Genomic DNA, 144,179 nt, shown 5'->3' on the forward strand with positions numbered 1-144,179 from the left:
TATCAGAGCCCCAGTTGGACTTCACTTATCTGTCCAGACTGGTGATTGTACATTGGTACAGGTAAGAACTTTCTATGCACAGAATCCAGGATAGCTAACCCCCTCAGAAACAGTAATGGGAGTAACGATTTTACGAAGGTATAGGAATGGGGCAGGGAGGAAGAGAAGGGCGGACTGATAGCAATGATGGATGCATAACCCCCCTTAAAGGGAGACAAATAACAAAACTGTGGGTGAAGGGAGACATTGGACAGTGTAAGAGATATATACATATACATATGTATATGTAATTTATTAAGGGTGGCAAGGTGGGGGAAAGAGGGAATAAAAAGGAGCCATTTCAAGGGGCTCAAGTAGAGAGAAAATGTTCTGAAAAGTTGATGGGAGCATCTGGACAAGTTCCCTTGATAGAAATGATTTCTGGATTGTTATAATATCTGTAAGAGACCCCAATAAAATGATCACTAACAATTAATTAATTAATTAAAATGAGAAAAGTAAAAGAAAAAAAAGAAATTAACATGTCATGAAATAAATGTTTGGTCAACCCCCTCCCCAGAGGAATGCACTTCAGAGGGCAGCACTGCAGATTCATCCCAGGGAGAGAGGGGCGGGTCTGCTCAGAACACATTGGAGCAAACTAAGAGGAAGGAGAGAGAGAGTCGACCACATCCTGGTCTACCAAGCTCTGAGAACGATATTCCTGCTCAGAGCAGCCGGTGCACAGAGAGGACAGTGGGAACAGTTTTACCATAAGACACGTCGTCCCCTCACTGACCCACAGTGCTACGGGAGACAGCATTGAAGTGTGGGAATTGTGCCTGGCTGATCCCCACTCCCCTACCACAGCAGGGCGAGACATGAAGGGAGCACAACAGAGCAGCAAGGGGAGCAAGGCAATGAAATCCCCGAGGAATCCCAAAAATACACTTCGGGGGCAGGGTTTGGCATCTCATCAGACTCAATTGGAAAACCTTCATAAGGGTCAACAGGTCGACCTGGAACTACTCATAGGCGCTTTTTATTTTTTCATGTCTATCAGTATGTGATAGGCAGGATAAACAATCCTGAGGGGGAAAAATGGGACCGAAAGTTCTGGGGTAACATAGGTGAGGGGAAGGTTGGGGAAAGAAAGGGGTAAGCCAACAAATCCAGGAGACAAGGGAACAACAAGTGACCTAAAACCAATGGCGAGGAGGGTATAGAATGCCTGGTGGGGTTTGAACAAGTGAAACGTAACTGAGAGGAATTACTGAGAGCTGAATGAAGGTTGAGCATGATAGTGGGGCAGGAAGAAAGTAAAAGGAAGTCAAGGAAAGAACTAGGAGGCAAAGGACACTTACAGAAGTATAAATATAGGCACAAACATATATAAATATATTTATATATAATGATAGGGATATAGGTCTATGCACTTATATTTATATGTTAAGTAATTAAGGTAGCAGATGGACACGGGGCCTCTATTCAAGTCCTCCTCAACACAAGAACACTTGTTTCTAATAACCTAGGATTCTATGAAGCTCACCTTCCCGACACGATCACTGAAGACAAAATGGGTGCATAAGCATGTTGTAAAGAAAGTTGATGGTGCCAGTTATTAAAAGATATAGCGTCTGGGGTCTTAAAGGCTTGACGATAAACAAGCGGCCATCTAGCTGGGAAGCCACAAAACCCACATGAGAGAAGCACAGCAGCCTGTGTGATCATGAGGTGTCAATGGGATCAGATATCATGCATCAGAAGACCCAAAACAATCATATCAATGCATGAGGTGGTTCAAAGTGGAGAGCCAAAGCCCATCTGTAGACAATTGGACATCCTCTCACAGAAGGGTCACAAGGAAGGGACGTGCCAGCCAGGGGTGCAGTATAGCACTGACAAAACCTACAATATTCCTCTAGTTCTTTAATGCTTCCTCCCCCCACTATCATGACCCACTGATCTAGCTTGATGAGAGCATGTCCACTGGTACAAATAAGAGCTCTTGACACATGAAATCCAGGACAGATATGCCACTCAGGAACAGTAATGGGAGTAGCAATGCCATGAGGGTAGGGGGAGGTGGGGAGAGAAAGGGGGAATCAATCACAATGATGGATGTATAACCTCACCCTCACACACACACACACACACACACACACACACACACACACACACACGGTGATGAACAACAGAAATGTGTGTGAAGAGATACAGCTGATGGTGTAAGATATTAAAATAATAATAATTTACAATTTATCAAGGGCTCATGAGGGTGGGAAGGTGGGGGAGGGTAGAAAAATGAGGAACTGATACCAAAGACTCAAGAAGAAAGAAAATGTTTTCAAAAGGATGATGGCAATATTTCTACAAATGTACTTTGCATAATGGATGTATTGCTATCAGAGCTCCAAGAGCCCCCAATAAAATGATCTATTAAAATTAAAAGGAAATGTTTGGAGCCCTTTGATGGTGGCTCATGTATTTTCAGCATAAGCATATCCACAAGAAAAAGCTGATTGGGAAGCCATTGTCTAGATGCACATTTTGATGATCACTTATAACAGTAAGTAATAATTTTCAATTCTCAACTCTTTCTAAATCCTTAAGCTATTATTTACAAAGCTGTGTAAAGATTTTATTTCAAAGTCATAGGTTTGATTAATGAACAGAAAATTTGTGAGAGAGTGCATTAATCTACAAGAGTGGATTCCTCCTGCCTCTGTAGTACATAGTTCCTTAATTTTCAGTTGAACTCATTTGCAATTATCTCCACAGAACAACTGTTTGGGGCCAAAGAAAACCACTTGTTAAAGAAAGACGCAGCTATGGATTTTCTTTCTTCTCTTTTTTTTTCAGTTGGTAATTGTGCACACTAAAATATACAAATCAGTAAATCGTTAGGGATTCCCATGTATGCTTCTAAGTGGGAGAACTGCTTCATTCTTTTCTCTCTCTTAAAAAAAACCCATTTTATTGGGGGCTTGTACAACTCTTTTCACAATCTATCCATCCATCCATCCATCCATCCATCCATCCATCCATCCATCCATTGCGCCAAGCACATTTGTACATTTGTTGCCATCATCATCTGCTTGGGCTTTTCATAAAGCAAAAGTCCATGGTCTGGACTTGAGTGGGTGGAGGGAACGTTGTTTAATGTATTATACTGGGTTAGCTTAGTTAAAATGATTTGGCTGTGTGCGATATGATTTGGGGCGAGTTTGTGTAGGGCAGATAGGAGGAAAGCAGTATTGGTAAATATGTACTCAATGAGAATTGGGTATCGTCATCCAGCCAGAATCTGTTAGAAGTAGAGGCGACGGAAGGCGCCTTGCTGTCAGAGTGGGGTCTGCACGGGGCTGCTAACCACAAGGACAGTGGCGTGGACTCCCCAGTCCCTCTTCTGGAGCCTGGTGAGGCTGTCTGCTCCCATACTGAGCGAGGTTCCGCCTCAGAGACCCAAAGGAGTAGTTCTACTCTGTCCTGTGTGGTCACTATGAGTCAGAATCGACTCGCTGGCAGGGAGTTTGGGAGAAAATGTGGGGTTGAGAGAAACCACAGACAATGACTTTGGTTAATGGACTGAAGAAATATGGGCCTGCGGGGAACTGCAGATCCTGAGATACTGGAATCTATGGATACTGGGACCTATGGATACTGGGACCTATTGATTTGTCCAGAAGGTAAGAGTGAAAATGGGAAATTCTGCTTCTCATTGGTCAGATCCTAAGCTGGCTTCCAAAGATTACTCATATCTCCAGCTGAGTAATGAAGTGCCATTAGCAAACCAATCTTAAAATATATTTCCACAGAATGAGACTCTCGCTATTTTATGAGAACATATTTATTGGAGATTCAATTCACTTAAAGGTTATGAGGCTCTTTGGGCTTTATCCTTGATCCAGAGCTAGTTGCTGAAGGTTGTCTTCTACCCGACATTTTACATTTCTATCAAGAATTTCAAATACGTTGCTCATGGTATTTCTGCATTCTCCCTCCAGCCTTTGGGCACCTTTACTTATGTCTTCATTTTCATTCATGAAGAAAAACCTTCATTTTACTTGTTTTCTCTGTCATTATCATCATTTTGGACAGAGCCTTGTCAATATTTTTGGTCGTTCACAGAAGAAACAAAATCGTTTTTATGGTGGCCTTGTTTCTTTTGTCTGTTACAAGTAGCTGCTTGTGTTCCAGCACCGAGACTAGCAGATGGCCTAAGCAGTTGCTGTGAAGAGAAGTGACTGGGGGAGCAGGTGCACGCCGAAGCACAGTGCCCTGCAATGCGTCTCGGCAGAGGAGAGCGGGCATCAGGGCCAGCTGACATGTGAGGATCAAGCAGGTTGCTTGGAGCGGTGCTGGTGGCCATCTCAGAGGCGACCAGGAAGCATGACAAGCTAGCTCCAGAGAGTGCCCTTAGCTGTCGTCGAAGGGCAGCCGCCATGTCCTTTGATCATGCCTCCTGACTGTCTTCTTGCTTATACAATTCAAACGTTTGCTGGTCTGCTGCATGACCAAAGCTAACATGAGTTAGCATGTGGGCAGAACAATAAGAGCATACATGTCATAACTCAAAAACATTTTTCTAAAACTTCCCTTAATGGATACGATGTAACCGTTTGGAACGATGAGAAAGTTTTGGAAATAGAAGGAATACGATGAACACCATGGAATTGTATACTTATGACAAAAATGACAGCTTTTATGTTGTAGGTATTTTCCCACAATACAATTTTTAAGGACTTTAAAAAATTAGGGTGGGGGGAACCCCTGGAACCAGTAAAAGAAGACAGATCGGTGGGCAAGGCACGCGGCAAAGCTAAGGAACCAAACTGAGCACGAAGACAAGGGCATAGCGTAGCAATGAGGGGCCTTCAAAACATGCATGGGAAAACGACATGAAAGGGCAACGGAATGTTCCCACAAACTTCTGGAAGTTTTGTAATGAGCATGTACATCAACAAGGCATGGCTTCTGAGGTTGCCGTGCATGCATGCCCTGCTCGATTCCAAACAAAACGTTTTCAACATGCCTCTGAAATCGGTGGACGGTGGTGGGCCAGTTCTCTCAGTAACACACCTGTCTGAGCCTCGCTGGGGTGCCTTCAAATAAAGGTGTGGTCCAAACAGTGGCTCCTGGGGAGGTCTGCTGTGCTGGTTAAACACCAGGCAGAGGTCAGCGTGCAAGGCTAGGGCGAGTCTTTCAGGGGGATTCCAGAGGGATAATCATGACAGTTTTCCCAAAGGATACAGGATAACCACGGGAATGCATGATAAAGACATTCTTAAGAAAAGAGAATGTTGCGCTGATGGGAAAAAAACGTCAGGAATGCCGTCCTAAGGAATACCCCTTCCCCCCATCACTCTTTAAGGATAGCAAAAGCGATCCTTTGAGAATTTCCTTGGATAACCTTATTCCATCCATCCTATGGCTCTGTTGTTGCCTCTTCAGATATCTTTTTGTTCACAAAGTTAAAAGAACATTTGAAAGGAGCACAACTGGAGTTCCTTGGGGAAAATTTGGGGGGTGAGCATCTTTGGAGAAGGGCTAGAGACATGAAAATACTGTCTGTCTTCAGAAGTGTATTGGCTTATACAAATTGTATAGGCCTACATAGTGTCCCCAAAGTGGGTAATACCACCCCAGAGGGGGGCTGGGAGATCTGTAGGAGGAGGGGCTGAAAGAGCAGATACCTACACCATCTCCTAGATTATGGGATGTGGTACAAACGTTTTTATTACCAGTGGGGCACTGAGTAATTTTTTATCCTTTCTAAAACTGATATGGTAGGCCAAATAAGTTTGGAAACCTACGGCCTAGAAGGAGACTACGTGCAGAAACAATAGCTTCAGGTTTTGATCTTTTTGTTTAATAAAAGGTCAGGACTATGAAGCAAGACTTTTTAAGTTGCCCTTATAACGGAAGACGTAATGGCGAAGAGCAGCATAAAGCTGGGTTTCAAAGCAAAACAAAACAAAAATACTTTCAGAGCCCAGCAGTCATTAGAAATTCAAATGGCTTGGTGACATACTTCTCTAGGTGGAGTTAATATGTAAACTGTTCCTGGCAAGATTTAATATTAACTGCAGTTTGGACTTTAGATGTAAACACAAAGGGTATCAAGTAGTCCCCCTCCCCACTCACTCTGTGGCACCTTCAGAGTCACCATTTGGTCTACGCATGAGGAACATATATATTCTGGTATGGAAGCATCAAATCTGGCAGAAACTGAAGCCTGTAATTGGTGCAATACCTAGTCTGAAGTCATCAAGCTAGCTGGCAGAGAGCCAGGACCAAAGGGAAATCTCTTCAGTCTGTCCTAGTCATTGTTCCATTGCTCCATTAATATCGTTCATCATGTCGCATAAAAGGTAGGTGAATAGCTGTATATATGTCTACATACATGTATATGCATTTATATACATATAGCTCACAATTTAGGCTCTGATACTATTCCCTCCTTCAGTTTGGGATTATATGATGTACAATCCTTGGGTTATGGATTTTTAATGGTTAATGTTCTGTGCCAACTTGGTTTGGCTCTCATTGGCAGTGGTTTGGCAGACATTGGACTGAATGTTTTTCCATAACATGCTGTGATGTTCTCCTGCAACATTTGAGGATCTGATGCGAACAGCCCATCAGTTGAAAAACCAAGCAATTGGAAGAAAATCAGATACTTTGGGAGTGTAGCGTATAGCCAGTAGATATGGATATAACGGCAAAGCTCATTCTCTCTTGGGCCTGCATCTTACACCTGCATTAGATCCTCTAATCTCAGTAAGAAAGAGGGCACGGCTAATATATGGTGTAAGGTACCAGTAGGAATATGTAAAATATCTCCACTACTGGACCAAAATTTGTGAAAAACCGAACCTTTGGTGTCTTTATAGCTTACACCTTTCAGCATTTCTGTCAAACTGAGCAGGATAAGGAGGCTAGTTGGTTGGTTCTGCCTTCACTACACAAGTGGTAAAAGAAAGATAAATTTAGAGCTTCAAAGTCTCAACTTAAGTGGCACATAAAGAGCTCAAAAGCTTCTATGTAGTCTCTGAAAGAACGTTGTATTTCTTGTGGTAACAGAGCTACTATTATTGAAAACTAATTTCAGGGTCTTATTATAAGAGTGGCTGAATTACAGTGCCAATTGAGTTCCCAACCTCAGATGGTGTCTAAAGTTTTAAGTGAAGGCAATGTTTGGGAAGAATTGTAATCCTGAAACTTGGGATAGGAACATATGGACAGATAATCAGGAAGGTGGAGACACTGAGCCCATGAATTGCACTGAATTCCTACTGCCGAAAGGACCTGCATAACTCTTGTCCTCTTACTCCCATCTGGAGAGATTACTTCACCTTTGTCTGCTAAGTCAGCAAAATAATATCCCCCTTCGACCTCTGTCTGGTGACATTATAGATGCTGTGCCTGAAGAGTCTTTGACTGAGAGATTGCCTGGGGTCCTGCCTGAAGCATCTCCTGAGACATATGCTGTGTTAGTCTGGGTAGACTACAGAAACAAATCCATGGACATACATATGTGTATAAGAAAGAGATTTATATACAAGACCAATTGAACATTGAGAAAACATCTCAGCCCAGTCCAGATCTCACCCCATATTTCCAATATCAATCTATAAAGTCCTCTTCAGACTCATGAAACACGTGCAATGACACTGGGTGCAGAAGATCACAGGCCAGCGGGTAGAAAATCTTTGGAATCCAGCCATTAAAAACATCTCAGTGCTGGCAGGGGTCTCTCTGTGGCTTCTCCAGCTTCCGAGATCTGGTTGTATCCACGTGGCTTGTCTTCTGCATTGTCTCCCAGGGAGTAGCAGAGAGAGAGGGGTGTCTTCCACCTCCAAGGAGGAAGTCCCAGATTTCCCAGAATTCTCAGGAGAAGGCCATGCCCACAGATTTCTCATTGGCTATCTCTAGATTAACAGCTCAGACTCCACCCCTACACTCTTAATCCTTCAATTGACACTGGATTAGGTGACTACCACATATGCCTAATAAGACATTACTGAATGTTTCTAAGGCCCACACTCACCACCTACTTTTGCTTATAGATCTATAACTAGACCTAAGTTTCAGAGAGTCCTAAAAAGTGAAGAACAAATTTTCACCCAGGAAGAGACACACTATGAGAATGGCTGGATTTTCCTAATGTATACAAACAGAAACCTGGGGAATATGTATAGGAATGGCTATAAAGAGTGTGGGATGATAAAAGGAACCTAAATCTGGATCAGTCTAAGTTTATTGACCTGGGCCCACTAAACACTGATTCTTCATCCAGTGCTTCAGCTTCAGAGGTGAGAAAAGGGTCCAATAGTTTATTTGTTTGGTTCACTGAACCATGGATTAAATGGTAGTCTATGCTAAATCAAGTTGAAATTCCAGATACGCCTTAGTATATATCCCATAGGAGACATTATCCAAAGTCTTAGGGATATTGGCAGGTAAGTGTGGATTTATCAGGTTGGGCCCACAAACCTATTCATGGGGTGCCCAACAGTGAAGGGAGTCCCAGCATCCTTGAAGGTGGCTGTGATTGCTATTTTAATTCAGTTAGAAGGGCTAACAGGAACTGCCTCAGCTGAGCAGACACCTAATACAATGGGGCCGACCAGACCCAGTGATGGTAGGGAACAATGAATACACTTAATTGCCAAGGACAAGGTGCTGTTACCATAATAGATAACAGAGTCAGAGGAGTATAAAAATATCTGACTCCTATGACCTTGTGATATTGGCAACATAGTTATGGTGTCCTTAAGAGTGATTAGATGGAAATTCATCTGTACCGCTGGAAGAATTCTAGGTCAAGTGAACAGCCGTTTAACCTGAATCACTAAAGTAGAGCATAATAGTCCTTTCTTCTGTTCCCAGATCTGAGCCCGTGGGTATTCCCCTGCCCCACCCCACCCCCCTCTTGCCTATCCTGCTTAGCAGCCAACTCATCCCGGTCTGCAATGCTTATGTGTGGAATGTGCGCCTCCACACTCTCCTAAGACTCCCCTCTTTCTCTCTGTCTCTTGACTCTTCCTCTCAGTCTGGGGTGTGATTGGACAAGTCACGAGCTTGCCTGTGCAAAGCCTGCTGCTGCCTGAGGACCCAGGTAAGAACGAGTCAGGATTTTTTTTTTTTTTGGTTTCTTTTGTTTTTGCAGTTAGGAGGTCTATTTTTTTTTTTCAATTTTGCAGTTAGTAGATTTAACTTTACTTGTTCTTCATTTTAAATATTGTATTTGTTCCTGTTTTTTTTACTTCAAAATAGGATATGTGCAGTGTGCATAGGAATTTGTTGATTGTTTTTTTTTAAGCTATAGTCCGGCCCTCTAACAGTCTGAGGGACAGCGAAACTGGTCCCCTGTTTAAAAAGTCTGAGGGCCCCTGCATTAGACAGACCCTTACCTAGGAAAACAGTAAACCCCAAACAACGCTGCATTCTTAGAGATCAGTGCAACCATCAATGACTTGAAAGTTTCAGTGATAGCGATTTCCACTTCATTCCTATTGAACTCACCTACTTGGCCTTGTCAAAACAGATCTTGGAAAATACCAGTGGCTTATTGTAAACGTCTCCAGGTGGCGACTCCAGGTGCAGCTGCTGTTCCAGATGGAGTTCATTGCTTGGACGAATTAATGCATATCCTTGAGGTTACACTGTGGGCTGCTGACCACAAAGGCAGCAGTTTGAAGCCACCAGCCACTCCAAGGGAGAGAGAGGAGGCTTTCTACTTCTGCAAAGAGTTACCGTCTCACAAACTCCCAGGGGCTGCCCTGTTCTACAGGGTGGCTATGAGGAAGAATTGACTCAATGGCAGTAAGTCTGGGAGTTCTGTTTGTTTGTTTATTTGAATCTGGTACGGAACTTTGTCTCAGTGGGTGAGAATGGGACTGATAACCACAAGGTCAGTGGTTCAAAGCCACCAACTACTCCACGGGAGTATCAGCTCTTGTAAAATTTAATAGTCTTGTGAACAGTTCGATTCTGTCCTGTAGGGTCGCTGTGAGTCAGAATTGACTATAGGACAGTGGTTTTGGGGGTACCTAGTATCCAGTTATTGTCTTCTTCTCCAAACGTGCTTCAAAAGATGTTTTTGACGCTGGTAGTGCAGTGGTTACAAGTTGGGCTGTGGTCCACATGGTCAGCAGTTTGAAACCTTGGCAGAAAGATGGGGCTTTTTACTTTTGGAACCAGTCTCAGGACCCCAGAGGGGATTGCTAGGAGTCAGCATTGACATGATGGCCATGAGTTTGGTTTTGGAGCAACGCCAGCAACACACCTGCCATCAAGGTATATCAGCGATCCCGCCTGTCCTATTTCAGTCTACAGGGGCTTTCTCTTCCATAAGATGTCATTCTGATTGAAAATCTTGACAACAGTATGTTACTTGGACCAGGTAAGAAAGAAGTATCAATGACTCTAGATTTCTTGGGAAGGCATTTGTGCTAGAGGGTAGGAAATGAAACTGACAAAAAGTCAAGCATATTTTGAGCTTAATGAAATTCCTCGAGGTCCAGTAGTATGGGGGCTGCCAAGATAGTACTTCTAATTGGAAGAATAACTTGTTACATGAGGCCCCTCCTACAAGTAATGAGGAGGCATAATGTTTGGTGGGCCTCTGTGGATCTGGGAGGCAACCCATTCCTCATTTGGATGTACTGCTCTGGCCTGTTAAGTGAATAAAAAAACTGTTGGTTTGGAATGGGGCCCAGAACAAGCGGAGTCTCTGTGAAGGGTTCAGGTTGTCTCTCATGCTGCTCTGCCCTTTGGTCCATGTGACCTGGATGTCCTTCAATGATTCATCAGTGGCAGGTAAAGATGCTGTTTGGCAGCACTTTTTGGTGACTCATGGTGCAGCCCCTTAGGACTTTGGATCAAAGCCCTGCCATTCTCTGCAGAAAAGTACTCTCCTTTCAAGTAGATGTGACTTGTTACTGGGCCCTGGTGAAGCCTGAACACTTACCCTCTCGCCCCCCAAGTCACCACATGGCCTGAGCTGCATATCACGAACGGGGTGTTGTCTGACCCACAGCGCTGCAAAGTCATTCGAACGAGAAAGCTTGTGCCTGGTTTACAAAGGGTTTTCTCAGTAAGCACACACCACACAGAATTGGACAGCAGTAACACTGAAGTCCCCATTCTGGGTTCTTCCTGAGAACAGGGATGAAGGGAAAGCCTCTCAACGGGCAGAACTTTGAGCATGCACCTCATTGTTCACTTGGGTTGAGCGGAGAGATGGTTCGAGGTACGACTGTGTATTGTGACCAGTAGCTTGACTGAATGGGATTGGAAGAAACATGATTGGAAACCATTTTGTCTCATGCTTACTAAAGAGTAATCTTTGCAGAGGAAGATGTTAACCATCAGGGAATAGGATGATGTGTTCCTCTCATTGCTCAATAGACTCATTTAAAAAGGTGGCCAATGTGGCAAAGATGGAAACTCTGCATGGGCTCGGCCACACAGGCTTTCGCTATTCAAGCCCGGCCTAGCTACAGTCATTACCGCCGAGTTCCCAACCTGCCAGCAGCAGAGACTAAGTGAGCCCATGATGTGGAACTCACCTCCAGGGAGGTCAGCGAGCAACCTGATTATAGGTCGATTCCATTGGACCACTTCCGTCATGGAAAGGGCAGCATGCTGTTTTATTTGGATACTACTCTGGGTATGAGTTTGCCTTTTCTGTACACAATACTTCTGCAAAGTTGCCATGTGTGGGTATATAGAGTGCCTTATCCCAGCGGTTCTCAACCTGTGGGTTGTGACCCTTTTAGGGGCCAAACGACCCTTTCCTAGGGGTCGCCCAATTCGTAACAGTAGCAAAATTATAGTCATGAAGTAGCATCGAAAATACTTTTATGGTTGGGGTTCACCACCACATGAGGAACTGCATGAAAGGGTCATGGCACGAGGAAGCTTGGGAACCACTGCCTTATCCACAGTCATGGTCTCAGATCAAGGAACTTCCTTCCCAGCAAATAAAGTGTGGCAATGGGTCTATGCTCACACAGTGCACGGTTCTCACTAATGTTCTGCATCATCCTGTACGAGCTGGCTTGATAGAACAATGGAATAGCCTTCTAAAGACATGGTCACGCCACTAACCATGTGGAACCCCCTTGCTGGGAGGGGTCTTGTTCTCCAGAGGTTATATTGCTCTCCAACCCAGCCTCCACTACATGGTGCTATTTCTCTCCTAGTCAGGGTTCATAGGTCCAGGAATCAAAGAGTGGAAACGGGGAGAAGGATCAGTCATCGTTACCCTTAGTGGTCCACTCACAAACTTTCTGCTTTCTGTCCCTACGCTTGTATGCTTTGTGGCTCTGTGGGTCTGTGGGTCTTAGTTCCAAAGAAAGGAATGCCCTCACCAGGAGACACAATACTGATTCTATTAATTGGCATTAAGAATGTTTTCTGGTCACGTTGGGCTTCTCATGCCTCTAGATCAACAAGCAAAGAAAGGAGTTACCATATCAGTTGATGTGATCATTCCAAATTACCAAAGGGAAATTGCATTGCTTTATGTAATGGAGGTATAAAAGGGTATGTCTGGAATATAGGTGTTCTCTTAATGTGTCTCTTAGTACTACGATGGCCTATGACTCAGGGAAATATTGTTATGGTCATTATTATCACCCCCCTATTATTTTGTTAACTTCCATTCAGGTCACCAGGGTCCAGTGAAGACCCATTAGACTGTTTGGGAACTAGGTTATTAACTGATTAGGATTCCTTCTGAGACCCACCTCTGTGTTAGGTTGGGTTCTCCAGAGAAGCAAACCCAGTGATGCTTATATGTGTTTGTATATAGAAAGAGATTGATATTCAGAAAAGGCTCTGACAGTTTGAGCAGCAGGTAAGTCCAGTCTGGTTCAATTCAGGCTTCCCCTGACTCCAGGAAGTTGACTAATAGAAAGCAGGATGATGAAGCAGAGATGGAAGGAGGGCACAGCTTGGCATGCATGGGTAAATGAATTCAAAGTCAGCTGAATGAATCCACCACAAATAACCTGCTGATGGCTTCTGGGATTGGCAGGCAATACAAAAGGAGATCAAGGAACCAGATGCAAGATCCAGTTTCAGCAAAAGGTGAAGGTACAAAGAGATGTCAACCCTGCTTGATCTCTCTCTTATACCCAAGGAGGTGTTCTCAGGCTGCAGCCCAATTAATAAGTTGGGTTCCACCCCCACTCAACCAGGAGGGTCTTGTTGACTCAGTTCCTAACCATTACAAGCTCCTTCTGGTTTACCCAAGTAGCTGATGATGAGCTCTGTGTGTGATACCTCTCAGTCTTCCATCTTCTGCTTGACCTCACTTTCTACTAGGTTTTATTCTAAGAACTCTGATGATGGGCAGAATTTCAAGATGGCCTCTGAGTTTCCTTCCAAGAGGAAGACCCTCAACAGGATGAATTTATACTGTGGCTGCAACAATGAGCTCAAACATCACAACAATTGTGAGGATGGCACCGAACTGGGCAGTGTCTCCTTCTGTGGCACATAGGGTTACTGTGGGTCAGAACCAACTGCAACACTGAACAGCAAGATCCCTGGCCTCTAATTTACGTATGCAGAGCTATGGTAGTGCAACGTGCTCAGCAGCTATGGGAGTTACATAGTCTGTTGTCAGTTTGAGATTTAAGAGTGAAGGGGTGGAGTTTAGCCTGTCAGTCAAGTCGCAGTTGGATGACCTCATTTGAAGGCGCTAAAGAGATAATTAGCTCACTGGAGGTGGGACACACACACTCCCTGCGAGTCATTCCTGTTGAGAAGACACATGGAGCTACGCTAGAGCCCTGAGCTGAAGGAGCCTCGTGGAGACCCCTGCCAGTGCGGAGATGCTTCCACTGCCACTGGATCCTCAAGACTTTCCACCCACTGGCCTGTGAACTTCCCACATTCGGCGTCATTGTATGTGTTGCACGGGTCTGAAGAGGAATTTGTAGATTGGCATAAGACATATGGGCTAATATCGGACTTATGGACTTGATCTGGACTGGGCTGGGATGTTTTCTCAATATTCAGTTGCTCTTGTATCGAAAACTCTTTCTTATACACATCTGAGTCTCTCGGAGTTTGTTTCTCTCAACCCAAACCAACACAGCAGCTAATCAAAAGGTTAGAATGAAATCACTCTGCCGTTCCAAGGGAGAAAGACTTGTTGCTCTGCCTTTGTAAAGATTCCCAGGGAGAAAAGCTTATGGGCAGTCCCACATTGCCGTGAGTGGTATGCACCTAGTTGGTGGCACACAACAACCCGTTCTCGGGTGTAAACGATTGAGCGTTCCAGCTACTGACGGAGTTGACAGGTTGAATCCACCTTGGAAGCGAGGCTTGTCAATTTACTTCCAAAAGATTGCAGGCATTGAAAACCCCTTAGCGTGCAACTGTACCCTGAAACACGTGGGCTTGTCAAGCTGAGTGTGGCAGCAAAGGGATGTTCCAGATGGAAACTCTCAAGTCAGTTTCCCCACACACAGAGACTGTCTGGTGTCCCTGACCTAATCGTGCCAGCCCTTTAAATCTGGGTCTAGAGGTCACAGATGGAAGAAGTCAGAGGTTTGAAACGGGAGAAATATTTGATGCACCACTGCTGACCGGAAGATGGTGTGGTCAGTCGACAAGGAATATGGGTAGTTTTAGCAACTGAGAGTGGCTGTAGGCTGGTAGCCAGACTGGTCTCCAACAGCCCCAAGGAGCTGAATTCTGCCCCACTCATCTGAATGAATTTAGAGGAGGACCTCAAGCGTCAGATAAAGTGAGCCATGAGAGCTGCCACGATCTTAATTCAGCAGGGATTCCAGCTATGCCAGGCCTGGGTCTGACCCATCAAAAGAATAAGCCAACCTGAAGGGATTGTTTGAAGTTGCTAAATCCGTGGCGATTCACAATGCAGCAAAAGGGGACACATTACAACAGATAACTGATAACATGAGCCAGAGCTTGGGCGACCTCAGCTTTTTTCAAGTCCTAAAGCGTTGTGTGCTTGTTTGTTTTCTTGTTGCCCTCTCCTCCTTATTTCAAACCAAAAACAAGTGAGCAGAAATGAAGTATTTGCTTTACCCTGTCAATTCAGGCCAGGAAACAGGTACTAATTTACTGAATCTGTTGTTGTGTGTGGTTTGCTCAATCCCAGTGGATGGTTGCTTTTTAATAACCAGCGTGATTTCCCTTGAGAATATCTTCATCATTTGTCTCTGTGTCCCTTCATGACGCAGTGCTTCAAATCTGAGCGCGAGGAAGATTGTTTGCAGTGAGCATTGGCCGCAGCGATTGCTCCGCGTGTGCTGCCTTCTTCCAATGTGATTACTGTTCCTATCATCGAGAGATGGAGTCAATTTCCTCTCATCTTGGGTTTGGCCTAATATCGTGACTTCTTTTGAACATCAAATGCTCCTCAACCTCACAGACTTTACGGTTTCTTCTTTGGCCCTCTTGACCTTAACCATGAGAAAACCCATATAACTTGATGAGAGGTCATGTGTCAGGGATCGCAGGCACCCAAGTCGACAGTCTCAGTCAACAGCTGGACCCAGAGGCCACCCAGGACCAGTCAGTCCCTGCCAACTTGCCAACCAACTGCAAACACACAGGACAGCTTAACTAACTACCTCAGGGGTGGGCACACTTGGGCCTGTGGCCAGCTAAGGCCCTTGCTAATCAATTTGAGCTAACATCACACGCCTCACCAAAGAGAGGCAGTTCTAGACAGCACTTTTGGGGGGAGGATGCTTGAACAAATACAAAAACTGACACCCCAAATCACTGCCATCGAGTCTAGGCTGATTCACAGGAACCCTGTAGGACAGCACAGCACCAGACCTGTGAGTTCCCAAGCCTGTAGCACTTTGGAAGAGTAGAAAGCCCTGCCTTTCCCTTGAGGAGTGACTGGTGGCTTTGAACAGCTTGGCCTACGGTTAGCGGTCCAGTACATAACCACTAGGCCAAAAGGCCTCTTCTTCTAAGTTAATAATGTTGTCTGGCCTGCAAATGATGGCCCTTGGCATGAAAATAGTTCCCCACTCCCGAACCAGATGGAGCAGAAATGAGACCTGTGCCAACAGAAAGCCTACAGCGTTGTGAGAAAGGAGATCATTTTATGTAGAGATGGTTCGTTATGCAAAACATGGTTGGCATATGCATATATAGATAACTGACAGATATTAAAGAAGATGACCTTTAAAATGCATTAAAACTTTATTTCTTGTTAAACAGATTGTTGGCTATTAAAATATCTTTTATACAGTGCAAAGTTTGAAAGGCACAGGACCTGATGCCAGGGGCTTGGGTGGAGAGCAAGTGTTTTGAGAATGATGAGGGCAACAAATATACACATGTGCTTTACACAATTGATGTATGCATGGAGTGTGATAGGAGTTTATAAGCCTCTAATAAAATGACTTAAAAAAAAAGAATGTACAAACAAAAATAAACTTCCCTCCTTTAGGGCATTTCCTTTTGGAGAAAAGAGAGGCTTTCTCCTCCCATAAGAGGGACAGTCTTGGAAACCGGTGGGGACACTTCTACCCTGGCCTGTAGAGTTGTTATGAGTCCAAATCAACTCGACGGCAGTGAGACCCCCTTCAGCCCCCCCACCTTAGGGAGTGGTTTAAAAATTTTTTTTTAATTATTTAAACTTCCCCTAACTGGAGCTCTTCAGGATGATGGTTGGGGCATAAAGCAGCAATTTCAAGATTGCATATAGGAAAAACTGCCAAAACAGAAGCTAGCAAACAAACACCATTTTCATATTGTTTCGTTTCACTTTACTTCCTGACTCCAAACATTCCCCTTTGTTTTCTTCAGATTTCCTTTGGGATGGATTTAAAGGTCCCTAGACGTCAAAGCAAATGGATATGATTAAAGAGTGACTTTGTGGGTGTGTACAAATAATGGAAAAGGATTATGCAAGTTTTCTAATAAGGTGAGATTAGAGAGTCAATCACCGAATGATGAGTTCCAAGACTCAGAAAACCTTCAGGGGCGTATTTTCTTTTTTGATGGACAAAGCAAGCTGGCAAAGGCCCACCCATCATTTGATCAATGGTGTCAACCCAGGAACTGAGACCTAAGCATGGCAGAGGAGTTCCCTGTCCATTGGCATGAGGCGTTCTACAATTCCGTTCAGATCCCGAAGATGCGCTCCATATAGCCTGAAAATGTAGGGTCACGTGACAGAAGCCCGGTCGAGCTGTGCCCTGAAAAGTCAGGCTTGTTAATGGGACAGATATCTGCTACATACTTCCAGACTCCAAGCACTGTAGTAGATTCTATAGATCCAAAAATAAATAGCACCCTGTTCATTGCCCTAGCGTTCTGAGTCCTGGGGGACCCCACTCATACTAACTCCAGGGGTCCCAAGCTAAATTGAAGACTTGATAAAAACCTCCATATATTCTCCTAGGGATATGTAACAGCGCAAAGCAGTGAATTTAATAAGTTGGTGCCGGTCCCCTGTCTAAATATAGCCTTGGATGGTGAAGTGCAAACAGATACTTGATCTCCAGTCATTTCTCTTGGTTTAAGAAAGATGATGGAGCGTAACACAAAGCGCAGAGCTGTGCCAGAGAGCTCAGCTGTGGGCACTTCAATGCCAGACTAGGGCCCAACCCACATTTACATTTCTCTCAGCGCACAGGGAAAAGACGCCTGTCACTTTAGCGCATCTGGACACTCTGCCCCAGAGATCACAGAAATCTCTCCAGGCTGCTTTGTGGGAACAGTGTAGGGCTGGATTCTAGAGTCAATTCAACAAATATTTATCACATGTTTCTTATATGCCAGACGCTGTATATATATGGGAATTTCAAAAAGGATGTGAACAAAGCCCCACTATCTTCTAGTTCAATGAACTTTTTGAAGTCCTACCTGTATGTATATAAGAATTTCAAAGTTCATGGAAAAATTTCATTATCTTTCAATTCTATTTTCCATGAACTCTTTAAAGTCGCCTCTTATAAGTAGATCCATCCATCCATCCATAGACATATACATATATAGACATATACATATACACAAAAGCACAAGCACTATATAAGAGCAAGTCAGAAAGTATTGCTACTGGGGCTCCTGCTATCACGTTTGGGTTTATTCCAAACAAAATGTACTTAAACCTCTCTCTTTTTTGGCCATCTGTGGCTGGCAAACAAGTTCTCTCACCTCTCTTCATCTCTTTAGAAAAACTCACTGCCATAAAGTTGATTCTGGTTCATAGCAATCCTGTACAAGAGGGTAAAACTGCCCTTGTGGGTTTGCTTTCTCTTGCGAAGTGGCTGGTGGTTTTGAACTGTTGACCTTGCTATCCGCAGCCCAATTTGCAACCACTACACCACCAGGCCTCCTCGTTAGGGTGCCTGTGAAAAAAAAGGGGGGGGAGGTCCATTTTAAATGGTAGCTTTCTAGGGGATTTGCTGGGCCAGTTAAATTCAAGTCAGAGGAGGCAGCTCAGAAGGTAAGGCTGTTTGGGGGTCATCTCGATAAGAGTATTTCAAAGGACGCTCAGTGATCCTAGAGGCTTGTTATGAAGATTTAAGAAAATGCGAAACTGTTTTGGGGACAAAGGTCAGGAGAGGTGTGCCAAGGATTTTCCCTCCTCATGACACACACTCGCCGATTCGTCAAGGTAGCAAGAGCCGTCTTGTGAGAATTTCGCTTGGAAGCCTTACTTCACGCACTCCACAGCCCGGATCTTGCCTCTTTAGATTTCTTTTTCCTCCCAAACTGAAAAGAGCATTCAAAAGCAACACAATTTGGGCCCCTAGCGAATGTCACACTGCTGTTTCTACACGGTGTCAAGGAGCGCACAGGATTGTTCCGGGAACAGGTAAAGGGATGGACACGCTGCCTTCAGAAGAGCAGAGACCTAGCTGGAGGCTATGTGGAGAAATATTAGCTTCACATTTGGATATTTTTGTCCAATGAAAGCTTCTAGGACTTTGCAGTAAGTTTTCTATGGCTTTGTAGCGATGCAAATCCTGAGCCCTGGTGTGGTAGTGATTATGCTTTGGGCTGCCGACTAACTGCAAGGTCCGCAGTTCAAAGCCATCAGCTGCTCTGTGGGCGAAAGATGAGGCTTTCTACTCTTACAAAGATCTGTGGTCCCAGAGCCCCCAGGGGCAGTTCTACCCTGTCCTATAGGGTCACTGTGTGTTACAGAGGTGACTGTACGGCAGTGAGTTTATTTAAATTCAATGTAATAACCACAATGCCCTGCTAGTGGGGAAGAGATAGAAAAGCTCTATTCAGCTTGAATAAGTGAAAGAAAGTTTCTTAGGAAGACCAGTTCTTTATAGAGTGCTTTGGGCTCTAAGAGGTGATGTTGGTTTTTTCCCCAAGGTGAAAGACTTAATTTTTTCTTCCAGTCCACGGACACTCACGAAGCCAGTGCCATTTAGCAAATGCAGTGGAGCATGGGAGACGCAGGGCCCATGTGGTCGACCCTACCCTACCAGAAAAGTATTCTGCATACTTCCCCATCCTATAGGAGGAAGTCTCCCCAGTTGTAATAATATAAGTACCGTATATACTAGTGTATAAGCTGAGTTTTTCAGCACAAAAAATGTGCTGAAAAACTGGGGTTCGACTTATACACGGGTCAGTGGTACCCCAGAGAGGTGTAACAGCTTGCTGCCTCTCCCCCCACCCAGATAATGAGATAACTGGACAAGTGCCCGTTATCTCACAGGTGATTGCCGTTTCTCTGCTATTCATTCAAAGCCCCGCTGACACTGCAGGGCTTTGAATGTTTGTTTACTCACATCTAACCAATCAGAGCCATCCTATGACGTGTATCTTTGAATAAGCCTTTTAAAGACCGTGTGCGAAGGATGTGGCATGAATGGATGTCATCTGGGCAAGCCCGACTAACAAAAGGAGGAAATCTCATGAAGCCTGACATAGAGTTAATAGCAAAGTGGGTTCGAGATACATGGGAAGACATTCCAGAAGATATGGTGCGACGTGCCTTCCAGAAATGTAGCATTAGTAATGCTGTGAATGGCAGTGAAGACTGCGCTTTGTATGAAAATGACAGCAGTGATGGTGATGACGGCGATCTCAGTGAGGACAGCGTCTATGATGACCTCACACCAGCTGAAGCTCTGCATTGGGATACGGATGATGAGGAGGAATCCAGTTTGGAAGGATTTTAACTCTTTATATTTTAGCTTGGTTGCTGATTGAGCTCAGGGAATAGTACTCTTAAGGTATCATTGTTGATACCTTATTGTTTTTGTTGAACCTATTTTCCACTTACTGTGCTGGTTTACTAATGTGAAATGACTTGTCCTTTTATTTATGTTTTTTATTTAAAATAAATATTTAAATACATTATCCCACTGATATCTCAATTTTTAGTAATTTTATTTTCATTTGTTTTGATTATTGAAATTCACCAATAGCTTCTGCATTTCCCACCCTAGGTTTATACTCGAGTCAATCAGTTTTTCTGGTTTCCCAGGTAGTAATTAGGTACCTCGGCTTATAATCGGATCGGCTTATATTCGAGCATATATGGAATTTTCCTATGCCCGCAGTGGGGATTTCGTCAGCAGAGGATGAATCTGAGCCTTTCTGCTCAGATGAAAGAGTTTAATGGGAGAGCAGTTTTGAGGAGGAGTGTGTGAGAGTGTAAGTGGCCTGTCAGAGGGGATTGTCTTGCTCCCTTGTAGAATATACAGGGCTTGGGGTTTCCTCCAAGGGGGACTGAGTAGAGATCTCCAGTTCTGGTTGGGTGACTGGCAGTGCCACTGTCAAGAAGGCACAATCCAATGGAAGGGATGGGAGAGAAGGAAACATAGGAAACATGGCGGAAAAAGTTCCTAAAGTTCTCTTTCTTGGGAAGGGCTTTGTCTTTCCTGGCAATCCTGTGTGTGGCAGGAATTCCAGCAAGCTTCCAGAGGCCCTAAGAGGCTGTGACTGGCTTATATGTAAGCTTGACATCTTTGGAATAATTGATGTGGCTTCTTTATGAGTATGGTCCAAGCTGTTTTATTCAGAAAAAGTCTCCCTATAAAGCAACCCTGTCATGTGTTGACAAGGCAACTGAAAGACGTTTGATCTAGAACCCATCACGCTGCAGCGTTTGGCTCCTCTGAAATTGCTAGCGCCTGCTTCGTCCCTGCTGTGATTCAGGGAGATGGTAATCTTAGACGTTTGGACTGGGCCGAGAAGTAACTGGAGCTAAGAGAGTGGCAGACAGCGGTCCAAGGGAAAGGAAGAAGTAAAATAAACCCTATGCCCCTCCTGCCCAACAATCCTTCCATGAAGGCATCCTCGAGACGACTCCGAGTAAATTCCAGGTGACCGGGCTTGGAAGCCTTGCTTTGCCGCTAAAGCTGCAGTGACACCAGATCTATTTCCTCTTCCTTCCTGGGTTCCTTCTGAATTTTATTCCATGACGCACAGGCAGGATTCCAGCAGGGGCGGCCTCGCTGAACATGACAGGCGCAGGGTGGAGATGGAGCCAAAGACGCCCGACCAGCCCACCACCCGGGCGTGCCTGTGGTTGTGTGCGCGCGCGTGCTCCCTCACAGGGAGTCTCCAGACGTGCGTCTGCACCGCCCGTTTCCCATCTCACCCTGCCGTCTGGGGCCACTTCAACTCTTTTCCTCCCGATTCGCTGTCCTCCTTCGGGGGTCTCGGAAGCCAAGACAAGAAAAGCAATCAAACCCAGCCTTCCCCAGGCTCTCGGGCCTCCTCCCGGGCCCCACGCGGAGCCCGCCGGCGGGCGGCCGGAGCCCAGCGTCCGAGCCGGCGGGCGGAGGGGCGGGGCTGTGACTCAGCGGCCTCGCCCCGCCCCCGCCCCAACTGCCCCGCCCCTGGCCCCGCCCCGGCCCCGCCCCTCCGCTTAATTCAGACGCGCGGGGCCGCGGGGTGCGAGAGAGCCTGCCCGAGCCGGACGCGCGAGCCGGGGCCGAGCCGTCGCCGTCAGACCCGCCGAGCGCCGCCGCCCCCCCTCGGCCTGGCCGTCCCCGAGCCGCCGGCAGCTCGGCCCCGCATCCCGGCCACCGCGGCGCCCCGGGCGCTGAGGAAGGAGTCGCGCGCCCCTTTGTGAGCGCCTTGAGGTGGGTTAGCCTCGCTGCTTACTTTGCACACAAAGACGGAGGAGCGCGCCGCGGCGGCTCCTGCTCCCCGGCCCGAGGCGCGGAGGACCCCTCGGGGGGGAGGAAGCCGGGCTTCCCCTCGGCGCGACCAACCGTCCGAGCCGCGAGGCGGTGGGGGCGGGGGCGGGGGTCTCTGGGCCGCGGGCCGGTGGGCGTGCGGGAGCGGCGGACGCGGCGCGCTGCCTGGTGGCGGGTCCCGAGGCGCCGGGCTGGGACGTGGCGGGGTCGCCCGCACCCTGGGGGCCGGGGGCGGCGGGGGGCGCGTCGGCTGCGGCCGGGCTCGGGGTGGCTGCGCCGACCCTGACCACGGAGAGACGGTCCCCGGAGCGGGGATGCTGCTGCTCGGCCGCGAGCGCCTCGGCCCGCCGCCCGCTCCTCGACCCCGGACCTGCCCGGGGTGCCGCACGCCCACCGCCCTTTCGGCAAACAAAGGAGGGGCCGCTGGGGTTTGCCCCCCCCCAGGGTATACAGGTGACCGCCGTCGTGTTTGCGAACAGCCTTCTAGTTTACTTTCCCGTTTTTCTGACCGGGAACCCCGGTGGGAGGTGGGGTGGCGTCCGCTCACAGGGCGCCCTGCAATGTGATGCTCCCAGTTACACCTCCGGGATTCCCTAGGTCACTGAGAGATGGCATGGGTGTGTAAGGCGAGTGCGAACACGGGCGTGTAAGGCGAGTGCTGACACGCTGTCTGGCTGGAGGATGGGAGCAGCCCCTTCTCCAGTATGACGAGAAGGGGTATTACAGATCTCCTCTCTGCAGCAAAGGACCTTTAGGAAGAAAGAAAGGGTCCCTTCCTTGGAGAGAAGTTTGATCAGTGACAGGAGGGCAAGCTTACTCTACTAGAACGCGTGCGATATTAAAGAAAATACAGAAAAAACGGCACGAGGCCTTTTAAGACATTCCATTCTTAACTTGGAAGATTCCTTGCTAACAGGTAGGTTTCTCTCCTCCATCACTCTGAAATTTTAGCTGTCCAAGTTGCTCGAAGTCTGGAGTGCCTGGCTGGAAAAGATTTCTTGGTATTCGTGATTTTAGGTCGAAACTTTTTGAATGATCAATTTCTATGTGTTTATTACGAGACTGGAAAAATATGGAGGAGAAAAAGAAATTACTTTTGGAGCCACCACTTAAACTTCCCCTGGAGGCATCTTTCCTTTTTTTAGGTTTGTCAGGGGTGGCGTTTAGGTCAGTGAATGAGAAACCAGGAAAATTCTGAATCTCTTCCGGTATATCAGTCAGAAACACGATATCTAATAACCATAGTTCTATAATAATGAGTTATCGCTTTTAGTCAGGATTATAACTGTTAAGTTGTCTTGAAACATATTTTCATATAGCTATGCAAAGAACCCTCAAAATAGAAGGGAGATGGGAGAAGCTATTTAATTTCCATTTAATTTGGAAGGTGGACTGATAGAAAAAAAGTCTTATGGACCATATTATTTTTGGATTTTAGTAGTAGTAGGGAGTAACTTTTAAAGAAAAAAGATCTTTTAGCTCAAAAAGAAATCTGTAAAGAATAAAATTGTCTTCTGAGATTCATGAGGTATTCAGGATGGAAACGAACGCTTTTAATAGCAGAGGTTTCACAGCTGAATTCATAATTGCTTCTGCTGAACTTCACTGAGTAAAATGTGAAGCCTCTCCTTCTGAGTTGTGAGTGTGTGTTCTGTGATTAAAAAACGATACTGTTTAGCCACAGATTTGGCTACTGAACCTTTTTATCATTATATCATCTTTTCTAACACTTGTAGAAATATTTGGATGTTTGAATTCCTTAATACTCTAACATGAGAATCCTGGAGAACAACCTTCTAGAAATAGGTTGAGCATTAGGATGATGATACAGTGCTTCTTGAAGTTAAAAGAATTTATAAGAAGGGGCTTGTAGTTCTTCACTGTAAGGTGAATGTTTTCTTTTGGAGGGGTTGGGGGGAATTTCCTAATGATTCAGTGCTTAAGTACTAGCTAAAAGGTTTGTGGTTTGAACTCACCCAGAAAGGCACCTTGGAAGGCAGGCCTGGTTGTCTGCTCCTGAAAGGTCACACACCGCCATGAAAACCCCATCGGGAAATTCACTCTGCACCCTTGGGACTGCCTGTGAGTCGACCTGGTGGCAGCCAGCAGCAGCAACAACATATGTGGGGCTCTTTAATCTGCACCCAGAGCTAGGGTGCTGCCCCAGTGAGTGGTTCAGAAGCGAATGTGTGAAATACAGGTTGCTGTAGCAGCCATGGTGGTGTAATAGTTATGCATCTGGCTGCAATCCCTAAGGTCAGTATTTCAAAACCACCAGCTGCTCAGAGGGAGAAAGCCAGGGTTTTCTACTCCGGTAAAGTGTTACAGCCTAGGAAACTCATAGGGGCAGCTCTACCCTGCCGGACAGGGTCACTTGGCATGGACTTGATGGTAGTGACATTCCTTCGGACACTATCATACCTTCATGCACACAAAAATGAAAAATAGGACGTATGGAAGAATACTTGAATCTGATTTTTCAACCTTCCTTTGGGAAATTTGGGTGATGGCAACACAGCTCAGCTGGACATGAGGTCAAAGTTCTTGAGCAGGCTTGCTCTTTTCTGAGTCTTCTGTGGCCTCACAGCAGGGAGGACAGCTTGGGAGTGACTCACTGTGAGGACTTGCTTTGACTTCTGGGCTAGCCCTCCTGCCCGCACCAGTGGACTGAGGTTCCATTCCTTGGTTTATACTGGGAAGAAGGGCTACCAGAACCCCTGCTCCCAAGCTGTAGGAGAGTGGGTGCTGATCTTCCTTACTGTACTTGATTCCATTTGCTTAAACTCAGACATACAGGTTTTCGTTGGGAGTGACTGAGGGGCGACTGGATTCCCTCCTGCCGGTGCTGTCATTCCGTGTTAGGAATAGCCTGTCTGCTCTTCCTTTCAGAAGTCTTGGTGCAAGTGCCTCGAAGCTTATTTTATAAAAGAGGAAATGGCACAGGCGTTTGGTTGAGACCTAGATTTCAGGCCTGAGTGACAGACGGCGTCCTGTGTATCCGGGGAGTAGTCCCACTCCTCTGAGGAGTTGTGGGAAGGGCCGAGTCTCCCCTGGGCACACGGTGTTTTGGGAAGCTGCTTTGCTGAGGAGAAGGCAGTGGAGGGTAGAGTTGAGTTCCCTGTGGTGTTGAGATGACCAGATAGGACTTGAGTTCATTTCCTTGTATGTTTCCTTATCTAATCTTGGCCTATATTTTTGTTTTTCCTTCGTGAAGCAACCCATTTTTCTCGTCTTTTCCTTTCCAGTGAAGAAATCCTGGCCTTATCCCACTGAACTTGCCCTCACCCCAAGTGCTTGGGAGAGCTGAGGAACAGGAAACCACATTTTTCACTCACCTAGTGTAATTGATTTCAGTACCCATCCGCAGAGTAAATAGTCACTCAGCGCCCCGGCTGAGGTGGCCGTTCAGAGCCGTAGAAGGAGCTAATTTCCAGTGCCGAGAGGGGAAACTTCATTTTCAGTCATCCCTTCATTTAGGAAGTATTTATTTAGCATGTCCTACACGTTCCAGGTGAAAATCCACCAGGGAAAACCCAGTGGGTCATAATGGGTGTCCGCAGCCAGCTGTGAGCATGGAGTAGGGCTGTCAGGGTTTCATTCCACTACAGTATATGGCATGGCCACCAGGAGGGACTGAGGACCCAATGTGCCAGACTCTGACCCTCTCGCCCAGCTGGAATCCTTGTCCTCACGGCAGGGCAGGTGAGGAGAAGGCTTTTAAAGGCCACACACTATTTACAGTGATGTGAGGAGATGTAAGGAAAAGTAGCGCCTCTCTCAGATCCTAGCTGGTGATGTGGCACAGGTAATGATGTGGAGTGTAGGGCGGATTAGGAGAGCGACATGGAGGGGAGGGGCTGTGACTTGCCCTGGGCTAACTGATTTTAAGAACCGGGTGATAGTCTTGATAAACAAACTAAGGAGACTGTTCAGCCTTATGTACATTTGGCTCAGGAGTTGGGGCATGTTAGAGTATGGAACTGAGGAAGGGCTGGAGAAGTTTCTGGTATTGATCTGATGTCCTCTCTGAAGGTAGGAGTCGAGGCCAGGAGCCTGGGAAGCCAATTGTGATGGAGACAAGCTTTTCCTGGCAGCCGGAGGACTTCCAGGAGCTGAGGGTTAGTGCTCCTCTGGGGAGATAACTGATGACATCTGTGACCCGAGGGTTCTGTTATAAATTCAAAGATCGGTTGGGTTTGTGGGAAAGAGTGAGAAAACTTATTACAGTAAATCTCCATCTGATTTATGGACAACTCAAACCAACACCTTCCCCTACCCCCCCCCCCCCCAACTTACTGCCTTTGAGTCAGTGCTGACTCTTGGCAATCTTCTAGGTTATAGGACAGGGCAGAACTGCTCCAGTGAGTTTCTGAGACTGTAACTGTTTACTGGAGTAGAATGCCTTGTCCTTTTCTCCCTCTGAGCACCTCGTGATTTCGAACTGTTGACCTTGCAGATCGCAGCCCAACACATAACCACTCTGCCACCAGGGCTCCTAGACAAGTCATATCTGCCCTTTAGTACTATGTAAATTTGCCCCGCTTTGAACCCATTGTTGAACCACCCCTACATTTTGCTTGCTCCTCGGACAGCATTTAAACCCTTGAAAAGGGCCTCGAGCCTTTTCTTGCACTAATCCCAAACCCGGCCCATTGCCATCGAGTTCATTCCAATTCACAGAGACCATGTAGACAGTGGAACAGCCATGTGTGGTTCCCCGGGTCATCAGTCTTTGTGGAAGCAAACTGCCTCATCTTCTGTGTGTTTGAACTGCTAACCTCTCAGTTAGCAGCCAAGCACTTAACTACTACACCACCAGGCCGACTTTCCTTGCACTAACCCCCAAGCCCACTGCCATTGAGTTGATTCTGACTCACAGCGACCCAGTCATGGTTTCCAAGGCATTATAAACTTTATAAATTTCACTCAAATCGGCTACTGGGTTTGAACTGCCAACTCTATGGTTAACATCCCAATGCATAATTGACAGTGCCACCAGAGCAAGACTAAATAAGATTTGGTACGCACCTGTTCTAACTTGCCTTCAGATTTAAGTTAAAGAGATTTAGGAATGGATCTCGTTCACAACCTGGAGAACTGCCTGTATTTCTCTAAAACTCTGAGGTGTGAGTAGCAGGAAGAAAGGGGAGTGCATGCTGCTCTCACACAAAGTACACACTTTAAGGGTGCAGATTTACCAAAGATTTTATTTAAAATGAGGAGGTGAAGGTCCATTGTGTAGGTGTAGCTGTAGTTTGTGATTCATGGTGTGTGTCTGTGTATGTGTGTGAGGGTGATGTCAGAGATGGGCTAGGTGACATGAAGGTTTCCCACGTACAGCAAAGCCTTCGATTGTGAGCTGTGGAGTGGCAGAGAGATCTGGGGTGTGATGGAAAGGTCCCCTTGGGGGACTATTAAATGGCAAAGCACCCTAGGCTGCCCAGCAGAGCTGCTTATTCATGTTTGCACTATGGGATCATACTTCCTTTAATATGAGATTTACCAAAACAAAAACAGCATCCCAGTCCTGTTGTTTTTTAGCTGGTTGTGGTTCGGGACGGAATGAGTTAAAAGGTAGAACTACTTACCGAAAAAGGTGGTCTTGCCTGGAATCTGGGTAGAACCACACGGTGGGTTTCCATCACTGTAACGGTCCAGGAGTAGAACACCTTCTCATTCTCCCTTGGAGTGGCTGGTGGTTTCGAAGGCGGGTCAGCAGCGCAGTGCACACATGCAGAGATAATATGATTCTAGGGAGTGGTCTGTACGTAAAGAAAACGGAATCCTGATGCCAAGGGCTTCAGTGGAGAGCAAATGCTTTGAAAATGATGAGGGCAATGAATGTACACATGTGCTTTACACAATTGATGTATGTATGGATTGTGACAAGAATTGTATGAGCCCCTAATAAAACGTTAGAAAAAAAAAACAAACAAAAAACGGAATCAGGCCAAGGCCCTGGTGTCTGGTGGGCGAGGAGGAGGTAGCATTCATAGTAGAGTTGGGGCTTTCTGAGGAGGAAACGGATCTCCATGAAGTAATGAGGGAGACCTCGCTCTCATGAAGATCATCTTTGTAACGCTCACAGTAGCTTGGAAAAGGGGTGGTGGTTACTGCCATTTTATTGATGCAGAAATTGAGGCTTGGAGAAAAAGGTATTTTAAATGCTCTAAGTAATCTTACTAGAAAGAAGCTGAATCAGGTTTAGGATCCAGGTCTGATCCTCTCCCAAGGCTTAAGTTCACCCATTTTTGCTAAACTCTGTAAAACATTTAATTTACTATCAAACCAGATGAGTGTGAAAGTACCTGTGCAAACACGTTGCAAACACAGCTACCTTTGTTTTTAGTCTACCTCTATTATGGAGATGTAATTTATACAAGCATACAGTTCTTTTTAGTAAATGTATACAGTTGTGCAGCGACCATCCCAGTCCATCCTGGAAACATTGAAGTCCGTTCTTGCCTACCGCTCCTAGCCTTAGGGGCCCGCTCACCTTTTCTCTGTCTCTAAGTTAGGTCTTTTTTAGAAATTTCATGCAAATGGGATCTTACAACATGTGATCTTGTGTCTGCCTTTGTTCATTTGTTGTTGTTGTTAGGTGCCAGCAAGTTGGTTCCAACCTGATGCACAACAGAAAGAAACGCCGCCCGGTCCTGCGCCATCCTCAATTGTTCCTATGCCCGAGCCCACTGTTGCAGCCACTGTCAGTCCATCTCCCTGGACTTCACCAGGCATGATGTCCTTCTCGAGGGAGATGTTGTTCCTGTAGTGCAGTGCAGTGTTTCTGAGGGCACATGTCCTAAGGACCATTCTTTGCCCATGTCAGAAAGAGCCACCCTGTCCTGATGAGAGTCACTTGTACAGAGCTGTGCCGTGGGATGAGCATCATAGCGATAATAATAGCGTGCAGAGAGCCAGACCCTGCTCCTCTCACTGTCTTCTCTCGTCTTCCAAACAAGCCTACGAGGGAGCTACCGTTAGTCGTTTACAGAAGAGGAACCTAAAGCACGTTGCTGTGTTGAGTCGATTCCAACACACAGTGGCCCTGAGACATGGACTAGAAAGCTTGCCCATGATTATAGAGCTGGAATTACACCCAGCAGGTCCCTTTGCAGAGGTATGTCCAGCCACTTCTCTGTGTTCCTTTAATTGCACGTAAAGCTTGTGACATTTTTTTTTTTAAAGCTTTCAATAGGGTCTTTGGAATTCCATTTGGAATAATTCCCTTAAAGGGTTCATTGAAAACATTTTTAAAGAGAATGTGCTGAGGTTTTATTTTGGGATCTGCACATGGAAAGTATAGTGTCATAATTAGACGTGCTTTGAGGATGTCACTAAATTAAAAACACATAATTATGTAATTAGCCAGAGCTTGTATGTTTGAGTCGTGTTTTAAATATTGTGTTTGCCATGAATGTCTTTTTTTGAAGGAAGTAGCCCCAAGGCTATTAGCTTATTAGCAATGAACAGAATGTAATTAGGCCTTATGAATTTTTAAAGATATTCATGTAATTGTACTTTAGATGAATGCATTTCTCCCTCCTTTTTCAAAGTTTGTAATATATACAGTACCTTTTTCCTGTCCACATATTGTCCACATTGAGAGAATGCTTAGTCAGTGTTCCAGAGGAATTCTTGGTTTATCGTAGGTATTCAATATATTTGCAAAGAGTTAGAAAACCTCTTGGACTATTTCTAACCCCCACCTTTTCTTTCTTAGTACATTAAGTAGCTTAGTAATAACCAGTTGTATGCTTGTAGCCACGATGAGTGGTAAATTCTTTGGAATAAGGATGGATTTTAAACCTAGATTCTGCCCCTACTCTCTGGTAAACCACTTTCCCCCAGCTTCCCGGCTTCCTCCCTTTTTAAAACAGAATTATGACATCATCAAACTAACTCTTGCTGTGCCTCACTCACTCATTGAGTCGATTCCAACTCAGTGATTTTTAATTCTATCTCAGTTTATTCAGAGTACAGTGCACAATGCATTGCTTTTGAATACCTGGTTTTAGGACTTAAAGTGGGTTCAATATTAATTTTTAATTAAAAAATATTTTCCTCCTTATCTTTGTTAATCACGCTAAGTGGTTGTAACCACTGTGCTCATTTTAAAGGGAGCGTTACCAGTGAGATGCCAGACGTTGAGAATCGTGGAAAGTTGACAGCCATGGCTTGGGACCCATGGACAGCTCTGGGGAAGGGGCAGGTTAAATATCCTCTCTTGCGGAGGTAGGATTTAGGGCAGAGGTAGAGACTGAAAAGGCTCGTTCTAGAAGCCTTGTCTCTGTGCTTGTTTGCCAGCTTGGGTCAGCTACTCAGACCACCGGATCAGCTCAGCCCAGACGCTGGGAGCAGGTCACAACCTGTCTCTCTTTCCATGCCAGGTTGTGATTGGTCCTATCCTTGAACTTGAACCATTATATTTCAAAGCCAAACCAAATAAATGGGATTGAAATTGGAGTAAAAATCAATGAGGCTGAACATGTCATATCCATGCACTTTCTGGAATTTGTACCTTGATTATTTTAGAAAGGGTAGACAAAAGCCCCACCAGAGCAAGACACCTCCAGGAAGTGGAGGTGCTGGGCTTGAGCACCGTTCCAGAATGCAGAATTTGAGTTCCTACCTGGTCTGGGACGTTTTTTCCTTTTCCGACTCTGTTGGCCACTTCCTTGCTTCCCATCCCCAATGCAGGTCATCTCAGAGCAGCGACTCTGTGCTTGTGACACGCGTGGGTTTCAGATGAAGTTTGGGGTTGCGTAGAAACCTGTTCGCAAACATTACTGGGCACTGCTAGGAACTGCTTCTTGTTCAGCCAAGCACACCAATCGATGGCTTCTCTGTCCTGGGTGGAGTCCAGCCGTCTCCTGCTTCTGGCATTGGCCCTTTCTCCTGAGGGTCAAGGCTTAGAGTCCCGGGACTGGGGAAAGCCCCTGGTGTGCTGTAGCAGTCCCCGTTTCCCCAGCTGTGATTTGCTGGAGCCCTGGATTAAGGTAACCCCATAAACTATTCAGAGGTTGTTTAATTTAGGTTGGGTTTGATGTTATTTAAAGCTAAAATCATACTGCTGTATTATAATCAAAGGGTTAGGGTTGAGCATTGGAAGCCCTTGGAGGCTAGTGTTGAGATTCCGATTATTTAGATAATGTTTTAGGAGTATTACCAAATATACACAGAAATAGAGATCATGCTATACTGAAAACTAAGATTCCAACTCCCCACATCCAACAATTATCAGTACTTTACCACACTTGCTTCTTTTAGATATATCATTTTTTTTCTGGTTCAATTTGCAGTAGTATTTTAAACAAGTGCTTGATACCATATCATTTTCCCTTAAATATATTTGTCTTTCTCATATGTAATGCAAGGCCATTTCCTACCTAATAAAAGACCAGGAAGCCACAAATGTCATCAAATAGCCAGTCTATACTCATATTTCTCCAGCTATTTCAATGATGCCTCTTAATCGGGTTTCTTTGAATCAGGTTTGACTGATCATTGGGCTCAAGTGGTGGCAGCCTTGATCTTTGCATTACGGATTTCCACAACCTTTTCCCCAATGCTGTTAGCATCCGTTGATGGTGCGGCCTGAAGTAATTATTTCATTAGTGGTTGCTGACACTCTCTCCAAATGAATATGATGGTGGGAAGAGAATTAAAGTGACCAGAGTGTCAATGGAAATTGTCAACATTGATGCAGCCCAGGTTTTTCTAAAGAATCATTAGAGAAAAGCCAAGATTGGCATGGCTTTATCCAGTCAGTGCCAGGACGGTTCGTCCTTCCAGTTGGCCAGTCTTCACCGAGTGCTGTTGTATCAGGTCAAGTGTATGGCAGCCACACTGAAATCTGTTCATATCGACCCGTCCTGTGGTGCAGTGGTTATGAGTTGGGCTGTGATGCACAGGGTGCAGCTCGGAACTACCAGCTGCTCTGAGGGAGAAAGACGGGCTTTGTCCTCTTTGAAGAGTTAGTCTCCGAAACCCACGGGGGCAGCTCTACCCTGTCCTCTAGGGGTGCTAGGAGTCGGCATCAACTTGATGACTGTGAGGGTGAGTTGTGTATGTAATGGGGGTACTTGTTCACCACCCAAGTTAGGAGATTATCCCAGGGTTTTTGAAGTACACTTCTATGTGATCGGATAGTCACATCCATCGTGCTAGATTGTCTTGTCAATAATCTTTTAGGATTTATGACTCATAAGGTCATTTATGCCTAGCCTTTGCTTAGAAAAGCTAAGTTGTTGATAAGCAGAAAACGGGAGGAGAATAATTCATCTGATGTTTTGTTAAGACCTATGGACACGGACTCTGGTAGCAGCCGTCATCTTCATGTCACAAGCGACTGGACGTGGGGATGGACTGTTGCGTGTTCCCAGCAGAAGTGCTGGGAATTCTTTTGAGAAGTGGGTGGTCTTGATGCACTTAGTGTATGCTTGTGCTGCCCTGACCAGGACACACAAGGACACGCTGCACCGTTGGGACTTCCTCAGTGTTGGGAAGCCACTGGCACAGAGTGTCTTGATCACACCCCTCTCAGGCAGTTCGTCCTTTTTCCGTAGTGTGCGTGTGCTTGGCGAACACTGGGTAAAAAGGAGACTGTAAAGTAGCTTTTAGAGTTCCTTCAGGCACCGTCTCCGCATGAGGAGCTGGGCTATTGTCCAAACACTCGGTATCACCTACCGTATACACTCGTGTATAAGCTGAGTTTTTCAGCATATTTTTAATGCAGTTTTGTGTTAACATTAGGCGCCTCGGCTGATATTCGGGTCAGCTTATACTTGAGTATGTACGGTAAGTCATGACTGTGATTACAACTCATGAAAGACAGCTCTGAAAACTTGAAACTTAAAAGAATCTGACTATGCCGTGTTGTCAGGGGTTGAGTTTGGAGAAGCCGAAGACATCCAGAAATTATTTCATGTAGACTCATCATGTGCGGTGAATAAATCAAGGCTCAGAGATGTTCAGTAGCTGGCCCAAGACCACACAGCTGATTCCCAGCCAAACTGACACTAGAATAATGACCACTCATAATAATTGAGTGTTTCCTATGCACACGGTAAATGTTTTATACTTACTGTTCACTGGATTCTCACAGTAACCCTAACCATGTCTGTTTTACTGAGGTGTAGTACGGAATGGTAGAAATGCAGGGTGCTGATTGATTGTAGATTACTGGAATGACACTGGCACAGGGACATTACATAAAGCACCCAGGGTAGAGGAGCACTTGGCTCTGCTGTTCACAGAGAGCATGCTCCTGTCTGCCCTGCAACACGCCTGCCCCTCCGTCCCCACTCCCCCGCTTAGTAAAACTTCACCAGAGTGCCGTATTCTTCGTGCTCCAAAAACTTTGCTCATGCAGGGCCTTCGGGAGACTGCTAGGAGTGACGTCAGAATCCTACCACTTCTAATGTGTTACAAGTATGAGCCATGCAAAGTGATGCGTGCTAGCCATAACAAAGCATCCTGCAAATAACCAGTTATTTTCCTGGGCCTTTGGTCATTTAAAAGAGGTTTTTTGGGGGGTGGGGTGGGGGCTGGGAGTTGTAGATGGTTCAGGACTCAATGTCAAGGTGCCGATACGATACTTTATTTTGATAAATAGCCTGTGCTCAGCAAAACCTTTAACCTATGCTTTTGGTCATTCTTAAGAACACCACCTATCCTTGAAATAGTTGAAAACATCAAGAAAATGACTTCCAATCAATAGAGCGAGCAGGCGATTCTGATATGAGCCTCTCCTCTCTTCTGACTCTGCTTTCTTCCTCTCAGCCCCCTGAAGGGCAGCTTGCAGCAGAGATTGCTTGCAGAGCCCCGTATACTGTGGGAGATAGTTGTGTTGAGGGTGGGGGGGTCGGGGCAAGTGGGGGTTGGAAGTGAAGAAGTCCCTCCTCTGGAAACTGGAGAGGGTGTTTGGTGTTGGTTTTCTGAGTTTCTCCTGTTTCTTAAGGCTGGGAGACTCACGTTTTTATTTGGCAGTGCTGCCCACAAAGAGCCAGCCACAGAGGTAGGTGCTTATTAGACTTGGTGACCTGCGGGGAGAGCCCAGTCATGTGCCCTTGGTTGTGGTTTGTACGTGGCTCCATTGATAATTTTGGCTATTTGTGATAAAGTACAAACACAGTTGGCTTTTCTATTTGTGTGTGTGCCTGCAATAGATTTTTGTTGTTGTTTAAAACACTTCAAAATTGCAATTATTCATAAACCTTCTGTTGCTACTAAGAGCTAACATATGAATTGATGAAATCTCTTCCCCAAGACTCCTCCATCTGTTTCTCCCGCCATCCACGTGTGCTAGAAACTCAGCAGCCTGCACAATGCAGTCCGGAACATGTTGCATGCATGTGCCCCTTTGTGAACCATAGCGCATGGCCGACTGATTCCAAATACTGCCCAGTCAGAGCCTACTCAGATATGAGACATTCTGTCTAAAGTCATGTAGATGAACACAACTTGCTAAGTGGAGGTAGATTATTACGTTTATTTTGCTCGTGGGAGATTACTTTGAATTGTCTTCTCTGAGTACACACCCCTACCTTTCAGCAAGTGTGTCACTGATAATCAGTCCAGGCTGAGGTTTTGACAGTACTCAGAATCTAAATGCTGCTTGAGGCCGGAGAGAGAGAACATGTTACTGTGTGATATTGGAGAGGAAACTGAAGCCGAGATGCTGAGGGAGTTGGCCAAGTGACAGAACCTACTCTGTGCACTTGCTGGACAGGCACTCTGCCCTTGATGAGATTCTAGTTCAGGACTGCTCCCTTAGGCTTTTGGCTGCCTTTTCTTATCCTAACTTACTCTGTGGCATTTGCCATCACAGACAAAATCCAAACCAAAACTTTCTCATTATTGGGATGATGACAGTGATGATGTTGGTGGTTTTTACTACTGACCAATAATGTAAAAAAACCAAAACGTTCACAATTCTGACACCTAAAAATTGCCCCCCCTTTGATATGTGTATTCTTAGTTCATGTTCACATTAGCATAAAGCCTTTATTAGAAGCCGTCATTTGCATTGTAAATAAAAGCCTATATTTATGTGTTGAAATGCATGAGAGCCTTCTTTCCTGCTAGTTACCTGCTGAATACGTTTTGACTTCTGCTCAAGGGCTAAGCAGCTTCTTAATGATTAAATATGTGAGTTCTTTACGTGAGCTTACGGATGTTTCTCACGTCACGGCCTGATGCGTGAAGCTTTTCTTAGGTACGTGCTGTCATTGATGAGCTATTTCCCTCACTATTGTTGTCAGGTGCCTGTCTGGGTCTGTTGCTGTTGACAGTAACCCTGCGGACAACACAATGAAACACACCTCAGCCCTATGCCGTCCTCACAGTTGTTATATTTAAACCCGTTGTTGCAGCCACTGTGTCAGCCCCTCTCATTGAGGGTCGTTGTCGTTTCTTTACTCTCCATGAATGACCTCCCAGGATGTGACATGTTCAAAGTATGTAAAACAGTGTCTCACTGTCTCCACTTTAAAGGAGCATTCTGGCTGTACGTCCTAGTACAGTCCCAACACTCGTATATTAGAACGAATATAAACCTGAGGCTAGAGAGACTTGTGTGGCATGTGGTGAGTTCTTTGACCTCTGTGCGCTCATCTCCACAGTGTGAATATCAGGCAGGGACACAGGTGAAACACCTGGCATGGGGCCACCCATAGATAGGTGTTAACAAATGTTAGTGTTCTCTCCGTCTGTGCTCCCCTCAAGTTTGTGTCTGGGGTGTTTGCACTCTCGCACGAGTCTCTTCAGGCTTTGGGTTGTTGCTCCAATACTGCCCTTGTGGGCTTCGTTCACCCATAGGACTTGTCTGTGCCAGAATATAGAGCTGTATTTGGAAGGTGGAATAAAAGGGCTGGAACTGGAGCTCTGGGCCTAATTGGAGAGTGGAGGAGAGGCCATCAGGCTTAGCAGAGTGGATAATTCGGGTGAGGAAAGAATCTTGATAAACAGGTCTTCAGTGGAGAAGATAGATTGTCCCTGGCCAAGCATGGGGACAAATGTAAGGAGCCTAAAAAACAACTCAGGAGCCTATGGCTAGTGGCTGTAGGTCAGACAGCTGACGAGTGGATACAAAATTACATCAGGACAGTGACAGTCATCAAGTGTTGATGGAGATGTTGAGGAAGGTGTCTGACAGCTCCAGGTGTCGTTCATTGTTACTAGAGCCCTCTTGCACCCTCAAAAACCATCTGGGTTGATAAATTATATGGCCATCCTGTTTATAAGAAGGAATCTTCAGAAAGCTCACGGAAAAATGAAATGAAAAGATAATACCTTTTCCCCACACACACTTTGAAGTCCCCATGTATGTTCTTGGTAGCAGATAAGATTTGTTGCATTTAACTAAAGACCGGGACCAAAGATTTAACTAAAATGTGGCTCTGAGCCCAAGGGTTAGTTACCTGCTTAATCGGAGGGTGCTGGGCATTACCCTTTTCATTTGCTTATTACTTGAGGTCTAAGGATGTTCTGCATTGCATGTTAATCTCTTGGTTTATATTTTAGAGGACTCCATTTTGGCGCCGAGCAGCTAGAACTAGGTATATTTTGTTAAAATAATACATCAGGAGAATCTAGTTGAACTTCTTTCCTTGCAGTTCCTCCAGACATGCTTCCTCCTGAGACTGTGCAGGGCACAGTAGTCCGGGAGTGGTGTGAGTAATGAGGCCAAGTGTGGGGTTGGGGGAGTGGAGGACACTTTGCCTTTTTTCCCCCAGCCTGATTGGAAGAGCTATGAACAATATTTTTCTTACTTGACTACCTAGAGAATATGGTGTGAGGGAGTGGAGGTACGTGAAGCGGGGTGACCAGCATCCAATGTGTTGTGGTGGTGCTGTCTGTTTATACCTGTAGAGGAAGTCCCACGGCGGTGTCTCCTGATCTCTATTAGTGTGGACTTCCCCTCCATGCTGGTAAGAGCCTTCTTCTCCTCCCCGTAAGAGAGTTGATCTTTCTTGAATTTCCACATGAACCATCTGGTTAGATGCCAGCATCGTACAGGAGGTGGTCATGTTTTCGAGACAGGAGCCCAGGTGGTGACGTAGTAGTTACACTTTGGGTTGCCATCCGCAAGGTCAGAAGTTTGAAACCAGCAGCACTCCTTGGGAGAAGGATGGAGCTTTCTTCTACTCCTGTTAACAGTTGCAGTGCCAGAAACTGACAGGGCCAGTTTTACCGCTGTCCTTTAGGGTCACTAGGAGTATGTATCCACTGGATGGCAGTGAGTTTTGTGTAAGATGGAATGGAATAAAAGATACAGAGGATCCTGTATCCATCCAAGCGCTTTTCCACCTTTGGGTTTCTCTGTGGTCACTTGATTATGAGTTGCACTTCTCCTTGGGTGGCTGGAAACTCTTAAGAATAGGTACTCACTCATTCAGCCTGATCTTTGTGTGCCTGATAGAGCTACAGAGGATGAGAGCTTCCTGAGGAATTGCTGCTGTCCTGGGTCATCCCTGCTAACTATGCTCAGACCCAAAGTGTTGCTCTCGATCCAGCTGGGGCTGGACTGGGTCTCATAAAACCGCGCCTTGCTTAGCTCTCTGGTCAGGCTTTGTTTCACACTCAGTGTGTTCTGCATGTGGAGTCTGTAGGGTAACCAGGGTTGGTTTACAAAAAGCATAGTTTCATTGGTTGTCATATATCATTTTTATTCCACATTTCCTGAGCTGAAAACCCATCCTCCTAAGGGTTTGGCTCACTCATACTACAGCAGCAGCAACGACATCAAGTTCTTTGAGGGGAAAGTAGGCCCTGGGTCCCAAGAGATGGCTTTGTGACAGGTCCCAGCAATGTTGAAAAATAGAAGAGTCTTCTCTTCTAGTAAGTGGACATATGTGTGTGTGTATGAGTGTTCCGTGGCAGTTTTTCTCCGTCCTCCTCTTCCCTCCTTTCCTCCCTGTGTTCTCACACCTTGGGGACTTTTGTCCTTCCTCCAAGTTAATGTGCAGGCTGCTTGGGTGGAGTCATCTTCCTCCATCCACCCCTCCTATATGTGTGATTGGGTGGGGTGGGGTGTTCACCACCACTTCCGTTGTGCCGTCTCCTGTGCATGAGAGGGCACTCATGTAAGAGAAAGGCAGCTGGTGGGTGGGGGATTCTGTGGCCAGGAAGGTGAGTGTATCCTGTTTTGAGAGTTCTGCGGTCTAAACGGTGGTTGTGCATTTTATGTCACTTACAGTTAAGGAGCAGGGAGCTTCCCTGCAGTGCTTTTAGCTCTGTGTGTCTCCCCAGACAGTCCCAACTATGGAGCTTAAATAAGACACTGGGCGTCTTAATAGCCAGATGGGATAGGATCTGCCTTTCGCCTTCTCTGAGGATCATTTCTGCGAAGTGAGTCATTTTCATCTTTCCACAGTCTGCAGATTGAGAAATAGTACGTATGGATTGGCAAGAAGGAGCCCTGCTGGTGTAGTGGTTACACTCTGGACTGCGATCCGCAAGGTCAGGAGTTTGAAACCACCAGCAACTCCCAGGGAGAAAGATGGTGCTTTCTACTTCCGTTCAGGTTTACAACCTGGCACTCTTAACAGTGGCATGGGGTTGCAGGCTCTAGAATCAGATTGGTTGGGCTCACCTTTGGTTTTTCCTGTTACTCATTTGGTGATTTTGGCAGGTGGCTTAGTTGCTTGACCTTGTGTTTCCTTGTCAGTAACGTGGGGCCGGCTCTGGAGAGTCGGCCAGCAGTGTAACTAGAGCCTCAGCCGTGTAGCTGCGTATAATAAGAACCCAGGGCAGCGTGTGAGAGCAAGAGCTTGTGGGTAATCACTCACACTGCAGTACTCAGGGACTGTGTTTGGAAGAACTGTCATTAGGGGGAAGGCCACTGAGTATTTTAAAGTCAGGCGCAGCCTGAAGTATTGGAGAGCTGTGGATGGGTTTTTGGGGACAGCAGGGGTGGGCTTTTGAAATTAGGGGTGTCCCAGAAACCCCGAATCCCTGTGGTCTAACATCTTACAAACAGGACGGCAACTCTGCCCGCTATTGCTCAAGGTGGGGGTTCATCCTAATGTACTGTAACCTGATGTTCTAGCTGTCGCCACAAGGAAGGTGTCAGCACTCGGCCAAGATGCAGGGAGGGCCTGCACCCTTCTACGCAATACCAAACTCCTGTGTGCCGTAGCTGTTCGCACAGTCGCTTGGCCTTGGCTTTCACCTGTCCACAGGTGATGTGAAGTGTTTGTGATGACCTTCTGCTGGCTCTGTGGCTGACAGAGGATTTCTGTAAGCTGGAAATCCTAGCTGATTTGTGCTGCGCTCAGTGGGACAGACAGAACTCTCAGCCGTAAGTAAGCAGTTTCTTCAAGGACTTTGGGGAGTGGGGCCAGAGGTTGGTCTGGCCCCTGCCATTTCCCGAACTTAATTTCCAATCATTTCCTCCTGGCACTCGGCTCCAGCCACTTTGGCCTCCTGGTTGTTTTTTTTTTCAACAAGCCAAGCACATAGTTGCTTCAGCGCTTCTGGAGGCTCCAGATCCCCGCTCTAGAAAGCTCATACCTCAGCCAGTCATTCAGGGCTCTGCCTCCTCACCCTTCACGCAAGGGTGGACCTGCTCTGGGGCACCCCTGACCCACACTCCGTGATGCAAATGGTCAATATGCGTGGCTCCTAACCAAAAGGTTGGCAGTTTGAGTTTTCCCAGAGGTACCTGAGAAGAAAGATGTGCCTGTCTGCTTCTGAAGAACTCGCCGTTGAAACCCAACAGACCCAAGTCAGCTCCTGCACCTTTCTTCTTTGCAGTGCAGATATATTGCCTGCTCATTGGCTTCTCCCCTCTCCTTGCCCCGATACTGGAATAGACACTTCAAGGCATCAGGGACTTGAGTTTGTTGTCCCTGTATTCTAATTTTTCCACTAGGTGAGGTGGTTTCACATAGTTTCCAAAGCATCACAGAGCTCAGGATGGTTTAGGATTTAGTCATAGAGGATGACAAAGTCTCCTGTCTTCTGCATAAACTAGCAGGAGGAAAAGCTATCTGGAATGGAAAAGCCTGCACAATGCATTATTTTAAGTCCCATCTTGGTATAAAGTTCGGATCCTGAGAGGCTGAGCATGAGGATCAGGTTAGCATTTTCTTGGTGTCTTAAAATGAATTAACATCTCATGAATTAAAGACTAGGTGTAGCCCGATGCGCCTGACCCTTAACAATGTTTTTGTTTCCCCTCCAGGGGTGGAGGGGCTATAAGTTCAATTTAACTTTACCTGCAGGTAAATTGATAGAAGCTGTGCTTGTCCTGCTTCTTATTGTCCCTTATGCGGGACACTTCTTTTAGAGTTTAATGCCATGTTTTTTCTTTCCTTAGAGAAGCTGGGTTCTCTTTTTCTCTGATAAGGGAGACTATATAATCTACCCACCCCAGCCCCTCTGGCCACTAGGAAACGGAAAACCACATTTAGTGTTCAGATGTGGAAATACGTGAGTCCTCATATTGCTCCAACTTTTTGTTTTATTTAGCTATTTGCTGACAGGAATTTCATCTGAAGATAACCTGTCTATGGAAAGAACTAGAGACTGACAAGGCATAGATTGTATCATCCTCTCCTCTCCCAAAGAGATACTGAGTAAGCAAGCTGGTTTTGAAATTCTGTTGCCCTCATGTCTTTTCACTCAGGTTACACAGCTGTCAGGTTTGTGTATTTGCTTAGGTAAAATCCCCGCTGGTTAGCCTGCACTAGCACTCTGAGGAGAGTTGGCAGCTGGGTAGCAGGGGGTGGTTAGTAAGTGGAAGTCTAACGAGACTGGGTTCCTGCTTGAAAAGTTTAACAAAACTACAAGACAAAGTGGTTGCTCGTTCTGCTTGGAAGTGAAGTGAAGGGTTTCCCATTTTGGGAGTTGAACTTCCCCTCACGGAAACAAAGCTTGCTGCCTCCACAAGTGCTCTCGGCAGAGAGGCCCGGACCCCTGAAAGTCCCACTTATACATTTAAACAGGCGTCAGTTTAAGGACTGAGTTCAGTTAGGAACAACTAGGAGACTTAGGCTATTTTATACTTAGTGATGGAAAACAAACCACCCCAAGTCACTGCCATCAAGCTGCTTCTGACTCAAAAGAGACCCTATTTAGAGCCTCCCACGGAGCAATGGGTAGGTTTGAACTGCTGACTAGGGCTCCTTCCTACATTTAAGAAAACTTGGTTTAACTAAATGTATTCCTGGCCTGGTATAGTACCAGAAATGCAAGCTGTCTGAATATATTTATTTTGAAGAAAAAACCAAAACACTTTAGTACTATAGTGGTATGTGAATAGAAAACTGTGGGGTATAATAAGTCGATATTTTTATTCACATCTGTGGCAAAGACTAGATCTTCTTAACCAGAGTTACCAATGTGGACATTGCTGTCCTAGTGTGAGCTGAGGAGGATTGAAGTGTAAAGGGCGTGGCACTTGGGGAACTGAACTGAGATCGGGCCCTTATACCATCTTGAGAAAACGCCCTGGCAGGGTAGAAGGTTTGCATGGCGGGACTAATTGCAGGCTCAGCAGTTTGAGCCCCCAGCTCTCCGAAGGAGGAAGACAAGACTTTCTATGCCTGTAGTTACAGTTTGGAAAACCCACCGGGGCAGTTGAATCCACCGACTCCATAGTGTTTCATAGGATGGCTGTGAGCCTGGACTTGATGGCAGTGAGTCTTCAGAGCTGAAATCCTAGGAGTTCAGCAGAGAAAAACAGGGTCAACACTGATATCATTGGTGCTCCTTTGGAAGTAAAAGGTCTTTAAAAAAGTCTTGCTTAATTATATTATCTTTGATCTAATTTCTAAAACCAATGTTTAATTCCCCCCTTTCCTAGTTTTTAATAGAAGTGACGCACTACTGATCCCAGATGCATAGGAAGAGTTCATGTAACGAAGTATTTTTCTGTTCCGTGATCTGATCGTTTCTGTTCTTGCCTAAATTTCCATTGTGCTCCCGGCTTCCCTTCAACACACTTTCTGTGAGTGCTGCGACGCTTCTTTCGCAGTAACTGTTCTCAGCTCCCATGTTATGGATGGAGCTCAGTTTGTACGAAGGAGGAGCGAGCGCATTCTTAGGAGTCCTAGGTTACAGAATACTGCGGCAAGTGTTTCTTTCCACTTGTGCCCATCTTACTAATATGAGGGGTATAGAAAGCCGTTAGGTTCGTTGCATTTTCAGTTGTTGATTGCTTTCTGACTCGGGGTTGATGGGTTCTTTTCCTGTGGCCACAGCAGCAATTTTAAACATAAAATAATAAAGTAGGAAATGGGTGCTTGGGTCAGTAAATAGTGTGAACGTTTTGCATGTATGTTGTCACATACATTTGTTGGTGGTGTGAACTGTGTGTGACTGTCAAAAAGCTTGAAATCCACACCGTAAACAATGCTTTAAATGCTGGAGGTGCCCCCCCCCCCCGCCCCAGGCCTTCTTGTGTATGTGTACCTGCTCAAGCCCCATGGTCACTTACGTAGTTGTGTGTGTGTGTGTGTGTGAGTCCCTGTGCACTTAAATTCCAGGTTATCCAAGATGGCTTCCTTTTTGCCAGGAGCGCCGGCCTCTTCAACAGAAAAGTTGCCTACTTTGCAAGTACAAAGGGGGCCTCAGCAAATTTGTGGGAGAAACTCCATGATCTTTTAACTACATTGTTCCTCAGCTCCTGAAGCCCACTTCCTGATGTGATTCCCTGGGTAGTACAGCCTAGGACTTAAAGATATATACACCCCCTGCTTTATTTATGCAGGAAGCTCAACGCCTCGAGTGCCCATGGTTGAGTCATACAGATGAACTTAGTTTTATCAGCTCCTTGCCCCACACGTCAGTATACATAAAGGTCACTATGAAGGATTTTGCTAATGAAGAATGCAGTGTTCCTTTTCCTGATATTCTCAGATGTTCTTCCGTGGAGTACAGAGTAGCATGTTCTTTATAATAGAAGATACCTGCATTAAGCATCAGCTGCTACCGGTTAGGTAGTTCAGAGTTAACCAGGAGGGGAGTCCGCCATCTCTGTATCGACTCTACAGGACCGTATGTGACATCTCTTAGAGGCGAGATGTAATATTATTTCTAAAAACCATGTATTTAAGTTTCCTACAACTCATGCTATGGAAACAGTTTCCTGATTTTTTAATAATTTGTAAATAAGCTTAATGAAAAATACTAATAATTCTGTGAGGGACCCATTTTTCTCATGCTCTTGTCTTGACCAGTTTTGATTGGTTTGGGGTGCATAACTGGGGTCTGGGGACTAGTGCTTTACCCCAATGAGGTGGGCTGTTGTGATAGTCCCAGAGCTTCTGGGTTCTGATAGCACTTGGGAGGCTTGTGATAACCTGTGAGACTGAAGATCTCAGAATAGGACCTCTACAATAGTAATAGGCAGGAGCGATGCTTCCTGAAAGCTGGAGCCCAGTCCCGTTTTTCACTATCTGCAGAATGTCCTGCTGAATGAAGATGCTCCTCAAAAGTGACTAGATGAAGACAGCAAATGGATGGGTTCAACAAAGACCATAGCTCACTTTTGAGGTATTGGATGAATGACATCAGTTGGTACGGTGCTATAAGTTATGTAGGATGATCAAAGTATTTTAATTGAATTTAGTACACTTAATATAAAGCCAAGGAGCCCTGGTGGTGTGATGGGTTATGCATTCAGCTGTGCCTTTTTGCTCCTGTAAAGATTTACAGCATCTGAAACCCACAGGCAGTTCTACTCTGTCCTATTCTGCTATGAGTTGGAATCAACTCGATAGCGTTTTTGTTTTAATATTATATAGCTACATAATTTTACTGGCTCATGATGTACAATTCAGAGAATAACAGTTCATACGTTCAGATTTGATTGAGAAGACCTGTTAAGATGATTGGGAAAATGTTACCTTGTTACCCATTTATTAAATACTAACATAGGAGGGAGTACCCACCCCCAAACCAGAAAAAAGTTCTGGGCAGAGCTTTTGTAGTATGTGTTTTCCTGTTAGGCGAACATCAAGCAACTTGCGTGGAATTAGTGCACCCAGTGGCGTCCCCTGGGAAGGTTCTTTCTGGTCACAGTGAATGTTTTTGTAAAAGAAGTTTCACGCAAACCTTCTTTTTGTGATGTCTGTTTTATGAGAAGAGCATGCAGCTGTGAGATTTTGTTTCCTGCTCGGGAAAAATGCCGCAGAAACTGTTGTGATGTTGAACACAGCTTACGAGGGTAAAGCGCAAGTTTATGAGTGCTTTTCTCATTTCAAAGAATGGGAAGTGTTGATTCATGACAAACCTCATTCTGGACATCCACCAACTTCCTGGATTGATGGAAAATGTCAACTCGTAGTGCACGTGGAGTTCCTTCCGCAGGTCAGGCTGTTGATCGAGCTTTCTATTTAGAGGTTCTGAAAAGATTGTGTGACAGTGAGTGACAAAAAGGCCTGATTTGTGGCAGCTGGGGGACTGGCTTTACCACCATGACAACGCACCTATTCATGTAGCCATCTAGGTGCACCACTTTTTGTCAAAAAACAGCATGCCTCTCTTGGCCCACACACCTGACTCACCTGACCTCACTCTGTGTGACTTTTTGTTTCTGTGAATAAAGAGGGACAGGAAAGGACAGTGATTTGAAGATGTAGAAGAGGTGAAGAAGTGAAGGAAAAAACGAGGAGGTGCTGTCAGCCATCCAAACAGATGAGCTTGAAAAATATTTCCAAGAATGGAATTGTGGATTTGATAAATGTATTAAGTGTAATGGAGAGTACTTTGAAGGTGATAAGGTTGTTTTGTAAAAAAAAAAAACTTTAAAACATAGCTTTGGAAAAATAATTCCATTTTTATTTTTTTGCAGGGGTGTGAGGAATATATCTCCTTGTACTTGGTAGGATCCTTGGTGGTGTAGTAGTTTTACATTGGGCTGCTAACTGCAAGGTCAGCAGTTCGAAACCACCAGCTACTCCAAGGGAGAAAGGCTAGGCTTTCTATTCCAGTAAAGAGTTCCAGTCTTGGAAACTGAGAGGGGCAGTACTACCCTGTCCTATAGGGTCGCCATGAGTCAGTATTTACTCGATGGTCGTGAGATTTTGAGAATAGATTTGGTGATGATGCTGGTGGTGTGTGTGCTGTACTAAAACCTTGTTCTGAGTGAATTAGAATGTTTTTTACTTTTTAAAATTTAAACTTTACAGTAAGAGTGGGGCTGAACTCGCCTAAGTGTCCGTGAGACCTTGAAGAAGTAGACAGGAAAGAAGAGCAGATAAACTCATGGGGCCGCATGCCACTGTAATAGCACACGTCCACAGTGATGCACTGGGGAGGCAGAGGAAGTGGGGCCCGACAACACTGTCTGTAAGTGGATGTGGGTTTCCAAGAGTACCCCTCTCTGAACCTGCCTCTCCTAACTTCTCTCTCCCACTTGGCACCAGGTGATGCAGGACAGCGCCCACCCTGCATATGTTGGGCACGGTATGAGGTTGGTATGCACTGTGGGTCGAAACTAAAATCGTCATGAAATATAGGTCTATGTCTCCATACTTCCACTTTCATAGGCTTTGCCCTGAATTAGATGTGTTACTTCCTAATAAGTTAATAATAGTAATCGAGAATAGAATAGAAGGACATCCACCTGGTTGTCTTTAAATGAGGAGGACTTGTAGCCCTATAGTCTGCCGGTGGTTGGACAGAGTTGGGAGCAGGACGCAGGTCCCTTCTTTCCCTGGTTGTGGGTTTCCCCACTGTTAAACAGGAACATCTCCACACCCTTCATCAGTGGACCAGACTCCTTGGAAATCATGTAAAAGCCCTGTGTGTTGCAGGTACTGTGCCGAGTTATGGTGATCAGCCAAGCACAGCCTTCTCTGACTTGGAATGGCATTTACAGGTGGCTGGAGAGGAAGCGTGAAGGTTGGGCTCTGGGGGCTTGAATGTGTCTGGCCTCCCGTATATTGTCCCGCCACTTGGCGAGGGAGCTGATTCATAAAGGGGCAAAAATGTTCATGTTAGTTAATAGATGCTTATTCACTTGTGGAGAGAGTGTTTGCTTCCAAGCAGAGTAGATGATTATTTATGCAGAACCGGATCTTACTGGTGGCACGGACAGCATGTTGACTGGGAAGGTCAGTGACTGGTACCAGAGCTTGCCGTTTGTTTTTCATTGTTTGCTCTGGTTTCTATGCCTTCTGAGGTCATCCACTTGCACACTGAGATGTGTGTCTAAACAAGCTTTTCAGCATTCTCCCTTTGAACTTGAATGGTGACGTTCATGATTTTTCAGAAAGAGGGGTGCTGGAAGGTCTGACGGTAAGTTCTTTGTTTCAGATGCATTTCTTCCCTGCTCTGAGAGCTACGATTGTTGTACTGGGATCTTTTTGTTTGTTGACTTGGCTGCTTTTTCCAGGCCTTTCTTGGAGGTGCTTATGGGTGGGCTCACTCTCCACCTTTCAGTGAACATCTGAGCGAGCCAAGGGCCCCCTGACAATGAATGACAGGACTGGTCTATATTTTGAAACACTGTTCTCCATGTTAGTATGAGAACCTTTGATTTGGAATTATTCAGGGAGTTCACCAGCTCCAAATATAAACAACAATGAAATTTTGAGAAACATCTGAAGTTTGATTTTTCTCCCTCCTGAGATTAAGGAAGGTTGTTTCTTGTCTGTTCATTTTATTAAGAGTATTTTCTGTGACTATCAAAACCTATCTGTGGGCAAAGGACGGGAGAAAGATGAGGCTTTCTACTCCTGTTAGAGTTAGTCTCGGAAACCCCCAGACAAGGCCATTGTACTCTGTCCCATAGAGGCTCTGTGGGTCAGAATCGACTGGATGGCAGCGAGTGAACTTAAGCTTGATGGGCTAAGGAGGAGCTCTCGTGGAGCAGTGGGCTCTGCATCGGGCTGCTAGCCGCAGGGTCAGTGGTTTAAACACTCCAACTATTCTGCGCGTCTGTTCCTATAAAGATTATAGCCTTGGGTCAGATGGTAGTTGGTTTGGGCTTTTGCTAGGTTTTTCCTTATGAGCAAAGGAATTTAAGGGCAGCCTTTCTCTCTTGGTACACACTGCTGTTCCACACTGTCTGGCATCCTCGGAGTGCACAAATATTTGTTGGAAAGGTAGTTAATCCAGACAAATAGACTCAATTTTTCCCCCAGTAAGTGCATTAATAGTCACCTTCTCTTTCAGGAAAAATATGAACTACTCTTATTAACATAGAGTACTCACCTGCCTTCTGTACATTCATCCTTATAATTGAATAAGGGAAATTTCAACAGCAGTAATAAGTATTTTGTTCTTAAGTTATTCTGACTTAGTATTTGAAAACTTTGTGATGAGCGTATCCTCGTTCTGTATGAACATGATATATAAATAACTACTGGTAGCACTGTTTGTAGAAAGTGGCCTCTGGGCTTGCCCAGCCTGCTTGGTTGGTTGCTGGGCCAAGCCAGGAGAAGGGCCTGACTCTGCTGCTTTCCAGACCTATGAAACCGTGACATCACCCACACCACCACCACCACACCACACCACACCACACCACACCACACCACACCACACCACATCTACCTTTTCTCCTTTCTAGGATGATGTGATAACATGCATGAATCTTTTTTTTAAATTGTCAAATCTATTTCTAAATCAGTTCCTGCAGGCATATCCACAGATGCATAGGTACTTCCTGGGTTCAGTTCACAAGTGCATGCTATTAGTGCAATGAGGGGATGTCCAGGGTGAACCTCAAGGTGTTGAGCTATCGAGGAAGGATGATTCTTTGCGAAACAGACATTTGCGAGCTATGTCTCGAGAGGCAGTGATTCAGCTCTGTGGGCTTTTTGACGCAGGGACAGAAGGGGGCCTTTCCAGGGCTTAGAAAATTCTTAAGCTCTTTTCTTCAGGATAATTATGTGTCTGGTACCAAATTACCATCTCAGTGTGTTAAAATAGGGTCCCTAGAAGTCAGCGTGCACTTGACCTCATGGTCAAGTTTTTATGGTTTCTGCCCCACTAACAATGTAGGACAGCAGGGCCTGAGTGTGTCAGCAGCCAGTCAGGGTATACCTACCACCCCACCCACCCTGTTCGTTCCACCTGCAGTTACTTCTAGGAGCTCCCCTCCCTTCCGGCTCCTGCTCAACACAGCTGGCTGCTGGTACAGCCTGGCCTCCTGCTGAATGGAATGGAGTGGGGGATTTCTGACCTCCACAGACTCCTGGTTGGCCCACGGGCAGTTTCTTCTTAGCCCTGCTTCATGCATCCTCATTGCTTACCCCGTCCTCCCTTCCTCACCCAGTGTTCTCAGACTCGTGCCTCCTGGCCCACTGTAGGTCTGCACCACCTGGGCCTGATGGGGCCCTGCCTTCCAGAGCCCTGCCTGGACAGTACTGTAGGTGGGAGATCCATACCATGTGTACCCTGGGGTCTGAAAGTGGGGGACAGGACCCTGGCTGTTCCTCATTGGCTTTCAGATCCTTATTCCTCCCCAAGCTCATTTCGATTGTTTCTGTCTGCCTCCTCCCATCCCTGCTATTGCCTCACATCTTTTGGAGAATTGGCATCTGGATTTTGGCTGTCTCCTGTGCCAGAAATTGGCGTTTGTTAGCAGATGAGTGCCCAGCCCTCCTTGTTTGGCACTGTGGGGTGGGGCTTTCCCAGATGTTGGACACTGACTTTAAATGCATCCTTGTTTACTCAGGACAGGAGTTTCCTAGGACACGGGTCTTTCAGTGCCGACCCAGGGAAGCCCTAGACACACTGGGATGCCCTGCTCTAGATTTATCAATACCAGGAGCGCCTTCTGACTGCTCCCCACAGCCTTCCCCAGGCCATCCAACACATCATCACCAGTGTCACCCTTCCTTACACACACACACACACACACACACACACACACACACACACACACACACTCACACACTCACACACACACACTCACACACACCCTTCCCCCCCTCGGTCTGTTCTAACATTCTGGGTGTCAGTCCCGCCCCGCCTGTGTCAACAAGATCAACACACCAACTTCCTGTCCACACATCATCCCAGCAAATCCCAATCCTGGAGGGTTGAAGAGCCTCCCATTTCCCTTGTCATCCCTGAACTACCGAGTTCTGCCAAAGAGAAGTGCCACACGACACCATGGTCACCGTCCTCACAGGGACCCTGCATGCTTGGACACGGAGCTTTCCCCGCACCAGTGCACACGTTCTCCATAGAGATGAGTCCCGGCCGTTTCAGCTCCCTTAAACTTCAATTCCAACCCAACCCCTTTCCCTGTTTCTCTCTTCCTCGCAGCAGACGACCACCATTTTCCCTACTACCAAAATAGCCATGCGAACGCCTCTGTTCTTCCCACCTTACCTCGGCAATGATGCCTTCTCCTGGAGCCATCCCACTTCCATTTTCTGTTTATGGGGTAGAGGTCACCGCTCTAAGAGCTGGTTTCTTCACACCATCCGATTCTGTTGTCTATGTCAGCTTCAATCCCGGTGCTTCCTTCTTATTAGCAGGTACAGTTCCCAAGAAACTCCCATCTCCAAAGAACAAACCTCCAAGGAATGACCCTCTGGTGCCCACCTCTTCGGGCATCCCTTCCTCCCTCCTTCTCTTTGACTGGAACTTTCTGCTTTGCATCTCCTCTGTATTGCTGCCTCGCCTCACACATGATCAAACACTGGGACGAACTGACAGACAAACTGGACGAGCGGAGATCAGGACCCCTGAAAGCATTGCCCTGAGAACCTCTCTACTGAGAAAGGAGCCTCTCCCCTGAGAGCACCTCTGAAATAGCGGAGTGGCTTGCAGATTGAAGGATGCGACCCTTAATATCGGTGCTCTGCCTCAGCCCTCTCCCCTCCCTGTGAGACCAGAGGTGTACGTTTCTCTAAAGTGGAGAGGGGAGGATACTGGGCCAGGGAAAATGTGGGTCCTGGAAAAGAAACACAGCACACGTAAACCTTGTTCTCGCTAGTATCGTTTTCAGTTTCCTTAAAACTTCCTTATAATAAGCCCCAGTGATCATCTTGCGCCCCTTGAGAAAATGTATCCAGACGACTCCTTTGGTTCCGCAGGGCAGCCACCATAAACTTTGGACCTGACCCTTCTACCACCAGATACACCCAGAAACTACAGTTTAAAATTTTGGGCTAAAAAACCCCTAAAAATATACATATAATTGAAAGAAAATAGCTGAAGATGATGAGAATGCTTAATGAAACATTTATTTCCTACAATTTTTCTGATCTTTTTAGTGTGAGTCACAGGTTTTATAAGGTGGTTTTTGAAACCCCCTGCCCATGCCCCTTTTAAAAAAAATATGAAATAAAAGTTTCTATGATTTTTAGCCATTCTTCCTTTTATTTATCTTTTTTTTGGGGGGGCTCATACAAATCTTATGACAATCCATCATTCAGTTGTATTAAGCACACTTGTACATTTGTTGCCATCAACATTTCTAAAACCTTTTCTTTCTACTGGAGTCCTTTTGGTATCAGCTCTTCTTTTTTCCTCCTCCTTCCTTAACCCTCCTACCCTTGTGAATTCTTGATCAATTATATATTATTGTTGTTTCATGTCTTACACTGTTTGTTGTCTCCCTTCACCCATATTTCTGTTATCCTCCTGGGGGAAGCTATATATCCAACTTTGTGATGGGTTCCCCCTTCATCACCTCCTGCCACCCGCTACCATCCCCTACCCCCATGATCTCGCTACTCCCCCAACTGTCCCTGAGGATTTTTGCATCTTGAGTTCTGTGTGTCCAGAACTCTTATCTGTAACAATGTGTGTACTCTGTCCTAGCTGGATTTGTCAGGTAGAACTGGGTCATGGTGGGGGGGGGGGCGGGGGAAGCATTCAGGAAGTAGAGAAATGTGTGTTTCGTCAGTGCTATTCTGCACCCTGGTTGAATTGCCCTTCAGTGGGGATGTCCAGTTGTCTACAGATGGGCTTTGACTCTCCACTCCAACCTTCCTCTTTTCACATCGATATAATTGTTTGTTTCGAACTTTTTGTTATCTGATCCGGTAGACTCCTCATGATCTCATAGAATGGTGTGCTTCTTCCATGTAGACTTATTTGCTTCCCTGCTAGATGGCTGCTTATTTATCTTCAAGCCTTTAAGACCCCAGATGCTTTATCTTTTGACAGCTGAGCACCATCCGCTTTCTTCACCACATTTGCTTACATACCCATTTTGACTTCAATCTTGTTGGGAAGGTGAATATGAAAGAGTGCCAGGTTATCAGAAAAAAGTGTTCATGTGTTTAGGGAGGCCTAGAGTAGAGGCCCAGAGTCTCTCTGCTATCTTAATACTTAACATATAAAATATATATACATTGGCCTCTATCCCTTTCCTTATAAATTAATATTTTCGCATCTGTATGTGCCTAGAGCTATACTTCTTAAAAAGCTTATGTCTTCTACTTCTCTATTTCATTTCACCTTCCTATTGTCCCACTATCATGCTCACGGCTCTTATTCCTCTCATATACACTGCACTTGATCAAACCCCACCAGGCGTTATACCCCCTCGTCACCATCAATTTTAGATCTCTTGTTGTTCCCTTATCCCTAAGTTTGTTGACTTCTGCTCCCCCACCTCACCCCTTCCTCTCCCATGTTCCCCCGCCCTCCCAGGACTGCTGTTCCTGTTGTTTCCCCTCGGGATTGTTTGTCCAGCCTATCGTCTAGATAGACATAGTGCCCACACCCTTAGCTAGAGTTTATACCTGTTCTCAGTCAACACTGGCTTTTTTTTTTTTAGGACTTTATTTGTTGGAGCCTTTTCAGGGAAAGAAGAAACATTTTCTGTGATGCCTTCTTTACTGCCTTTACACAGATTTTGACGATTATTTAACAGTTGGTTTAAGTCCTAAACCACTGGTAATTTCCACCACTGCATTCACTCACAGTCAAGCTAACCACAGTAGCTTCATCTCTGCATCTTTGTGTGTGTGCATGTGAATAGATTGCTTTGCCTGCTCTGAAAAATTCAGCTAACTTTGAAGCCCACTGTGACCTTCACTTAAAAGCTGAGTTGAGGCTAAAGTCCATCCAGTCCTGGGTCAGAGAGGTTCAGATCAGAGGCAGGAGATCTGAAATCTTTTTTTTTTTTGGTGGCAGTTTTAAAACCTTTATTAGCGAATCAGCCACTAGTTTCCATCTGCATCGACTGTCTGTAGGTTTTGAAAGTGGTCACAGGCACGTGGGTTACCAGAGTGTTGGGCTTGTTTGGGGAATCTTCAGCCTCAGTGCGTTTCCTGGGCAACCGCACATGGATATGCCGTAGGGGGCGTTCCTGCTTCCTTTGACCCAGACAGCTTTGTTGCGCCTGGTGTCAATTCGTACATCTGGTGTCCCTATCTCCTTCATGGCAAACTTCCAAATCTCCTTGAGTGCTCTAAGGGCGCGCTTCTTGAAGCCCTCGCCATGAATGGATGGGCTTGTGAATGTTGATGGTGTACTCTCTGGTCTCGACCTCCTTGATAGCCGGCAGGCCCTCTTTCTTCTCACCACCCTTCTTTTGCGGGAGCCGTAGTGCTGGGACTGAGATCGGAATTCTTATCCAGCCCCTCTGGAAGTGCTAGAGGGCCGCATGAGCACAGCTCTCAGCTTCCCTTCCCTGTTCTGTCTCTCTCTTTCATGTCCTGTCATTTTGATTGCTATTGTTGTGCATGGGAAATTCAGCATCAAAGAACACTGAATCCGTGAAGTCACTGTGGTAGAAGGTGAGATTCACAGTCTGCTGGGACACACACAAGCGCTCTGTCTTGGTGTTGTAAGGTGTTTGACAAACAAATTCAGAATGCAAACCCTCAAAGCTGGTGTTATCTGGTATGATTGCCTCTAAAATAAGGAGTGTGTGTGATTTTTCAAATAGAGGCATATTTATGATGCTGTTTCTCTCATTCATAGGCCAGCTTATGCCTATAAAATACCGGTGGGTTCGACTAGAATGATAGCAAGCATCTGTTTCCTTTCGCCCATGGTTTTTGCGTATTCAACAGATTCATGTCACCTTCCTATGCCTATTTTAAGCTTTAAAAGGTTTCCTCTTTATTTTAATAGGGATTAATTGGGGAACTTTCTTTAAGGCTGTCAGGAAAAGTGATTACTGTTGAACCTTCTACCGGTGGCTCTTTGGAGATACATCTCAGGTGAGCAGGGTTCTCCGTCCAAGTAAAGGGCAGGATGCTCGGTTGCTCCCCAGTAGCAGTGCAGCCACTCTCTGGGTTCAGACCTGATCTGAAAACCGCCATGTAACTGTCCTCTGAGTTACTGTATGGAGTTCTTCCAGTGGGGTGTTTTGTGTTTCCCTTTACAATGTTTGTGGCTGGAAGTTGAAGCGACGTTAAAGAAACCCAAAGGGCAGCTCACATCTGGGGACTAGCTTCCTGCCAAGCCCTCTGTTGAGAAAGTGTTTTTGTTGATGGTTATGTGGCAGATGGGGTATTGTTTTAAAGCATGACTTCCGGCTCCTGTAAATCTACTGTCTCAGAATATCACAGGGGCAGGTCTACTTTGTCCGGTAGGGTCGATGTGGGTCAGCTTCAACTCAGTGACAATGAGTTTGGTTTGGTTTATTGCCAGTTTAAGGTTTCTGTTCTCTATGGACTTGAATCCAAATCCACTGATGACCTCTTCTCTTCTCCTAAAGATTAGTGTGATTAGATGCTGTCAAGTCAGTTCTGACACCTAGCAGCCCTAGGGACAGTAGAATGACCCTCTGCCACCGTGGTTGCTGTGGCTAAACCCATTGTGGCTGCTGTGTCATTCCATCTTGTTGAGGACGTCCCTCCCTTGTAATGATCCTTTCTTTACCAGTCATCAGATTCTTCTCCAGGGACTGTACTCTCCTGACAACATGTCCAGAATCTGTGAGTGCAAATCTCAGCACCCCTGCTTCTAAGGAACACTCTGACTCGTATTCTTTCAGCACAGATGTGTGTGTTACCTGGCGGTTCACAGTACTTTGAATATTTTTGCCAACAGCTTAACTCAAATGCATCAGTTCTTTGTCCTTATTCAGTGTCCAGTTTTCACTAGTATCTGAGGTGACTGACAGTACCGCCGTGTGGCTTGGATCAGGCACACCGTAGTCTTTGACATATTTTGCTCTTTAACGCATTAGCTAAGTCTTGGGCAGCAGAATTCCCCAATGTAGTACGTCATTTCATTTCTTGACTGCTGCTCCCATGGGCATTGATTGTGGATCCAAGTGGAATGAAGTCTTGGACAATTTCAGCCTTTTCTCCATTTACCATTATACTGTTGGCTGGCCCAGTTGTGAGGATTTTTGTTGTTGTTGTTGTTGTTTTTATATACTGACGGCTAACCTACACCAAGAGAGTGCCCTGGAGGCATAGTGGTGATGAGCAGGCCGCTGACTGCAACTTGCCAGCATTTTGAAGCCATGCTTGCAGAATGACAGGACTTTCAACTCTCATACAGAGTTAGTTTTGGAAACCCAGAGGGCAATTATGCCCTGTCCTGGAGGGTCACAATGAGTAAGAGTTGACTCAATTGTAGTAAGTTTAATGTTTTTTTGCTTTGATTTTTACATCCATACTGAAGGCCTGTAGTCTTTGTTCTTCACCAGCAAGTGCTCAAGTCCCTACAGGTCTCACAGGTGGTAAGGAGCCTTCCTTCCATCTTAATGCCGCCTACTGCTCTCCATGCAGTCCAGCTCCTCAGATGGTCTGTTCAGGATACGGACTGAGTAACTGTAGGTAGACCCAATACAACCTTGATGCACACCTTCCCTGATTTTGAACCATTTGGCATTCCCTTGCTCGTTAATAAGTGCGCAGTCTTCTTTCAAAACATATTTTTAAACAGATTTATTGGCACATAATTTGCATAACATACACTTCAGTAGTACAACTGTTCAATTATATCAAGAATTGTACAATCATTACTATTTCAATTTTAGAACACCCCCATGATTAAATCGCCTTTAAAATGAGTTGCGCCATTAGTCAATTCTAGTGCTCCCTCCCCCCTCCGTCTTCATTTCCCTCCCTGTCATCCCCACCCCCTACGCTTCCCCTGTCAATCCCTGTATTAGTTATTATCACTCTTTTTCTCCTTTTTTTGAGGGCTGGGATGGGCTAAGGGTTTGGAATGGTTGGTATTTGCCAGCTAATGCAGCCGGGAAGAAAAGGAGAATGTAATCGTATTATGAAAAATTCTGCCAAATGTTCTAGTTACTTGATGCTGCTACTTCCTGGTTTCAAACCCCACGTGAAGGCCACCCTTCACTGCCTCTCGAGATTGTGTATTGCCTCAAGCGGAATTCCTGGCATATTTGAGGCCCTGCCCCTCTAATTTTTGCCAGACTCCCAAGCCACAACTGGCCCAAGGCATCTTATACCAGCTTTAGCCTCTCCCCTGCCTTATTTTATTGATGGTGAGGACCTTGCTGATGGAGAAGTAAGTTTGACCATAATGATTGTTGCAGTACACGGCTCAGAGTAAGTGCTAGCCTGTGTCTTGGCCTTGCCTTGAGTAAAGGCTGAAAACCTCATCCTGTCTTACACATGCTAGACACTCTCCTCCCTTCCTTTCGTAAATAGACTATTCATAAGCGTTTTATTACTCATGCTTACAGACCTGATAAAAGACGTCATCTTTTCTAAAGTCAGAGAAAGGTGTGCCTGGGGGAGGTGTGTTTGCAGGAGGCCAGACGAGAGAAAGATAAAGCAGAATTTGGTCCTGGCCCAGTGAACTAGTTGAGCGGACTGCAGTCCCCAGCTAGTGAGCGGCAGCTTGGTCACCGGTCATTGCGTGTTTGTGACAGGCTTGGAGCCTTCATCAGCACAAGGCCCCTCCCAGAGGCCAAGACAAGGAAAGGCAGCGTGCACTTGCCTGAGGGTTTTGAAAGGGGTCACCTGTGTTGTGTCGTGGATTCTTGCTTTCCCCTGGTGCGTTCTATGGATCTGCATTACAGTCCAGCTTAACTTCTGAGGACCAAGTGTGCTGCGGTTTACTGTGAAAGCCATCGATCCATTCTTGAGCCTCCATGTAAATTCACCTTCCCCTCCAGGTTCTTTCTATTTAATTAGCCCTGTGCCACAGCCTTACCCTCAGGCTGAGTGCTTTAGAAAGTGGATCACTACCACCCCAAGCTGGTCCAGGGAGGAACACACTAGCCTACAGACCTGCCTGGATGAGTCCTTACGGAATTTTTGGCGGGGGTGGGGTGGGGTGTGTGTGTCACATAGCCATGAGTCATAGCCCGGCTGCTTTGGTTGTAGAGCCTTGCCTGACTCAACCTTGGAAGCTCATCTGTCTGGCATAATGTCCAGGTCCCCAAGTCACTGACATGATTTCATCCCCTCTTCTGTCCTCCTGCCTGCATCGAGGATGTATTGATCTGCGCAGTCTCCTTGGTCCTCCCACACCCTGTCCAAGCTGCCCGGTTTGTGGTGAATCCTTGTGGGTGGCAATTTGGCCTCATGCAGATGATCTCCCTCATCCGGATGAATTGTCTTTGTCCTGTTTAAGATGTAATGATTGTGTCTCTTTAAATTATATTTGACTTTGGAGTCTCTTCTGCCAGCCACAACAATATCCAGTGATGATTATTATTACTTTTATTGCTAACACATGGCCCAACTGCAGCCGGAGCCTTAGTTTCTCGGACTCCAAGCCTTAGACTTTGCCTGCTGTTTCTCACTACTCTCATTTCTGGGAGGAGTCCTTGGGCGTGGTGCAGAGGGTGGCTAGAGGCTTGAGTCTGTCCTAGGGGAAAAAGACCCCACACTTGTTTATTTAAAAAAAATCATTTTATTGGGGGCTCATACAGATCTTATCACAATCCACACATACATCCATTGTGCTGAGCACATTTGTACATTTGTTGCCATCATCATTTTCAAAACATTTTCTTTCTACTTGAGCCCTGAGTATCAGCTCATCCCCCAGCCTCCATTCCTCATGAACCCTTGATAATTTAAATATATATTTTTTCATTTCTTACACTGACTGCTGTCTCCCTTCACCCACTTTTCTGTTGTTTGTCCCTCTGGGAGGGGGTTATATGTAGTTCATTGTGATCGGTTCCCCCTTCTCCCCCCACCATTCCCTCCCCCTCCTGGTGCCACTATCTCATTGTTGGTCCTGAGGGGTTTATCTGCCCTGGATTCCCTGTGTTTTGAGCTCTTATTTGTACCCGTGTACACGCTCTGGTCTAGCCGGATTTGTAAGGTAGAACTGGAGTCATGCTCGTCAGGGGGAGGGGTGGGAACATTAAAGAACCAGAGGAAAGTTGTATGTTTCATTGGTGTCAAGTTTATTTTATAGAGACCCTTTTTTCAGACTTAAACAGGACAAAGACAAACCAAAGGCGCATCACCAGGAAGAGGGAGACCAGCAGTGTTAGGGCATAATAACAGGGCCTAAGCATTCACAGCCACGGGCTCAGGGAATCCAGCCAACACTGTCACAGGCAGGTCAAAGGAAATGGGAAAGGGACCATGATGAGGAGCGTGTACTATGTAGATTAGACAAGCCTACAGAATTGGTTATGGCGTCCCCAACCATCTAGGATGAGGTGTGACTCATGACAGAATGGCCTTGGGACTACCATTTCCATTAAGGGCACAGCCAGGTAAGGCTTTGAGGACGGGACTACCTGCCCTGCTCTGGACCGACTCAGGGAGTTAGTAAAACCCCTTGCAAGCACCGCACTGACGGAGGGCAGAGCTTTTGCACATTGCCTGTCAATGGCCAGGAGGCACTCAGTGGAGTGGGCTCCCACTGCGAAAGCTAGCTAGCCTTCCACAAGCTAGCTGCTTAGAATTTAAGTTCGATCGCAAGTCCACCAAGGGAGCCTTTGACGAAAGGCCCATCTATTTTCCTTTAAGGAAAGAGTCACCCGGTGAAGACCGCGTGGAGCACAGTTCTACTGCGACATGTATTAGATGGCCATGTGTTTGAGTTGACTCGATGGCAAGTGATTGGGGTGGTTATTAGAGTCACTAACAACACTGATTTGCCCCATTTCTTTTTATCAGTTTGACCCAGTTCTCTGTGTGTGTGTGTGCTGGGTATCAATGGGCTTTGGCTCTGGACATTGTGTACCTGAAACCAGAGAGTGTCCTTCTCTTACCTACCGCTAACTCCAGGAAAGTGTGTCTGGTTCTACTTCTAAAAAATTGCATACATGGATTGTTTTGGCTTTAGGCAACATATTATTAGCCAAGTCACACTGTAGTTTAAAAAAGAGCAACAAATGCAGTTGAAGTTATATAAATGATTGTTTATAGTTGCTGTAATTTTGTTTGTGGAGGAAGACATGATTAAAATTGCTTTTATAAAACCTATTTTAGTAATGGGGGAAACCACTTTCACAGCCACCACTGCTCCTAGCCCCCATCAGCGGGGGTGGGGGTGGGAGTCTTACATATCTTTGGGTAAATACAATAATCCTGTAATTAATTAATCTTTGTTTTCCCATACTCATTCACACAGCTAATGGGGTTTGGGGTGGTCGTTTACGGCTGGAGTAAAGGCAGTGTAAGGTTGGGCAGAGGAGAAGGTGATGGTGAGAGTTTGAGAACCCTTGTCTTAAAAGCATGTGGTTTCAAGGGGCCCTGAGCACCACCTCCAGTTGCCTTCGCTTTTCCTTCACAGGATTGCCGGAGAACTGCGGTTAGCTTAAGTGAGTAAAGTGTAGGATTTTTCAAGCAGTACATTTACCCGTTGTTGTTGTTGTTGTTAGTTGCCGTTCACTTGATTCTGTTTCATGACTTCTCCACCCATGGCTGAGAAATGAATTTAATTAGGTCACAACAAGAGTTGCTTAGAAAGGCTGGGGTGTGCAGCTTGTGGTAAAGGTTATGCAGTGCTGGTTTTTGTATTTTGGTGTGTGTGTGTATTGGGTCACAGAAAAGCTCGACAATGCGTGGCTCTGAAGGATGTTCCAGGAATTGTATTAGTTCTTTTGAGCAAGTTTGTGTCACAGGACGAAACCACCTGACCACGGCGTCTCCCTCCACTGTGTTGCCAGCCCCAGCTGGGTGGGTTTGGGGTGACCCTCCTTCGGGGTTAAGACTCTGGACAAAGCAGTGGCATTGCTTTGTAACGTGTCCCTGGATTCTGGGCTCCCACTCAGCCCTCTCTAAAGGCCTTCTCTAGGGCCTGTGGTTGTACACAGACAACGCACAAGGTCGCACGCACATCTGCAGAGTAGATATGGCCACAGTACATTCAAATTGAACATGTCTTCTTGCTTCTCGGAAAGCTGTTGTTTTTCTTTCCTCTACGCTAAAAGCTCCAGATCCTGTACAACTGAACCATCCCATGGGTCCCACAAGAAGAAACACGAGTGTGGTCAAAAAATGGTGGACGTCAAAGGAGGGCAGTCAAGCCTCTGCAGGGTCGAAATGTATGTAGTAAAATATCCCTTAATTCTCCAAAATCAACCAACCCAGCCGCACTGCCATCAAGTCGGTATTCTGACCCTTGGCAAACCTGTAGTATAGGACACGGTAGAACTGCTCCTGTGAGTTTCTGAGACCGCAACTCGTCACAGGAGTAGAAAGCCTCTCTCCCTCCCTCCTTTTGACCAGGTGGTTTTGAACCGCTAACCTTGGGGTTAGCAGCCCAACGTGAACCGCTGCACCACTGGGGCTCCTTTTGATTTAATTTACTAAGAAGGCACTGAAAGCACATGGTGACTGAGGAGAGAGAGAACCAATGACCGTGATCAGGACTGCTAATCAATCAGAGTAGAGGATTAAACTAGAGAAGGCGAAGTCTTGCTAATACCTTGTTTTCAAGAGGCATATGCTGTATACGGGAAGATTCCGTAACCTTTGTGGGGGGTCATCATGCATCATGCATTTTAGAAAGAGTAACACAGGCTGTGGTTTGTTGTAAGGTGACATCGTATCGACCCTGTGTGGGGTCGCACAGCCCGGTCGACAGCACTCTCGCTGTGGAGCAATTGCATCCTTCCTCTTTGCTGACTCGCTACCAAGCATGTCCTCCTCCCAAGCTGGGCTCTCCTGATAACATGATCAGAGTTTCTCCTGCTGGGTTTTTTTTTTCCCCTTTAAGGAAAAATAGAAATGGAAAATAAGATTTGTGACTTCAATTCTGCAGAATCAGAGAAGAAATAAAATAAGGTAGTAGGGCCCTTCCTAATACTGGAGCACTGGTGACGTAGGGGTTACATGTTGGGCTGCTAACTGCAAAGTCAGCAGTTCTAAATCACCAGCTGCCCTGTGAGAGAAAGATGAGGCTTTCTACTCCTATAAAGAGTTACAACCTCAGAAATGCACAGGGAAAGCTCTACCCTACCCTGGAGGATTGCTGTAGGTTGGAATCTACTCAGTGGCAGTGAGGATTCCCCCCCCCCAATTAAAATGCAATATATGCCGTTGTATTTTCAACTATAAAATGAATCACAAATCTAGGTAAATTAAACTCTCAAATACTTGGAGTCTTACTCAGTTTGACATCTGTAAGATTATAAACCAACAAAGAGTGAATTTACTTTTGCACTTTGAACCCCAAATTCCCTTTGAGTACTTTTAAAAAAAATCACCTCATTCTCCTCCTGCCCCCGTGGGCCTTTTGCTGTATTTCATTTTAAATATTTAATTTTCAGCAGGTAAAGCTATCCCACCTTAATTAACTTTAGGGAAAGAAACAGAGTCCTGCATTTCATGTGGGATTGGTATCGTTCTGTTCTTCTTACTTACGCTTTGCTGCCGTAGGAGTTAAGTAGCTTGTGTGGAGACTCTAGGTGCCTATTTGACTGTAATATCCGTATGCTTGGGAGAAAGATGAGGCTTTCTACGCCCAAAAGGAATTAGTTTGGAAATCCACAGGGCAGTTCTGTGCTGTCCTGCAGGATCTTGGAGTTGGAGTTGAATCGGCTGTGTGTGTGCGTGCATGTGCGTGTGCACGCGTGTGCGTGCTTAGGCCATAACAGACTTGCTGGAATGCTATGAGTTTCCCAAGCGGAGTAGTGTGATGGAGGTTCTCACTGCCCCTGCGGTCCAGTTGATACCAACTCCTAGGAACTGTATAGAACAAGGTGGAACTGCCCCTTGGGAGTTTGAGACATTAAATCATTATAGGAGTAGATGGCAGCTTCATCTTTTTCCTGTGGGGCAGCTGGTGACTTTGAACCACTGATCTTGTTAGCAGCTTAATTCATAATCCACTATGCCACCAGGGCAAAAGCCTAGAAACCCATGGGTGGAAGATTTGATGGCAACTGTAACTAAGTAGCAAGTGTTTTGAGTTCTGACATAATTGCATGGGGTGGGAAGCTACAAATTAAATGAGACTACTGCAATAGCCTTAAATTTTCATTATAAGCTTGCTGCTTCCGTAAAGATGAATTCAATCACTCAACTGCTATGGGATCTGTGTTATGACTGATGTGCCTGGTCCTCATCACTAAATTTAAGTGATTGTCTCTCGAGGCCGCTTTGAATTCTAAAATGATAGAAACTTTTGAAATCCTGAATTTTTAAAATCGTTTTATTAGGGGCTCATACAACTCTCATCACAATCCATACGTACATCAGTTGTGTAAAGCACATTTGTACATTCACTCCTTCGTCATTCTCAAAACATTTACTCTCCATCTAAGCCCCTGGCATCAGCTCCTCATTTTTTTCCTTCCCTCCCCACTCTCCCCCACCCTCGTGAACAATTGATACTTTATAAATTATTATTTTGTCATATCTTGCTCTGTCCGATGTCTCCCCTCACCCACTCTTCTGTTGTCCGTCCCTCAGGGAGGAGGTCACATGTAGATCCTTGTAATCAGGTCCTCCTTTCCAACTCACTCTCCTTTCACCCTCCCAGTATCACCACTCTCACCACTAGTCCTGAAGGGATCATCTGTCCTGGATTCCCTATGTTTCCAGTTCCGATCTGTACCAGTGTGCATCTTGTGGTCTAGCCAGATTTGTAAGGTAAAATTGGGATCATGATAGTGGGGGAGGAGGAAGCATTTAGGAACTAGAGGAAAGTTGTATGTTTTATCATTGCTACGCCGCACCCTGACTGGCTCATCTCCTCCCCGAGACCCTTATATAAGGGGATGTCCAGTGGCCTACAAATGGGCTTTGGATCTCTACTCCGCACTGTCCCCCTCATTCACACGATATGATTTTTTGTTTGATGCTGCCTGATACTTGATCCCTTCGACACCTGATCACACAAGGTTGGTGTGCTTCTTCCATATGGGCTTTGTTGCTTCTGAGCTAGATGGCCACTTGTTTACCTTCAAGCCTTTAAGATCCCAGACGCTATTATCTTTTGATAGCTGGACACCATCAGCTTTCTTCACCACATTTGCTTATGCACCCATTTGTCTTCAGTGATTGTATCAGGGAGGTGAGCACATAATTATATGATTTTTTTGTTCTTTGATGTCTGATAACTGATCCCTTCACCTCGTGATCACACAGGCTGGTGTGCTTCTTCCATGTGGGCTTTGTTGCTTCTTAGCTAGATGGCCGCTTGTTTACCTTCAAGCTTTTAAGACCCCAGGCGCTATATCTTTTGATAACCAGGCACCATCAGCTTTCTTCACCACATTATTCACCCGCTTTGTCTTGAGTGGTTGTGTCGAGAAGGTGAGCATCATAGAATGCCAATTTAATTTTTAAAAAGTATTCTTGCATTGAGGGAGTACTTGAGTGGAGGCCCAATGTCCTTCTGCTACCTTAATACTAAACCTATAAATATATGCACATGGATCTATTTCCCCATCCTCATATAAATATATTTGCATATGTATATGCCATTATTTAGACCTCTATAAATGCTCTTTGCCTCCTAGCTCTTTCCTCTATTTCCTTTGACTTTCCTCTTGTCCTACTGTCATGCTCAGTCTTCATTTGGGTTTCAGTAATTCCTCTCAGTTACATTACCCTTGATCACGCCCTACCAGGCCTCCTACATCCCACTTTACCACCGATTTGGATCACTTGTTCCCTTGTCCCTGGGATTGTTAACCCCACTACCTTTCCCCCCACTCCCCCCTCTCCCATGTTCCCTCAGAATTGTCGGTCCTGTTTTTTTCTCCTCCAGATTGTTCATCCAGCCTATCTTATTTAGACAGACTTGCGGAGATAATAACATGCATAAAAACAAGACAGAGCAAAGCCAAGCAGCAATATACAACAAAACAACAAACCAATAACAAAAAAACAAAACACAACAAGAAAGAAAAGCTTGTAGTTATTTCAAGGACTGTTGCCCTTTAGGAGTGTTTTCCAGTCCAGTTTGTTGGGGCACCCTGCCCTGTCCCCAAAGTCCACCTTCAGCATTACCTGGGACCTCACCGCTTCATTCCCTTGCTGTTCTGTTGCACCCTCTTAGTGGTTTGCCTCGGTGTGGTAGGATCAGCTCAGGCACAATTCCCACACTGTGTCTCCGGTGTTGTCCCCTGTAGGGCATTGGGTTAGTGAGGATGTCATGTCTCGTAGTGGGGCTGGCCATGTGGTCCTCTATCTGGACCGGCAGCTCTAATCAGGAACATCGCTCTCAAGGCCTGGTGAGCCAGGATGTGCTCCACTCTCTCCTCTCCCTTCATCTGCTCCCATGTGCTCTGATCAGATATGTCCCTCTCCTGGAGCTGCAGATTCAATATCATCCTTTGAAATAAAATTTTCTGGGGGGAGGGCCAATCAGAATGTTTTTAAAGCACTGAGCCCCCTTCCTATTCTCAGTGAGGGGGAGAAAGAGGCTGCTGGGCTTTTCGGGCACTCTAACCCCTGATCCATGGCTGCCTATATGGTGGCTATTTGTTTTTCAGCCTTTGATTTTTCTTTCTGTGTCTCCTTTTGCCAACTGTGTTATTGCTAGATCAGTGCTTCCCAAAGAGAGGGTGCTGGAATGATCCAGGGGGCGGCGAAGCCTAGATTGTTGGTTCTCATAGAAAGGTTTTTAATTGGTGGTGGTGGGGCGCTGAGGATGTTTTTCCCCCTGAAGATGAGGCAGACAGACAAACAAACAAAACAAACTCCATCGATTCACTCACAGCAACACGATAAGACAGAACTGCCCCTGGAAGTTGTTGTAACTGCAACGCTACGGAAGCCTTGTCTTTCACCCGGGGAGCTGCTGGTGGTTTTGAACTGCTGACTTGTTAGCAGCCCAGTGGGTAACCACAGTGTCACCTCGGTTCCTTGTAGAGGAGGTGGCAGGCGAGCTAAGTCTGGGATCAGTGGTCTGGTTAGTCAGACTCCGTTCAGCGGGAGCTGCATGGGGTGTTCCAGCGCAGCTTCTGGATCCGCCTGTGAGCCAGTGCGGCTGAGCGAACTGTTGATAGCAACCCGTCTGTCTCTCAGTAGCTTGGCTTGCCTTGTTTTTGTTTCTGCAAGTCGGCAGCCTGTGGGAAAACGGTCAGACTTGGCTTCTTAGAGTGACAAGGCTCCTAAGGGAGTTGGGTTCCTGTTCAGAGTTCAGGCAGGGGAGGTTAAATGTCAGGGTAGCTCACTCCCACGTTCCGGTGACCACACCCACCACCCGTGTGGTTTACATTGGAATGTTTTTTCTCAAAACTCCCTCATTTTAAGATGTGAGGTTTGGTGTGGAGGAAGAGTGTCCCTGGTGGCTCAGTGGTTTAAGTGCTGGATGCTTAACTGAAGGCAGCCGGCTCGAACACGTCAGCTGCTCTGTGGGAGAAGACAGCACGCCTGCTTCCAAAAGACTCCCAGCTTTGGAAGGCACACGGGGCAGCCCTAGCCTGTTACAGGGTGCTGTGAGTCTTGAAGATGATGAGAGCAGCAGGCTTGGTGCTCGGTGTGTCAGCCTGGGTACTTTAAAGAAGCAAACCCACAGAAACTCATATGTGTTAAAAAGAGTTTTAAATAAAGAGTAAGTGCACATCAAGAAAACATCCCAACCCAGGGCTTCCCAAGTCCACAAGTCCAACATTAGCCCATATGTCTAACACCATCCACAAAGTCCTCCTCCATCTCACATAACACACTCAACGATGCCTACTGAAGGAGGAAAGCCGAATCAGTGACCGTGCAAGCATCTCAGCGCTGGCAGGGTCTCCACACAGCTGCTCCAGCACCCAGGGCTGTATCAGGGTAGGTCCACATGGCTTCTCCTCAGGGATGTCTTGCAGGAAGTGAGCCTTGCCAGCTGGAGCAGGGAACTGGCTAAGGCACCTGTACCCTGGTCCGACCATCAGAAAACAAGAGACCCGAGAACTAGAAAGGTGAAGCTCACAGACATTCATCTCCCTGCCCTTCATTTAACCCCACATGTGCTTTTATCAGCCAGGTTGGCACAATCATCTTTAACCATCTCACTTGGGTTTGGGTTCTTAGTTGTAGATGGAAAAGCTAAGGCTAAAAGGGCTTCCATTAAAGTGTCCCTTTGGTTACTTTTTACCATTTTTATTACCAATCCTGTGAGTACTAAATAAACACTGCTAAGAAAATTATCATTGTTCTGTTAGTTTCTGTTTTTACTTTGAAGATCAGGTTCAAGATAGAGAATATGACGAACCATTTGCTATTAGTTTGAATGTGAATTTGAATCACTTGGATGTAGTATGAATGTGTGGCAGTGTTGATAGTTTTCTCAGCAGCCAGTCCTTCTCCACCCACCCACCCCCCTTCTCCCCTGCTCAAGGGTCATGTTGACATTTTCCCAGCTTCCTTTTCATCTCTGAGTGGCCACGTGACAGGATCCTGGCCAGTGAGGCTTTAGAGTCTCCCCGGAAGCTTCCATGTCGATGAAAGAGGCTTGAGGGGAGCTTTCCAAGCCTGTCAGCCCTCTTGTGTGTATGTAGGAAGAGTCCAAGTCCTTGAAGGCGTCGCTGAGTTCTGCAGCAGCTGAGTGGCTGCACGATTCTTGTGTGAGTGAATCACGAATCCTGGATTATGGAAACCATAGGTTCCCAAACTTTGCCCTACTGCCCCTTTCAGGAAGTAAAACAAAATCATTCCACGTCCCCGCTGGTGATGAAAGACCTTGTAGTGTAGCCACCATCCCGGATGAAGTGTCATGGCTGCTTTTGCAGTCTCTTGGATCATTCTGCTGCCCTGTAGGGGTTGGCGGTGCTCATTTTGGGAAACACTGGTGTGAACAGTTAAAGCTCTTGGCTGCTGACTAAGAAAGCTGCAGCTTGGAGTCCACCCAGAGCCGCCTACTGAAAAATCAGCCATTGGAACCCCCAGGGAGTACGTTTCAGCAACACGTGCGGATCCCCATGAGTTGGAAGCAACCCACAGCAACTTTTCCTTCTTCTCTTTGTAATGGTTTAAGCTACTCGAGGACTGGTGTTGGTGCCTGCAACCCAAAGCACCCTCCCTGATGTAGTCTCCAGTGGGAAATGCAACCCCCCCCTTCTCAAGTTGTAGGAAGGTTGCACATGCAGTCTAAGAAGATCTTTCTGAACCTTTCTACGCACCCATCCTTGAGGCGTGCACACAATGGAATTCACTGCCTGCCTCTCACCTTGCATTTACTGGGCTTTCACCAGAGCCTGAGCTCCATGTCAGGAAGGATGTTTGGATCTTTCACGAGGAGCCCTGGTGACATAGTGGTTCGAGATGGGGCGTCAGCAGTTGGAAGTTACCAGTCGCTCTGAGGGAGAATGACCGGACTGCCTACGCTCTTAAGGAGTTACAGCTCTCCCCTGCCCTATGGGGTTGTGAGTTGTCTCAAAGGCAGTAATCATTGCTCGTGCGCAGTACCCAGCAAGTGTGTAAGGAAAGGAGGGAACACTCTTGGTTAGATTGCCATTCCTGGCTTGGTGGTGCCCTCATAATAAGGCCTGCTACTTGTTGTTCACCCAAAGCCCATGGGGCGGACTGAAGAGGAGGAGGAGGGAAAACAAACTTTGATTAGCAGCACACAGGCTCTGTAAATAGCTGCTCCCTGGGGTTTAGTTAGAGACAGACAATCCTCCAGAGACAGGCACAGACGTGCATCAGCCCTCACACAAGTGTTTCATCATGGAGCACGAGTTGGACAGGTCCTGCTTGTTCTTTTATGTATGAGACACAAGTGGAACCCTGGCAGAGAAGTGGAACCCTGGCAGAGAAGTGGAACCCTGGCAGAGAAGTGGAACCCTGGCAGAGAAGCACTCAAGGTGATCATAATCACTGCCATTGTTTGGGGTGTGAACATCTCCATCTTCTTCAAGTGTGAAAAATCAGGTTCTCCAGACGGACTCTGAAGTATCTTTCAAAAATGAAAGAGTAAGGCAAGTGATTGCAACTCAGAAACAAACCTGTTTGACACCCACAATATGGTTGAGATACAGCAGGTCTGGAATAAACCCTTCTAAGATATCAGGCTCCTTCCACTGGAGCCGTTTTGCTAAGGAGGGAAGAGACCCCAAGAAGGAATCTTTGTATTTAGAGTTATTTGTAGTCTACCACACATCACTTTTAAAGAAACTTGTTTAGAAAAAAATGTTGAATTCTATTGCAGAGAACCACCTATCAGCAGTGGAAAGCTTGATTTATTTAGCTTGCTGTCGCAGGAGCAGGTGCTCCCCAGAGGGAAGTTAGAAAGGGTATGTGCCTAAGCTGGGCGACTCCAAGGATGGGCCAGATCTGGACTCCACGACATTTGTAAGGAGCTGGTACAGACCAGTGAAAGGGATAGCCTAACAGGTTTTACCTGGGAGGCAGGCTGTTACAGGAGCTTTACAATTATTGCAGAGTGCTAGCCATTACGTGGTGATCAGAAAAGGGGACTTTTCAAGGAAAGTTTGTGGAAAACGAATTCAAGATAATGAAAATTCCCCCATGAGCTTTTAGAAACCCCCTCCAATATTGTTTCTGCAAGGGGTGGTATGGCCCTGTTGTGAGCATCCTTGATGTGCTGGGAATACCGAGCGCTCCCTGCCCATCAGGCCAGCCTTCACCTCTCCAGCCGTTGTTAAGACCGAGTTTCACTCTCCCAAGGATTTATTATTTCATTTTATCTTGAATGCCGGTGCTTGAGAAAGGGAAGGCTTTGGAACAAGGGCTGTTGGGTGGCAAATGGAGATTCTGAAGAGGGTGATGGAAATTACTGTGCCTGGCCAGTCAGTGTTTTTTGTTAACATCACAATTGCTCAGTGTTAATATCCTACGTAAACGAGAAGCAAAAGGATAATTTTCTCCTACCTTGGGAGGCTTAAACAATTGACATAATTAGTTAGTGCTAGCACAGATAATTTAGGGGCCCTGATGGCATAGCGATTACATATTGGCCCGATAACCACAATGTTGGCAGTTCAAAACCATCGAGAGAAAAGGGAGGCTTTCTACTCCTGTGAAAAGTTAGTCCCTTCAAAGATTTCACCCAAATATTCCTCAAGTAGTCAGTAGTGGTATTGTAATGCAAAGAACGCATGCAGAAATCACTACGCCTGTTTAGAAAAGCAAGCGTGGAATTGTAGGTAGAAGGAGGAGTGAGAGACAGTGTGTAGCCAAGTGTGGGCCTGGAGTGAGACCCTGGTGCTGGTGCTGTCCTCTCTGTGAACCGGGCCACGTGATTTCCTCCCTCTGGGACTCAATGTCTAATAATTAGACCGAACAGACACTTGCTTGGTTCCTGCCAGCCCAAAGTCTCTGTCAGTCTCCTCTTTGGAAGACCGTTTCGGGTTCTTTCAAAGTATTATTTGGTTAGCTGGGCCAGGGTGTAAACTTTATGGAATTGTTGTCATTCGCCTCTTGGATTTGGGGTCTTGGAAAATTAGTCCAGCAGAAAGGTGTGTCATCTAGCGTCCCCTCCCCATCCCTCCCATTTGTGTAGTTAGTTGCCTACCTTTCAGGATGACTTGGCCTAAATTAACCATCTCCCCAAGTCTTGTCCTTTGTAGCTTCCTGAGATAAATGAGGTGGTTTCTCTTAAGAAATGGAGCATACAATAAAAGTGCCTTTTTTTTTTTGAGAATGATGAGGACAACGAATGCATAAGGGTGCTTTACTCAAGTGACGTATGTATGATAAGAGTTGTATGAGCCCCAATAAAATGATTAAAAAACTCAAAATAAAATAAAATAAAATAAAAGTGCCAAGGGAGACCTTTCTATTCAGGGATTCGTAGCTGAAGGGTAAAAGATGATACATACAATTTCTTGTGCAAATTTTAATTCTGTGACAGTGAAATAACATATTAATTGCTTTGCATACAAATTTTGAACTGATGCTAAAAAAAATCAAATGTAGATTTCATTCTGGTTATTATGCACAGTTGAGTCATCCCGACTCATAGCCCCTTCCCCCCCAGGTGACACAGAGCCACCTCAGAGTTTTCTAGCTGTCGTCTATGTCGGAGCAGGTCACTGTGTCTTTTCTCCCACAGAGCTGCCTCGTGGGTTCGAATCACAGCTTCCACTTAGCAGTTGAATGCTTAACCTTTGTGCCACCAAGGCTCTCGTTCAACTGGTAGCGTATGTCATTTACAAACCATGTGTGTGGGCTTGGTTAGCGCAGGGAATTTCCACCTTAGCTGACATCAGAAAGGCATTCCCTCTTTAGTGAGCATCCTGGGGCCCATGGCGTAGATGGGTGGGCATTGAAGCTTCTGGCAATGTGGTGTTAGTAGTTTAATGTTCACTTCATTTAAAGATCTTTATGACCCTCTGACATAGCGTTCGGCTGTTCATCAAAAGGTGTGTTCATAGCAGTGCTAGTGGAAGTGCCAAAAGCTCTTCTGAAAAACAACAGCACTAAGCCTCTACAGGAAGAGCCAACTGGCGAGGTGCACCGTGTTGTTGCACTTAGGGGAAAGACCGCGCTTCCACGTCCGACTTAATGGCACTACAGTCCAGTGGTTAAGAGCATGAATGCTGGAGCTAGCTGAGGAGTACTTGGTCCTTTAGCTCTATTACTTTATGCAAATTATTCTGCCTCAGGTTCCCCTGTACAGGTTGTGTGGTCCACTGTGAACATTATTCAAACCTAGGTTGCTGGACTCCAGACCCTGAGATGCTGAGCCAGTAGATCTTAGGTATAGGGTATTTGCATTGAACAGATTCCAAAGTGATGCTGATGCTGACGCTGATGTGGCTGGTCCTGGGATCGCTTTGAATAACCCTGTGCCTTTGTACTGAGCTCCTGGCATCACAAGTGAACCCTGATGACTAAATGAAAGGCGGGTGGTTTGAATCTACTCAGAGGTACGTCCGCAGAAAGGCCTGGCACTGTTTCCCCGTGGTCGCAGCCATGAGAACTGTATGGAGCGGTCCCGTTGTGCACACAACGGGATGGCCATGAGTCAGAAGCAGCAACACCTCGCCGCAGCATCATTCTTGTGTACACACACCCCATTGCGCGTGCACAGGCATCCAGACTTCTAATTTTGTAAAATACGGGGCGCGTATGTTTTCCTCCTCCTTTATGACATCATGAGTATTTCCCCTTTTAAATTTACTCTAATGTATGATTTTTGAGTTCCTTTGCATTTTATTATGAAGTATTTAAGTAGTTTTCATTTTTTCCTTTCTCACATACTACGCTAGGATACATATTTTTTTAACCTTTTATTAGGGGCTCATACAACTCTTACATATACATACATCAATTGTATGAAGCACATCTGTACATTCCCTGCCCTAATCATTCTCGAAGCATCCGCTCTCCACTTAAGCCCTTTGCATCAAGTCCTCTCTTTTTCCCCTCCCTCCTTACTCCCCCCTCCCTCAGCAGCCCCCGATAATTTATAAATTATTATTTAGGATACATATTTTTATACATAGTTTTTCTTGTGTGTGTATGACATTTTTTCCTTGAAATAAACTCTAGAGGAGGAATTATTAGGCTCAAAAAGCTCTTCAGAAAGGTAGTAGTAAAATGTATCTTCTTTTCCTCAGTATATGAGAGTAGATGCTGATTTTCTAAGTGTAGGGAGCTGAGATGAAGGAAATTTTATGTGTTAATCTTTTTAAGAAAACAAGTGTTTGGGCTTTAGTGGGGTGTGGGTGAGGTAGTTAGTTTATTGTGTCAACCTGGCCGATAAACACATGTGGAGTCAATTGAAGGACGGAGGGATAAATGGATCGGTGAGCCTCGCCTTTCTTATTCTTGGGTCTCTTGCTTTCTGATGGTGGGACCAGGGTCCAGCTGCCTTAGCCAGTTCTCTGCTTCAGCTGGCAAGGCTCACTTCTTGCAAGACTTCCCTGAGGAGAAGCCACATGGACCTACCCCGATGCAGCCCTGAGTGCTGGGGCAGCCATGTGGAGACCCCTGCCAGCGCTGAGATGTTTACACATTCACTGCCTCTGCTTTCCTCCTGCTGTGGGCATCATTGCGTGTGTCTTGTGAGATAGAGGAGGACTTTGAAGATTGGTGTCAGACATATGGGTTAATGTTGGACTTGTGGATCTGGGCAGCACTGGGTTGGGATGTTTTCTTGATGTGCACTTACCCTTTATATAAAACTCTCTTACACATAAATGGGTTTCTGTGGATTTATTTCTCTAATATACCTAGACTAATACAGTGGGCAATAAGGGCAACCATAGATTACAACAGAGTAAACAGAGGTATGTCTGTCCAGAGCTACTGGGGAGCTAGTAATAGGGCTGGGTTACAACTTGACTCAAGGTACTTGTAAGATTTAAACTACTAATGTATAGCATGTACCTGGTGTTATAGGTAGTTTTACACAAAAAGAATAAACATTGTTCTTTGTGTGTGTGTGTGTGCATGTGTGTGTGTGAGGGGGGGGGGAGAGGGAGAGAGAGAGATTGTTGCTTGAAAGTTCAAGGGTCTTAAAAAAATACCTCCCATCTGCTCCCTCCCCCCTTACCCCCCCATACACACAGATTGGTGTTTAAAAGTCCCCAGGTTAAGAGTTTTGGTCTAATAAGGTCCAGGTCTATTCCTGTGAGGTCAGCTCTAGCCTTGAAGTTAATGTTCTTCAAAGAGAACTTGGAGGGGACAGGGAAATCCCACCTCAGAAACCCTGTTCCTTGGGAACCAGTGGGGAGCCCTGGAGACCTGTGTGGGGGTACACGTGGAATCTAAGGAGTATCCTCTTCAGGTCAGGATGGCCTGGGGTTGGTACCTATTAGGGGGACCAAAGCTCTGAAACCCTTGGTTATAACCCCCCATGAGGACCAGTAGGAGCCCTGGTGATATAGTGGTTACACGTTGGACTGCTAACCACAAAGTGAGCAGTTCGAAACCACCAGCTGCTCCTTGGGAGAAAGATGAGACTTTCTACCCCCATAAAGACTTAAAGGCTCAGAAACCCACAGGGGCAATTCTACTCTATGCTGTAGAGCTGTTATGTGTCAGAATCGACTTGATAGTAGGGATCAAAATAGAAGCTAAGCTCTTCTTTGGTAACACAACTTGAATGAGTAAGGGATCTGAAGGATCATCTGGTCTAGTGTCATTTTACAGGCTAAAAGCAGATATGTTGTTGGCAAGTTCAATTTAAATGACCAAATGGTAGACTAGCAAAGCAGGAATAGACAGAAACCACAAGTGAGGACGAGCTGTGGCTTCACTGCTCAGCCTGGATAATGAAGTGATTGAAAATAAAGCCGGCCTTAATCCTGAGTCACAGGTGCTGCTTCACCACGGCCCCTCTTCAGAGGGCAGGGGTGGGGCTCCTTCCAGGCTCAGAGGTATACCCACCGAAACCCCCTGACCTTGAGTTGATGCCAACTCAGTAAACCAAAGTGCAGGGTTCCCAGGCTGTACATCTTCATGGAAGCAGGCCGCCTCATCTTTTCCCCCAGAGCGCCTGGTCAGTTTGAACTGCTATCGTGCAGTGAGTCCAGGGCTTCGCCGACAGCACCTCCAGAGACCCCTCAGACGTGCGCTCCTCTGTACAGTTCCCTGAAGGAGCCCTGGACGCACTAGCAAATCCTCTGCTGGTAACCGGAAAGCCAGCAGCCAACTCCTTGGGGATACAGATGTGGCCGGCTACTTCCCCAAAGACTGACGACCTTGGAAGTCTGTGGGGCAGTTGTGGTCTGCCCTACAGGTTTTCGTGAGTCAGCATCCACTTGACAGCAATGGGTTGTGTGATCCCTTCAGGTAACCTCTGAGGTAATGCAGCTTTTCTGGTGTCAGCTTGAAAATATTTATATGGTCAGGTTTTCTTAATGCAATTTTTAAACTTGTTTTTAGTGTGTTATTTGGTGAAAAAATTGTCTACATCCATCAATCTCCATATATGTGATGATGTCTTTTTAAAGAAGAACGACTGGTGTGGACTTGAACTATGCCTTTGCCACTGGGTGACGCTCTTAGACCACAGAATACTGTTCTCTGGTAAAACCAAGGGTTCTGCTCGGAACTCCAGATTTCATCAAGGAGAGAGAAACTGGATCACTTAATAGGCATCCATCAAATGTTATTTGATAAGTGTAATTTACCAGTCTAAGGCAATTTTAAAGTGAGGGAGTTTAAGGTAATCAATTATTAAAGAAATCTGTTAATTGGATGGTGTTTCAGTGGCTTAGAGATTTGTTCAGATTAATGTGTTGCACATTAATGAAGTACTAATTACCAATGTACTAGTATTTATCCCTCCTCAGACAACCTGAGATATTTTTTCTGTGGCAAAAGACTCATTGCTCATACACAGTAATTCATAGCATGCATTTATAGTAAGAGTTTTATCACACCTTTTATTCAAGAGGCAATATACTCTGCAGGTTAGAAAAATGGGGAATTAGTTCCCTATACAGAACTTATCAAGAGAAGCAGAGACTTTAACCAGTTCTCTGAGCTCCTTTAAGATGCAATGAGGTCAGAGGGCTTGTTCAAAGCATGGGCCTATGCCCCTCCTGGGCTAGGCCCATGCATCAACTGATCAAGTTTAGTGGAGACCTATTTGGAAGACACACTGCAATGTTTCAGGGGGTGGCAATGAGCAGGGGCTCAGAGTGGGGCCTCTCCGAAGTTAAGGGGGGGAGAGGAGTATAAGGCTGTGGACTGAGTCTTGGAGAAGGAAGTTTGAGGAGAGCCAGGAGAAGATGTTCAGAGTGACTGGTTCAGAAGCCAAGAAGGAGCTGAGCACCAGCATCAGATTCCAGGGAGTGGCTGCGGAGGAAACCACCTAGGCAGAGCGCAGGCGCCCTAGGACTCCGGCGGGAAACCTGCCCTCACAGCGCCTCCCTCCTAGAGCAGCTTCTCCCAGTCAGTCTCTCTTGTCTGTCTAATGGAGGGCAGCGTTTTGAGGACCCGTGAGATAACGGATGATGGTACTCAGAGCTTTCCCAGGTGTTGGTTTGGGGCTTTATAAAATATTAATTCCTAAAGATGAGGTATACATTCTTTTTAGAAATTTTGAAAAGAGACAATGGTCTTTTTTGTTATTATTGTTAAAGTTGTGCATGCATTGCCTTGGGATATACCTATTTATTAGCAGAATCAATAAACAACTTACACGAAATAGCAATCATCCTGAAAATTCTCACTCGCCATTGAATCAGTGCTGACTCCTAGGGACCCCTGTCAGTTTCTGTTTGCTGTCACTGTTTACAGGAGTAGAAGCCCAGTCTTTCTCCCGAGGAGCAACTGGTGGTTTTGAAATGCTGACCATGAGAATCACAGCCCAACGTGTAACCGCTACATCACCAGGGCTCCTACTTTTAAGTGTATAATTGGCCAATAAAGGATACCTTTACTATTATTTTTTAAATGACTATTTCTAAGGCTTTGTTCAGATTGAAATGTCTTCATTTTCTAAAAAATGAATAAAAGGTTTTAAAAATCTTTTAAATGTGAATTTAAGGTTTTTACAGAGCTAGTCAGTTTTCTATTCAGCAGTTGTTCACACTTTGTTTTATAATACTGATGGCAGGCCCTACCGTGCAACATTACGCGCCCTATTTCCTCCCTGTGCCCCCTTTCCAGTGTGCTCTCCTGGTTCCACCCCTCCTCCTCTCCGAACGAGTAAATGCCATTTGATCCAGACTGTTCCTCTTCCCTTACAGTCCTGTCATTCAGCTGGCCACCTGACAGTAGCTAAAGCCATAGCTTCAGGTATCCCACCAGTCTCAGTCGGACCAGTAACATTTTTAAAAGTCCTTTTAAAAAATGTTCTTGATGTTGAGTTTTCATCCATATTTTTCTTCCACATGCTCATAGGCCTTCTAACATGATCCCTTCAGAACACCTAGTAGTGGTGACTGGCACCATTTAGTTTGGGGGTCATAGAGACTGGTGTTCTGTGGTCCACTAGTCCACTGCACTAATTGCTTCCACCAGTTCATCTCTGATGCATCTTCCATTTTTCCTGACAGGGAGGCGAATATTGCACCGGGGTGGCTGTTTGACTTAAAGACTTCGTTGCTATTCACAATATTATGCAGATCATGGTCTCTATGGACTCTATTATGCCAGCTGACCTTGCTGTCCCATGGGCCTGAGGTCCCTCCCCTCGACCCGCCCCACCCCTGCACCCTGTAAGAAACGTCTTTAGATTGATACTCTGACCCAACCATTTTCTTTGGAATAAGCCCCAAGGCCTTTGTGTGGCTGCTAACTGTTCTGTGTTTTGCACAGTAGGTAGGAGTACCTGCGCAGAACCGGGCAGGAAAACTGCTGGATTGTGTGGATTGCTTCCCGGCAACCGTGCTGAGTGTCACTACTGCACTCCGTGCTGTGCTGTTGGCCGAGGCCCAGTCGCCTTCTCCGTCACTCAGATTTCACCAAATTAACATCACTTTCCATCTCCCAGAGAAGTCTAGCTCTGCTTTGCAGGTGGGGGGTGGGGTGGATGGGGACGGGACACTGTTAAGTATTTGAGTAAAGCAATCACGAAGCCTCTTTCCAAGGGGGTATTATAGTTGGCTAAGAGCTCTTGCAGGATTGAATTCACTACTTAAGCCGTTTTAAATTCCTCCTCACTCCAGCAACTTCATGTATTCTTGCTTTATATTATTAGTTTTGTTCTACCTGGAAACATCTTTTCTCAGAATGTTTTTGTTCCCATTTTTTGCTTTCTATTTTTATCTTCAGAGTCTTTTCTAGTTAGTTTGAATCTCTAACTTTCTAGCAAAGCCAGATTATTCCGACAGTTGCTTTTTTCTTACTTTTACTTTGGCCTCTAGCTTGATGTAACTGAGCAATGTAGGAAATTTCTTCTTAGCATAGCCTTGGACATTGGTGTGCTGGAAAGTATTCTGTAGAAAACCGGTAGAAATGTTGACAATCTTTCCCTAGTGCATATAACAGTCCTGCAAAAATAGGGGTGCTGGCTCTGGTTTGCAGTGGGAAATCAAGACTCGGGTTCAGTGATTTATACAAAGTGACCTGACTGGTAGTGACACTACCAAGATTCGGATTTAGAGGGGCAGTCTTCAAATCTGTGTGCTCTCCACTGTGTCTTCAAAGTGGTGTCCTTATCTGCAACACTTTAAAGAGATCTTGCTGCACAGCAGATTTGCCCAATATAATACATTTATTGATATCTTGATTGCCTTGTGTGTTAGTCTGTGTACTTTAGAGAAACAAATCCATAGAAACTCAAGTATAAGAGAGCGCTTTATATAAAAGTTAAGTGCGCATCAAGAAAACATCCCAACCCAGTGCTGCCCAAGCCCACAAGTCCACTATTAACCCATATGTCCAACACCAATGCACAAAGTCCTCCTCCATCTCACAAAACACATGCAATGATTCTGACTGCGGGAGGAAAGCCGAATCAGTGACCATGTAAGCATCTCAGTGCTGGCAGGGGTCTCCAGATGGCTGCTCCAGCACCCGGGGCTGCATTGGGGTAGGTCCATGAGGCTTCTCCTTGGGGATGTCTTGCAGGAAGTGAGCCTTGCCAGCTGAAGCAGGGAACTGGCTAAGGCAGTTGCACCCTGGTCGGACCATCAGAAAGCAAGAGACCCGAGAACTAGAAAGGTGAGGCTCACTGAGCCATTTATCCTCCCCATCCTTCAATTAACCCAATATGTGTTTTATCAGCCAGGTTGGCACAATAAACTAACTACCTCACCTTGATATGATGTTGAAGGCTATAGAAAATACCATGGTCTTTGAGAACAACAAACAAACCTGTCTTGAAAGCAGTGCAGTCAGAATGCTCCTTAGAAATGAAGATGATGAGACTTTGTCTCATGTACTTTAGACATGTTATCAGGAGAGACCATTCCCTAGGACAGGACGTGTTTCATAAAGTAGGTCAGTGAATAAGAGAAGACCATCAAGGAGATGGGTTGACACAGTAGCCAAATCAGTAGACTCAAGCATAACAGTTGTAAGGATGGTGCATAACCAGATGGTGTGTAGTTCAGTGGACATAGGTTTGCTATGAAACAGCAACAAATACCTTAAAGGAGCTTTGGGGACATTGTGTGTTAAGTGTTGGACTGTTAACCAAAAGGTCAGCAATTTGAATCCACCAGCTGTTTCTTGGGAGAAAGATGAGACTTTCTGCTCCCATAAAGATGTGCAGCCTTGGGAACCCAAAGGGGCAGTTCTACTCGCTCCTATAAGGTTGCTATGCATCTGAGTCAACTCCATGGTAGTGAGTTGAGGTTTTTTTGAGTTACTTTTATTTTTACAATGCTTGTTGTTTGGCACCATGGTTGAAGTGCTCAGATGCTAACTTCATGGTTGGTGGCTCAAACCCTCCAGCCAGTCCTCAGAAGAAAGGTGACAGTCTGCTTCTGTAAAGCTGATGGCCTTGGAAAGCCTGTGTGACATTTCGTCCCTGTTCAGCGTCCCGATGAGACAGTAGTAGTTTGGATTCTTAGGGATTTTTATTTATTGAAGTACATAGCATACATGCAGAGAAGTGCACATTAACCAAAAGAAACAAAACCTGGAATTACTGGCTGACGAATGTTTCAGTGAGCACACCTGAGTAAGTAGAACCTCTATCAGGAAGCGCAGGACATTACCCAAGAACTCCCTCTGCCACATCAGGAGTTCGATCTCACCAGCTGCTCCAAAGGAGAAAGTTGAGGCTCTCTGTAAAGATTGAAGCCCCGGAAGCCCTATTAGGGTCCCTATGAGTTAGGACCAACATGATAACAGTCTTTTAGCTACTGCTTCAAATGACCTTTACCCTAACATCTGACAAACAGCAGAGGTTGACTTTGCTGTGTTTTGAACTTTATATACATGGAATCATCCAATGTACACTCATGTCTGGCTGCTACTGTTCATTATAATTGTGACATTCCACCCCTCTGATGCTATTACTGTTCTATGTAACTGGAGTTCTCTTTCATGACTGTGTGTTTTATTGTATAGATAGCAGGATTTGGCGATCCTATTGTTTATGGACATTTGGGTTGCATTGCAGCCCTAGGAGGTCACGAATAATCCTACTGTGGACATTCGCTCTGAGAAAGACACTGTACATTTTAAGAGAATGTTTACTACCTCTTTCCACTTATGTGTGCTCTTCTGCAAGATGTTTGGAATTGTAAAGCTGTGTGTTAAAAAGCTCATGCGATCTTTTTTGAGAGGCAGATGCAGTCACTGTGCTAAAGTCAGACCCAGTTGACTGGCCTGTTGTCTCAGTCCAGGGGAACGGGATGCCCTTGGGAATCAGGCTCAAATTCAAACCCTGGATCTGCGCCGAGATAACAGTGTTACTGTTGCTAATTCATTGACAGCACTCCTAAACCAGTGGCATTGATTGTTCTAGACACCCTTTGTGTGCATTTCTAATCTACTCTTCCTAGCAACTGTCTGAGGTCATCCGTGATGGCTTTTTAAAGCTGAAGGAGAGACTCGCCCACGGTCTGCCTTACAGTAAGTGAGAAAGCTGAAATTTGGACCCAGCTGGCCTGTCCTAGAGCCCTTGCTCCTCTTACAGCTTTGGAGCCTCATTTGGAGGCTGGGAGGAATCGTAATTCCTGTCTCATAGGACTCGGATGTGCAGGTTGAATGTGGTGCGAAGCTTCTAGGCGACATGCACAGTGCTCTCTCTCTCCTCTCTCTCTCATGCACCACCAGGGATGGGGGGAGACCTAGTTGCTGTTGAGTGGATTCTGCCCACGGCGACACTAATGTCAGAGTAGAACTTTGCCCAACGGAGTTTTCACTGACTGTTTTTTTTTTTGAGGGGTGCGGGTGGGGGAAAGTAAATTGCCAGTTCTTTTTTGAGTCTCCCCATGGGTGGACTTGAACCTCCAACCTTTCAGCCAGGTACTACCTGGGCACATGATAAAGTGCTTGACTGATCATTGAAAGGTAAGAATCCACTGGATTTCACATGGGAGGCACTTGGAAGAAAGGCTTGGTTACCTATTTCTTAAAAAAAAAAAAAGGTCGCAAGACTGTGGAGTCCAGCTCTATTTGGACCCACATGTGGTGGTTGTGAAGCAAATTAATCATTACGTCAAAATTAGTTTCGTTGGTTGGACATCTGTCTCTAAATGGCAAATTACCGTTGGTCTGTACTTTTTTACCAGCAGTGCTGAGGATCAGGGCCAGGGTCCTCTACTGTCTACTGCTTTTTGGCGTAGAAATGCATAAAAAAAAAACCAAATTCACTGCCATTGAGTCAATTCTGACTCATAGGTCCCGAGAGCACCTAGTAGAACTGCCCTGGCGGGTTTCTGAAACTGTCAATCTTCATGGGAGCAGAAAGCCTTATATTTGTCCTGTGGGATCAGACTGCTTAGTGGCCCAAGGTGTAACCCACTACACCACCAGGGCTCCTGACCAGTGTGAAAAGTCAGCCTAACCTTCTGGCAACTCCTTGGCATCCTGTCGCCACCTACTGGCAGATCATTCCCACCTGGGACCAGATTTTCTGTATTTGGACATTAATTCTGTGTTCTGTTGTTTTCTCCGTTGATAGTAATCTCTCCCGCTTCCATTCCCATATTCTAAATATAAAGTATGTGCCTTATTTGGAAAAAGACATAGTTGGGGGGGGGGCGATACAGCCGATGAGAAAACCAGCCTGATGTTTTCCCAAGGGCGTCACGGCTTGGCACTAGTGCAGCAGCACTTGTGTTTTCAGCGTTTATTGAGAATGTTCTCATCAGCGGCCAGCCAGGGGAGCTGGCAGGGCTCTGCCAAGGAGCCTGTGGATGTGGTGGTGGTGGACCTGTGCAGAGGGTCAGGGGAGACCGCTCTGAGTCTGCTGGAGGTCACTGCTCAGCCCTGGTGGCATGGTTTGTGGCCACAGCATCCCCTGGTCCCTTGTTCAATGCTTGTGGTGACCTCAGTGGGTGCTCTCTCTCGCTCCTGGGCCAAGACTGAATTTTCAGATTTTTCCCAGGATGAGAAAAGTCACATGAAGCCACTTGCTGTTGGCTGTCTGCTCTCTCCTTTCTCAACCTTTCTCCCTGATTGGACAGTGAGAAGGGAGTAAAGACCCCTCCCAGGAGTACCTTTCTCTTTCCAGGCTCACCTGGGCCATGGGTTTCCCAGCCCAAGCTCTCACATACCTAGACTTTCATAAAGTCTCGCCAGAGGGTTATTAGAGCCCCCTAGACACAACCTGGGGAACAGCTTCTTCTAAAAAATTCCTTGGCATTATGTTCAACTTTCCAGAAGTAGTTGTAGCAGTTCAGAATGTTTAATCGTGCGGTGTTGTCATCTGTAACCCAATGCCCATAGAGTCAGTCCCAGTGGAGATTGCTCGTTATAGTACACCTATGAACTGTGTGTATGGTAGAATTTCAGGACCTTGTTCTAAAGAGGATTTAATTAGTACTTCTAGGTTGGATTCGATTTCAGATATTTAGGCAAACATGAAAAGTCGTCTAATTGCTACCTTTCTCAATCTCTGGATTAGATTTGGAATTTTATTTCTTTTCTGGAAAGTGAAGCACACACTGAGCGGGGGCCCCAAGTGGACCTTTGAAAAGGAAAAATATGAGCATTAAAGATCAAACTCCATTTGTAAGGGTGGGAATGTCCTTATCTCCTGAGGTAGTGCCATTTAGTAATCACATCCATTTGTTGATAGGCAACATGTCCTTAGCATTTCAGTGTGTGTTGTCTAAAGTGCATTGCAATGCTAATGCTTCACAACGGGAACACTTCCAGTGAGCCCCTCCACATCAGTGAAGGAGGAGACCAGGCTGAGAGGTCTCACCTTCCAGCTGTCTGTCTTTTGCTGGGTCCCTAATCCTTGCTAACTGTAGTCTTTCAGAACCTAAGGAGAGACCATTGTCTAGGAGGCACTTCTTGCTTGTAGTGGATGTGGGTTTTAGACTGATGGAACCTATTAGCACTGTTAAAGGGTCTGTGGGTCATTGAGTTGAACCCTTAAAGTTTCAGACACCGAGGTCTAGAAAGACAGTTACGCATATGAGACTTTTAAAATGTTTTAGTCACCTAGCTTAGCTAATAATGCCTTCAATTTATTGAGTACTCATTATGTTCAGATTTGTGCCAGGGGTTATAGAGGACTTACATAAATATTTTCCATCCATTCTTTGGACATTACTACTCAGTATAGCAGCCAGGAAAACTGAGTATCGGGGAAATGAAGCTTTGTCCAAGGTCTCAAGCAAGCTGCTTTTCCTCATACATTAAGATCCAGTTTTCCTTCATTGACTAGATTCTTTAAAACAGCGGTCCTCAACCTGTGGGGGTTGAATGACCTTTTCACAGGGGTCACAGGGGTCACCCAATTCATAACAGCAAAATGACAGGAAGTAGCAACGAAAATAATTTTACGGTTGGGGGTGGCTCACCACCACAACATGAAACTGTATTAAAGGGTCGCAGTATTAGGAAGCTTGAGAGCCACTGCTTTAAAAGAAAGAGAGAGTGAATATAATTTACTTGGCCCATTGATGTGCATATGACAAAAATGCCTTCATGTTTATTTCTAGCCGAGTTGCTTCACACAGCAGCAATACCCACTTAGCAAATACCTTCAGGCCCAGTCCTCTCCATCTCACCTGGATGCCCCGTGAGTGCTCAGGGCAGGAACTTGAATCTCGAGGTGCTGCTGTACGCGAGGTGGGGAGCTGCTAACCGGGCTCCCCGAGGGGAAAGGACGAGACTGTCTGTTCCTCGTAAGACTATGGCATTGGGTGAACTGAACTGATGCCGTTGCAGTGGGTTTGTTTTTCTTCGTTTGAATCTGTACCTCGTTGCTGAGGATTACAGATCGCCCGGCAGCCTCTTCTGCAGCTAGCTAAGTTGGAACTGTTAACTCAAAACCACAAAGTTGGGTTGAGCTCGTAGAGCAGCCCCTCCCAAGGTTCCCAAGAGGAGCAGGCCGCCTCATTGCTGCCCTGTGGAGCAGACGGTGGGACAGTCCAAGGCTGGCCCACAGCGCCACCACCGTTCCTCATTTACATAGTAGCTGCTGAACTAGTACAGAGCCCGGGGGAAGATGAGCACAAACCAGCTGTGCTCTCTGCGTATGAGGCATCAAATTATGGCTAGGGTACATGGTGAGGGTTAGGAAAAGGGAACCAAGAAAAGTCCGTGGCTGTTGAGAGCACTCACTGGGGAATTATGGAAGGCCTGATATGGAATATTTGGAATTTATCTGGGTCTTAAAGGATGAAGGGAGTTTATCTTTGTGGTGATCAGGGCTATCCTTCTGCATTTTTCACACCTCGTATCTAATCTTGTGGAAATCCCAGAGGCTTTACAGTAAAAACTCCTGCCTCACTCAGTCTCCCTCATCTGCCCCTCTGCCCTACAATTGGCTTTCCTTCCCCAGCATCCAGAATCTCTTTGCTTTCCTTTAACTTTGCCCATTTTCTGAACCATCTCCCACTATGCTGTATAATTATTTTTTTATTTCTGTTGTTCTCAGGCACTGAGAAGAGAGGACGTAGGCCACACCGGGGTGGGTGGTCCCTGCTTTCTGTTGAAAGGCTCTGATTTGTCTGTGCAAAGGGACTCAGGCCAGGAAAAGGGTTTGGAGGAGTTGTCTCCACATCAGATGAGTTCCTTCCTCTGTATCTCTCCTGTAGTTCCTGCCTTTCCTGTGTTTCCAGTGGGCAAGAAGTGTGATACAATGTATCAATGTATCACTTTGAAAGCCTCCCTTTAACAGAGAGGGATGGTCTGTAAACAGTATGTGTGTGTATATTTGTTGTGCAGTTTGGAAGGGGCTGGAATCTTGTGTGCAGCAAGTGAGTGTGAATTTAGTTTTTGCTCCCTAAGACATGCAGGGAGTCGCACTGTACTATGGTTCTTAAAAGCGAGGAGCAGCCCTCAAAGGGAGAGCTGGCGGTAGAGGCAGGCGGTGGCAGGAGGTAGCAGGTGCTGCGGGTGGACCATTCTCCAGTGCCCTCCCCTGCTGCAATACTGATGGTAGGAGCCTGTGGTCTGTTTTGATTTGATTTCATAGTGACTATCCCCAGTCCAAGGCAGAAAAAAAGGATCCTTTTATGGAAGCCTTCAGGCTGCCTTGTCTACTGATTAACCAGAACGAAACTGCTGTTTGCTTTTAAAGATAATTGTTAACTACACAGGTGTGTGTGTGTGTGAGATGCAGTGAACATTTCAGCGGGGAGCACATTTTCCTGTAGGGCCAGGATACAAGCGCCAGCCAGCTGGGATGGGGTCACTGGTCCACCATGGCCAAAGTTTGTAATTCTCTACTTGGGGAAGGTCGTAGGCCCTGATGGAATAGCTCAGTGCAGATGCCCTGTAAGGACGGCTTGGTAATGTGTAATTATGATTTGTAATTTGGTAAATATGTACTCTTGTGATTTTGTCATTTAGGGCTTTACTCATGCAGTTAGACCTACCATACACTAGGGGCCTCCTACAAGTTCACAGACAAATGCCATCCTCTCTTCTTCCTTCCGTCTTTCCACAAGCCCCCTCCCCTCCTCTCCCCTCCCCAGGTGAATGACCTCTGCAGTGTTGCATTTCAGGTGATTTATTCTTTGGACTTTTGTCTTCGTTTATTTTCACGTTACCCTCAAAAAGCCTTTGCTCAAAAACCGTGAAGCAAGGTAGTTGGAATGCAGAGCATGGGGCTTGATGGGGGACGTGTCCAGGAGTCTCAGCTGCCTGTTCCCAGCAGAGAGAGACTACTGGATTTTTATTTCTGTTTTACCCTCCGAGGGAGGAGGCTCCTAGTCGCTTGTACTCAGAGTTGTAGGGAGAGTCTCTCAAAAGTGTTCTCCTGCCTGTGCTGTCAGAGGCGCTGCACCTGGTTGGGTTGTCCCTGGGGCAGCGTTGCCCATGGGTGCATGGCCACGCAGTGCCCGAGGACAGCTCTGAAACTCACTCTTGCCTTTACTTTCACTGACTGCTGTTGGCCGGGTTTGTTCTGTGTCTTAGTGGAATATGTGCGTTTCCAGCTGTCTCATTAATGTCACACATATTCCTGGAGCATGTCCCCTCTTCCCTAGACAGTTAGCTACAGGAGTCTGAGGGGAAGGCCACATAGACACCATCCTCTGGAGCTTTTGTCTCATTGGAGAAGAGACACACACTTGAGCATAGATTAGCAACTAAGGACTGAGCTGGGCAGGGCTCCCGGGGTCACCAGCTGTTCCGTGGGCTTGACTCTTCAGAAGTCCAAAGCCCAGAAAGGCTGAGTGACTGTGTCCCGGTATCACACGGACTCCAGTCACAACCACTCCCACCCTGCCTCCCATGCATATAGTCTCAGGTGCCTATTATATGCGGGCACTGGATGGACACAAGAGACTAGGCCAACCCAAACCAGTTACCTGAGGATTGATCTCAACCCACAGCAACCTTCAGGACAGGGTCGAACTGCCCAGCAGGCTGCAGTCTAGAGGGAACGCCCTGCCAATCCTGCCACATCTTCCTCCCATGGAGTGAGCTTCTGGTGAGCACCCACCCATGGAGCGAGCGGCTGGTGAGCACCCACCGCTGCTTTTCACTGAGTAGCTGTGGGTAGGGTCTCTGTGGCACCAGGGACCTGCCTGCTCTGCATGTGGTTGTCCATCAGTGCCGTTGAGTGGGTCCCAACTCGTAATACAGCGGAGCGGAACACCGGCCGTCTGTGCTGTCCCCAGCCGTCGCCCTGTGTAAGCTCACTCCTCTTTCTCTGCCCTTCTGCTCGAGACTGCTACTCACAGCTAGGTAAAATGTGCCACGTGGGTAAGGCTGGAGACAGGGATGGGCTGGCTTTCAGGGGTAAGCAGGGTGCTCAGGGCCAGGCCTCTGAGCAGAACAGGCGTGTTGAAGAGGAGAGGCTGATGGTGCTCACAAGGCACCCCAGCAGGCGGGAGGAGGGGTGCGGGAGCAGCATCCCAGACTGCGGTCACTGAGGCAGGCTGGGGTTGTGTACATTTATGGCTCCTGTGAGTGTATTACTCGTGTGTAAGCCGCGTTTTCCCAGCACATTTTTAATCCAGTTTTTGTAGTAAAATTAGGTGTCTCGACTGATACTCGGGTTGGCTTATACTTGAGTTTATATGGTAATTTGCTGAGGCAAAGGGCCCAGCTCTGCTGCCCAAGTGCCTGTGCTAATTTTATCAACTTCCGGATAGGCAGGGCGGCGGGAGGGGCTGGGTGCCCCTGGAAGCCTGTGTGACTTGAAACTCCAGGATGTGGTCACTGATGTGTGGACCTGCGTCTGTCACTTTCAAACAGTGGTGGCAGCCTGACCAGGAGGTGGCATCTCTGAGGGGGATGGTCCCGGGCCTCGGCGTCTGTTGTCCTCCCTCACAAAGACTTCCCTCGGCTTGGGAGAAGAGACCACACATGCCTGTTTCTCACCTTTGTTTCAGACAGCCCGTTCGAGGATCCTGACCTTAAGGACGCATATCTCATCCCAAGGAACATCATGGCCGAGCCAGACTACATAGAAGATGATAATCCTGAACTTATTAGGCCCCAGAAACTCATCAATCCAGTCAAAACGTCCCGGAACCATCAAGACCTTCACCGAGAACTGCTGATGAATCAGAAAAGGTGAGGTGGTTTCTGGAGCCAAGTTGACACCAAGTACAGTCCTTAGGGAAGGGGACTCACTACTAGGTGTAAACTGAGTTGTGTTTACAAAGATTTATTTAAAATTAGTTTTTTCCCTTTGCTGGCCATGTTCCATTGTGGCTGTGGTTAGGTGATACCGAGCCGGCGCTGACTCATAGTGGCCCTGTGACTGAACAGAAGGACCCTGGGGGTTTCCTCAGTTGTCACACTTACAGCAGCACATCACCAGCTCCTTTACCTGCAGAGCCATGGAGTGGATTCTGACCACCAGCCCCTGGTTAGCACCCAAGGGCGGAACCCCCACCGGGCTTCCTTCCTGTGTGAGTTAGGTCTTCCCTGTGTCTCCTGCGTTCTTGAGCCAGGCCAGCCCTCCACAGAGGAAGCCCCCTGCAGGCAGGCGAGGCTGCCTTCCTGTTTCCGCTTCTGAAAAGTTGGTGCATAGTTTACATTTTAACTCCAAATCCCCTCCCAGCTCTCTGAGGTCCCCTGGTATATACTCAGCCTCATCATGCCTGAAGCCAAATGGGAATTTACGTTTCTAAACAGGCTACAGTATTTGGAAGCAGTCCTGCCTGGGTACTCATGTCTGCATGTTAGTGGAACGGGTTATTAGTTTAATAGGCTCCCAACCAGAGGCAGTCGCTATAGTAAAGGGCTTTCTGATGGCCATTACTACCTCTCGATCTCAGTGTCCTCATCTGTAAACTGGGGTAGGGATTTGCTTGATCTCTGGAAACCTTCCTTCTCTGTTTCTTCTTTTATATTGTATAACCCCACCCGATGGACTGAACAACAGAACTGTACGTGAATGGATATATTGGAATGAGTAAGATAGCGCAATGAAACATGTAAATAAATAAAATGTTAGGGGAAAAACTTCTGTTAAAAACATGTGAAATCCTCCGGATTAGAATAGAGGTAAAGGTCAGACAGACATCAGCAGGCTCGATGTTCTCTCAAGTACAAGATGTACATTCATGTGCAGCCACAGGCAGACTTAGTAGCCTGGTCTTGTCTCTGTAAGATATATGGATTTGTGCAGACTTTCTGGAATAGGCACGTTCTGTGAATTTAGATCCTCCCCTCTGCCTGCCTTTCTCTGGCCCATGTGTCCTTTCTGGTGTTGACACAGCTGACTCTTCAGGCAGGCCCGGCCATCTGATGTGGGAGAAAGGTGAGTCATCCTCGCCCCCCACCCCCACCCAAGCCCCTCCAGGTCCATGGTACAGAGAGGAGATGGGCTTTCAGGTCACAGAACAGTGTCTGAGTCCTGGTCGACCATTTAATTTGACCTAGCTTTATAATTTTGGACACGATGTCTTTTTCTATAAAGTGGAGCATAAGAATGTCTTATAAAAATAACAGTAAATAGCACATAAAATGGCTGTGAAGGTCCCTGGCATAAAGTAAGTGCTCAGTTAGTGGTACTTCCATCCACTGTCCGCGTCTTCTGGGACATCATCTGGACATTTCTGTTGCTTTCCCTCTTCTTGAAAGGTTCTGGTATAATGGGAAGTGTTATTTAAAGGGAGAAGAGAAAAAAAATACAGGTTTTAAATTCAAATGTATCTCATTCTTTTGAGTTTTTCAGGATAAAATATTAGTTTGGTAAGTTCCTCTTATTAGAAATAGAACTGGTTTGGGGGTGAAAAGCTTTTAAGCAGCTTATTCCCTTTTGTTCACTATCTGCCACATACCCTTTTCAGTGACTGTACGGTTTTTACTTCTTGATTTCTTTATTTCCAAACTAATAGGAAAGGGCTGGTATTAGTGACAGGTATTTTGGCTAAAGGCTTGGCAGAGTTAGTTCTGTGCTTGTTTGTAGCATCCTGAGAAGCATGCTTTCTTTTTTGCAGTTTAAAAAGGACCTTCCTCTATATGATCGTTCCCATAACCTACTGTGTGCTGACTACTGGCTTTATTTAGTAGTGAGTTACACGATCTTCCCAAGATCACACGCCCTAGCACAGTGCTTCTCGGCCTTCCCAATGCTGCCACCCTTTCATACAGTTCCTCATGTTGAGGTGACCCCCAACCATAAAGTTATTTTTGTTGCTACTGCATGACTGTAATTTTGCTACTGTTATGAATCGATCGACCCCCAAAGGGGTTGAGACCCACAGGTTGAGAACCACTGTCCTATAGCATTCTTTAAAGTAAAAGATCAGAAATAATTGACTTAAGGGAGTTTATAGAGATGATTAAATATAGTAATAATAAGCATTGGACAGGGGTGGTGAAATAGGAGGGAGTCAAGAATGAGAGAAACACAAAGCAAGCTTTCTATGGAGCTGTAGACTTGTGACACGATTGCTGAAGACGAAGTGTATGCACAAGCAAATGTGATGAAGACAGCAGATGGTCCCTGGCTGTCAAAAGATAGAGCATCTGGGGTCTTAAAGGCTTGAAGTTAAACAAGCAGCCATCCAGCAGGGAAGTACAGAAGTCCACATGGAAGAAGCACGCCAGCCTGTGTGATCATGAGATGTCTACGGGATCAGGTAGCAAAAGATCCAAAACAAACAACTATGTTGATGTAAATGAGGGGGTTTGGAGTGGAGACCCAAAGCCTATTGGTAGACAATTGGATATCTCCCCCCCCCCACAGAAGGGTTACAAGGAAGGGATGATTCACCCAAAGTACAATATAGCACTGACGAAACACACATCCTTCCTCTAGTTCCTGAATGCCCACCCCCTCCTCAGCCCTATGGTAAGACCATGACCCAGGTCTTACCTTACAAATCTGGCTAGACTAGAGAACACACACTGGTACAGATAAGAGCTCTCAACACATGCAACCAGGACAGATAAAACCCTGAGGAACAGTAGTGGAAGTAGTAATATCATGACGGTAGGGGGATGGGGGGAAAGGGGAAACCCATCACAAAGTGGGATATATAGACCCCCACCCCCCGAGGGGGACGAATAACAGAAATGTGGGTGAAGGGCAACAATGGACAGTATAAGATGCAAAATAATAGCAATATATAATTGTTCAAGGATTCACGAGGGTGGAAGAGTGGAGGATGGAGTGGAATCATTAGGAGCTTATACCAAGGGCTCAGGTAGAACATGTTTTGGAAATGATGGGAACATATGTACAAATATGCGTGATACAATTGATGTATGGAATATTGTAAGAGCCCCCAATAAAATGATTTAAAAAAAGAATAGCTAAGCAAAAAAGAAACAAAAGAAGAGGAGGCAGGCCAAACTAGATGAAAGACCCAGAACCCAAACCAAACCCACTGCCATCAAGATGATTCCGACTCATAGCCACCCTACAGGCCAGGGCTGAGTTGCCCAGGTGGGTTTCCAGGACTATAACCCTTTGCATTCTTGACCCATGGATTGGCTAGTGGTTTTCAACTGTTGACCTTGCAGTTAGCAGTCCAATGCATAACCAACCACGCTGCTGTCAGGACTCCTAAATGAAAGGGCTGAAATCCAAATGCAAATTGCTTTCATTCCCACGGGGAAACTGGCCTGGAGCTGGTTGGGGGGCAAGTGCGCAAGTTGTTTGGGTTTGATCTCTTAGATGGATAGGAACTCTAGTTTATGTGGGTTTACACTCCGAGTTTGGGTGGGGGTGGAATGAATGTGGACTCTTCTGCTCTGCGCCAGTGTACTTCGTGGGTTCTGTGACAGGTGAGTGTGCTTTTAAAAGTTCACACCCTGAGGGTGTGAATAGAAATTGCTGTAGCCTTTCTGGAAGGCCTTTTGGCAACATAGAAAAATGGAAAGTGTGCAGACACTTAGCCAGTAACTCTATACCCATGAGTCCAGTGAGCAGAAGTACTTGCCTACGAGGGAGACTTGCAATTAAATGCACCTGGAAGCCCATGGGCCTCAGTGTCTTTCATAGTGGGGGAAATTGGAAATAACCAAATGGTGCTCATTTCGGGGAAAGGCACAGTTACGGCACCCCTGTGCTGTGATGGATTCCGCAGGTGCTACGAATGAGGAAGGGCTCACGAGCAGAAAGAATGAAGGACCATAAGGCAGAGTTGTTGCACAGGTTTTGAGAAGTACGGAAATGAAAGGTTGATGGGGCAAGGCTTCTTCCTTGCACAATTTTGAGGGACACACTTGTGTTAGGCTGAGTTCTCTAGAGACAGAAAACTAATTAAAAATGTATGTGTGCATGTATTAAGAAAATGACTCATACAGTTGTAGAACTAGGCAGGGGTCTGATGTTAGGCTGAAAACTTCTATAGACCCAAGTAGCTGCAGGGGCTGATGATGCTAATTTTAGCAGGAAGATGACAGGCTGTTGCTACTGAGGCAGGTGAATCCATGGGCAGGCCATTCATTGGCCGAAGTGCAGAGAACTAGAGGGTGGCGAACCAGATACAGCAAAAAAGCAAGCCAGCTTTTCCACAGCATCCACTTGCATTGGAAGCAAGCCACACTTCCAAGGAAACGTCTCTTAATTAATTGGAACAGGTCTGTGACCTGAGTTAAGGATGTTGCACCCCACCAATAATCTTAGAAGAGATTGATTGCTTATAGCAGATCTTATTATGGAGACAATTACATTGTGCTAGATCACATCCTGGCAATAACTTAACTTCCAACCACTGAGTATCTTAGACCAGCCAAGTTGACACAAAGACTAACTATCACAACTCTCTATTCATAGACTAGATGGTGTGCCCGCGATTAGAGTAATATACATATATATATATGTATATATATATATATATATGCCTTCCTTGACTTTCTTGCATATAGTGTATATTCATTTTGTAATTTTAAAAGATGATTCTGCTTAGTGTAGTCGTCACAAATAGTTCCATGTCCAGATCTGTGACTCAGGAGTAACTTTGGTCTTGGGTGGTATAAAGCCACCAGGTTCGGTGCTGTCAGTTATACAGGTGTGGCCATTGCTCATGAACTGTAGTTGGCAGGATTGATTCAGGAGTGTCAACTGTCCCATGGAGGGGAATGGTGCTGTCATGGTTAGAAATTGTGGGGCCGCTTGCTTCAGTCTGCTGGCATTGTCTTTGCAAATATGATTCACTTTCCAACTTTGAGAGTCCTATGGGCAATGCTTGACTTTTTCCATTCAGGCCACAAAGTTAAGTCATCATTGTGATAAAATATTAACTAAACCTTTATACTTCTAGGCTGCTCTAAGTGCAGAGCATTCATCACATACGCGCCGTCCTCCTACATTTCCGATTACTAAATGTTTTATCTCACTGTCGCCCCGTGTAAAATCTTTGAAGAGAGAAAGAATGCCGCCTAATCATTAAGTCCATTCGGATGTTGCAGTGGGATGTCATCCTAATGTGCCGTCTATCGAGTTTGTTCAGCAGCTTTTGCATAATGCAGAAGAATTTAGGAACAGTTCATGTGAATTTTGCCAGTGAAAGGATAGGATAATGTTTGAAATTTAAATTATACAGATAGCTAAATTCTTAGTTCAAAAATTTAAATCCCTCCATTATTTCTGTAGCCTCATAGTGAGGCTTATTAACAGTCATGAAGCTAAGTCGATTTCTACCCACCTGATTTGAAAACAAAATTTCTTTCAAACAGCTAAAGTGTTCATAAATATGTTGTATTGGACTAATTAGAAATTTAATTTCCAGAATATTCTTTCTACGCTTCTGCCTCCCCAGTACCACTGCACAATGGAAATGGGCAATAATTAAATCACAAATGTGACTTGTCATCTTTGTCTCACTGCAATTTTGTGTTTTCTTTTTCACCGGAAGTTCTGCTAAGGAAAATTGGACAAGGCGGGGCAGATGAGTTCTGCTGGTGGTATGGGGTAGGCATGGGGCTGCCAAACGCAAGGCTCGTGGTTCAAAGCAGCAGCTGTTCCTCAGCATAAATTGGAGGCTGTGTGTTTCGGTAAACATTTACAGTTTGGGAACGCCTATATAGAGTTCCAGAACTCGGAGTTGGAATTGACTCGATGGCAGCAGGTTTAGGCTGTCAGTTTGGAATGTTACCTCTAGTGATGGATTGTCTGTATATTGTAGGCAACAACATAGAACTTTTTCATGTGAGTACAGAAGTGTAGAGATGAGAGATAGCAGAAAATATGTATGTTATATAATGGATTGTGATAAGAGTTGTATGAGCCCCTAATAAAAAGATTTTTTAAAAAAAGAGTTGCCTGGGCCTCTACTCAAACACTCCCTCAATGCATGAATACCTTCTTTTATTAAATTGGAACTCTATGATGCTCACTCTCCCGACACAACGGCTGGAGCCAAAGTGGGTGAACAAGTAAATGTGGTGAAGAAAGCTGATGGTGCCCGGCTATCAAAAGAGATAGTGACTGGGGTCTTAAAGGCTTGAAGATGAACAAGCGGCCATCTAGCTCAGAAGCAACAAAGTCCACAAAGAATACACCAGCCCGTGTGACGAGTGGTCCCGAAGGAATCAGTTATCAGGCATCAAAGAGCAAAAAATCATCATTGACTGCACACCTCCATGATAGGATCGCTGAAGACAAATGGGTGCATAAGCAAATGTGGTGAAGAAAGCTGATGGTGCCCGGCTATCAAAAGAGATAGTGTCTGGGGTCTTAAAGGCTTGAAGGTGAACAAGCGGCCATCTAGCTCAGAAGCAAAAAAGCCCACATGGAAGAAGCACACCGGCCAGTGCGATCACGAGGTGCCAAGGGACCAGGTATAAGGCATCATACAAAAAAAAAACAACGATATAAGTGTGTGTATGTATGTGTATGTATATGTATATATATACCATATTAAATGAAGGGGGAAGTGCAGAGTGGAGACCCAAGGCCCAAGTGTCGGCCAATGGAGATCCCCTCATAGAGGGGTTTAGGAGAGGAGATGGGTTAATTAGGGTGCAAGGTAGTACCGATGAAGAACACAGCTTTCCCCCAGATCCTGGTTGCTTCCTCCCCCCAACTACCATGATCCGAATTCTACCTTGCAGGCCTGGATAGGACAGAGGCTGTACACTGGTACATAGGAGGGCTGGAGGTACAGGGAATCCAGGGTGGACGATACCTTCAGGACCAAGGATGTGAGGGACGATGAGGGAGAGTGGAGGGTGAGTGGGTTGGAAAGGGGGAACTGATTACAAGGATCCACATGTGACCTCTTCCCTGGGAGAGGGACAGCAGAGAAGGGGGGAAGGGAGACTCCGGATAGGGCAAGATATGACAAAATAATGAGGTATAAATTACCAAGGGCACATGAGGGAGGGGGGAAAGGGGAGGGAGGGGAAAAAAAAAAAGAGGACCTGATGCAAGGGGCTTAAGTGGAGAGCAAATGCCTTGAGAATGATTGGGGCAGGGAATGTATGGATGTGCTTTATACAATTGATGTATGTATATGTATGGATGGTGATAAGAGTTGTATGAGTCCCTAATAAAATGTAAAAAAAGAAAAGAGGAGAAAAAAATGATTAGGGCAAAGACTGTACAGATGTGCTTTATACAATTGATGTATGTATATGTATGAACTGTGATAAGAATTGTATGAGCCCCAATAAATTGTTAAAAAATATGTTATATAACATGATATAATGACATATAATACATACTAAAATATAAATTTTATATTAATATACAATAACAGTCACACTATATAAAATATGTAATATACTACATATTATGTGTAATATGTAAATTATATGTGTATGTGTAGATAAAATTTGTGGGTTTTTTGTTTTTTTAAACATTTTATGAGGGGCTCATACAACTCTTATCACAATCCATACATATACATACATCAATTGTATAAAGCACATCCGTACATTCATTGCCCTCATCATTTTCAAAGCATTTGCTCTCCGCTTAAGCCCTTTGCATCAGGTCCTTTTTTTTCGCCCTCTCTCCCCCCTCCCCCCTCCCTCATGAGCCCTTGATAATTTGTAAATTATTATTTTGTCATATCTTGCCCTATCCGGCGTCTCCCTTCACCCCCTCCTCTATTGTCTGTCCCCCAGGGAGGAGGTCACATGTAGATCCTTGTAATCAGTTCCCCCTATCCAAACCACTCACCCTCCACTCTCCCAGCATCGTCCTTCACACCCTTGGTCCTGAAGGTATCATCCACCCTGGATTCCCTGTGCCTCTAGCCCCCCCATATGCACCAGTGTACAACCTCTGCCCTATCCAGACTTGCAAGGTAGAATTCGGATCATGGTAGTTGGCGGGAGGAAGCATCCAGGATCTGGGGGAAAGCTGTCTTCTTCATCGGTGCTACATCGCACCCTGACTGACTCATCTCCTCCCCAGACCCCTCTGTGAGGGGGTCTCCAGTGGCCGACAAATGGGTTTTGGGTCTCCACTCTGTACTTCCCCCTTCATTCACTATGGTAAGATTTTTTTTTTTTGATGATGCCTTATCCCTGGTCCCTTTGGCACCTCGTGATCGCACAGGCTGGTGTGCTTCTCCCATGTGGGCTTTGTTGCTTCGAGTAAGATGGCCGCTTGTTTACCTTCAAGCCTCTAAGACCCCAGACACTATCTCTTTCGATAGCCGGGCACCGTCACGGATGTTTTCTTAATGTACAATTACTCTTTATATAAAGCTCCTTGTATACATATGAGTGTTTACGAATTTGGTTCACTAGTCTGCCCAGACTAACACAAAGTAGTTCACAGAACGGGCCCCCAGAGAGCTAGATATCCACCCTGCTTGGAAGGCCAGTCCTCCTCTTAGGAAGAGCAGAAGTCAGCGGGGCGGGCGGGTGACTTAGTGTCAAGAGGTGATTCAGCAGCTCTCCTTTCCTGCTGGCGGAAAAGCATGTGTCAGTCAAGTGAGTGCAATTAGTCAGAGTTCACACCCTGAGCTGCCGGAAATTTAGAGTGTTTCCCGTTCTGTGAGTTTGCTTCATTTTTATTTTCAATGCTTTTAGAAAGTTTTAATATCAAGACTACTCAGAGCTAGTGAGGACTGACTAAAGTAATTAAGACCGAGAAGAGGAGGTAGGTGGGCTGAGCTGACAGCTGTGGAAACCTCGGGGCGGTTAGTTCTCCTCTGTCCTGTAGGGTGCTGTGAGTCAGAACTGACTCCGTTGGCAGTGGGCACGGTCTGTGAGCTGGCGATTGAACATGGTCTGAAATCCCACTTGAGGCTAATAAAAGCTTTTCACCTGACTTGTGTCTCGGGCATGTTAGATGAAGGTTTGCTAGTGAGTGGAGGTAAGTTTTTGTTTCTGCCCATTTGAAGAGAGGTGGCAGCCTCATTTACCTGAGAAATGTAGAGCTTCCTGAAGCGTGACTTCTTAGTCCCATGTGCAGCTGAAACGCAGTGGCAGTGCGTTCAAGGCCCGGAGGCCCTGTAGATGGGCAAAAACTCTCCTCTAAATCTGTTCAAGGGGTGGCTTGACCTCCAGGGTCATTCTGCTGTCTAAATTTCTGCAACACCCAATGTCTGCAGGCTGAGTATAGTCAGGTCAGGGCCTAGACCGTGGGAGGCTTTCTGAAGTGATTGAGCCACCTAGTAGACAGCATACCCATGGTTTAAACAGCTTGCTCTGTGCCTTCCACACCCCCACTCTTACTAACCCCTGTCTGGCCTAGTGCCTATGCATGGTAAGGTGCACAATATTGAATGAACGAGCAGATTTTGCATAGCCTTTAGGGAGTCTTAGTGTTATGGAGCCCTGGTAGTAGAGTGGTTACGTGTTCATCTAACATACAGATGGTCAGCAGTTTGAAACCACTAGCAGCTCCTTGGGAGAAAGACTGGGCTTTCTACTCCCATAAACAGTTATAGTCTCAGAAACCTACCAGGGGGTGAGTTTCTATGAGGCAGCAATGATTTGATGGCAGTGAGTTTGGTTTCTGTAGAGTGATGTAATGGGTTATAAATTGGGCTGCTAACCATGAGGTCTTCAGTTCTCAACCACCAGCCACTCCGAGGGGAAAAGATGAGGCTTTCCACTGCCATGAAGAGTTGCAGTCTCAGACACCCTCAGGCAGTTTTACCCTGCCCTGTAGGGTCACTATGAGTCGGAGTATCCATGGTAGTGAGCTTGAGTTTGGAATGTGCTCTTGCTGTGTTTTTCATGTTTAGGAGCGTCTGAGCCCTCCAGAGCATTCTGTAACTAGTGGTTGTGTGGTGAGTATGATCATGCTGATTTATTAGACCCGTTCTATGATTTCGATTAAATGCCGATGGAAGATGTGTCCTGGAGCCCAGATTTTTATGAATACTTTTTGTTAATGTTTATTTACAGGGGTCTTGCCCCTCAGAATAAACCCGAGCTGCAGAAAGTGATGGAGAAGAGGAAACGAGACCAAGTAATAAAGCAGAAGGAAGAGGAAGCACAAAAGAAGAAATCCGACTTAGAGATCGAACTCTTAAAACGGCAGCAGAAACTGGAGCAGGTGCAGTGGTGGAGGATGGGAGGGTGGACTAAAGGCTGCCTTTGCTCTTTTGGTCCCAAGAAATAACAATGTGGGAGCAGACAGGAGTTACCAGCTGCGTCACATGTAAATATTTGTAGCCTGGGGGACCCGAGATGTAATGCCAGCAAGTGGAGTAAATGACGAGGCAAGGGTTCTGCTGAGGACTGACCTAGTGTATATATAGACCCAGGAGCAAAGCCGGAATCAGGGAATTCTGAATGTACAGAAATGTAGCAAAATCCAACCTAAGAATCCAGAGCATCTGTATGATTGGTGTCTCTCTCTGTCTTTCCTTTGGGCGTACATTTTGGATACTTGTCATTTCTTCAGGGGCCCAGGTGATACAATGTTAAATTGCTTGGCAATTAACCGAGAGGGTCCGTAGTTTGAATCCACCAGCTGCTCCTCAAGCGAAAGATGAAGCAGTCTGATTCCATAAAAATTTACAGCTTTAGAAATCCCATGGGACAGTTCTGTCTCAGCCTACAAGGTCATTGTGAATCAGAATCACCTCAACTGTGTTTCATTTAGGAAGTTTGAATCATTTCTTGGTTCTGTTTTCAGTAACAACCAATTGCTTTCGTCCTAGTGCAGAATTACCTGAGGATGTATGTACATAGACACATATATTTGAAACCGAACCAAAGAAGGAATTTTCTCCATCAGGAAGGGATGTGGTCATGGGCTGGGGAGAGAGGGGTAGTTTAAAAAAACTGCTTGATTTTTGCAAATAACTCCCTTCTTTCTGAATTTCATTTAGCTTGAACTCGAGAAGCAGAAACTGCAAGAAGAGCAAGAAAACGCCCCAGAGTTTGTGAAAGTTAAAGGCAATCTCAGGAGAACAGGCCAAGAAGTCGCCCAAGCCCAGGAGACATAGGCTGCCCTGAGCCTGCGTGTTTCGCACCGTCCCTAAGCCCACCACCGCACAGAAGCCGTGTCTGTACGTGCCTCCTCAGCGCTTTATCTCAGGGCGGAAGCCCCTGCAGAGTTCCAGCCAGCAGAACAGTCTCACTGTCAGAAGGATTAGGTTTTGGTTTTCCTTCCTGTCCAGTCCGGGCAGGTCACTTGCCTGTGACAGTTACAGTTCCTACTCGCCAAATGAAGGACGCTGATCAGCACATTAGTTGGGCTAATGGACCTGTGCTCAGAGACTTTAAAAATGTTCCAAAGGAAGCGGACACTGGAATATGTTTTTGAGAGTTGCACTTCTTGGTTTCTCTCCAAGTTTAGTGGGGCACAGAGCCTTCCTCTCCTCCCTATTAAAAGCTACAAGCATTGTGTTCAGTTCTTCTCTTCTGTCATCCAGTTGATAACTTAGATGGGGTTAGAAAATAAGTTCAGTCTGTTACATTCAGTATCTGTCCGTCCTCCTGTGAGAGCCCGAATGGTCTGTTTCACTTCTGCTTCCCACCCAGGTGAGGTTGACACCCGGGAATGTCAATGGTGAGCACAGCTGGTGTCTTTGCTTGACACTCAGAGACTCAGAATAGGGAGTGAAGATTCCAGAAACCCATAAACAAACACCATGAGCGTTCTTAAGTTCCCATCAGATCCCTGGATAATAGACGGTGTGCTACAACATGACGTTGCATTCAGAGAAGGTGCATCGTGTAAATCCATCTCTTATTCTTTTGATAACTTGTAGGATTTGTTTTTGCTTTGCTTTGAAGTGCTTTGCAGAACTCATACCTTGCAATGAAATACTCTCCCCAGACTGGAGCGAGGAGGTGGATCCATATAAACCCAACTTTTCGTGTCAAAAATTAGAAGGGACCAAAATCTCTAATTTCTCCTGCCAGCGGTGTGAGGAAAACACCTGTTCAGAGCTGAGTCATAGGAGCTGGGGGATGTTTCGAAACAAATGGAGATTGGCCTCCAGGAAATGTAATTGAAAGGGTTTGCATTTGTACATTTTCAGTGTCGTTAGAATCTAAGCTTTGGCATAATATCACTCATTTCTTTACCTTTTCTTCTTGCTTGTGAACAAAGACTGTTTCACCACTTGATGCTGACGCCGCCGATGTTGATGACTACTACGCGCATCTCTCAGGAAGAAGGGGGGGAAGGGAGAGCCAGCAGCAGCATGCAATTCAAAGTAAAGCCCCAGTTGCGAATAAGTAGCACATTTTTCATGCATGGAAATGAATGCAGCGAATGCAGAGTCCATTGCGTTCGCTGGTCAAGGGCAGGAGTGTGTTCTCCTTGGGGTGATATGGAAGCAACTCTGCAAGGTCAGTATGCTCCCCATATGGTCAATCCAGCTGGTCTTTTCTATAGATGTAATCTTCAATTTCCTTTAAAAGGCTCCTAGAAAGCTGGATCCGTAGCCTTTGAATTCTGAATGAGGATGGTAGAAAAGTAGCTTTCTGTTGGAATGCCTTAGTTTAGTTTTAATAGTTGATGATTAGGCCCATATTCAAGCTTAATGTGGACAAGATAAAAGTAAATCCACTGATAGTATACTGCTAGTTAGAGAAGTATGCTGGTTGATTACACCTGAAAGGGACTATTTATCTCATCAGCAAGTATTATCTGAACAAACCGTGAGAAGCTGAAGATAAATTGTTGCTCAGTGATAGTTGGCTTTTGAAGGATGGGATGTGGTAATGATTTTTTTCCATCCTTACTTTGAGAGAAGCAGCAGCGATGAGATTACATTTCTGTTTATTGACAGAAGTTCTTCCTTTGTGTTTGTGAACTAAACGACGTGACTCTCAGGATGGGCTCCCATCCTGTTGTCTACCGGGGCTTTAGATCTGCAGGTCTGTACCCTTGAAGCAATTCTGCCACTTAATCGAATTCCCAAGGGCCCGTCAGCTTCCTTTAGAAGGACCGATTCTGTTCCAGCAACTCCCTCAGGATCTAGTTGTTGCTGGAGGGGAATCAGAGTTACCAAGAGCATTTTCTTCCCACTCTTCCCAAATCCGCAGAATGATTTCTAGTTAGTGGTACAAGGCCAGGCCAAAAGAAGACTTGTAAGTAGCGTTCAGTGACGTTTTATGACACAGCCTTACTCGAATGTACAAGTCTGAACAGCTCTTCACGTCGTCAGACCAGATCAGCTCGTCAGCCTGAGCATAAAACGACGGCCGCTTATCCCTCCCCTCCACGCTGTACAGTCCGAACCCCTAGCTCAGCAAATCTGAGCAGTTTGTGCTTTGAGCCACTGTTGGGGGAAAATGGCTCCATTTTCCAATCTCTGGTTTTCTTAAAATAGTTCAGTGTTTTCTAGTCTCAAAAATAGTAAAGTAGTGTTGCTTTCTAAGCTATAACACTTGACTTTATTCTTCTACTCTGAAAAATCTTGACTTGTTTGAGTGTATATAATATATATAAAGGGAGCCTTAATGGATTTTTTTTCATAATTTAATATTTTTTGTATTTGCTCTTGTATAATTGTTTTTAATGGAAAGTATTACAGAATCGAGGTTGGAATTCTTAGAACCAAAGTTATTCTTAATAAAAACCACCACATGCTTGGACCAAGCAACTGTGTGCCTGCTCTGTTCAGGATGTGTGTCTGGGTCTGCAGGTGGGGCTGGTGGCAGGTGGCAGGTCATGGGGCAGCAGGTGGCTCTTGCGTCTCCTCGGATGTCCCACTTTGGCAGGCCGGCCTCCAAATCAGGTGCACTCTGTATCTTGGTGTCAGTCCAGGCTGACAGTGGACTATGTTAAACAACGTCCCGCCAACACGTCCACAGCTCTGTGCGTTAATTCCCCGTGCAGAGCATCTGTGCTATGGCAGCCGGAGCTAGCATATCTTCAGATGAAAACCTTCCGATTTCAGGTAATCTGCCAGGACAGTGAGAGGTACGATTTGTGAAAGAGCAGTTTTTAGGGCAATGTGGATGTGACGTGTGAAGTGTGAATATGCGATTTTGTTTTGTGCCAATTTGGCTTGTTCAATTAAGTCCTGCCCTCCTCGGAGGAACGAATAAGAAACGACACACCTGATTCCAGTAGATCACTGGCTCACATAGTTTGAGGGCTCAGATCTCTTATAATTGTATTTCCATTAACTGATGCAAAATTACGTCACAGCCCGATCTCGCAACTTCCAGTGTCTCTGGATTCTCAAAAACAAAAGTCTACTCAGCAGGGTGAAGATTTGACCCCTCCAAGACTCTGCCATGAGCTCCAAGGCCACTGCAGGCGATGGCTCCAAAAAGGCGGTTTGGTGGTGGCTCCATGTGGGTGGGGATGGTGGCGGCGGTGGTGGGTGGTGTGTTTCACATGAGTTGTCATATAGACAAAGACAGGACAATTGAAGTGTGCGTTGGTAAGAGTTAAAACTCAATAGTACAGTTAATGTGTTAGAGTCATCTTCCTAGGCTTACTCAAATAAGGAGAAGTACTTCAAGACTTTAGGGTTCACAAAACCCTCAGGGATCTTCCGCTTTTACTTTTTTTTTTCTTTCAGGTCCAAACGGAATTTATTTCTAAAAATTATATCATCCAAGAATTTCCAAACAAGCTCTGTCATAGCCAAACATTTCCTTTGTATTATATAATATTTATCAAGGTCATAAATCTGTCGGTTTCATATGTGAAGAAATGTTATATGCATATGTTTTCTGAGGTGACACAGCAAAAATAGGAAAGGAGACCATTAATTGGACTGGGTTTCCTATCCATCCAGTGGTTGTTTGTATTGAAGAAGCTCTATTCGGTGAGGCTGCAGCCATGGCTAACAGCCAGGGGGCCCTCAGCCTGCGCAGGCGGCACAGGTACTAGTATCGGGCTCAGCAAGCACGGGCCGTGCTTCCGTGTTCTGTACAGTAAGTGCTTACCTTTTAAGATTTTAAGAAATCTTATCAAGGTATTTATTTAAAAGCCAGAGATAAGTGATAGGATGTGAATTTATGCGCTAACCTATTTAATTTTCTGTTTTTTAAACTTTTAGGAGTCAGATTTATTTAGTTTAATAAACACAATTTGGGCTAACTATCAGGAATGAATTTCAAGTAGCTGTTTAAAGTGCACTTAGCTTGTCCTTGAGATGGTTTTCCTAATAATTCATTTTAAAGCATATTTCTCTTATTCACATGGTGTTATTTCAGTAAATTTCTGGTTTAGCACACACAGTAAATCTGCCTTCAGTGTTTCCTTTTGATAAATACCTAATCAATATTGAAAGCATCAAATAGGATTCGGTTCAACTTTCCTAAGTTTTTCAAACAAATCACACACACACACACCACCTCCCCCCCCCCCCCCGCCACCCCCACTGCTGTGGAGTCTATGCCGGCTCACAGAGGTCTTGGAAGGCAGTAACACCCTCTGACAGGCCCCAAGACCACAGTCTTTACAGCGTCAGGTGGCTGCAATGCTTCTGAAGAGCAGCTTCTCAACTCCGCTCACTGCCATGAGTCTACTCGGACTCTAGTGCCCCTGGGGGTTTCCAATTTTAATCATTTTATCGGGGGCTCAGACACCTCTTAGCACAATCCATACACCCATCCATTGTGTCAAGCGCATTTGTACATTTGTTGCCATCTTCATTCTCAAAACATTTGCTGTCTACTTGAGCCCTTGATATCAGCTCCTCATTTTTCCCCTCCCTTCCTGCTCCCCCCTCCCTCATGAACCCTTGATAATTTATAAATTATTATTTTGTCCTATCTTAAACTGTCAGACATCTCCCTTCACCCACTTTTCTGATGTCCATCCCCAGGGAAGAGGTTATATGTAGACCGACTCACACTACTAGTCCTGAAGGGATCATCTGTCCTGGATTCCCTGTGTTTCCAGTTCCTATCTGCACCAGTGTACATCCTCTGGTCTAGGCAGATTTGAAAGGTAGAATTGGGATCATCATAGTTGGGGAGGAAGCATTTAAGAACTAGAGGAAAGTTGTATGTTTCATCGTTGCTACACTGCACCCTGACTAGCTTGTCTCCTCCCCGGGACCCTTCTGTAAGGGGATGCCCAGTTGTCTACAGATAGGCTTTGGGTCCCCAATCTGCACTCCCTCTCATTCACAATGATGTTTTGTTTTGTTCTTTGATGCCTGATACCTTATCCCTTCGACACCTTGTGATCACACAGGCAGGTGTGGTTCTTCCATGTGGGCTTTGTTGCTTCTCAGCTAGATGGCCACTTGTTTACCTTCAAGCCTTTAAGGCCCCAGATGCTTTATCTTTTGATAGTTTACTTTTTTCTTATGAGAAATGCATTCTAATTACCATTTGGGATGTTTGCATAGCTCTTTGCCTCAGTGTTTCTTAGCAAGATGGGAACAAACCCCCCAAACTCGGATACTCATCAGAAGTTATCCCTTACCTCGAACCCAGGATGAATTATATACCCATTCGATAATCTGAAGCTCTAGGAAGAATGTCCTGTAAAACTGATTAAAATGGATTCTGGCTAAAATTCAGCCAGAAGTAATATGTTTAAAGGAAAACTACATGCTATTGAAATTGAGGTTAAAAATGTAGAATATGCTTTTTTAAAAGAACCAAAATACAGATTATATGTGAAGACAGAATCAGGCATTTTGTGTACTTCAAAATAAAACATCTTTGTATTCAGCATTATATAAGTTAAGGAAAGTATTAAAATGTATGAGGGGATTTTCTTTTAAAATTTTATATAGATGTTCATTTTAGAACTTGGGGAGAATCATTGGCCAAACACAAGAGATGACGTTAACACGCTGTTTTTATATCTCAACCATCCCCAACCATAAACATTGACTGAAAAGGTCAAAAACGAAGAATTAGTTCCCCAGGCCAGAGTGACATTAGTAGAATTGAGACTTTGAGGATGCCCCAAAGATCAAAAGCAGACGCAATCAGACTTTCAGGGATGGAAGCCCTCAGTCGCCACAGTGCAAAATCAACAATGCTTGGAATAGCTGTAAGCCCTGGTCATGGGTCAGGCAGCAAAGGAAATGATAGAAAATGTGGAAAAGCAGAAACCACATCACCACCACTGGGAGGCAACCACAGCGATACTCAGGGAAACATCGCCTCAAATACCTATGAAAATACAGACTAAAATTAATGGATTCAAAAAGACCAACAAAAGAAACAAATTTAAATGTGTAAAAAAAAAATGAAATTTCTCCAACACTGTGCTTGGTAGAGCTTTGGGAAAAACCACATTAAATAACTTTTTAAATTTTTCCCACCATGAGCTCTAAAGATGAACATAAATTTTCGTAGGAAAAATAGAGGGAATATAGCTGTAAATAATGAGGATATTTTAAAATGACAAGATTCTGTAGGATCTATCTTTTGTTCCAGAACACCTAAAATTTACATGAAAAGTATGGTTTTGGAAAACATGATGAACTTTGTTAAAGAAACAATAGATAATCTGGGGAAAAAAGAAACCAGCTAATGAAAGTTAACGAAGCTAAAATCCTAAGAGATATGCCTGAAAAGGTATCTAGGCCGCTCATCTCAAGAAGACTCGATAGCATCAGAGCAATGCCGTCATCATTTTTAAAAGCGTACACGACAGATTACTTCCAAAATCTATCTGAAGGGAAAATGCTCAGAAATGGTGATTAGATATTTTAATGTCTAAGGAATTTGTTTAGGGAGAAGCCCACCCCTTGTGACTTTGTTTTAAAGTTGAAAGTACTCATCTCACCCATAATTTATAAAAGACAAAAAGAACAACCCTCAATAACTATTTTTAAACTTTCTTTTAAAAACAATCTCAAATTTACACAAAAGTTGGACGAACAGGAAGAAAACCACTCGCGGACCCTTCCCGCAGAGACAGACCCTGTGGAAGGTCCGCTGCCGATCCCAGCAGTGACGCTCGCGTTCTCTCTCTCCAGCCTGTTTCAGTTAACCGGGGGATAGTTGACAGAACAGTTGGTTTGTCATTTTCAACCGAAGATCATTAAAGGTCAACGAAGAACTGAGAACTACTACAAATTGAAACAGACTGTGGGAGTAGAAAGCTGGAGCGGCTACTGGATTCAAACTGCTGACCTCGGTAACCCTTGTACCACCACCAGGGCTTCCGGGGCAGGATTAAACACCGTTTTCATACGTGTATAGACCTATATGGAGGATATGCTGAGAAATAGCAGCTTCTCTTATTTCCAGGTTTCTGTGATTTTGCACCATATTTTTAAAGTTCCCCTTGATTTATTGAAAGTCACGGGTTCACATCGATAACCCCCAGTTTCAACCCGGGGCCACGTTCTGGCTCTCTTATTCCCATGAGCACTTGTCGAACCCATTCTTTAACACAGGAGACGTGGTTGCTGTTACCCTTCATCTGTGATGTCCTCACGTTTTCAATCCCACTGCCTGATCTCGGGCTTGCTGGGCCACCGTCCTCATGAAGCTCGGTCTAATGCTTTCCAACTGGATTAATCAGGAAAGAAAGAAGGAAACTTCAATTTTTCTTGAGCACTGAATCATTTATTATGCATTTACATAACTAGATATCTTAGACTGAAATTACAGGTTTAGTATGCCCGATTGTCTTGAACCTTACGAACTCTACGCACTGCGCATGAAAAAACATACTTGAATACAGCGAGGAACAGACTTGAAAAAATTTGTAAAAACATTTAAGAGAATATACCCAAAATATTCTAATATGTACTTAGCATAAAAATTTTAATGAGTTTTTTAAAGCATTCCTTTGCTCATGTTTAGTCTTTGAAACCCAGTATGTACTTTTTGTGTGTAGGTGCCATTTTTGGTCTTTTTATTTGGGTCATAAGATATTCCTTTAGTGATTGACTAATTTCACTCAGCACACTCTCTTTGAGCTCCATGTATATTTTAGCATGTATTAAGCCTTCATTTATCCTGTTGGCTAAATGGTATTTTGTTGTATACATGTGCATTGTGTTTATCCGTTCATATATTGATGGCAATTTAGTAGTTTAGTGTCAATTTGAGAGGATTAAGAGTGAAGGGGTTAAGTCTAGCCTGTCAATTAGATCATAGCCAATGAGGCCTCTGTGTGGGCATGGCCTTCTCCTGGGCATTCTGGGAACTCCTGTATTCCTCCTTGGAGGTGGGAGATAACTCTCTCTCTTTATTCACTCCCTGAGAGATGCTTTGCTGACAAGACACATGGCACTACACTGATAAAGCCCATGCCCTGGGAGCTGGAGGAGCCATATGGAGACCCCTGCCAGTGCTGAGATGCTTATAATCCTGCTGCATCCACAAGACTTCCAGCCCACTGGCCTGTGATCGTCCTGCATTCAGTGCCACTGAATGTGTTTTGTGAGTCTGAAGAGCACTTTATAGATTGGTATCAGACATATGGGCTAGTATTGGACTTAAGGACTTGGTCTGGACTGGACTTGGACTTTTCTCACTACTCAACTGCTCTTGTGTATAAAGCTCTTTCATACATGTGAGTGTCTATGAATTTGTTTCTCTAGTCTACCCTGACTGACAGTGTTTTTCACTTTTCCACTACCATAAATAGTACTGCAATTAACATCTAACCCACATTGAGATACCATTTAACTCCCACTGGGATGGCTAAGATGAGGGTAAAGACAATCATAAGTGTTGGCAAGGGTGTGGGGAAAGGAACTCTTTGCCATTGCTGGTGAAAATGCAAGATATTTCAGCTTTGTGTAGAAAATAGTGTAGTGATTTCTCAAAAAAAAGAGGAAACACAGAACTACCACATGACCCAGAGATTCCACTCCTACGTATATGAGGGGGTACCCCCCCAAAAAACTTGGAATTTTTTTCGATAGTATGTATTTAATTTTTATTTTTAACTGAACAACCTCATCACCTTCAAAGTACTCTCCATTCCACTGAATATATTTGTCAAATCTGCGAGTTCATTCTTGGATTCAGGGTTTCATTATGATGGCCAGAATGAGCTAACTCACTCTCTTGTCTTCAGGCTAGAGTGATCTCGTCCATTAGCATGATTGGAAATGTGTGCATGCCTTATCAGTATCTCATTGATGATTAGTGGGATCATTCTGATATTTTGTCTGCTAGAGCTGTCTGATGACGCCACGTCATCAAATCTACATGGTGAATTCTCTTCTTTGTCTAGTTATTAATAGTCTGTTGGATCCTCCATAATTTATTATTATATTTAATGAAATGGACTCATTGTCTGCTTGTTTATTCTATGTGACCACTAGTGGTGATCAGTCTTTTCTTTCCCACACTTGTACTTTTCTGGTTTTTTAAAAAAAATCATACAAACGTAATATGTATATTATTAAAACAAAATACACATGTATGAATATTTCTTTAAATATACCCTATAATCATCCCTCTTTTGTATAAAACTCCTTTTTCTCTTTTGAACATCACGAATCTGTAGTCTTTTATGGACTCAATTTCTTTCTTTAAAAAAAATAATTTTATTGGGGGCTCTTACACCTTTTATAACAATCCATACCTCAATTGTATCAAGCACATTTGTCCATATGTTACCATCATCATTTTCAAAACATTTTCTTTCTACTTTAGCTCTTGGTATCACCTCCTCTTTTTTCCCCTCCCTTCCCAACTCTCCCACCCTGTGACCCCTTAGTGAGTTATGAATTATTATTTTCATATTTTATACCATCCTCTGTCTCCACCCACATTTCTGTTGTTGGCACCCCTCCTGGGGGACATTACATGTTGATCATTGTGATTGGTTCCCCCTCTCTACTCCTACCTTCCCCCTATCCTCATGGTATCACTACTCCCATTATTTTTCCGGAGGGATTTATTTGTCCTTTATTCTTTGTGTTGTGAGCTCTTACTTATTTCAGTGCACATGCTCCTGTCTAGCCAGATTTGTAACATAAAACTGGGGTCATGATATTGTGGGGGAAGAAGCATTCAAGCACTAGAGAAATGTGTGTTTCATCAGTGCTATGGCTGCAGCTTGGCTGGCTTGCCCCTTCCTTGTGACCCTTATGTGAGGGCATGTACAATTGTCTACAGATTAACTTTGAGTCTCTAATCCAACCTCCCTCAATGGCATTGATATGATTGATTGTTTTGGGTCTTCTGATGTCTGAAACCTGATTTTGCTGTTGACACCTCCTGATCACACAGGCTGGTGTGCTTCTTCCATGTGGGCTTTGTTGCTTCCATGCTAGATGTCTGCTTGTTTAACTTCAAGCTTTTAAGACCCCAGATGCTGCATCTTACAATAGCACATTTGATTATGCACCCATTTTGACTTCAGCAATTGTGTCGGGAATGTGAGCATCACAGATTCCCAGGTTATTAGAACAAAGTGTTCTTGCATTGAGGGAGGATTTGAGTAGAGGCCCAATGTCCATCTGCTACCTTGATACTTAACATATAAATATATGTACATAGACCTATATCCCTATAATTATATTAATATATATATATACATGCATATATTTATACCTCTATAAATGTTTTTGCCTCCTAGTTCTTTCCTCTATTTCCCTTTTCTTTCCTCCTGTCCCACTATCATGTTCGACCTTCATTCAGCTCTCAGTAATTCCTCTCGGCTACATTGCATTTGATCAAATGCCACCAGGTGTTCTACTCTCCTTGCCATCGATTTTAGAACTCTTGTTGTTTCCTTGTCCCTGGGTTTGTCGGCTCTCCCTCCCTTTCCCTGACCTTCCCCTCTCCCCCGTGCCCCTGGTACTGTTGGTCCTGCTGTTTCCTCCTCGGGGTTGTTTATCTTGCCTATCTTACATAGACAGACGTGAAAAAGGAAGCAGACAAAAAGGGCCTATAAATAGTTCCAGGTCTGTCTGCTGACCCTTATGAATGCTTTCCAACCGAGTCTGGTGAGGTGCCAAGCCCTGCCCTCCGAGTGCGATGCCCATTTTCGGGATTCCTCGGGGACTTCCTTGCTTTGTGCCCCTTGCTGCTCTGTTGGTCTCCCTCCATGCTTCACCCCGGTGTGTGTGGGGGTCAGACCCGGGCACCATTCCTACACTGTGTCTCCAGTGCTGCCCTTGGCAGCGCTGTGGGTCATTGTAGACTCAATTTCTCATTGTAATTTTCTTTCTTTTTTTATATCCAAAATGTTAAAGCTGGGCCAGTGGAAAGCCTTGAAGTGAATTCTTTTGGTGGTGATTTGAAAGCATCCTTTCAAATGTTTCAGATCATTCTGATTTTTTTCCCCCTGACATAAAACCTAGGCTGATGTACCCTCCATGGAGCCTGGCTGCTCCACTGGAGAAGAGGAAGGGGGAAGCCAGCACAGGGATGCCCAAGGTGGGACAGCAGCACTAGAGCAGAGTGGAATGAATTCCTTGGGTGTCCAGTCCATTGCCATATATGGTTCTAGCATATTGTTCTTATGATATGGGTCTATCATGGGACCAGAGACCTCTCATTATTTTATATATATACACATTATAAATACATGCAAATTGATTGACTCAGTGACTCTATGGGACAAAGGAGGGCTGCTCGCTGTGCCTTTCAGAGACTGTAACTCTTTACAGGAGTTAAAAGCCTCATTTTTCTCCTGTGGAGCAGCTGGTGGTTTCAAACTGCTGACCTCATGGTTAGCAGCCCAATATGTAACCACTATGCCATGAGGGATAGATAGATAGATAGTTGGATAGTTCGATGTAGGTATATATAGAGATAGTTATCTTTATCTCTATAGATATATCTATATATAGATAAATATTTAGATATAAATAAAAGAAGGTTGTCTTATCCGATACTAAAACATTCTTTCATACAACAATAATTTAGATGATTTGACACTGAGCCAGAAGGAGACACAAAATATAAAGTCTAGAAAGAGTCATTTATATATCTAATTTACTTTATGATTGAGGTAGAATATTAATTTCAAATCTTCAATAAAGATGAACAACCCAATGAAAAATTGTCGGCTCCTGGAGCCCAATCAGTACACGTCTCTGGGTCGGAATCCGCCTGAAGCAGTGAGTTTGGCTTAAGGAGACCTAACCCTGGTGGTGGGGGGTAAACATTTTTGGGTAAGCATGGTCAGCGGGTTAAACCCACCAGCCATTTTTCGGTGAAAATGAGGCTATCTGCTCCCATAGAGATTTATAATCTCAAAACACTTGGGGTAAAAATAATTTCCAATGTGTTAAAGCTTTTGGTATAAAAACAGAACTACAAGAACTTTGCAAGAAGTTATAAGGCATTATTTTATAATCCTGGTGGTGAAAAAAATCTCTCCTGAGAGAAAGCTCCCAAAATCTGTATTGTCTACCATAAAGAAGACTGATAAATTTAATAGCAAAATGAAGTGTTTTTGTATTAGGACATCATTAAAAAGGCTAAAAGGCAAAGATATACTGCATATATAGCAGCCACATTAGCAAATAAACTAATTCCTATATTACATACAGAATGTCTATAAAAGTCAACACAATAAAAATGGGATAATTTACTAATGTTATAAAAATGCCTCACCAACATATATGAAGGTACTGTCAGTATCAGGAGAATGCAAATTAAAACAAGGTAATTTACACAACTATTCACAAAGCAAAATTTAAATAGATTAAGAATAGTCATTGTTGTCAGGTTAGCCTTGGACTGGTAATGGCAAAGCTGTCAGATCAAACTCACCAACTAGTGGGTCTGGTGAGACTATCCCATAAAGATTTGCAGCCAGTGACTTGTCTTGGTTGTAATCATTGGCAAGGGCATAGAGAAATCAGGTATGATATCAGGCCTTTACACCCATTCACCCTGGTTCCACCCCTTGCTAAGAATTTGCATACTTACCCCATAATATACATTTAAACAAGATCTCCAGGGGATTTGGATCTGCATACAAGAACTTCTGGTAGGATTGCCAACTAGAAAAGTGGATTGAAACTGCACATACCCTCATACCTGTACTACATGCCTATGAGAAAACGGGAAGTGTAGGTGACGGCCCAAGACATCACCCCAATGCTGGCACCAGGGAGATGGCCATGATCCACCCCAAAGCATGTAGGATCTCATCTTGGCAGTCCACACACTCTTATAACACATGCAGGATAAATCCCAGACCATGTCGGAGCAGACCACGGGGAGAATCGATGGCCTGAGGAGTCACACACAGAACCTTGGAAAAGAACACTGCCAACCTCATGTCCAAGGCCTGGGTGGAAGAGCTGGAGGGTGGAAACAAGGTTTCCACCAGCAGAAGAGCTGAAGGTCACACCTCGTGTGTGCACGGATGCTTAGAACACCCACTGTCTTGACCAGACCAGACCGGATGGCTTTTGGCTCCCGCCTCCACTGTGTAGCTGGGTTTTTTATTTTAAAGTGTGTTCTTATCAGAAATTGTATGCCCCCCCCAAAAAGGAATGATAGGTAATTACAAGGATGTGGAAAAATTGGAACCCTCATACCTTGTTGGGGGGAAATGTGAACGGAACTACTTGGGAATCTCTCTTGTTTTATACTGCCTCATTTTCGATGAGTTGGTTGAAGAGTCATGAGCAGATCTAGCTTCACATTCCACAGGCCACACACATTTTGTTTCATGTCACTGATTGCAGTCCCCTCAAGGTATGATCATTTACTTCCCTCCTTCCCCGTGTTTCCTGCTCCCATGCCTTCCTCTTTACCCTCCTGGACTTTGTGGCTGAGTGAATGCTGACCTTTTGATCTCAGTCGGGTGACCAGTTTAAGCTGTGTGTGCCTCACATGTATTATTAGTCCCCTGATCGACCCGCCTAGTGGCTGAAAATTGAGCCATGGAGGTGAATTCAGTGCTAGACCAGATGGGTGGTTGGACTCTCAGGAGTTCCACTAGACTCTCCTTGGCCAATAAGCCCAGTCTCGTTGGTGTTTTTTTAAAAAAATGTAACTTAGATTTATCTTACGACCCAGAAGTCCCCCTCACTCCTAGTGAGATACCCAAGCTAAAGGGAAACATATGCCGCATAAAGTCCTGCACGCAAATGCTCAAAGCAGCATCGTTCATACGGACTACAAAGTGGAAACAACTCAAACTGTCCTTCAGTAAGCGAATAGATAAACAAGGTGTCGAATATCTGTTAGGATCCTGGAGTTGGTAATGTCTTGATTCTTGACTTCGCATGACGAAAGAATTCACACAATCTCGTTTTTCAATCCCGGTGGGATTTTTATGAAGGACAGGACAGGTTTCAGGTTTGACAGTCTCAAAGGGGTTCACAACTGGGCTCAAGTCTGACATGCTCACCTTCTTGGCACGATTGCTGAAGACAATGGGTGCACAAGCAAATGTGGTGAAGAAAGCTGATGGTGCCCAGCTACCAAAAGATATAGCACCTGAAGTCGCTGAAGACAATGGGTACGCAAGCAAATGTGGTGAAGAAAGCTGATGGTGCCCGGCTATCAAAAGAGATAGTGTCCGGGGTCTTAAACGCTTGAAGGTGAACAAGCAGCCATCTAGCTCAGAAGCAATAAAGCCCACATGGAAGAAGCACACCAGCCGGTGCGATCACGAGGTGCCAAAGGGACCAGGTATAAGGCATCATGCAAAAAAAAAAAAAAAAGAATATATATGTATATGTGTGTGTATATAAGTGTATATGTGTGTGTGTGTATGTGTGTGTGTATATATGTGTGTGTATACCATAGTGAATGAAGGGGGAAGTGCAGAGTGGAGACCCGAGACCAAATTGTCGACCACTGGAGATCCCCTCACAGAGGGGTTTAGGAGAGGAGACGGGTCAGTCAGGGTGCGATGTAGTACCGATGAAGAACACAGCTTTCTCCCAGATCCTGGATGCTTCCTCCCCCCAACTACCATGATCCGAATTCTACCTTGCAGGACTGGATAGGGCAGAGATTGTACACTGGTGCATATGGGAGCTGGAGGCACAGGGAATCCAGGGTGGACGATACCTTCAGGACCAGGGGTGTGAGGGGTGAGGCTGGGAGAATGGAGGGTGAGTGGGTTGGAAAGGGGGAACTGATTAAAAGGATCCACATATGACCTCCTCCCAGGGAGATGGAAGGCAGAGAAGGGGGAAGGGAGACTCCGGATAGGGCAAGATATGACAAAACAACAATCTGTGGATTATCAAGGGCTCATGAGGGAGGGGGGAGCGGGGAGGGAGGGAAAAAAAAAAAGAGGACCTGATGCAGAGGGCTTAAGTGGAGAACAAATGCTTTGAGAGTGTTTAGGGAATAGAATGTAGGATGTGCTTTATACAATTGATGTATGCATATGCGTGGATTTTGATAAGAGTTGGATGAGCCCCTAATAAAATGTAAAAAAAGAAAAGAAAAAAAAAAGATATAGAATCTGGATTCCTATAGGCTGGAAGATAAACAAGGGGCCATCTAACTGAGAACCAACAAAGCCCACATGGAAGAAGCACACCAGCCTGTGAGATCACAAGGGGTCAAAGAGATGAGGTATCAGGCATCAAAGACCAAAAAAGCAAAACAAAACATAGCATTGTGAATGAGGGGGAGTACTTCCGTGGTGCACGATCACAACAGAATGGTGCGGATGCTCTAAAACGCTGGGTCAAAACGAATCCCGTTTAAGAACCCAAACTGGCCTGGCGTCAAGGGAATGGAGAGCTCCAGGAAGGAGAGAGTGATCTGGAAGGTGGTGAAGGTGGCACCCTGGGGCCCTTTGTGGACTTTCAAGGGAATGCGGTGGAAATGCCTGGCTGCTAACCCAAAGGCTGGAGTTCACCAGAATTACCTTGGCAGAAAGTCCTGTCATCAAACTTCCCAAAAAATGAACCATGGAAATCCCTGAGGGGTCCAGTTCTAATCGTACACACAAGCACTTGCTAGGAGTAATGCTTCACTGAAGGATAATTGATTAAACAAATTTTAATGGTAGGATAGATATGAGCCAAAGCTACTTATAATGAATTCAAGGGATTTCCTTTGTAATATGAGAATATCTTTGCCCTTGAATTCCTCTCTCTCCACCCCCTTTTACTAGATGACTCTGGGAGGAGCTCTGGTGGCAGTGTGGTTACAAATAGGCCTCCTAACCACAAGGTCAGCAGTTTGAAACCACCAGCTGCTCCATGGTGGGAAGATGGGGCATTCCACTCCCCTTGGAGTGACAGTCTTGGAAATCCCAGAGGGGCAGTTCTCCCCTGTGCTGCGTGGCCGCTGCCCGTTGGCATCCACTGGCTGGCAGGGAAATGGAGCCGAAGCAGATATTGGGTGATATCGTTCCAGGAGGACTCTGGTGTCATTCTTCCTACGACTGTTTCTGTAGCCTGGGTCAAAGTGGTTGGGCGTGCGGAGAAATGGCAGTTGAGTAAGGAAATAACAGAGTTGGGCACAGGATCTTCAGGGAGCTCACGGTGGGCCAGGCCTGCGTATTCTCTCTGACAGATGTTCTCTTGGGTGACGGTGAAACCTTCAGGACTCCATGGCAGTTCTATGTACGGCTGAACCTGAATCCAGGTGGCACTTTCATCACCACACCCTAATTACGTGTGCTTCTCTTTCTACTTCTGCTGGTTGAATGCTGAAGATCGAAGCTTGGAACAGGAGCTAACCACGGACTAGAAAAACGATGACCCTGGGCACTTTGCGAAGTTGGAAATGGCTTAAAATAGCATTGACTGGTCTCAGGGACACCTAGGCCAATTGGCATAAAGACGACGTTCTACATCCTAGGTTGGTGATTAGCTTCTGGAGTATTTAAAATTTGTGGGAATTGACGGGTCTCTAAGATACAACTGTTACTCTCTCCCCCTGTGAGCAAAGGGGTATCTAGAAAACCCAAGATTCGAGGAAACAATGAGCTCCAAGGACTAATCGTCGCCTCTTCGAGCATGAGACCAGAAGACCTAGATGGTGCCTGACCGCCACGAAGGACGCTTCTGACCAGGGACACTGGAGAAGGCCCCAGAATGAGAGAGAAGTGTAGAGCAAAACTCAAATTTATAAAAAACAAAAAGTAACCAAACTTCCTGGTCTGATGGATACTGGAAGAACCCAGCAAACTATTGCCCCGAGTCACCTATTGAACTCAATGGCACTGACATAACTCCTGAAGGCCACCTCCCAACCGAATCCTTATTCCCAATCTACCTATAACTGAAGCCCCAGTGAGTCACATGCTCCTTAGAACAATCAACTACACCAGTGGTTCTCAACCTTCCTGATGCCGTGACCTTTTAATACAGTGCCTCATGTTGTGGTGACCCCAACCATAAAATTATTTTTGTTGCTACTTCATCACTGTCATTTTGTTACTGTTATGAATCGGGCAACCCTGTGAAAGGACCCCCAAAGGGGTCACGACCCACAGGTTGAGAACCACTGAACTATATGAAACCCAAAGGTTAAAGCTTGCCCCCCAACAACAACAAGGCAATAAGGAAGGACAGACGAATTGGAGGAATGGAAGCGGGGACTCCTGGGTGGAAACCTGGAGAGCGTGGCCCCGTTTCAGAGATTGTAGCCGATGGCCCATGGCATTGTGCATGAGTGACTAAATGAAACACCACTTGTGTACACTTATAAACTGTAGCGCACAGTAAAATGTTCACGTTGAATAAGTCAGAATGGAACGAATTCACTGGCTGCCACTCTGACTCGTGGCGACCCCGGGCGTTCCGAGTCAGATTGTGCTCCATCGGGTTTCCTTTCGTGCTTCTGGGTGGGCTCCACCCTCCATCATCCCAGTGAGCCGCTCAGCTCGCCAACTGTTTGCATCATGCAAAGATTCCAAAATAGAATTAGCAAGGGAGCCTAAGGGCGTGCTGGCTACCTGGTTCTGACCTCACTGTCGAAACATGCGGTGTCTTCCCAGGAATGCCTCACTGGTTATTTGCCCAGGAATTTCCGGGGAACAGTTGGCCCTGTGCCAGCCAGCTGTCAATAAAAAAGTTGAACCAGCATGATGAAACAATCTACTGCTCCCCTGGAGGGAAGCATCTTACACGGGACTGTGAACCAGTATCAGGGTTTGTGGGTTGGCCTCTTTATGACCTTCATAGGTAAATTCTCTACAGAAACGCTAATGAATGAAGAGCGGTGCTTGGCTTTGTTAACATGACTTTAGTGGGATGAACTGGTGCTGTTGATCTGGGAAAGCTTGTCTGAGAATAAAGAGCTCTGGTAGTCAGTGGGTTCGACTCCCGTAAGGATTTCTGCAAGGCTCAGAAACCCACAGGGGCAGTTCTACTCCATCCTACAGGGTCGCTATGAGTCAGAATCAACTGGCCAGCAGTGGGGTTGGCTTTGGTTTCGTCCCAGTTGATTGCTTCCTCCTCCTGGCGAGTCCAGAGATTTCTCACAGATAAGCAGCCAGCTCAATCCTCTAAGAGTGGAACTGTGAGCTGTCTGTAATCTGGTCCAGAGAGAAGGCATCGCATAGCATGTGAGCCATTCCTGCAGGCCGTCCAGAGATTTCCATGTGAACACCCAGGGCGAGACGCTGTGATAAAAGCAGGGTGCTGCCATGAAGTTGCTTTGCCGCCAGGCTGCTGTTTGCAGGCGCCTTCTCTGAGGAGGCAATGGAAAAGAGTGCTTCCAGGACCGTGTTTTCAACTGAGAGTGAATTTTTCTTTTCATGTCCCTCTCTGCACCACAGACTCATCTTCAGAAAAGAATGACTGGATATGGTAACCGAGGCTCTCAGGATGATAGGCAACAAGGGTGGGGGTGGAGAGCACAATGAGCCTATCGTACTGCGTGTGTAACCGCTTGTTGCTAGGGAATGTCTGCTTGCTTGTTTGTTTTCTTTAAAAATCATTTTATTGGGGACTCATGTAACTCTTATCACCATCCATCCATCCATTATGTCAAGCACATTTTTAAACAACCATTTTATTGGGGGTACAACTCTTATCACAATCCATCCATCCATCCATTGTGTCAAGCATATTTGTATGTTTGTTGCCATCATCAGTCTCAGAACATTTGCTTTCTATTTGAGCCCTTGGTATCAGCTTCTCATTTTCCCCTTCCTTCCTCCATCCTCCTTCCCTCATGAACCCTTGATAATTTATAAAAAAAAAAAAATTATGTCTTACACTGACGGATGTCTCCACTCACCCACTTTTCTGTTGTCCATCCCCCTGGGAGGGGGCTATACGGAGATCATTGTGATCGATTCCCCCTTTCTCCCCCCACCTTTCCCTTCTCCTACTGGTATGGCTACTCTCAATATTGGTCCTGAGGGGTTTATCTGTCCTGGATTCCCTGTGTTTCCAGCTCTTATCTGTACCTGTGTACATTCTCTGTTCTAGTGGGATTTGTAAGAATTGGGATCATGATAGTGGGGGGGGAGTAAGCATTAAGGAACTAGAGGAAAGCTGTGTGTTTCATTGTTGCTATGCTGCACCCTGACTGGCTCGTCTCCCTGTGGCCCTTCTGTAAGGGGATGTCCAGTTACCTACAGATGGGCTTTAGATGTGCACTCTGCACTCCCCCTCATTCACAATGATATGATTTTTTGTTCTGGGTCTTTGATGCCTGATACCTGATCCTATCAACACCTTGTGATCACACAGGCTGGTGTGCTTCTTCCACGAGGGCTTTGCTGCTTCTCAGCTAGATGGCTGCTTATTTATCTTTAAGTCTTTTAGAACTCAGATGCTATATCTTTTGATAGCTGTGCACCATCAGCTTTCTTCACCACATTTGCTTATGTACCCACTTTGTCTTCAGTGATCTTGCCAGGATCGTGAGCATCATGGAATGCCAGATTAATAGAACAAAATGTTCTTGCATTGAGGGAGTACTTGAGTTGAGGCCCAATGTCCATCTGCTACCTTAATACTAAACCTATAAATATATGCACACATTTCTATTTCCCCATCATCATATATAAATATATTTATATATGTACATGCCTATATTTAGGCCTCTATAAATGTCCTTTGTCTCCTAGTTCTTTCCTCTGTTTCCTATTACTTTCCCCTTGTCCCAGTATCTTGTTTTTTTTTTTCTTAAAGACCTTCAGGAGATGCTTGGGGCTTGGATTGGCCTGTGGATAAGATTCAATTTGCATCCTTTGCAGTGGCATACTTGTTGTCAAGGAGGACTCTGAGTCATGGTGACATCATGCACGACGGCCCCCATGCACAAGGCCATCCCAAGCTCACTTGCGAATGAGACCTTGGGATCCATAGGATTTTCACTGGTTGATGTTTTTGGAAGTAGCTCTCCAGGTTGCTCTTCCTAGTCTGTCTTAGTCTGGAAGCTTTCCTGAAATCTGCTCAGCATCATCACAGCACACAGACCTCCACTACCAGATGGTGGCGGCTGCTCATGAGGTGTCTTGGTGGGGACTCAAACCTGTGTCTCCCACCTGGAAGGCGAGAAGTCCTCTACTGAACCTTCGCTGCCCTGGGGGTAGAGTTAATGACGACTACACGGTAGGTGCTGCCTGTGTCCCTGGAGTGGGATAGGTGGTGATGGATGACGGACGCTTTCAAGAGTATGTATTTCATGCCCAGGCTGTTGCTATGCTTTTTTACCACAATGCTCAGTGTTGGGGTAGGGGAGGGGGTCAGTGTAACGAAAGACCCCGTCAGGCCTCTGCCTTTCAAAGGTGTCCCATATCTGGTGAAGAGACGAGCACTAGTCAAACACAGCACACAGGACTCTTCAGGGCAGCTGGGAAGGGAGCTGCCGATGGAGGCAGAAGAGGGTCCTCGGCCCTGCTGCTCTTTGGACACCTGATAATCTGCATCATAGCCAACAGGGGAGAATTCTCCCCCAGTACCAGACACCGTGTGATGTGCTTACCAATAAACATCTCCCTTCACCCCCAAGATCCTCCCATCATGTCCTCTTATCTTCATAAAAAGCACCAAGTTCCATACCGAAATCCGGGGGTTGACCTTGACACAATCCAATACCCCATTCTATCTACTTCCCTTCTCTGTACTCTCCTTACCAGGTATAGATTACCCAGAAAGCACAGGCTTGTCTGTGCTTACTTACTAATCTGTAGTGAGCAGTTTGGCATGGGTTTCTGATTTGCTGAAACAAATGTGAAATGCTTCAATACAGATTAGCAAGTAAGCACATGTAAGCCTGTGCTTACTCTGCTTCGTGGGACCTGTGTCTTTATCAGGGATGGAAATTGAAGAAGAGGCATTAGTTCTGTAGGAAAGGCCTATTTTATGGATTGAATAATCTGACACTGTCCCCTATCTATTATCCAACTTAGAACCAAAACCCACACCACGCTCATTCCATCGAGTTGATTCTAAGACGGTTACTCTGTACAGGAGTAGAAGGCCCCTTCTTTCTCCTGCAGAGAAAGACAGGGGCTTTGAACTGGTGACCTTGCAGCTCACAGCCCAACACCTAACCACTACGCCACCAGGATTGCTGCCCCAGCAGTCCCCTAAGGGTCTCCCTCCTTTCACTTTTGTCTCTTTCCAACTTATACTTCCCCAAGAAGCCAACATGCTCTTTAAAGAGAAAAGTTGATCATGTGTCCCCCTGACTGAAAACCCAGGCATGCCTGACATGACTTCTCAGGTTCCACTTGCTCTGGCCCTGCCTCCACCGCAGCTCCCCTTGTACAGTCCCCTGAAGCTCTCCCTGCACAGCCACACAGCCTCTTCATTCCTGGAGCCTAGCTACTCCTGCCTGCCCGAGGGCCTCCACATAAGAGCTCTTATAATCCCCTGATGAGGTGTCTTTGTGTGGAGCCAGCAGTTAATGCGCTTGGCTACAAAATCAAAGGCTGGCAGTTCAAGTCCACTCCGAGGTATGTTGGAAGAAAGGTTTGGCAAACTGCTTCTGAAAGATGAGAGCCATCGGAAACCTTGTAGAGTGCCGTTCTCTTTGGACATGCAGTCAGTGTGCTGACAGCTGGTCTTGCACAGGCTCGGTTAACTTAGCCTGGGCCTTTCAGTTCTAACTCGTTGGAGGAGGTGTTAATAAGTGCACAGAGCACCTCAAATAGCCTACCGATTTAGTTCATAACATTTTTATTTGGTTCGTTACAGCATTTGGTAACGTAATCATTACACCACTAACTCATGTTTCTGAAGCCCCGTATAGAAGTTAAGTTGGGTCTTCTGCCTGTCTTGCTCCTTGCCGTATTCTCAATGCGTGAGACAGGACTTAGCCCACAGTGGACACTCAACGAATACTTGAGAGAACTTTCCAGAGTTCCTACGGCCGTGCCAGGTCTCCAATCCAGTTTGCTTGACAGGAAAGCGTGCACTTCCCTAAATCAGTATTTCCTACTGTCTTCCTAAGTGGTATGACCGGGAGAATGTCTTCAGGAAGCGGGGACTTGTGCCCACTCCAAAGTTAGCGTCTGCCAAACGCGCCGCGATGTGCTTTCCTGCATCGAGTTTGCCACAGCAGTTGCAGCTCCGTGAGGCGCTGTGCTTCTCCACATTGATTCGACTGAAGTAAGGGCGGGGGGAGGGGGGGGCTGATAAAAATCAAGAGAGCCGAGAAAATTATTCTGAGTGGGGGAAAAAGATAGCTTAGAAAGTGGTATATTGTAAGTAATTCGTAAAACTGTTTCAGAAGTGTTTCAACCAGAATAGAGTATTTATAATGTGTTAGTCTGGGTAGACTAGAGAAACAAATTCATGGACACACATTGTGTGTGTAAAAGAGAGTTTTATATCAAAGAGTAATTGAATATTGAGAAAACATACCAGCCCAGTCCAGATCAAGTCCATAAATCCGATATTAGCCCATATGTCCATCGATACCAATCTATAAAGTCCTCTTTAGACTCATGCAACATATGCAATGATGCCAAATGCAGGAAGATCACAGGCCAGTGGGTGGGAAATATTCTGGATCCAGTGATGGTGCAATCATCTCGGCGCTGGCAGGGGTCTCCATGTGGCTCCTCTAGTTCCCCGGGCTGCATGAGGGTAGGTCCATGTGGCTTCTCCTCAGGGATGTCTCATGGGAAGTGAGCAAAGAGAGTCTCTCCTTCCTCCAAGGAGGAAATCCAGGAGTTCCCAGAATTCTCAGAAGGCCATGTCCACACAGAGGCCCATGGACATGATCCAATTGACAGACTAGACTCCACCCCTTTGCTCTTAATCCTCTCAAGTCCCAAATTGACACCAGATTATGTAACTACCACACATCATCAAGTATAAGCTAACTTGTGAACAAACATCACAGCTGGCTGACTTGTGGTGGGAGGCTGGGTGGCGACAAACATGGAGAAGGCAGGGGTTTTTGCCTCTGCCACCTGGCAATGTCTCCAGTGCTGGTGCCTTTGTTGTTGCCAGTTGTCAATAGAAGGCGACCTTGTAAAACAGAAGCAGCATTGTCCAGCCCTGCGCAGTTTTTACTTGACTGCCAGTATAATTGAATTATCTTGCTGTGGTGTCAATCCATCTCACAAAAGTTCCCCTTGAGGAGACGAGCCAGTCAGGGTGCAGTGTAGCAACCATGAAACATACAACTTTCCTCTAGTTCCTAAATGCTTCATCCCCACTCACTATCATGATCCCAGTTCTACCTTACCTGGCTAGACCAGAGGATGTACACTGGTACAGAGAGGAACTGGAAACACAGGGAATCCAGGGCGGACGATCCCTTCAGGACCAGTGGTGAGAGTGGCAATACCCAGAGTGCAGAGGGAGGGTGGGGGGAAAGGGGGAACCGATTATAAGGATCTACATATAACTGCCTCCCTGGGGGATGGACAATAGAAAAGTGGGTGAAGGGAGACGCCGGGCAGTGTAATATATGACAAAATAATAATAAATTATCAAGGGTACATGAGGGAGTGGGGAGTGGGGAAGGAGGGGGGAAAATGAGGAGCTGATGCCAGGGGCTTAAGTGGAGAGCAAATGTTTTGAGACTGATGAGGGTAATGAATGTACAAATGTGCTTTATACAATTGATGTATGTATGGATTGTGCTAAGAGTTGTATGATCCCCCAGTAAAATAAATTTTTAAAAAGTCTCCCTCATTTTGTCGGCCTCCTGCTCTACAAAACATGGGATCCTTTGAAAGGGGTTGCAATGCCCCCCTGAGACACCCTCAGTGCCATCAAATCTGTTCTGGCTAATAGCCACCCTGTAAGATGAGTACAATTGCCTTTGGGTTTTAGAGGCTGCAAGTCTTCCACAAGAACAGAAAGCCTCGCCTTTCTCCTGGGAGTGGCTGGCGGGTTCAAACTGCTGACCTTGTGATGAGCAGCCCCACATGTAACACCCTATGCCAACAGTCTCCTGGAATAGCACGCGTTTAGAGAGAATCTATTGAAGCAATGAATGGAAGTGTGGTCTCAAGGCTTACGTACCAGTGAGGACAGACCGGGTTGTACTATAGTCACGAATGACTAGAATCTAAGTAGCTTACTACACACACCGGCCATTTGTATCTGGGCATGCAAGGCCCGCTCTTTGATGGGTCTGCTCACCTATCTAGGGGGTTGTCCCCTGTGTGTTGGCTCAGGGATCCAGGCTGCTCTGCTTCAATCATATGACAGCACAACATCACCCTGCTTCCACCATCAGCGGTGGAGACCGCTCACCTCTCCAGCCTGTTTAAATCTTCCTACCTAGAAGGGACAGAGAAGCCTGGTAGCATAATGGTTCTGCATTGAGTTGTTAGCTGCAAGGTCAACAGTTCGAAACCACCAGCTGTCTTCGGGAGAAAGATGGAGCTTTCTACTCCAGTAAAGAGTCACAATGTTGGAAGTGCACAGGGACAGTTCTACCCTGTCCTACTGGATTGCTCTGAGTCAGCATCGAGCGAGTGACACACAGCAGAGGTTCAAGTAGACTTGGCCACGTCTCCTGCAGGGTGGGCTTGTTGTTCCTGCAGAGCCTGCCCCAACTAACGGGGATCCCAGGCACAGTGAATGTCCCACAGGGCGGCACCACCCCACACTTAATCATGGGTTGGTGGGTTATGTATGATCTGTAGGGTTTTTCTTGGCTGGTTCTGGGAAGTAGCACCCCAGATCTTCCTTCCTGTTCTGTATTACTCTAGAAGCCCCATGGGAACCTAGTCCACATCAGAGCACACACACGCATCGCTGCCTCTGCTTAAAGGGCAAGGCACAGTGCTCTCTTGTGAGAAACAGACAACAATAAACCCGATCTTGTCGAACTCTTAGCAACGCCAACCACATGTGTGCAGATGTGCACATGCATGAATATCTTGGGCTCTACAGTTCTCAAAAATGTCAACTTCCCACCGGCATTTCTCCTGGTCTCAGTTGGCGTGACCCTGGGCATCTTCCTCAAGAGGAAGACGTCTTCCTATTGCTACAGAAAACTTGTTCAAGGCCACAGAGACCTTCTTCCTGCCTGTGTGTCAAATTTTATCTTTGTAGTCCGCAACATTATAAGTGACAGCAACCCATTCATATACGGTGCTCCGTGTGACTTATTGAGAGTGTTTACAGTACAAACAGTCCCTGGGTTACTAACAATCTGTGTTTCTAAACGTGTCTTTAAGAATTTGCAGGTCTGCCAGGACAGGTGCAGGCTGTTCGGCATGCAATTCCTACGTAGTCTTTCTTCAGTGCAAAAGTAGCTTCGATGGCAGTAATTGGTTTGTCTTAAGTTTTAGTGCAAGAAAAGGTGCAATGTCTTTTTAAAGATTTAAAATCGCCGCATGCAGCGAGTGAGGCTGATAGTAACAGAGAATTTGTTGTTCGTAGGGATTGGGTCAAGCATTGGATATCGAGGGTAAACTTATATAACATTAAAATTGGCTTTCAAAGATGTAAAACAGGACTTTAAAGATGGTGGTACCCACTCAAAGAAGGTGGCTTACCGGGCTGCTTCGCCTGTGTGTGACTTCCCCAGCCCCACCAAGAATCCGACCTCAGACCTCAGGCGCCTGAAAGGGCTCATTATACTTCTTCTGAGTCTCCTGTTCCAGGGCTTTGACTCCCACATCTTCCTGTTCTGCTTCCTGTCAGGAATCACTGAAATAAAGGCATGTAGCTGTGACCCTAAAGCTAGTTCCTGTTTCTCTTCATTGGCTGTGATAAGAAGATTGGAAATCCTACATTACAGGGCAAGTAGAAGTTGCCCATAAAGCAGACTTTCATAACCTGGAAATTCCCTGTAGGCCCTTCCCTTCCCTTTGCAGATGTCTAGATTTGAGGGGGTTCTCTTTATTTTTAAGAGAAGTTTGGACTGATTCAGTTGAATAGCATTCAGTACTGGGCTTTTGAAATCTGCCCAAGAGGGTAAGTAGCATTGCTTTTTTTTATCAGAGGACAATCTATATGGAGCTTGTTTGCTGCATGACGTAAGTTAAAAAAAAAAAACCATATTGGACATGCTCAATATAATTTATCTGTCACAACAATTACTTATGGAAGGAAGGTTATTCTTGATGATTTGTACTATGTGCAGTTTTTCTTTAGATTGTGTGGCTCACAAAACTCATTTTTTCCCAAAGTTAATTTTACATGTGATCACAACAGTTCCGGGCATTTGTTCCCCTGATTCAACACTTAAGTCCTGCCCGAGTTCACTTGAGTTTCTGGTTCGTTCCTGGAGCCAAGAATTGACGTACAAAAGGTTGAGCAGATAAATTTGTACTATCAAGGTTTTCTTTCTTCTTGATGAAACAGGATTCTCTCTTACAGGGATACATTGTTTCCTTAAAGATTGTAACCCCACACCAGGGCCTCGCCTTCTGCCCAGGAGGATGTGTGGGAGCCCGCTGGGAACTGGAGCAGGGCAGGGGTGAGGCCCATGGACTGTGTGGGGCGAAGGCATGTGAGGTTGAAGCATGATGGTTAGGACACCATTCGTGCAAGAGGTGCTCTATAAATAAATATTGGCTACTTCATGACAGACCCTGGAAGGATGGCCCGCTCCTTTGTGGACCTGGCCCAGCTCAGCTCAAGTCAGGAGGCCAGGCAGGCAGGCAGCAAGGAGCTTGGTATTCCCTGTCCATTCTTAGCTCCCGGGAAGTCGATGCTGGTGCTGTGCATCCTGAACTCCGGAGAGTATGATCAAGGAGCGTGTAGAATTCAAGCCTTTCCCGGTGCCTTCTTCAGCCTGTAAGGCAAGAGCAACTGCACAGAGAATATCTCTCTCCATGCTCTCCCTTTGCCACAGGAAGATTGCATTGGGCCCCTGCAACTGAAGGCTTTATCCGTTTAAGCTGTAATTTTTAAATCTACAGTATGGAATGACTTTGAGGTTTAACTGTTGACTGAAGGCCTGATGGCTGCAGGCCCCACTTGGCAGGGTGGTGTGAAGAGCGCTGTTCTTTAAAAGGATGCGTGATGCTGCCACCTAGTGGCCCTCTGAGGAATATTTTACGTGTACAGAGGCATGGTAACGGATTCATTTATCACTATTATTATTAGGGGCCCTGGCGGCATAATGTTTCTGGCTTGGGTTGCTAACCACAAGGTTGGTAGGTTGAATCCACCAGCTGCTTCATGGGAGAAAGTCTTGGCTCTCGGCTTGTAAGAGTAGCAGTCCCGGAGGGCCCCTATGAGGCAACATCGGCCCCATGACACAGAGTTTGGTTTTGGGTACTCTATTGGTCTTGGGTTTATTTTTTACTCTCAAAATTGTAATATTCTGCTCTTAGTCTGAGGCGAACGAATTTCAAACCCCGAGAAGTATGAACACTCAATGCGCAGCTTGATATGACGTGTTCTGGCGCAGAGAGCACCAAGTCTTGGTTGTAGATAGTGTTCTCTCTTCACTGTGTCAGTCTCCTCACCTGGATCGTGGGGCCACACCACTTTCCCTGCCCACAGCAGAGCTTGGAGTGAGGCTTTCCCTGCCTCCCTCCTTCCTCTCCCCTTTGGCTCTCTCTTACTTTCTCCCTCCCTTACTCACTCACTCACTCACTCACTCACTCACTCACTCACTCACTCACTCACTCACTCACTCACTGATTCACTCACTGATTCACTCACTCACTCACTGATTCACTCACTCACTCACTGATTCACTCACTCACTCACTCACTGATTCACTCACTCACTCACTGATTCACTCACTCACTGATTCACTCACTCACTCACTCACTGATTCACTCACTCACTCACTCACTTACTCACTCATCCACTCACTCATCCACTCACTCACTGATTCACTCACTCACTCACTGATTCACTCACTCACTCACTGATTCACTCACTCACTCACTCACTCACTGATTCACTCACTCACTGATTCACTCACTCACTCACTGATTCACTCACTCACTCACTCACTCACTCACTGATTCACTCACTCATTCACTCACTCACTCACTCACTCACTGATTCACTCACTCACTCACTGATTCACTCACTGATTCACTCACTCATTCACTCACTCACTCACTCACTCACTTACTCACTCACTCACTCACTCACTCACTCACTCATCCACTCACTCACTCACTGACTCACTGATTCACTCACTCCCCATCACTTTCTCCCTCCCTTCCAGCTAGGATCTGACTATCCTGGTGAGTAAGGAAGTCAGGGGGTTGCCATTGGCGAGCTGGCCTTTTGTGGAAAGAAAGTAAGAGAAACCAATAAGTAATTTCTCACACTGACAGACACTCTCTTCCCCTCCCCAGCTGTCCATCTTTCTGCTTTCCCAAATCCAGAGCTAAACAGACTCTCCCCCTGCCATGGAGTCGAAGCTGACGCATAGCTATCCTATTGGACAGGTAAAACTTCCCCGGAGAGTGTCCGAGACGAACTCTTTGTGGGAGTAGAAAGTCCCTTCTTTCTCCTCCCTTTTCAATGTACCTAGTCTAATTTATCAAGTGTGGAAGTTATGGCCCTAATAAAAGTAGCCCGTTTTATCAGGCTACCTCTGGTTTTCTGAAAAACAAACAAATAAAACCAAGCCAAAGCTTGGCTGACTTCAAGCTGCTAACTGACAGTTTGCTGGCTTGAGTCCATCCAGAGGTACTTTGGAATAAGGCTTGGAGAACTACTCCCCATTCCCCTTCCCCCACATAAAACCAGTCATTGAACAGCCTGTGGAGCAGAGTTTTGCTCTGACACATGCGGGTCCCTGTGACTTGGAGTGGATGCAGTGGCAATTGGTGCCAGTGGACCTTTACTGAGCACTGTGGTGGTTACATAATTTCATGTCAACTTGAGAAATAAACATAGGGACGGAGTCTAGCCTGTCAATCAGGTCACAGCATGATGCTGCCTCCTTTAGGCTATGGCCTTCTCATGAGAATTCTGGAAACTTTTCCTCTCTCCTTGGAAGTGGGCCACCCTCTCTCTCTGCTTCACCTTCTGTGGATGAGACACAGAGGGGGGTAGAGCAAGGAATGGGAAAGGGTGTTTACACAAGATAACAGGGATGCGGGTAGTTCGGCACGTCCTGCTCAGCTTATCTTGGACCAGATGATTTTGCAAAACTTCTTGCTCACATTTACGAGTAGATATTTGCAAGGTCACAGTGACTTCCTTTTCTAAAATAACATACCTCTTTTCGAATGGGGGATGGCACTTAAGCTTTTCAAAATGGAGTAACTTAAGACAAATTATTTTATTCTATTAAGCCTTAACAGAGGAGGAGCCACATGGAGACTCCCAACAGCGCTGAGATACTTCCATTGCCATTGGACCCACAAGACTTTCCACCCACTGGCCTGTGATCTTCCTGCATTCAGCATCATTGCATGGCTGTGTGAGTCTACAGAGGGATTTCTAGACTAGTATCAGTCATATGGGCTAAGATTGGAGGTATGGACTCGATCTGGACCAGGCTGGGATGTTTTCTCAATATACAATCTTTCTTTGATATAATGCTCTCCGCCTTTCGCCGGAGACTGCTGCGTCTGCTCCCCTGACAGCTCGCCGCTTGGCCGCCCATAGCGACCCGATGACATCACCCCAGTCACACATGACCCAGCTTGAATGCCTGGTCACGAGGCTACACCCAGCCCCTGAAGAGACACTAGCACATGTCTTGTTTTGTCACGTCTGACAGAGGTGGGATTCCTGCCTGTCTCCCTTGACACTGAGCTTCAAATAGTCGCAGTTCAATAAAGAGTCGCCGAATTGTCTTCCCTGAGATAGTGCAGGAGCAAGCGCTCTTTAAACACTAAGACATTAGAGAGACATCAGCCAGCGAAGTCATAAACATATTTTTTTCTTTCAAACCATGAAGCTTTCATATGTGAAGCACTGTATTCATTTGAGCCTGAGCATTTTCTTTCTGTTGGATGTTAGTTTATTGTTTTCATACCAGCCAAGGGTGGGGAAGGACTCTCGTTACTTAGCGAGAGGCTGGAGACCAGCAGTGCAGAGAGACCAGCGGTGCAGTAGAGACCAGGGGCGCAGAGAGACCAGCGGTGCAGAGAGACCAGCGGTGCAGTAGAGACCAGCGGTGCAGTAGAGACCAGCGGTGCAGTAGAGACCAGCAGTGCAGTAGAGACCAGAGGTGCAGAGAGACCAGCAGTGCAGAGAGACCAGCGGTGCAGTAGAGACCAGCTGTGCAGTAGAGACCAGCGGTGCAGTAGAGACCAGCGATGTAGTAGAGACCAGCGGTGCAGTTGAGACCAGCAGTGCAGAGAGACCAGCGGTGTAGTAGAGACCAGCGGTGCAGTTGAGATCAGCGGTGCAGTTGAGACCAGCGGTGCAGAGAGACCAGCTGTGCAGTAGAGACCAGCGGTGCAGTAGAGACCAGCAGTGCAGTAGAGACCAGCCGTGCAGTAGAGATCAGCTATGCAGGGACATTGCAAGTAAGCAGCGTGACCCTCCTAATGGAGCATTTAGAACCCTGAGCTGTGATTACCAGTGAAGGGCCTCTGGGTCATGGGAGCGACACTGGGCCAGGCCATGGGCTCTGGCTGGGCTCTGCCATTCACAGCTGTACCCCACTGACATTGTCTGTGGAGGAGGCGCAGCCAAAAGATTGCCCAGGTCCACTCCAACCTTAGGGTTTTTGAGAACCAGAGCTCATCTCGGCAGCCTTATTACTTGCAGTGGCTTAATTGATTTTGGAAATCAATTGCCTTGCCTGTAAATTGGAATCGGCTTACCTCTTAGGAAAATTGTGGTCAGTGCAGGGGAACATTCATGTGAACTGCTCAGGCAATTTAAAATCTGATGAATTCGGGAAAGAACAAAGGAACAGAGCTGCCCAGAAGTAAGTTCAAGTGGATGCATTGGGAGCCAGTTCTCTCCTGCTAGAACTGCAGTTCTCAACCTGAGTCACAACCCCTTTGGGGGGTGGAATGACCCTTTCACAGGGGTCGCCTAAGACCACCAGAAAACACATATTTCCACCACTCCTCTATCCGTCTCCAGGTGGGTCCGCCCACATGCACATATGCCCACATACAAGTACCCAACATGAAGACTGTTACACATGCTACACCATGCTTCAAGACAAAATTTCATTTATTTGTAATTAGAAATAAATATTTTACAATATATAATTGCATATAATTTTGTGATTAATTATGCTTTAATTATGTTCAATTTGTAACAATGATAATACATCCTGCATATCAGATATTTACATGATGATTCATAACAGTAGCAAAATTAGTTATGAAGTAGCAACAAAAATCATTGTATGGTTGGGAGTCACCACCGCATGAGGAACTGTATGAAAGGTCACGGCCTGAGGAAGGTTGAGACCCACTGCGCTTGAAGGTGAGTTGGGTAGATGAAGCGAGAAGTCTTAATTGCTTTGTGGTAACATACAGATTGACAGACTCGATGACATTATGAGACACCCGATATTTTGTTGCTCTTTGTTCTCCAATGAAAGTATTCTTTCCCGTTTCTCTGGTTATCACCCTTTCCGTCTGGGCAGGTCAACTTCATTGGTCCTCTGACCTCCCTGGACTGAGTGCCAGACTCAAAACCTACCAGCTTCAGGGTTGCTTGTGGCTCCTCTTTCAGTTAGAAAATGGAACTTGCTTTATCTGCAATCAGTTGAAGGATATAATATTATTTAAGAAACCAACATGTTTTCTTAAATAATAATATATCCTTTAACGAAATGAACACCCATGCAAATAAAACTCTTAGAAGAGTAGGTCTTGATGATCGCCTCAAGGGTAATTTCTAACAGAGTCGAGGAGCAAACACTCCTGAGTTTACACAAATGATTCTTGAGCACAGGAAAAGCAGATCCTCTCCAACTCAACTGCTCAGGCTTCCAAAGCCTTCAAACCCAAAGTACCAAGCACAACAGGACGTGTAAAAAAATCATATTACGGGAGGAAAATGATATAGTTATTTTAAAGGACCCAGAGAATATTTCATAAATTCACCATCACTCATAACTTTAAAAACATTATTTGAAAACTAAGAGAATTTCCTTAATGGCTATATATATCTTATGAAGTTAGAAAACCAAAGGAAATAATGCCCAGGCATCCTTTTCCATAGTTAAAAGGTGACAATGTTTCTTTTGAGATCTGTAATGAGGAAGGGCTATCCCAACCTTTACTCATCATTGTAATGAAGGCCGTAGGTAGTAGAGTAAGGCCAGAAAAATAACTGCCATTATTTGCAGACGTCATGGTTGTATAGATGGCAAATTCAAAATAATTTATAGAAACTCTACTGGATGATAAAAATTTATCAGGATTGGGGATATAATGTCAATATAATGTTCATTGTCTTTTCTTATACTAGCAGAAAAGGTTTAGGCCATGAAATTTAATTCTAGTAGTATAAACATTCTAAAACTTTTTTTTCTTAAAAAATCATTTTATTGGGGCCTCATACAACCCTTATCACATTCATCCATCCATCCATTGTGTAAAGCACATTTGTACATTTGTTGCCATCATCATTCTCAAAACAATTTCTTTCTACTTGAGCCCTTGGTATCAGCTCCTCATTTTTTCCTCTTCTTCCCTGCATCCCCTCCCTAACGAACCCTTGATAATTTATAAATTATTATTATTTTGTCAAGTGTTACATTGTCCAACATCCCCCTTTACCCACTTTTCTGTTGTTTATACCCCAGGGAGGGGGTTATAGGTAGATCATTGTGATTGGTTCCCCCATTCTCCCCGCACCTTTCCCTTCCCCTCCTGGTATGGCTACTCTCATTATTGGTCCGAGGGGTTTACCTGTCCTGGATTCCCTGTGTTTCTAGCTCTTATTTGTACCAGTGTACATCCTTTGGTCTAGCCGGATTTGTGAGATAGAATTGGGATCATGACAGTTGGGGAGGGGAGGACGCATTAAAGAACTAGAGGAAAGTTGTATGGTTCATCGTTGCTATACTACACCCTTACTGGCTCGTCTCTTCCTGTGACCCTTCTGTAAGGGGGTGTCCAGTTGCTTATAGGTAGGTTTTATGTCTCCACTCCACAGTTCCTCTCACTCATAATGATATGATTTTTTGTTCTTTGATGCCTGGTACTTGATCCCATCAACACCTCGTAATCATACAGGCTGATGTGCTTCTTCCATGTGTGCTTTGTTGTTTCTCAGCTAGATGGCTGCTTGTCTATCTTCAAGCCTTTAAGACCCCAGATGCTATATCTTTTGATAGCTGGGCATACTCAGCTTTCTTCATCACATTTGCTTATGCACCCACTTTGTCTTCAGTGATCATGCCAGGAAAGAGAGCATCATAGAATGCCAGTTTAATAGAACAAAGTGTTCTTGCATTGAGGAAGTACTTGAGTAGAGGCCCCCAAACATTCTAAAGCTTTATAGAAGAATATTAGTATAAAACTATAGTAATTTTGGGCCAGTCCCAATCCCAACTATGTGGACACTGCCCCACCCCTCAGAAGAATGTACTTCAGAGGACAGCACTGGGGCTACAACTTGGGTAGAGGGGTGCGTCTGATCAGAGCACATGGAAGAAATGAAGAGGGATGGAGAGGGTGGGGAGGACATCCTGGTCCACCAAGCCCTGAAGATGATATTCCTGCTCAGAGCAGACAACGCACAGAGAGGACCAGAGGGCCAACCCCACCTCAAGACATGATGTCCCTCACTAAACCATAGCGCTGTGGTGGACAATGGTGTGGGAATTGTGTACAATCTGACCCCATCACGCTGGGGCGAAACGCTAAGGGCATCCAATAGAGCAGCAAGGGGAGCAAAGTGTGGCATGATTCAGACTCGACTGGAAAACACTCCTAAAAGCTCATCAAATAGACCTTGAACTATTTATAGGTTTTTCCATTTTTTCTCAGTGGCTTTCTGTTTGTTGTTGCTTTTTATTGTTTTGTTGGTCTTGAATTCTTTTGTTGTTTTATTTGGCTTTGCCTGTTTTTCTGTGTGCTTATTAATGTATCTACAGGTCTATCTAGATAAGATAGGTGGGATAAAGAATTCGGAGGTGAAAAGAGCGGGACCAATGGTTCCAGGGGGATACGGAAAAAGGGGAGGTGAGAGAAAGGAGGTGGTTGCGGGGGGTTGGGGAAACCACCCCAGGGACAAGGGAACAACAAGTGAATTAAAATCAATGGAGAGAAGGGTGTCAGATGCCTAGTGGGCCTTAATCAAGGGCAACATAGCAGCGAGGAATTACTAAACTCCAGTGAAGGCTGAACATGATGGTGGGACAAGAGGAAAGTAAAAGGAACTAGAGGAAAGAACCAGGAGGCAAAGGACATTTATAGAGGCCTAAATACAGGCATGTATATATGTAAATATATATATAATGAGAGGGGGATAGAACTATGTACTCATATCTATATGTTTAGAATTAAGGTTGCAACTGGCCATTGGACCTTGACTCAAGTACTCCCTCAACACAAGAACACTTTGTTCTAATAATCCAGCATTCTGTGATGCTCACACCTTCCCAACATGATCGCTGAAGACAAAATGGGTGCATAAGTAAATGTGGTGAAGAAAGCTGATGGTGCCCGGCTGTTGAAAAATATAGCATCTGGGATCTTAAAGGCTTGAAGATAAACAAGTGGCCATCTAGCTCATATGCAACAAAGCCCAGATGGAAGAAGCACAGCAGCCTGTGTGATCATGGGGTGTTGATGGGATCAGGTATCAGGCATCTAAGACCCAGAACAAAATTATAACCAAGGTGAATGGGTGGGGGGAGGAGCATGGAGTGGAGACCCAATGCCCATCTGTAGACAATTGGACATTCCCCTAAAGAAGGGTCACAGGGTATAGTATAGCACTGATGATACACAACTTTCCTCTAGTTCTTCAGTGCTTCCTTCACCCCACTATCATGATGTCAATTCTACCTTATAAATAGTATTAGACTAAAGCATGCACACTGCTACAGATAAGAGCCCGCAACACAGGGAATCCAGGATAGATAAACCTCCCAGGGCCAACAATGAGGGAAGAGATACCAAGAGGATTAGGGGAGGTGGAAGGAGAAATGGGGAATTGATCACTAAGATCAACCTGTAACCCCCTCTCAGGGGACAGACAATGGAAAAGTGGATGTGGGATGATGGAGGATGATGGAAGATATGAAAATAATAATCTATAATTTATCAAGAGTTCCTGAGGGAGGGGGAAGAAATGGGGAGCTGATATTGGGCACAAGTGGGAAGAGAATTCTTTGAAAATGATGATGGTAACATATATGCAAATGTGCTGGATGGCGATAAGAGACATAAGAGCCCCCAATAAAAGTATTAAATAAAAATGTTTTCATCATACACAAAAAAAGACTAGATTGTGACCTAAGTATCAGACAGATACACATGAGATCACCTGAATGAGTGAACAGATGGAAGAAGAGCACACTTCTTTACAGGTGAATTTCAAATAATATAGGTACGTATTGCCCGCAGCCTCCCTCTCATTTGAGGGTGCACTGAATGTAGTGGTTTTCTTTCAAAGAATAAAGGTTGGAATGTAAAAAAATTAATAGTACAATGGAAAAGTCTGGGCAATAAAATTTTAGATTAACTTTGAAAAACAAAAACAAAAAACCTATAGTAATTTAAATTATATGGTATGTATGCAAGAACTTATAGAAACAATAGAAGAATGAAACATAATAGCCTCCAGAAACCCATTTCCTTAGTGTGTGCCACTGCATATACAACAGAGAAAATATTGTAAATCAGTGAGGGAGAGATAATGTGTTTACAAATGCTTCTGGGGAAATTAGCCAGGTGAGACAAAATAAAATCAGATCCCACCACCTGCCATACACACAAGTAAATTCCAGGGAAATGAAAGCATCTAGATATGAAACCAAAGATATGAAGCAATTATACACATAGTTTCATGTGTTTGAACAGTGAAGATATTTTAAGAAAATAATTACGAGAAGATATTAACAAATTAATGACTGACAACAGACTCACACTCAGAAAATTTATCCACTAATAAGAAAAGACAATAAACCCCATGGAAAATTATGTTACAAGATGTGAACAAATATGGCACAAGGAAGGAAAACACAAATGTCCAAAAGAAAAACAAAACAAAGAAATGATCATCCCCATTCCTAATCATGAAAATGCAAGTTAAAACTACAGGATCAGCATCGTCACACAGGATTGTAATTTTATTTCTTCTTTGGTTAATTGATACTTATTTCATATTGTCAATTTTATTCCCTAACCTTCTGGGATATATTGAGCAAAGTGGTTTTCTGTAGGACAAGTTGTGCAAACATTTGTGACAAATGTATGTTGATGTGATTAAATTACAATTTCATGTATATGCTGAAGCCCTGGCCCTTGCTTTCTTCTATGTTCAAAAAGCAAACAAACTCACTGCCATCAAGTTAATACCAACTCCTGGCGCCCCTCTCCAGGGATTCCAGAGCCATGCATCTTTATGGTAGCAAATACCCTCAACTTTCTTCTGAGTAGGGACAGGTGAGTTTTAAACATCAACCTTGTGGGGAGCCCTCCAATGCTCACCTGACAGCTCCACGGGCCCACCTCCTCTACTATGTTACACACAACCACAATTCTACAAGGCGTTGACTTTTCTTTTGGAACAACAGAGGTAGACATGTAGGTGAAGTGCAGATTTGGAATTGTAAATGATTGACAGTGTCGTGTGTTGATAAGAATGGACAGCAGCTGAAGTCTCATTAGAGGAACACTGGTGGCCTAGGGGTTATGTATGGGGCTGTTCGAAACCACCAGCTGCTTCTAGGGAGAAAGACAGGGTTCCCTGGAAACTGACTGGGGCAGTTCTATTCTGCCCTATAAGGTCGAGGTGAGTAAAAATTGACTTGGAGGCAGCGAGTTTGGTTTTGGTTTGAGAACTCTCATGAATTTTTAGGTGGTTCCACGGGGAGGGTACTGTTTATGTCTCCACAAGAAAGGGAACAGGCCTCAACCTGGTGGGCAGGGGCGGCCTCTACCCAGCTATGTTGACCCCTGTCCCCAAAGAATGCACTAAAGATAGAGACCAGGAAGAGGAGCAGACCACAGGGGAGCAAACTAAGGAGGAAGAGGAAAGAGAAAGGGAGACAGAGATAACTAGCTAGCTAGCTAGCTAGAAAGAAATATATATATATATATATATATATATATATATATATATATATATATATATATATATATATATATATATATATATATATATAGAGAGAGAGAGAGAGAGAGAGAGAGAGAGAGAGAGAGAGAGAGAGAACTGCATCCCGGCCCACCAAGCCTTGAGGATGACACTCCTGCTGAGAGCAGCCAATGCACAGAGAGGACCTTAGGGTCGGCCTCACCATGAGACATGACATCACAGCACTATGGGGATAGCACCACAGACACAGAGCAGGAATTGTGCCCGGTCTGACCATCCCTCCTCCTCCTACCCCCCAACCAGGATGTAAATGAAGGGAGCACAACAAAGCAGCTAGGGGAGCAAAACAACAAAGTCCCTGAGTAATTTTAAAAATAGACTTCAGACTGGGTCGGGGGAGGGAGTGAAGGGGGTAGGAACATAGGGTGGCAGGGCTTGGCACTTCATCAGTCTCAATCGGAAAACATTCTTAGGGGTCAGCAGACAGATCTGGAGCTATTCATAAGCTAATATTTGTTGTTGTTGTTTTTTTCCTGTCTCTCTATATAAGATAGTCAGGATAAACAATTCCAAGGAGAAAACAATGGGATCAATGGTTCCAGGTTGAAGTAGTTAGTTTATTGTGCCAACTTGGCCGATAAACACACGTGGGGTTAAATAAAGGGCAAAGGGATAAATGGCTCAGTGAGCCTTGCCTTTATAGTTCTCGGGTCTCTTGCTTTGTGATGGTTGGACCAGGGTGCAGCTGCTTTAGTCAGTTCCCTGCTTCAGCTGGCAAGGCTCACTTCCTGCAAGACATCCCTGAGGAGAAGCCACATAGACCTACTCTGCTGCAGCACTGGGTGCTGAAGCAGCCGTGCGGAGACCCCTGCCAACACTGAGTTGCTTACACATTCACTGACTCAGCTTTCCTCCTGCAGTTGGCACCATTGAGTGTGTTTGTGAGATGGAGGAGGACTTTGTGGATTGGTGTTGGACATATGGGTTAATGGGCTAATGTTGGACTTGTGGGCTTGGGCAGCACTGGATTGGGATGTTTTCTTGATGTGCACTTAACCTTTATATAAAACTCTCTCTTATACATGAGTTTCTGTGGATTTATTTCTCTAAAGCACCCAGACTAATACAGAGGAGGATGTGATAGAGGAGGAGGTAAGGGAAAGGGAAGGTGGAGCCAACAAACCAGGGACAAGGGAACAACAAGGTATCTAAAACTGATGGTAAGAAGGACATAGAATGCCTGGTGGGGTTGGATCAAGTGTAACGTAGCCTAGAGGAAATACAGAGAGCCTAATGAAGGTCAAACATGATAGTGAGACAGGAGGAAAGTAAAAGGAAATAAAGGAAAGAACTAGGAGGAAAAAGATATTTATAGAGGTATAAATTTAGGCAAATACATATGTAAATAAACTAATATATAATGATAGGGATATAGGTCTACGCACATATATTATTTATAGGTTAAGGATCAAGGTAGCAGACGGACACTAGGCCTCTACTCAAGTCCTTCTTCAATATAAGAACACTGTTCTAATGACCTGGCATTCTGTGATGCTCACCTTCCTGACATGATCACTGAAGACAAAATAGGTGCATAAGCAAATGTGATGAAGAAAGCTGATGGTGCTCAGCTATTTCAAGAGATATTGCCTGGGGCCTTAAAGGCTTGAAGTTAAACAAGTGGCCAAATATCAGGGAAGCAATAAAGCCCGTATGAAAAAGTACACCAACCCATGTGATCATGAGGTGTCAATGGGATCAGTTATCAGGCATCAGACCTAAAACAAACAACATTTCCATGTGAACGAGGGTGGTCAGTATAGAGACTCAAAGCCCATCTGTAGACAATTGTACGTGCCCTCACAGAAAATCACAAGGAAGGGACAAGCCAGCCAGGGTGCAGCACAGCACAGACAAAACACACAACATTCCTCTGGTTCTTTAATGCTGCCCCCACCCCACTATCATGACCCTGGGTCTTCCTTACAAACCCCGCCAGACCAGACCATGCACACTAAAGAATGTCTCACAGGGAGTAAGCGTGTATCTTGCCTCCAGCGAGCTATTTATCTCGTTAGTGTCTCCAAATGAGATCATTAAGCTGCAACCTGATTGACAAGCTGAACTCCACCCCTTCACTGTTAAGTCTTAAGACTTATAAATCTGAGACATCTAAGACAGATAAACCCCTCAGGACCAACAATGAGAGTAGTGATACCAGGAGGGTAAGGGGAGCGTGAGGGGAGAAGGGGGAGAGAGGGGGAACCAATCACAATGTGTGTTGTACAAGAACCACCGCCCCTCTCGCCCCCATCAGGGGGATGAACAGTAGAACCATGGGTGAAAGGAGACAGCTGATGGTATAAAATAGGAAAATAAAAATAACATAAATTATCAAGGGTTCAGGGACGTCGGAGGGTGGAGGAGGGAGGGAAAAAAGAGATGCTGATACCTTTGGCTCAAGTAGAAATAAAATATTTTGGAAATGATGATGGAAACATATGTACAAATGTGCTTAATACAATTGATATATGGTTGGTATAAGAGCTGAAAGAAACTCCAATAAAACGATCTCTTAAAAAATGTTTCTTGGTAGTTCAAATGGTTGATGTGCTTGCTGCTAACTGAAAGTTTGTTGACTCGAATCCACCCTGGAGTGCCTTGGGAAAAAGGCTTGGCAGTCTGTTTCTGAAAAATCAGCCACTGGAAGCCCTTGAAAGGTGGTTCTCCCCTGCTACAGATGGAGCTGTGTGTCAATTGCCTGGGCGCTTGTTTAAAACCTCATACAGTGGAAGTGGAAGTAAAGGTTATTGCAACACTGGACGACGGATGACTGATGCTATAGTTAGTGTGATAGTTACATAATCTGTTGTTAACTTGAGACTGAAGAGTGAAGGGGTGGAGGTCAGCTTGTCAATCAGGTGGGAGCTTGATGACCTCATTTGGGGGACACTAAGAAGATAAATAGCTGGAGGTGGGACACACGCTACTCCCTGCGAGACATTCCTGTTGAGAAGACACATGGAGCTACGCTAGAGCCCTGGAGCTGAAGAAGCCACGTGGAGTCCCCTACCAGCACTGAGATGCTCCCACTGCCACCAGATCCACAAGACTTTCCACCCACTGGCCTGTGATCTTCCTGCATTCAGTGGGATTGCATGTGTTGCATGAGTCTTAAGAGGAATTTATAGATGGTATTATGCATATAGGTTAATATTGGATTTATGGACTTGATTAGGACTGGGCTGGGGATGTTTTCTCAATATTCAGTTGCTCTTGTATATAAAGATCTTTCTTATACACATATGAGTCTTCCTGGGTTTGTTTCTCTAGTCTACCTGGACTAGCACAGTTAGGTTAATATATAACATATTATCATTTATTTTCCCTTTTGAGCCATTTTTAAATTGTTCTAGTTTCCACTATCTCCTATTTTCTTTTAGAATGAGGTTTTTCTGTGTTTTATCTTTTGTCTTCTTTGGGAGGGGTATGATTTTTTTAATATGAAATCCAGGCTAGGTAATCCATAGACACAGTAACTAGATGAATAATTCCTTAGGGTTATGGCATGGGAGGTTGGGGGAAATAGGGAAGTTAGTAAAGAATATGAGAATGAAGAAAAGGTTCTAAAATCGATTGCGGTGATGATTGTAAAACTCTTTTAAAAACATTTAAACTATTGAATCACAAGGCATGCGGATTGTATGCCAATAAGACTGTTAAAAATAGAATGAAAAAATAAAAGATAACTGAATTTTCCCATAAAAGAATAAGGGCATCCAGAATCAAATCATGTGATTCTTTCAAATGCAATTACATTAAAAACTGCAGGAGAGGTAGTTTATCTTTTGTGCAGATGTCCAGTTGGTAAATAGTGAAAATTGCAGATTTTCCTCATTTGGTAAATTGCAACGTCTTGCCAAGCATCTGTGCAATATTGAGACTGAAATTTATTTGAACAATGTTGGCTTCCTGACCAAATATTGTTCTATTCGTATTTGTTTGACTAAAGATTTTTCTGATGGTCTGTTCCCAAAGAGGATGTGATAGTGCATGCGGGATTTGACTTAAGGACCCTGAGGCATGTTACACTGACACCACAGATGACCTGTTCATTAAATTATGCCATTTTATATAGTCCCTTCTAAGTCACGTGTCACTATATACTGGCTCTTGACCAAGGATCTGAAGGATTTTTATCAGGTTTCTTCTAGGCTGTTGAGATAAATTCGTTTCCTGGAAAATTACCATGCCAGGTTTTTAGATTTTAAAAGAATGGCAACATTTTGCGGAAAGTAGATATTACTCTGGGCAGTGGACTCTTAGAATTCCGTTTGAGTGGCTGTTGCCCTTGTTTTCCTATTTCTGTGTAACACATTGCCACAGACCCAGCGGCTTACAAGAATACCCATTTATAGGCTCACGGTCCTGTATGTCAGATTCTGGGTGGACTTGATGGGACCCCCCCTGCCTACAGTTTCACACATCTGACATCAAACTGTCAGCTGGGCCGGGCTTTTACCTGATGTCCCTGGGAAGAATCCACATCCAAGCTCACACAGCTGGGTAGCAGACTTCAGGACCAGCAATGGTACATTGAACCCTTGTCATGGTTGATTCTTTCTGACGGTTCCACCTGCAACAAGCCAGAGAGAACACTACTCAGCTCCCAAAAAAGTTCATGTGATTAGATTAGTTCTACTGGGATAATCGACTTAGATGTACTCAAAATCAGCTGATTAGTAGCCTCATTGCTTATGCAAAATCTACTTTACCAGGTGATTGAACATTTCTGCAGGGGCTAGGGTGGGGAATCTTGGCGGGCCGTTTGTGGGTGATACCTTCCTTCTTTGTTGTGTGTATGTACCAAGAGCCAAGCACAGGAATGTTCGAAGCAGCATTTCCTTGCTTAGAATAACTTCCGTGCACAGGGGATCTAATGTCTACCACCCTAGGATAGCTGTATCAGTGGTGATAAACTTATAAAATGCAATTCTGTGCAGCAGTGGAAATAAATGAACTACAGCTGTATTCATCAAGATGGAGGAATCTTATAAACGATGTTAAGTGGCAAACACCTATTTCAGAGGAGTGTACACAGTGTACTTCCTTTATATAAAGAATAAATGGAGGCAAAATGTAACCACATAGTGAGCAAGAATATCTCAAAATAGTGTAAAGCCACAATGAAAGAGAATGATTTTTACATAAAACTCAAAGTTTAGGAAAGAGGATTGTGTTAGTTGGGGGTGACTAGAGAAACAAATCCAGGGAGACTCATATGTGTATAAGAAAGAGCATTACATATAACAGCAATTGTATATTGAGAAAATATCCCAGTCCAGTCCAGATCAAGTTCTTAAGTCCAATATTAGCCATATGTATGATACCAATCTATAAATTCTTCTTCTGAGTCATGCAACACATGCAATGACACTGAATGCAGGAAGATCACAGATCAATGTCTTGTGGATCCAGTGGCGGTGGAAGAATCTCAGTGCTGGCAGGGATCTCCACATGGCTCCTTCAGCTCCAGGGGTCTAGTGTAGCTCCATGTGTCTTGTCATCAGGAATATCAAGCAGAGAGTCTGTGTTTCCCACCTCCAGCGAGCTATTTACTCTTTAGTGTCTACAAATGTCATCAAGCAGTGACCTGTTTGACAGGCTAAAAGCCATCCCTTCATTCTTAATAGTCTCAAGTTGGCACCAGATTATGTAATGTCCATAAGGATGCAATCAGGAAGTATAAAAAACCTTCTAAATTACTGTAATGTTGTATCTCGTAACCTGATCATAGTAATATAAGTATTCATTTTATTATTGTTTAACAATATAAATATGTATTATATTATGTATACTTTTCTATAGCATAAAAAATTTCACACAAACAAAATAAAAAATGGAGAATTTTCCATTTAACCCTGTGATTTGCATTAAAAGTAGTAAGAAAACCCTTGATCATCAGGGAGGTCTGGGAAGAAAGAAACCAGGGCCAAGGGGAAGGGCGGTAATCAGGAGGCATGGTGCGATGAATTACTCCTGCCTTCTGGGCAACCAAAGCCCAAGCTCACTGTTATGCAGGTCATCCTGATTCACAGCAGACCCACAGGTGGGTTTCCAAGCCTGTAACTCTCTATGGGAGTAGAGAGCCTCATCTTTCTCCTTCAGAGCACCTGGTGGTTTCGAACTGCTGACTTTACGGTTAGCAGGGAACCACTATGTCACCGGAACTCCCTTAGAGGATTAGATTGTTAATAAGGTGCCTGGCACTCTTGTGGTTGACTGGAGAAACAAACTCTTGTGGGGTGGGATCATGCAAATAAAATATATGAAACCCTAACGTGGGAATTGGTTAGTTTTTGGTTTTTTGCCTTCATCCTATTTGACTTATTATGAGCTCTCTCAGGGACAGGTGGTGGGGAGATCTCATAGCCACCAAGGAAGAAGAGCCCAGAGTGGAATGTGTCCTTTAAGCCGGGATTTCTGTGCTGGGAACCGCCTTGATCTAAGAGCTGTGACACCGGAGACTGGGTGAGATGGTCAGAGGCAACAACAGGGAAGTCGTGGCAGCAGAGGGAAGAATCCAGAGACCGGCGTGAGACAGTGGTAGCTGCTGTGGCCATGGATTGAGAGAGCTGAGTGCCTGCGGGCAGGAGGCTTGCTGATGGCGTGAGGTGCCCCTGGGCCCTTACCATCAGAGGTGAAGGAGCTGTGTAACACTAGCCCAAGCAGGGTCAGGACCAAGGGGCTGTGGAGCGGAGAGGTCAGAGAGAAGTATGCCTGAAAGCATTGCTAAGAAGAAGCCATCTGATCAAAAAACAGCATCCGGAGCCATTTCTGACCCTGAACTATAACCTGTTACATCTCCAGTACACCTCGTAATCATGAGCATTGTCTATGGACTCTATGTAACCATTGCCATGAAGTATTGAGCCCCACCTAGAAGTAGAGAGCGCCGTAGCAGGGAGGGTTGGCGTCCGCATTAGTAAAATGTTTGGAGGCTGCCTTACGGGGGTCAACCTGGGGCATCTGATGCTGATGAGCTTCATTTGCCCTCATCCTCTTGAAATTCGAGGAGGTCACAGGGTGCCCCCCACACCGCTTTTTCAGAGCAGGCTCCTCTTCTAACTCTTTGCACATATCCTGCCAATCATCCACAACTCCCAGTAGGTTCTAGCAACTGCCAATAAGCGGTAGAGTAAATGCAATTTTATTGTTATAGGGACAAAGGTGATGACAATAAGGATGCATTCATATTGCAGCAAAGGAATTTATATTAGATTTGTTCTACTATTGGCTTTTTGAATCAATAGACCAGAGAAAAATTGTATGAAGTCTGCAGGGTGCAGATTGGCCTTGCTGTGTCTGCCAGTGCAAACCCACGATGTCTGCATCATCAGCTTCTTTTTCTGGTCCACTATCATAACGCAGATACGAGAGTACAAATATCTGCTTACAGGAATTTTGTAGGGCATTCCCTTGCCAAACCAAGTTTCCATGGAAACAGGATGAGAAGGTAGACAATCCATGGATAACAAATTACTTTTCACTTTCACTGTATCCACTGTTATGTCTTTCTGACCTAAGCTCTGTCTTTAGGCCTGCTTTTAATATTTAAAATGTGTTTCTGCTTTGGAGGGCTATGAGGGAGGCACTGGGACATGTGGCTAATGAGGACTAATTGTCCTGTTTTGCTAGAGGAACTTTGGAACACTTCTGCTAGACACTTAACCACTTAGTAGGGAGGTGAACGTCAGGCAGCAATGGCCTATTCTGATCAACTCCCTCTCTAAGGGATCTTGCCATTATTTGAACGGAATGACTGTGCTTCTTTGAAAAGGGCTTCACTAAAAAGGAGACTGTAAATATTTAGCAAATTTAATAAAAGTAAAAGTTTTAGTTCATTCCAATAAAAGCCTTGATCCTCAAAGTCCCACTCAGGCATTACCCCTGTCTAAGGTTGGCACAATGCTTGCCATCCGGGCAGGACTTATTAAATGAAATTACATTGGCTACACTCACGAGGTTGGCTTTAACTGCTGGTGTGCCCAACTACACAGTCAGGATCCCTGGATTGTCTTGAAAAGCCAATTTTTCTAAGGATTTCTGAAGGAGAAAAAAAAAGGCAAGAATTGCAGCAAACACTCTGGTTATAAATAACCACGGGCTTGGCTTGTGAGCTTAAGATCCTGAAGACTCAAGACACTGTTTGAATTTAAAAGGAACAGTTGAGTTGGGCTAGCCGGTGTGACAAATCACAACCCCATACATATATTTTCTCAGGCTCCAAAACCAGACTCACTGCCTTCCGGTCGCTGCTAGTTCATAGCGCCCCTATAAGGTAGGGTCGAACTGACCCGTGAGCTTCTGGTGCTGTCACTCTTTACAAGAGTAGAAAGACTCCTTTTTTCTCCCAAATAGAGGCTAGTGGTAAGCACTCCACCACCAGAGTTACTATCTTTATTCATAAACAAAATGGATTTTATTTTATTAAATGGAAGCTTAATGGATGAGGTTGGATCAGCCCTCCAAGTAATTAAAAGGTATTGTCTTATATTATTGGACTTCAAAAACTTGCATTAGATCCAAAGGATGTAAAGAATCACTAATCCTTCCTATGATCAAAAGCGAGTCCCTGCGCCTTAAGTATAGACAAAAACAGACATCTGTCCATAGAAGACGTTTGTCCTGCTTCCTACCCACAGGACTCCTCCAACTAAAACACTAGAATCACAGTGGAGGGTGATGAATGGTCAGAGAGACATATTTCCCTTTCTTCTTTTAGCCATACAGTAAATGAAATGACTCTACACCCATTGCTGAGCCTGGTGGCATAGAGATGGCGCCTTGGGCTGTGAAGGGCAAGGTTAGCAATTTGAAAGCACCAGCCACTCTCTAGGAGCAAGATGGGGTTTCTACTGCCGTAAAGAGTTACAGTGTTGGAAACACACAGGGGCAGTTCTACCCTGTACCATGGGGTCGCATGAGTCAGCACCAATTTGATGGCAGTGAGTGTGATTTTTTTTTTTTAAAGCAATTCTGCCAGTAGTCCCGGCATCCAGACCTGGAGCTAGCACACCCGGATACACTCCCAAAAGTACAGGAGGTGAAATGCCAGGTTCCTTCTTCTCGTGGAGGGTGGCAGCGCTGCTTGAGCTGCCTAAGGACTTCTTTGGCGTCTAAAACATCAAGGTGCCTCAGGAAGCGATGCTGCGCAACCCCTACCAGACCAGACTGAAAGCCTCTGCGAGGCAGCTTCCTGGAGGGTGTAGAAAGTAGGCACCGTTCCTTCCCTAGCCCTTTTGGCCTTGTTTTGATTTACAAAGTCAAGCGAATTGTGGCCGCACCTTCTGGGACACTCACCCCTGAGTCGACAAGCATTGAGAACACTCCCGCAGCAGCCTAGAAAGTCATCAGTCATCTTTTGGATGCCCTGTGCCAGTCCACTGCTGGCCTTTTGCGGGAAGAAGAGGCTTCCCGTTAGCTCAAAGGTCAGGGAGCAAGCCGGAGTCGATGCGGGCCTGCGATTGTGTTCCTGGCTTTTGAGAAGCACCGCGCAGTGCAGAGGCAGTGGGAAAGCAAGGCTTTCCAGCTGAGCAGATTTCCACTCAAGCCCTGCTTTAATCTTGCCTCCTTTGAACAAATATCTACTGTGTGCATATGGGCCAGGTTCTGATCTAGGCGCTGGTAAGCAGACAATGGATCTAGTCTTCACGGCAGAGGTTTTCTACAGAAAACAGGGCCTGCGACAAGAACTGAACTCG

At 45.3% G+C, this 144,179-nt stretch overlaps 1 protein-coding gene across 3 annotated transcripts; it reads left to right on the forward strand.

Moving 5' to 3' along the window:
- The first annotated feature begins 21,875 nt into the window (after positions 1–21,875).
- On the forward strand, positions 21,876–99,671 carry FAM107B (family with sequence similarity 107 member B). 3 transcript variants are annotated; one of them, XM_075552350.1, is made up of 4 exons: positions 21,876–22,058; positions 85,631–85,810; positions 96,014–96,164; positions 96,946–99,671. In XM_075552350.1, the coding sequence occupies exons 2-4, from the start codon at positions 85,683–85,685 to the stop codon at positions 97,060–97,062; spliced, it is 396 nt and encodes a 131-aa protein (XP_075408465.1). In that variant the 5' UTR covers positions 21,876–22,058; positions 85,631–85,682; the 3' UTR covers positions 97,063–99,671. The 3 variants fall into 3 exon arrangements, with proteins under 3 accessions (XP_075408465.1, XP_075408463.1, XP_075408464.1); XM_075552348.1 differs by having other exon boundaries at positions 21,920–22,058; positions 85,627–85,810; XM_075552349.1 differs by lacking the exon at positions 21,876–22,058 and adding an exon at positions 55,468–55,484 and having other exon boundaries at positions 85,627–85,810.
- Positions 99,672–144,179: the final 44,508 nt, after the last annotated feature.

Source organism: Tenrec ecaudatus, chromosome 6 (genome assembly GCF_050624435.1).
Source record: "Tenrec ecaudatus isolate mTenEca1 chromosome 6, mTenEca1.hap1, whole genome shotgun sequence".
NCBI classification, from domain to species: Eukaryota; Metazoa; Chordata; class Mammalia; order Afrosoricida; family Tenrecidae; genus Tenrec; species Tenrec ecaudatus.

Excerpts from the sequence above, each read along its gene's own strand:
- FAM107B (XM_075552350.1), top strand. The coding sequence starts at position 85,683 with ATGGCCGAGCCAGACTACATAGAAGATGATAATCCTGAACTTATTAGG. Across the intron at positions 85,811-96,013 it reads CTGCTGATGAATCAGAAAAG|GGGTCTTGCCCCTCAGAATA; the intron begins GTGAGGTGGTTT and ends GTTTATTTACAG. Across the intron at positions 96,165-96,945 it reads GGCAGCAGAAACTGGAGCAG|CTTGAACTCGAGAAGCAGAA; the intron begins GTGCAGTGGTGG and ends AATTTCATTTAG.